Genomic DNA, 144,179 nt, shown 5'->3' on the forward strand with positions numbered 1-144,179 from the left:
GGTTTTCTCAGGGTATATGCCCAGTAGTGGGATTGCTGGGTCGTATGGTAGTTCTATTTTTAGTTTTTTAAGGAACCTCCATACTGTTCTCCATAGTGGCTGTATCAATTTACATTCCCACCAACAGTGCAAGAGGTTTCCCTTTTCTCCACACCCTCTCCAGCATTTATTGTTTGTAGATTTTTTGATGATGGCCATTCTGACCGGTGTGAGATGATATCTCATTGTAGTTTTGATTTGCATTTCTCTAATGATTAATGATGTTGAGCATTCTTTCATGTGTCTGTTGGCAATCTGTATATCTTCTTTGGAGAAATGTCTATTTAGGTCTTCTGCCCATTTTTGGATTGGGTTGTTTGTTTTTTAAATATCTAGGAATAAACCTACCTAAGGAGACAAAAGACCTGTATGCAGAAAATTATAAGACATTGATGAAAGAAATTAAAGATGATTACAAATAGATGGAGAGATATACCATGTTCTTGGATTGGAAGAATCAACATTGTGAAAATGACTCTACTACCCAAAGCAATCTACAGATTCAATGCAATCCCTATCAAACTACCACTGGCATTTTTCACAGAACTAGAACAAAAAATTTCACAATTTGTATGGAAACACAAAAGACCCCGAATAGCCAAAGCAATCTTGAGAACGAAAAACGGAGCTGGAGGAATCAGGCTCCCTGACTTCAGACTATACTACACAGTTACAGTAATCAAGACAGTATGGTATTGACACAGAAACAGAAATATAGATCAATGGAACAGGATAGAAAGCCCAGAGATAAACCCACGCACATGTCGTCACCTTATCTTTGCTAAAGGAGGCAAGAATATACAGTGGAGAAAAGACAGTCTCTTCAATAAGTGGTGCTGGGAAAACTGGACAGCTACATGTAAAAGAATGAAATTAGAAGACTCTTTAACACCATACACAAAAATAAACTCAAAATGGATTAAAGACCTAAATGTAAGGCCAGACACCATCAAACTCTTAGAGGAAAACATAGGCAGAACAGTCTATGACATAAATCACAGCAAGATCCTTTTTGACCCATCTCCTAGAGAAATGGAAATAAAACCAAAAATAAGCAAATGGGACCTAGTGAAACTTAAAAGATTTTGCACAGCAAAGGAAACCATAAACAAGACACATAACATTTTAAGATAATAACTAGAATTATGACTGACAACATTACATCAGGGCATATCAGATTTTAGTAATTTCATATAAGTTTTGGAATATTTATATTAATGACATTTATCCATACACTATAACCTAAGGTTCATCTCCAATCACTTGACAATGTTTCTCAAGTAATTTAGAATACCAAATAAACCTAATTGTTTAACATTCCTCTCTGAGGTGTCTCAGGATTCCTTTGAAGCATCCCAGAGTTAGCTGGAGGCTAAAAGAACTTTAGTTAGGGAATTCCCTAGTGGTCCAGTGGTTAAGACTCCACACTTCCACTGCGGGGGGCATGGGTTCAATCCCTGGTTGGGAAACTAAGATCCTGCATGCTTCACGGTAGAGTCAAAAAAAAAACTTTAGTTAGATTTTGATATTTAGGTCACTGTGAAACAATACTTATTCATTTAACCAAAGTCATGAAATGATTTCAGAAAACCAATACAGATCACTTAAAGACACAGAAACTCACACAATCTGTTATCAAAAAGGAGCACTCTAAGGAACTTCTCTTAAAGAGAGAGAGAGAAATCAAACTCCAGTCTTGTACTAGTCTACTTAACAACAAAATTCATTTGCTAAATTAACTTCAATCTAAAACCCTGAGGGAAAAAAAGTTTTACCATGGTCAGGGTTAACTAAACCCTGGTTTAGTTAACCCTGACCATGGTAAAACTTTTTTTCCCTCAGGGTTCCTTTCCACAACCTTTCATCACCTTCTGAATCCACATTACTTTGTCCCTTATTTTTCCATCCAAAAACAACCAGCTCTAAGACATTCTTTCTTTTCCCTCAATAAAATGCAATTCCATTCCTCATACCTTCTTTACTGAAAACACACATTGTACTTTCCTACTGTATACTGAAATGCTTCCTCATTATTTCTATTAGCTTTATTTTTATTTATTTTTGGCTGCATTGGGTCTTTGTTGCTGCGTGTGGGCTTTCTCTAGTTGCAGCGAGCAGGGGTTACTCTTCGTTGTTGTGTGCGGGCTTCTCATTGTGGTGGCTTCTCTTGTTGTGGAGCATGGGCTCTAGGTGTGCAGGCTTCAGTAGTTGTGGCACATGGGCTCAGTAGTTGTGGCGCATGGACTTTGTTGCTCCGTGGCATGTGGGATCTTCCCAGACCAGGGCTCAAACCCATGTCCCCTGCATTGGCAGAAAGGTTCTTAACCACTGCGCCATGAGGGAAGCCCTCTACTAGCTTCAACTGCATGTTTAAATTAGAATCCTCAACTCTTAAAAGCCTTCATTTCTAGTGAAAACTAAGAAATAAGCAATTATGAACTGTTAGCATTCTGTAGATTGGTGAACATAAATACCAGTGATAATTTCTAAAAACATTTGTTTTCTTATAGAGAACATCTCAGGGTGGCACCAAACATATTCATTGATAGTCCTAAATACCTTTAGTTTCTCTGTTTAGTAACTGATGTCTCAGTATCTTATTTTATTTGGGAATGACCTAGTTATTCAATAAACTTCCATCACTTATATTAGCACAACTCTAGCACTTTAAGTTACCAAATATCTAGAGAGATCATTTTAACTAGACATTTCTAAAATGTAATTATTTTTAAAGAGTTTACCCAAAGCTCTTATCTCATTTACATTTACTTTAAAGTTTCATTATATCAAGTTATTTTCCTTGCAACAGATATAATAAGTCTTATTTGACTTCTATTAAACCTAAAGACATGTCTACATTAATTACATCAACAAACTAACTTTAATACCAGGTGTCAATTTATATTAAATATTTCCCAGTTAACGTGAACCTGAAAGTCATTTTGGCTGGTTTCTCTTATGTTTAATTTGTAAGTGCTTACTTTTAAATTAAATTGAGCTCTTTATAACTTCAATTTTGATAATACTTTCCAGAGGTAGCGATATCTCATATATATAATGTGTACACAGACATATGAACAGGAAAAACTAAAGATCTCCTGGCTTCACTTATAAAAAACTTAGTTATGAATCAGGTATTACAATATAAACTTACTAGTGTACAGTGAACAATTGGAATACATTAAAGTTGCTTGCTCAGATGACTAAGGTTCTATAATTTGTAAATCTTGGCAGATGGAGCATTCAGAGTGGTTTGAATTTTAAAATGGCCACTCTGTCATTTTTTTCCCTTGGTTTCAGGTTCTGCCGAATTGAGCTAATTAAGCTCAGCCTCAGGTCCTGTGGCCTGTATTCACATTTTTGTTTTGTAGAGATTTGCAAGAGAAAGACAGTTGCTTTTAGTTCCCCCAAAGAACTGGTCTGTCATCTAAATGATGTTAAAAGATTGATTTGCCCACTATATATTATATCAGTGAGAAGATGTCTAACTAAACTGAAATTTATGAGTTCTATGTTCTAGAACTTTAAAGTTTAATTTATCATGCATTCAAAATCTTGTATACGGCATTCAGCAAAGACCTTTATGAGTTTACAAGTTAAACCTGGAGCAAAATCACTGTTTTTATTTTTCTTAACCCCTGAATGTTAGTTCCCAGTTTTTACTTATTTGTATGGCTTAGGTAACCCTAATGGTTTCCTTTAGAATGTAATTTAATTCATATTTCCTGAGGGGCAGATCTATATGCCTTGTCTTATAATACCATGCAGAGGAAGTATTCCCTCATGAAACATGTCTATCTTGCAATATAATTAAACAAGAGAGATATAACCATCTTATATAAAGCCCACTGATATATATATATGTATGAATTTTTATATACTTTATCTCAATCCTATCTACTTTTATACCTTTAATTTTAACCTTCATTAGGATCCAATCAACAAGTTTTGATCTTACAGGAGGAGTTCTAGAAGTTTTTCTTTCTTTTTATTCCTTGTCCAATTTACCTATTTTTATATAAAAGGTTCAGGGATCCCCAGAGGGGGTTTGAGCCAAGGAACTCAGGCCCTTGGCCTAACTATTGCCCCAAGTAATAGCTGGTCAGGTATCTCATTGTAAAATTTTTTCCAGCCCCTTAAATATATAGTTTTAAAAACTGGAGTAAATAGAGTGAACTTGTTTGACTTTTAGTATTGGGGACCAGTAGGGTGTCCCTTCTGGCCCATTTAACCTTAGGTAGTGTAATATCAAAACATTGTGTTTTAATCTCATACATGTCCATTTTATTTATTCCATTTTAAATAACCATCTGAAGATTTCTTTATTTATTTGAGATAAGTCCTTTTAAAAATTTTTATCTTGTTGGGAAAAGTATCTAGACTTTCCTTACAGGTTTTTTTTTTTTTTTTCCTATTAACATTAATTACTCTAATGTTTTTATTAGCATCCATAAGACCCATTGAGGGGAAACAAAGACAACAAATAAAACTTCCCAAACTGGTTTTTCTTGCTTGTTTTAATCTAAAGGTATTCTTAGGTTAACCGTTAGATATACTTCTTTTTTCCACATTTAATTTGATTTTTTAAAAATATAGGTACCAATAAAACAGCTGTTTATAATAAGAGCTCTCTAAAAATTTACCTGTTTAGAAGTTTCTCCAATTTAAAGGCTCCATCCGTCATTTGGCCATTAATGAAATATATATTAATAGTGATTCAAACCAATAAGATGCAAAAGTCTTTCCCATAAGAGGATGGGAGAGAATGCCTCCTTAATAAGAAAGTTTACTCCCAAAAATAGTATGGCAGAGATCAAGTTTTCAAAACACATACACACACAAACAGAACACCCTAAGAAGATCATCAGGTAGAACATTTACATCTCAAAGACACAGAAAGAGAAATGCAAGTTCCCCCTTGAAGGCCTTCGTTTAAAGTCAGAATTTTGAAAAGAAATTTTTATCAAGCCAGCTTATTAAACTTGATTTAATTTAACTTAACTGTGTATGCAATAAAAGAGGCCCCTCATTTTTAGAGTGAGATTTCCTTTAATTCCCAACTAAGTAAGTACTTGTAAGTTTAAGTTTTGTCCATACATAAACCTGACTGGGGTGTTAGTTGGAGGCTGGCAACCTGTTCTTTCTTTTTCTTTTGCTTTGAAAACTTTTATACCCCATTCAGAGGTTGGTTTGTTGAATTACCATCACTAGTATAGCCAATTCAAGGAAAAACAACAGGCCAGTCTTCCCCCTAATTACCCAGTTCAACACTAATCAGCCTTTAACTGAGCAAAGTCTTCCCCGTCTTTCAACTGAGGATAAACCACTCAGTGTCTAAACTGAGTAAGACCTTCCCAGTGCCTTTCACTGAGGATAACCCACTCAGTGTCTAAACTAAGCAAAAATCTTCTCATTGTCTCTTACACTGAGGATAAACCAGGTACCTCTTCTTGACACTAAGTTTCAAGGAAGACCTACTCCTCCAGAGAGGAGTTTAACATAACTGAATAAAACTTAAGATCATCCACGTAGGAGATCTAGTTGATCCTAGAACCAGGAGAGACTCACCCAAATTCATGGAAGAAAGTGGATGGGCCCAAGAGGCCTCTGCTGGTACCAAGGCTCTGGATCCTCATAGAGTTCAGGCAAAGGAGAGAAGTCTGCTTTGGTCCCTTCATGGTTGCCATAACACCATAACTGTCAACTGAAAAAAAAAAAAGCACAACCTAAAAGTTGAGAGTTATGTTTTATTCAGCAGACATTCTTAGGACTTCAAGCCCTGAAGAGAGCCTCTCAGATAAATGCTGAGAAAACTGTTCTGAAGAGGAAGGGGGAAGGCCAGAATATATAGGAGTTTTTGCAACAATACCACATAGTCAGAACAAAAGGCTACTGTTGATAAAAACAAAACTAGATATCTCAAGTTAAAGAATTTATTGCTTTTCTCTGTATGGGAAGATGCAAGAGTCTAGGCTCACTGAAATCATTCCCTTGATATGCACCTCAGCTATCTGGGGCCAGTATCCTGAGTTTTCTCATCCTAAGTTTCCTCAGGCTGCACCATCAGGGGTGGCTGCAGTCTGATGGCTGCAAGATGGTGGGCATTCCTTGTTGCCATCCTGAACTCCCTCAGAGCTCACTGTTTTGGGTGGCTGCAATTGCTGCAACATCCTTTGTTTACTGATATGGCAGGCAATATTTCATTTATCATTTTCGTTAGATGAGATTAAGAATATTAATGATTTGCTATCAAAAATTTAGCATTGTCATTTCTTGTTTTCACTGCATAATAAAATTCCTTGTAACAAGTGACCCACTTTTGTTGAAAAGATGTTTCCATACGCCATTTCTGGTCATAACTGCAATGCTACGTGGGAAGAACAGTTCTGCTTAGAAGCCACTTACAGTCTGTAACTCAGACAGTTTTACTTCCTCAGAAACTTCACAGAATCAATAAGCAGCTTATCTAAGAATGACATTTAGTGATCTGCATATGAAATTGTGACCAGGATTGATTGCAGCATCAGGAAGAAGTTTCCCTGCCTCTGCAGAGTTAGGCAATGCAAAGGGTGTGGAGGGGCTAGTGTCTTGGGCCTCCAACTCAACAGGTTTCTCTGGGTCCCAGTTCTGTGAGCTTCACCAGTATCTAAGGTAACAAATGCTGTAACAGAGGACAATTTGATACAGTCTAAAATATATTTGGAGTTGGTTTTGTTTCCCTAGTGATCAGGCTCATTATCCAGAATTGTGGGCTTACCATCTAGCTAACATTTGTGGATGGTTACACTGTATTTCCTAGCCACTCTCAGAAGAAGTCAGGGCAACCAAGACTTCTGTGGAAAAGGAGGGGGACTCTACCAAGACTCTGTCTTGTCTTAAGATTTTATGAATGAAAGGAAAGTTTTTCTCCTTTTATCAGGCCTTGTGGAGACCCTTGGAAAGTCTGGACTCCTGAGGAGGAACATGTGGTCGAAGATCTCCTTTAAAGGGAGATTCTGGGTCTAGTATGCAGAATATATAAAGAACTCTTACAGGATAGAACAGTGGCTGCCAGGGTCAAGGGGTGTGGGAAATGGGGAGGGTTTGTCAAAATGCATAAACTTCCATTTATAAGATGAGTAAATTCTGGGGATGTAATATAAAGCATGATGATACAGTTAATAATACCACTTTATATACATGAAGTTGCTAATAGAGTAAATTTTAAATGCTCTCACCAAAAAAAGGTAATTATGTGAGGTGATGGAGATGTTAACTAATCCAGCAAAATGGCAATTATTTTGCAGTATATACATGCATCAAATCATCACCTTAAATTTACACAATATATATGTCAATTCTGGAAAAATCATTTTTTAAGAATTAAAAAAAGAAAACTTTTACAACTCAACAACAAAAAGACAAGCAACTTAATCAAAATATGGGCCAAGGACTTGAACAGACATTTCTCCAAAGAAGATTACAGCCAATAAACACTAAAAGATGTTCGACATCATTAGTTGTTAAGGAAACTCAAGTCAAAACCACAAAGAGTTACCACCTCACACCCAAAATGATAACTATGACAAGATAAAGCAAAAATAGAAAATAAGTGTTGGCAAGGATGTGGAGAAGTTGAAACCCTCCTACATTGCTGGTGGAAATGTAAAAATGGTCTCATCACTGGGGAAAAGAGTTTGAGAGTTTCTCAAAAAGTTACACATAGAATTATGATGCAGCAATTGAACTCCTAGGTATAAAATCAAAAGAATTGAAAAGTGTTCCAACAATTTGTACACAAATATTCATAGAAGCATTATTCATAACAGTCAAAAGGTAGAAACAAAAGAAAAAAAATAAGGTAGAAACAACCCAAATGCCCATCAAATGATGAACAGATAAATAAATGTAGGGTATACATACAATACAATATTATTCAGTTAAAAAAAGAAGAAAATTCTGCAATATGCTACAGCACAGATGAATCTTGAGGATATTAGGCTAAGTGAAATAAACCAGTCACACAAAAAAAAATACTGTATGATTCCACTTACATGAGGTTCCTAGAGTAGTCAAATTGATAGAGACAGAAAGTAGAATGGTGGTTGTCAGGGACTGAGGTGAGGGAGAAGTAAGGAGTTATTGTTTAGTGGATTCAGAGTTTCAGTTTCATCTTTCATTGGGAAGATGAAAAAGTCCTGGAGATGGATGGTGGTGATGGTTGTACAGAAATGCTAAAATACTTAATGGTGCAGAACTGTAAACATAGTTAAAATGATAAAATTTTATTTCATGTATATTTATCACAATTTTAAAAAAAGAAACGAAGTGTGCTACATACTACAATGTTGATGAACCTCGAAAATGTTATGACAAATGAAAGAAGTCAATCACAAAAGGTCATATGTTGCATAATTCCATTTATATGCAATATCAAGTAGGGATATCCACAGAAACAGAAAGCAGATTTGTGATTGCCAGAAGCTGGGGAGGAGGGATTAGGGAGTGACTGCTTGATGGATATGGGGGTCTCCTCTGGTGTGATAAAAAAGGTTTTTGAAATAGATAGAGGTGATGGTTGCACAACCTTGTGAATGTTCTAAATGCCACTGAACTGTATGCTTTAAAATGGTTAATTTATGTTACGTGAATTTCACCTCAATTTTTTTTAAATGCAGGTAAGGCACCTTCAGCGTTAGCAAAGGCCTGTAGACCAGTGTGCAGATCATGAAAAAGAGGGAAAAAAAGAGACTTTCAATGCAATGCAAGTGATGCAGGTGTACAGGCTAGGAGCTTGACCGGCCAGCCTCCCTTAATAGCACAGTTATTGACCATGTCATCCTTATCCAAAACCCTGGCTTTATTTTGTTATTTTCTTGTCATAAGTACCAGTGTTATCCGCAAGCCTATACTAATGTTTTCTTAAATATTGCAACCAATATCTTACCTTCAGAACCAAAATCCTTAGAAAACCACAGCAAGGAACTGTGTGTTGCAAACAGCATCAGACTGGGGAATATGGAGCAAGAAGTGATATGCAGCAAATGGAGCAAGAGTTGAGAGCAAGAATGCAGAGCAAAAGAGAGCTTAGGCAACCTTCAGGAAAGACATGTGGGACAAGCACAATTTCAGGGCCTGATAAAGGGCTAGACTTCCAGCATTCACTCAAGGGGGCTAAACTCTTATTATATAGAAATTAAAGACTAGAGAAGCTGAGGTCATCTGGTTTATACTGAAAAACACATATACAGAAGTTTTCCTGTGAAGTGGAATTCTGGAAAAGATCATGGCCCAAAACATAATGCATGCTCGCAGGCACAGCACCTGCCAATCCTGAAACAATGTCAATTCTCTATCTAGGCAAGGACTCTCCCATAACACCCAGGGAAGGGAATTCACATAAAGGTCAGACCAACTTCTCCAAATCTGGCTTAACCATCCTTGCCTATTGATGGCACTTGTGGGTACAGGGTGAAATCCTAAAAGTTGCAGGGAAAATGGTACAAAAAGTGTCACAACAGGAGTTTCCTGGGAAGGTGGGGGCTTGGTATAAACTGTCATTTGTTCTGGTTGGAGGCAAGTATGGGATGACAGCTTGTCCCAGCACCAGGCACATGAAACTCTCCAGTGCCTGAAGCCAAGCAGGACCCTGTGGGTCCCTCATGGATACAAAAGCCTTTATGTTCCCCCCATTTCTTGTTTGTAGCAAAAGGTCTGTCAGCCTCCTAGACCTTCCCTGAGTTCCAAAGGGCAGATTCAAACAGTTACCAATTAGGGAAGTTTGGGCTTTTTGAGCATGAGCTGCCTGTTCTCTTTGCTTGGCCCTTGAAATAAAACTTTTTCTGCTCCAAACGCCGATGTTTCAGTTTGGTCTCACTCTGAGTGGGGCACACAATCTTGGGTTTGACAACATGCCCAGGACTTCTGATGATGACTCCAAAGTACAGTTGGGGAGACACATGAAACGCAGACCCCATGTGGATAGGTCATTAGCTTTGTTCATGGCAGTGTTCCTAGTGCTGAGAACACTATCTGGCACATAGTAGCTGAAAAAAATAATTGTATGTATCTGAATGAGTGAGAGGTAGGGAAGAGGAATTGATCCCAGCTAGAAACTAAAAGACCTCATTTAAAAAAAACAAAACCAAAAACAAACAAACAAAAAAAACAACCTCCTGTGTAGAAACACTAAAAAGAAAGCTCCTAAGTCAGAAAGAACCCAAATCTATCTCAACCCAAAATGGGGATCATCACTGCAGTTCCTTCACTCAAGTTGTTTTGGATTGCTTTGTATGTAGCACCTCTATTTTAAGATAGAAATCTCTCAAAATTCAGATTGTTTGTCATTTAAGTCCATAAAAATTCCCCTCACACACACAAAATATAGGAATCAGAAAAATATGGCTTAAGGAGTTTTACTATGTGTGTCCCCTTCTAGCAGTTTCTAGTATACTCCACAAGGTGCAACAAGAGTTTACTTTAAATGTTGGATAAGTTCCAGCTGTGGGATTGACTGGCCACACACCATGAAGGCGAAAGTGTGACAGAATGTTCTCAGTAGGTACCAAGTGCTATGAGCTTAGTACAACCCCATAGGATTAGCCCTAATTTTCACATGAAGGGGAACTTCAAGGAGGTTGAGAAATTCCTTTCGATAGTAAGAAGGAGCTAAGTCCTCTTTGACGTCAAAGGTGAAACTCATGCGCCAGACAGTGTGGTGTGTCAGCTTCTAGCATCCAAGGATATGGGATTCTGTGTCATGTTCTGCTCCAAAACATCCTCTGCTCCCTTCTCAGCCAAAATATCTACATTTTTATTATTAAACATTGTACATAGAATATTGGTAAATCCATAAGATTTCCATGACTACATTTTTGGAAGGTAACTTGACACTGTTAATTAATTATAACTGATAACATAACCTTATACCCAGCCATCCGTTTCAGGCACTCTAAAAATGTATGTGCAGCCTTACTGATTTTGTCCTTCCCCCCACAAAAAAACCCCCAAAAATAAAAAATGAAAAACAAATTGAAAATAAGTTAATGCCTATCCACAGGAGAAAGATGAGTCAGTCATGATCTATGCAGACTGTGAGATATGTGGAGGCTCCCAAGAATGGGCTGGGGCCATGTTGGCTGCCCAAGGCTTGCTGTCAAAAGTGTAATGACTTCACCAGGCTTTCAGATAACTTGGTGCTTGCTTCCTTGCTGAGAACATCCTGCTCTGACCTCCAGACTGTCCCTCATGTCCTGCTCACCTTTGTCATATCACAGGATCCCAGTATCCTCATACAGCGCATATCCACAAGCTCTGTTCATGTAGTCTGCTTTGGTCTGTCTCAGCCTCATACCCCATCCATCAAACTTTTCCTCCACAACACTTTAGAATTCAGCCACTCACAATCCCCACTACCACTTCTCATCTGGACTCTGGCAACAGCCTCCTAACTGGTCTGTGTGTCCACTCTGGCCCCTACACTCTATTCACTATACTAGAATTGGAGAAATCATTGCAAAACAAAAATCATTGTGTCGCTCTTGAAACCTTTGATTGCCTCCAGCACATTTGGACATTGACATTGCCTCATGGAGGCTACACCTCTTGGCTTCATCTTTCTCTCTATTGCTCTTAGTTATGATGCTCCAGTCACACTGGCCTTTGCCTCTCAACCACCCTAAACTCATTTCCTTTCTGGGCCTTTTACACAGCCTGTTTCTTCTGTTCTGACTGCTTGCCTCTCAGATCTCCCCATTGCTGCTTCCTCATCATCATTTAGATCTTAACTAAAATGTCTGCTTTTCAGAGAGGATACCTCAAACATCAGGCAAAACCACCCTCACAAATTCTCTACTTTATCTTTTCCATGGTAATTATCAATATCCTTAATGATCTTGTTTAAATGTTTATTCCCTATCTTTTTGGCACAATATGAATCTTTATAGGCAGGACTCTGGCTTATGATTAGAACAATGCCCAGCTCACAATAGGGAATCAATACATGGAGGAAGAAAAAAAGATAACACACCAAAGTGGTCAAATTGGTCTCCCTGAGCACAGAGTGGGCAGGAGAGATAAGGGGGAGGAAAGGACTGTAAACTAAAAAGAAAAATGTCCATTGTAAGAATGCACACATAGTGATAAATGTTTTTCACATGCATAAAACTGAGCATGTGTGAGTTTGTGTGTGTGTGTGTTATTAAAGAAAAAAAATATTTATGACACTTGTTAAAGATAGTAATGAAGACTTTATTCAAGGGGGCTACTACAATGAGGTTTTATAGTAGGGGAGAGAGATAGGGCTCAACTCAGTATACAACAAGGAAAAGTGGGAATTTATAGCCACAAAGCAGCTCAGTGGATAGAAAATTACTGAGAGGAAACCTCAGTAAGAGGGGATTCTGTCTAAACCAACCTAACAAGATTCCTACTGAAGGCAGGTCAGGGTGATCAGATATAAATCTCAACACCCCTGGAAGAGGTCATACCTAGAACTCCAATATTTGGCATTGTTGTCAACCAGTTAACATCATGCTGAGAGCAAGCAAATCCCTGTATGGACTGTCCATGGGCATGAGTCACAGGGAATAGAGGTGAGGGTGCAGGGATAGGAGGTGAGGGGTGTCAACAGGGAGGGGAAAGAGTACCGAAGACAAAAGTCAACCAGGAAATCTCTGCCCCAGCTGCCCAGCTTCAGCCTCCTCCAGTCCTCATGAAGCAAGGTCACCTGGGGTTATAGTTCAAGACAACTCCAGTGCAAGAGCAGGATGTCCCAGAGGCATGACTCTTCACCATGTAGCCCTGTGACTGCCTGGGAGAGCCTTTTATGCAAGCAGAAAAGTACCAGGATAAAGATGTACAAATCTTCCATACATTTTAAAAGAACTTAGAGGTGTATAAAAGACCAACAATTTCAGTATGCCCAGGGTTGCCCTGGTTTTAACACTGAGTGTCCTATGTCTTGGGAAACCCTCAATCCTAGGCAAACCAGGCCAGTTGGTCACCTAATTAGAGGTTGTGAGGTAGAAGATGGGTTTTGCATCACCTTCCCTCCCTGTACACTGATATTATGAGATGCTGTTTAATATACCTGACAATTTCTATAAGAAAGGCAGACACTGAATTAATAGGTTGCTCATATTTGGTAATTAAATGGGACAATATATAATCTGCATGATAACTTTATTTCCATTATACAATGACACCAAATATCGCAATGATTTTTCATTTTTGTCTCTACTATTAGATCACTAAGTGATGAAATATTTTTAATACACTCCCATAAAAACATTTGTACAAAGAATTTTATCCTCCACATACTATTTCTAAAAACTTACTATGAAATTCTATGACTGAGAATTTTTTGGACAGGGGAGGTGGGAGACAATATCTTTTGGCTGTTATATTTCTTATACTGCAGTGCCAATGAAACTGTATCACTCTTTGAAAAATTGATAAAATCCCTGATAATTTCTCGATCATTCAATATTTTATTATGTGTAATCTTCCAACACATCAATTTGGTTGACGTGTATTCATTAATTGATGTATTGCACATCTGTCTGCTTTGGTGATTTAGATTGCATTTTCCTCTGAGTTTATCCTCTCTGTTTTATGGGTCAGTGGTTCTCAAGTTGGATTAAAAGAAGCCCTAGCTTTTCACACAGGGTAAAATTGGCCATTGGTCTAAATTCAGGTCATGGTAGTTGCATTTCTATAGAAATAAAGCTAAAGTTTAAATTGCACTCAGACCAAAACCTGACTAACAGCAAGTAAGTGATAACCCGGTAAGTAATGTCTTAAAGGCAAAAATACTACAGTATCCCACTTTGAGCATTTAAAGAGTCATGCTGTCATTGTCTTTGAGATTATGAAAGGAGAGTAGAAAACAGTTCATGTTTAATACAGTAGATGAGGACACTGTGTCCCATGGAGATGAAGTATTTCGGTCAAAGTGACACTGGTTTTAGTGGCTAAATCTGTGGGAATTGGAAAACAATGGGAGCATTGTTGGAGCTTTACAATGGTGTTGTAATCTGATTTCAAACTGCTGAGTCAATGTATGAGGGCAAGGACTTCAGAAACTTAACAGCAAAAACGTTCTAATGGGAAATGAGAGACAACTTTATTCAGCACTTTATTTTTTTGCAAAAGATTTAAAATAAGAGTAAATAAGATTGATGCACTAAGAGAACTGTGGAATACTTCCATAATTTCTTTTTTTTAATTATTATTATTTTTGACTGCGTTGGGTCTTCGTTGCTGTGCGCGGGCTTCTCTAGTTGCAACGAGTGGGGGCTGCTCTTCGCTGCGGTGCACGGGCTTCTCAATGCGGTGGCTTCTCTTGTTGCAGAACATGGGCTCTAGGCACGTAGGCTTCAGTAGTTGTGGCTCACGGGCTCTAGAGCGCAGGCTCAGTATTTGTGGCACACGGGCTTAGTTGCTACGTGGCAAGTGGGATCTTCCCGGACCAGGGCTCGAACCCGTGTCTCTTGCATTGGCAGGCGGATTCCCAACCCATGCACCACCAGGGAAGCCCTATTTTCATAATTCCTTAAAGAATCATAGTGAAACAAGATTATCCCGAGCTTTCTCAGCCTGTTACTAACAGTGCTACCACATGAACACAAATGCTATAATCTCACAGCTCTGAGCTCCCTGCCACCACCATCATACACATCTACATATGCTGGCACTCAGTCCCTACCAACCCCCCCCCCCACTCTTGTGGATAAGTCCCCAAAGGCACATCAGTGGACTCAAATGCAAGCCTCTTCTACTCTTGGGCCTCTCTCTGGTGGTGGCACCCTTTGCTGTGATGTTCTCATGCCCTTTGAGCCCAGTTGTAGAGGCTCAGCCTCCCTGTTGCCCCATAGTCCCCAGATGGGAAGAATGTTCCTCTCTCACTCCAGGTCAAGGTGAGTCATCTGGTCCCTGATCCTCCCAAAGTCTATTGAAACCATGTCAGTAGCACAAGGCTGTTTTGTTCATTACTCATCCAATTTTATAAATCAAATTTGTGAGATAATATCAACCTGTGGTCAATAATTCTGGGGTCATTCTCCCTCAGGTTGAATCCTGGCACCACCACTCATTGGCTATGTGGCTTTTGGTGTCATAACTAATCTCTTTATTTCTGTTTCCCTGCATTTAAAATGCAGACAATGCCTACAGGTTTATCCTGATGCACCAATAACTGTGTATGAAAGGGCTTGGTACAAGCCTGATTTTCAGTTAGCTATCAATAAGTGTGCTATTATTCTTTCTGTTAACACTGGCAATTGTGAATAAGACACAGATTTGTCCTCAAGATGCTTCTAGTCTACTTGGATTTATTTGGGTCAGTTGAGTTTATTTTAATTCAATTATTTGTTAATAGATGAATAACACAAAGTATTTTTTTCAAAAATATAAAACTCTACAAAGAAAGAGAGGCTGTTCGGTACAAAAATAATTGTAATAAGGACAATAAAAAAGAAGTGTGCACAAGGAAAAAGGTAGCAGACACAGGGAAAGTGGCCAGGAAATCTAAATTTTATATCAATAGTAATATAATCCAGGCTACCGGTTGACCTACACTTCCCAAACACATACCATGGGAAGCCAGGATGAGATCAGGTTTTAGGACCTTTCCACCCATTCAACTAGAGGCATTAAGTAATGGGGACAGATATGTGAGTTTTGAGCCAACTTTCAGAGTGCTAAAATCAAATCAGTGGAAAAAAGATGAGCTGACCAGGCTGAAGGGAGAGGCAGCACTAAACTAGGGAGGCACCACTATGCTCAGCGAGTCAACAACAAAAAGATGAGTGTCTTGACTGTGGCTTCAACTGGAGTTCGGATGTCCAGAATTTTCTTCCTAGGCAGTGGTCTTCATTTTTTTGCTTGTTGCCTCTTAAAACAATATTAAACAAACAAACAAATAAAACCTATTCAACCTCACATACATTTTTAGGTTGACATTTAAATTGCTTTATCATTAGTTTACAGATACAAAGGATATATTTTCCAGGATATTGCAGACAGGATTTTAAAATTTTTTGTAAAGTTCTTGGGGTCAATTTGGCTTTTTCACTTTACGGAAAATAAACACCCTTTGACTTATTTGCCAGAACTAATCCTCATTATCAAACAAGTCAGCCAAATCCAACTCACATTCTGAAAGAAAAATTCTTATTTTATTGTTTAATTCAAATAAACATGGTGTTAGGAGTCTCTGTGACTGGAGACTTGACAAGAGCCTGTTGCTTAAATGAAATGTCACTCTCTCAGGGATGAAGCTTTCTCAAACTGTCTCCTTGTTTGGCCCTTGGAAGTATTTAAAACCAGGGTCTGTGATCAGATTTGGAATGGGTGGAGAGGCTTTAGTGAAGTGGGTGAAGGATGACTATGGAAGGGGATGTGGGAAAGAAGAATATGCAAAGCAGTGACACTTTTTGGAACACGCTATCTGTAGTAAAGAGTACCTGCCTAAGGTGAGAATCTGGAAATTAGGTATTTAAAACTATCAATGGCCATATAACCCCTGGGAAGTCTTCCCATATCACAAGGGGTACACATATCCTAGTCTGAATAACAATAATCTAAGTTCCCTCAAGTTCAGTGTGTGTCAGGATTGAATGAATTTAAAAGTACACTATCAAGGTAGTCAATAACAGTACTAAGAAAAATTACTCCAAACTTGGAAATAAAGCAAGGAGATGCCATATCAATACATCATGCTAGAAGACATTGTTGAAAAAGTCCATCTAAGGGTCATCTGACTCTTTAGGGAAAAGTTTGATTATTTATTTTTAACTATTTATTATTGACTAAGCCCAGATATTTTACAGCCCTGCAAAGTTAGAAGTTATCCCATAAGAAACTGATGAGACGATTTTCTTTTTAATGGTGGGAAAATAAGATAAGCCCAAATGTTACATTTAATTACCCTATAGGACATAAAGTAGGGCTGCATCTAATTTAGCAATCTTAATTCATTATTCCTTTTTGTTCTCATTCATTGTAACAATCAGTTTTTCAAATTCTCTTTGAACTCATTTTATGGGTTCCCTTAATAATGAGATAATGAAATATTGGCATGAGAATTATGTTTTAATATTTAGAGAATTACATGTTGACAGAAAAAGTATACACAAAGTACCAACAAGTTGCAAGGAAAGTGTATGTGATACAGAAGAAGACATATGAGGAAGACCTGGCAGAGATGATACCTGAGTTGAGGGAGAAAAGGAGGCTCTTCTACACAGGAAGAGCCTCAGGTTTGGGAGCACAGTGGCATGGTTGTAGAATGTACTAGATGATCAGGCTGAGAGGTGGGAAAAAGCTATCCTGGGCCATGCATATCATGCTAATGGGTTGGAGCCTTGTCTTGCATAAAAACAGGAGACATTGAAGAATTTTTAGCAACAGAGTGACATAATAAGATGGATTTGTATTATAAAGACCAATTTTGTTTGAGGAGAGCATGCATAGGTGGAAATAAACCCAAAGATAAAGACACTAAACTACTGAGAGATGAGAAGGTTATGAACTATGGCAGTGTCAGTAGGAACGAGCAGGTGCAGAATGATTTGCGATACAGAATAAATAGGACACGATCGTTGCTTCAATGTGGGGGTGGGGAAAGAGAGATAGGAGGTGAGAAAATGCATAGGTAACGTTTGATAATTGATTATGAGGGGGTGGCAAGGAGCAGGAGGAGCTGACCCATATCAGCAATAATTACTGCTAGAGGCATAGAATTGTATCAGGTGGCAGGAACACAAATATCTAGCATGTGAAACACACAGAAGTAGGGCAAGGGGAAAAGGCTTTAAATTTCTAACTTTTTGCATAGTTCACATACATTGTAGAATAAACTCTTTGTCTGCCTGGATTACTCAAAATTCCATCCTTCCTTATGGAATGTTTGCTCACTCGATCTGATTCTGAATCATCCTAGTATGCATAACAGCATAACATTTTTGTTTCAGAAGGTAAATCACATTTGCCTTTTAGCCAAATTTCCCAAATAGAATGCTTTGCTGGATGGAATGTAAGGAATTGAAAAGATTAAGTAAGGATAGTTCTCCATGAGAAAAAAAGCCAACTAAAATGAATCCTTTCAAACAGACAAATACAAAAATATAGATTTGTGTATACATGAAATGACCTAAAAGCATTGACAACTCAGTGACAATGAGCACACCCACCACCCAAATCTTGGTTTCTAAGAATCATTCTGTAATAAAAGAAACCAGAAATGGCTGATCCTAAGGCTGGGCTGAGAAAATACTAAATGAACCTGGAGCATCCTGTAGTGTCAGAGAGTAACAAAGTTCTAATGAAAAAAAAAAAATTCTCAAAAGGACACAGGAGAAAAACTGAAAGAGTTCCCAATGGCCAAAGATGGAACAATTTGAACAACAAAATAAATAATGATAGAATTCTAGGGTGAGGTTGACTTTTTCTCTTCTTTCAGTACTCTAAAGATGTTGCTCCACTGTCTTCTACCTTGCATTGTTCCCAGTGAAAAATATGGTCTCATTCTTAACTTTGTTCCTCTGTACATAATTGTACATAATGTGTTTTTTTACTTGGGCTGATTTTAAGATTTTCTGTTTACAATTAGTTTTAAGCAATCTGATTATGATGTACTTTGATGTTGTTTTCCTCATGTTTCTTGTGCTTATGTATTATTGAGCTTCTTGGATCTCTGGGTTTATAGGGTTCATTAAATTTATACAATTTTGGTCATTATTTTTTCAAATACTTTCTATGCCCCTCCCTATTCTCCTTTGGGGACTCAAACTATAAATTAGACCAGTGTGTGTGAAATTGTCACACAATGAGGCACTCTTTACTTTTTTCCAATCGTTTTTTCACTCGGTATTTCATTTTGCATAGCTTCTATTGCTGTTTTCAAGTTCACTAATCTTTTCTGCCAGGTCGAAACTGTCATTAATCCCATACAGTGTACATTTTATCTTAGATATTGTATTATATTACTAACTCCATCTGACTTCAAACTATACTACAAAACTACAGTAATCAAAGCTATGGTACTGGCACAAAAACAGAAATATAGATCGATGGAACAGGATAGAAACCCAGAGATAAACCCACGGATCTATGGTCAACTAATCTATGACAAAGGAGGCAAGGACATACAATGGAGAAAAGACAGTCTCTTGAATAAGTGGTGCTAGGAAAACTGAACAGCTACATGTAAAAGAATGAAATTAGAACACTCTCTAACATCATACACAAAAACAAACTCAAAATGGATCAAAGACCTAAATGTAAGACCGGACACTATAAAACTCTTAGAGGAAAACATACGAAAAACATTCTTTGACATAAATCACAGCAAGATCTTTTTGACCCACCTCCTAGAGAAATGGAAATAAAAACAAAAATAAACAAATGGGACCTAATGAAACTTCAAAGCTTTTGCACAGCCAAGGAAACCATAAACAAGACAAAAAGACAACCCTCAGAATGGGAGAAAATATTTGCAAATGAATCAACAGACAAAGGATTAATCTCCACAATATACAAGCAACTCATGCAGCTCAATATCACAAAAATCAACAACCTAATCCAAAAATGGGCAGAACACCGCAATAGACATTTCTCCAAAGAAGACATACAGATGGCCAAGAGGCACATGAAAAGCTGCTCAACAACACTAATTATTAGAGAAATGCAAATCAAAACTACAATGAGGTATCATCTCACACCAGTTAGAATGGGCATCATCAGAAATTCTACAAACAACAAACTCTGGAGAGGGTGTGGAGAAAAGGGAACTCTCTTGCACTGTTGGTGAGAATGTAAATTGATACAGCCACTATGGAGAACAGTATGGAAGTTCCTTAAAAAACTAAGAATTACCATATGACCCAGCAATCCCACTACTGGGCATATACCCAGAAAAAACCATAATTCAAAAAGACACATGCACCCCAATGTTCATTGCAGCACTATTTACAATAGGCAGGTCATGGACTCAACCTAAATGTCCATTGACAGACAAATGGATAAAGAAGATGTGGTACATATATACAGTGGAATATTACTCAGCCATAAAAGGGAAGGAAATTGGATCATTTGTAGAGACATGGATGGACTTAGAGACTGTCATACAGAGTGAAGTAAGTCAGAAGGAGAAAAACAAATATCATATATTAATGAATATATGTGGAATCTAGAAAAATGGTACAGATGAACCAGTTTGCAAGGCAGAAATAGAGACACAGATGTAGAGAACAAATGTATGGACACCAAGGAGGGGAAGCGGTGGGGGGGGGGGTTGGTGGGATGAATTGAGAGATTGGGATTGACATACATACACTAATATGTATAAAATAGATAACTAAGAACCTGCAGTATAAAAAAATAAAATAAAATTCAAATAGAAAAAGAGCTATTAAGCCACAAAAAAATAAAATGTTACTGCTACTTGCAAACCAACCAATGTTTGAAGTTCGAGGAATGTTAATTCTGTATGAAAATAGATCTATATTTAATAATAATCCTTTGCACCTCTAAAAAAAAAAAAAAAAACCAAAGCAGGATTTCTTTGTGTAACTTGGATGGCTGATTCTATATTTCTTCTTAGAAGAGATGTGGTAGGTATGACAAATTTCTTTAGCACTGGTGTTTTACCAGGATCCTTGTCTTTGAATAGCTCTTCTAGGAGCTGCCTAGAAGGAATACTGCAGGTCTGTGTATGTGGTTGAAGAAGTTCTTTTGGACAGGTTTATATTTATGTGTTTGTTAAGGGGAAGGTAATGGGGAGTGGGAAGGAATGCTGGGATATCAAAGTAAGTAAGGCTTACAGTGGTGGTGGAATCCTAGTATGTTTCACTCCTGCACTTCCAAGTACAGTCCCTTTTACTTTTTGTTTTCTTAATGTCTGCCATGGCACTTCACTCACAGAACTTCAACAATTTCTCTTTCAAGCCCCATGAATCTACCAGAAGCCCAGTGTTTTTAGTAAACAGTTCACAGACTTTAGCCTCAGTGAAAATTTCACCATTCTAGGTGTTCCACTTCTACATAGAGAGCTCAGCAATCTGACTGTTTTAAGTGCACTTTATTAACTGCTCCCACGTCCAGTCCATAAGCAAGGCCTTTTGGTCCTGTTTCCAATCCGTCCTTTTCTCTCCATCCCCATTGCCATCACCCTATTCAAGTCACCACCATATCTTACCTGGACTATTGAAGTAGCCCTGTACCTGGTTCTCTTCCTTCTGTTCTTGCCTACAAAGCTACCAAAAGATTTTTTATCCATTTGTTTAATTATTGCCTTTGGGCAGATTCTACAAATTGTTAAACTTGTAGAATAGGTAGGTCAAAGGAATATTTATGTAAAAATTTGCTCATATTGTCTAATTCATTACCTCCAAAAAGTTGAACTAATTTACACTTCACCAGTATTTACACCTTCACCAACTTTGAATATTATTATTATTCTGTTTAATCTTTGCTCTTCTTAAAATGGAAAGTGATGTTTCATTATTCTAATTTACATTTCTTTGGTTACTAATCAGAGTGAATATATCTTTTTATGTTTTTTAACAGTTTGTATTTCTTATTTTGAAATTGTGCTGTTCATGATTCTTTGCTCATTTGGGGGGAAGAGAAGATTATGTGTCTTTTTAAAATTGATATATAGAACTCTTAGTAAAATACAGATACTAACCTTTTCACTGCCCTCTATGTTACATATTTTCTCCCCAAAATATATTTTATTGCTGCCTTTATTTATTATTTTTTTAACTAAGGATCCAATAAAGGTTGCTTATATTTGGTTATTAGGTACCTTTAGTTTCTTTTTAATATAGAAGAGTCTCTCAAAAATTTTTGTATGCATATAGTCTCTTACTTTTCACTGTTGCATAGTGTTCTATACTATGCATCTGTCACATTAAATTTATCCATCCATGGAGGCCTAGATTGTCTCCAACACCCTCGTCCCACAAATAATGGTACAATAAAAATTCCTGCCACTATCCTTTTATGTGTTGATGTGAGAATTTCTCTGAGATACATAAGTATGGTTTGTTTGGTTGCTGAGCAATGCATATTAACATCAATAAGAATTACCTGATTTCTTTCCAGAAAGGCCTTACCAGGCTAAATTCCCACCAGCAGTAGACTACCAAGACTTGTATCTTGTTTAACCATTTACTGGCAGCAAAGCAAAGGTAAATTTCTAAATATACCTCACTTGGTTTTCTCCATATGTAAATGAAGATTAAAATGCCTACCTTATAAAGTTAAGATGAAGATGAAAGGTAATATATAAATCACTTATCACCAATCACTCACTAAATGGTAGCCAGTGTTATTATCACGTCTCTCCTATTAGACTGTCCGCTCTTTGATAGCATGCATAAGTCTTCACCTACTTCTGCCTGTCTCTCTTCTCCCATTCCTAATTCTTTGAGTTACAAATTGTGATGGGGGTATCCTTATTAACCTGACAATTTACTTCTAGAAGTCACAAATTGAGTAGCAAGAGTCTTGGTTCTAGCACACATTATAAAACATTTTGGTTTGGAAAAATCACATTTAAGTTGTTTATTTTATTAGATTCTGTGCAGTGAAGGACTAACTCAGCAGGCCTGGCTCACCCAAAGCCTACATATTCCAAACAAAGGTTTGGCCTGGAGGAGCTTCAAGATGGCAGAAGAGTAAGACATGGAGATAACCTTCTTCCCCAAAAATACATCAGAAATACATCTACATGTGGAACAACCCCTACAAAACACCTACTGAACTGGCAGAAGAACTCAGACCTCTCAAAAGGCAAGAAGCTCCCCACATACCTGGGTAGGGCAAAAGAAAAAAGAAAAAACAGGGACAAAAGAATAGGGATGGTACCTGCACCAGTGGGAGGGAGCCGTGAAGGAGGAAAGGTTTCCACACACTAGGAAGCACCTTCGGGCAGAGACTGTGGGTGGCGGAGGGAGGGGGGAAGTTTCGGAGCCATGGAGGAGAACGCAGCAACAGGGGTGCGGAGGGCAAAGCAGAGAGATTCCTGCACAGAGGATCAGTGCCGACCAGCACTCACCAGCCCGAGAGGCTTGTCTGCTCACCCACTGGGGCAGGTGGGGGCTGGGAGTTAGGCTCCGGTTTCATAGGTCAGATCCCAGGGAGAGAACTGGGGTTGGGTGCATGAACATGGCCTGAAGGGGGCTAGTGTGCCACAGCTAGCCGGGAGGGAGTCCGGGGAAAGGTCTGGAGCTGCCGATGAGGCAAGAGACTTTTTCTTGCCTCTGTTTCCTGGTGCACAAGGAGAGGGGATTCAGAGCACCGCCTAAATGAGCTCCAGAAACTGGCGCAAGCCGCGGCTACCAGGGCGGACTTCAGAGACGGGTATGAAACGCTAAGTCTGTGGTTGCAGCCACCAAGGAGCCTGTGTGCAAGCACAGGTCACTATCCACACATCCCCTCCCAGGAGCCTGTGCAGCCCACCACTGCCAGGGTCCCGTGATCCAGGGACAACTTCCCCGGGAGAACACAAGGCATGCCTTGGGCTGGTGAAACGTCATGTCAGCCTCTGCCGCCGCAGGCTCGCCCTGAACTCTGTACCCCTCACTCCCCCCAGCCAGAGTGAACCAGAGCCCCCGAATCAGCTGCTCCTTTAACCTCGTCCTGTCTGAGCAAAGAACAGATGCCCTCTGGCAACCTACATGCAGAGGCGGGGCCAAATTCAAAGCTGAACCCCAGGAGCTGTGCAAACAAAGACGAGAAAGGGAAATTTCTCCCAGCAGCCTCAGGAGCAGCAGATTAAATCTCCACAGACAACTTGATGTACCCTGCATCTGTGGAATACCTGAATAGACAACAAATCATCCCAAATTGAGGAGGTGGACTTTGGGAGCAATGATATATACATATCGTTTCCCTTTTTCTCTGTTTGTGAGTGTGTATGTGTATGCTTCTGTGTTATTTTGTCTGTATAGATTTGCTTTTACCATTTGTCCTAGGGTTCTGTCTATACATTTTATTTTTTATTTTTTTAGTATAATTTTTAGCACTTGTTATCATTGGTGGATTTGTTTTTTGGTTTGGTGGCTCTCTTCTTTCTTTTTTTCTTTTTTTTTTAATTACTTAAAAATTTTCTTTTAATAATTATTTTTTATTTTAATAACTTTGTTTCATTTTATTTTTACTTTATTTTATTTTATCTTCTTTCTTTCTTTCTCTCTCTCTCTCTCTCTCTCTCTTTCTTTCTTTCTTTCTTTCCTTCCTTTTATTGTGACCATGTGGATGACACGCTCTTGGTACTCCAGCCAGGCATCAGGGCTGTGCCTCTGAGGTGGGACAGCCAAGTTCAAGACACTGGTCCACAAGAGACCTCCCAGCTCCACATAATATCAAATGGCAAAAATCTTCCAGAGATCTCCATCTCAACGCCAAGACCCAGCTCCATTCAACGACCAGAAAGCTACAGTACTGGACACCCTATGACAAACAACTAGCAAGAAAGGAACACAACCCGATCCATTAGCAGAGAGGCTGCCTGAAATCATAATAAGGCCACAGACACCCCAAAACCCACCACAAGACGTGGACCTGTCCACTGGAAAGACAAGATCCAGCCTCATCCACCAGAACACAGGCACTAGTTCCCTCCACCAGGAAGCCTACATAACCCACTGAACCAACCTTAGCGACTGGGGACAGACACCAAAAACAATGGGAACTACGAACCTGCAGCCTGTGAAAAGGAGACCCCAAACACAGTAAGTTAAGCAAAATGAGATGACAGAGAAACACATAGCAGATGAAGGAGCAAGGCAAAAACCCACCAGACCTAACAAATGAAGAGGGAATAGGCAGTCCATCTGAAAAATAATTCAGAATAATGATAGTAAAGATGATCCAAAATCTTGGAAATAGAATGGAGAAAATACAAGAAACGTTTAACAAGGAACTAGGAGAATGAAAGAGCAAACAAACAGTGATGAACAACACAATAAATGAAATTTAAAATTCTCTAGAAGGGATCAATAGCAGAATAACTGAGGCAGAAGAACGGGTAAGTGATCTGGAAGATAAAATAGTGGAAATAACTACCTCAGAGCAGAATAAAGAAAAAAGAATGAAAAGAATTGAGGACAGTCTCAGAGACCTCTGGGACAACATTAAACACACCAACATTCACATTATAGGGGTCCCAGAAGAAGAAGAGAAAAAGAAAGGGACTGAGAAAATATTTGAAGAGATTATAGTTGAAAACTTGCCTAATATGGGAAAGGAAATAGTTAATCAAGTCCAGGAAGCACAGAGAGTCCCATACAGGATAAATCCAAGGAGAAACATGCCAAGATACATATTAATCAAACTATCAAAAATTAAGTACAAAGAAAAAATATTAAAAGCAGCAAGGGAAAAAAACCAAATAACACACCAGGGAATCCCCATAAGGTTAACAGCTGATCTTTCAGCAGAAACTCTGCAAGCCAGAAGGGAATGGCAGGACATATTTAAAGTGATGAAGGAGAAAAGCCTACAACGAAGATTCCTCTACCCAGCAAGGATCTCATTCAGATTTGACGAAGAAATTAAAACCTTTACAGACAAGCAAAAGCTAAGAGAATTCAGCACCACCAAACCAACTTAACAACAAATGCTAAAGAAACTGCTCTAGCCAGGAAACACAAGAGAAGGAAAAGACCTACAATAACAAACACAAAACAATTAAGAAAATGGCAATAGGAACATACATATTGATAATTACCTTAAATGTAAATGGATTAAATGCTCCAACCAAAAGACGTACACTGGCTGAATGGGTACAAAAATAATACCTGTATATATGCTGTCCACAGGAGACCCACTTCAGACCTAGGGACACATACAGACTAAAAGTGAGGGGATGTAAAAAGATATTCCATGCAAATGGGAATCAAAAGAAAGCTGGAGTAGCAATTCTCATATCAGACAAAATAGACTTTAAAACAAAGAGTATTACAAGAAACAAAGAAGGACACTACATAATAATCAAGGGGTCAATCCAAGAAAAAGATATAACAATTGTAAATATTTATGCACCCAACAAAGGATCACCTCAATACATAAGGCAAATACTAACACCCATAAAAGGGGAAATCGACAGTAACACAATCATAGTAGGGGACTTTAACACCCCACTTTCACCAATGGGCAGATCATCCAAAATGAAAATAAATAAGGAAACACAAGCTTTAAATGATACATTAAACAGGATGGACTTAATTGATATTTACAGGACATTGCATCCAAAAACAAGAGAGTACACATTCTTCTCAAGTGCTCATGCAACATTCTCCAGGATAGATCATATCTTGGGTTACAAATCAAGAATTGGTAAATTTAATGAAATTGAAATTGTATCAAGTATCTTTTCCAACCACAATGGTATGAGACTAGATATCAATTACAGGAAAAAATCTGTAAAAAATACAAACACATGGAGGCTAAAGAATACATTACTTAATAACCAAGAGATCACTGAAGAAATCAAAGAGGAAATCAAAAAATACCTAGAAACAAATGACAATGAAAACACAATGACCCAAAACCTATGGGATGCAGCAAAAGCAGTTCTAAGAGGGAAGTTTATAGCAATACAATCCTACCTTAAGAAACAAGAAACATCTCAAATGAACTACCTAACCTTACACCTAAAGCAATTAGAGAAAGCAGAACAAAAAAAACCCAAAGTTAGCAGAAGGAAAGAAATCATAAAGATCAGATCAGAAATAAATGAAAAAGATATTAAGGAAACGATAGCAAAGATCAATAAAACTAAAAGCTGGTTCTTTGAGAAGATAAACAAAATTGATAAAACATTAACCAGACTCATCAAGAAAAAAAGGGAGAAGACTCAAATCAATAGAATTAGAAATGAAAAAGGAGAAGTAACAACTGACACTGCAGAAATATAAAGGATCATGAGAGATTACTACAAGCAACTCTATGCCAATAAAATTGACAATCTGCAAGAAATGGGCAAATTCTTAGAAAAGCACAACCTCCAGTGACTCAACCAAGAAGAAATATAAAATATGAACAGACCAATCACAAGCACTGAAATTGAAACTGTGATTAAAAATCTTCCTACAAAGAAAAGCCCAGGACCAAATGGCTTCACAGGCGAATTCTATCAAACATTTAGAGAACAGCTAACACCTATCCTTCTCAAACTCTTCCAAAATATAGCAGAGGGAGGAAAACTCCCAAACTTATTCTATGAGGCCACCATCACCCTGATACCAAATCCAGACAAAGATGTCACAAAAAAAGAAAACTATAGGCCCGTATCACTGATGAACATAGATGCAAATATCATCAACAAAATACTAGCAATCAGAATCCAACAGCACATTAAAAGGATCATACACCATGATCACGCGGGGTGTATCCCAGGAATCCAAGGATTCTTCAATATATGCAAATCAATCAATGTGATACACCCTGTTAACAAATTGAAGGAGAAAAACCATATGATCATCTCAATAGATGTAGAAAAAGCTTTCGACAAAATTCAACATGCATTTATGTTAAAAACCCTCCAGACAGTAGGCATAGAGGGAACCTCGCTCAACATAATAAAGGCCATATATGACAAACCCACAGTCAACATCGTCCTCAGTGGTGAAAAACTGAAACCATTTCCACTAAGATCAGGAATAAGACAAGGTTGCCCACTCTCACCACTATTATTCAACATTGTCTTGGAAGTTTTAGCCACAGCAATCAGAGATGAAAAAGAAATAAAAGGAATCCAAATTGGAAAAGAAGAAGTAAAACTGTCACTGTTTGCGGATGACAAGATTCTATACATAGAGAATCCTAAAGATGCTACCAGAAAACTACTAGAGCTAATCAATGAATTTGGTAAAGTAGCAGGATACAAAATTAATGCACAGAAATCTCTAGCATTGCTATACAGTAATGATGAAAAATCTGAAAGTGAAATTAAGGAAAGACTCCCATTTACCTTTGCAACAAAAAGAACACAATACCTAGGAATAAAACTACGTAAGGAGACAAAAGACTTGTATGCAGAAAACTATAAGACATTGATGAAAGAAATTAAAGATGATACAAATAGATGGAGAGATATACCATGTTCTTGGATTGGAAGAATCAACATTGTGAAAATGACTATACTACCCAATGCAATCTGCAGATTCAATGCAATACCTATCAAACTACCACTGGCGTATTTCACAGAATTAGAACAAAAAATTTCATAATTTTTATGGAAACATAAAAGACCCCGAATAGCCAAAGCAATCTTGAGAAGGAAAAACGGAGCTGGAGGAATCAGGCTCCCTGACTTCTGACTACACTACAAAGCTACAGTAATCAAGACAGTATGGTAGTGGCACAAAAACAGAAATATAGATCAATGGAACAGGAATGAAAGCCCAGAGATAAACCCACGCACATATGGTCACCTTATCATTGATAAAGGAGGCAAGAATATACAGTGGACAAAAGACAGCCTCTTCAATAAGTGGTGCTGGGAAAACTGGACAGCTACATGTAAAAGAATGAAATTAGAATACTCCCTAACACCATACACAAAAAGAACCTCAAAATGGATTAAAGACCTAAATGTAAGGCCAGACAGTATAAAATTCTTAGAGAAAAACAGAGGCAGAACACTCTATGACATAAATCACAGCAAGATCCTTTTTGCCCCACCTCCTAGAGAAATGGAAATAAAAACAAAAATAAACAAATGGGACCTAATGAAACTTAAAAGCTTTGCACAGCAAAGGAAACAATAAAGAAGACAAAAAGATAACCCTCAGAATGGGAGAAAATATTTGCAAATGAAGCAACTGACAAATGATTAATTTCCCAAATTTACAAGCAGCTCATGCAGCTCAATATCAAAAAAACAAACAACCCAATCCAAAAATGGGCAGAAGACCTAAATAGACATTTCTCCAAAGAAGATATACAGATTGCCAACAAACACATGAAAGAATGCTCAACATCAATAATCATTAGAGAAATGCAAATCAAAACTACAATGAGATATCATCTCACACCAGTCAGAATGGCCATCATCAAAAATGCTGGAGAGGGTGTGGAGAAAAGGGAACCCTCTTGCACTGTTGGTGGGAATGTACATTGATATAGCCACTGTGCAGGACAGTATGGAGGTTCCTTAAAAACCTAAAAATAGAACTACCATACGACCCACCAATCCCACTACTGGGCATATACCCTGAGAAAACCATAATTCAAAAAGAGTCATGTACCACAATGTTCATTGCAGCTCTATTTACAATAGCCAGGACATGGAAGCAACCTAAGTGTCCATCGACAGATGAACGGATAAAGAAGATGTGGCACATATATACAATGGAATATTACTCAGCCATAAAAAGAAACGAAATTGAGTTATTTGTAATGATGTGGATGGACCTAGAGTTTGTCATACAGAGTGAAGTAAGTCAGAAAGAGAAAAACAAATATTGTACGCTAACAGATTTGTATGGAATCTAAAAAAAAAAAAGGAAAAGGTCATGAAGAACCTAGGAGCAGGATGGGAATAAAGACACAGACCTACTAGAGAATGGACTTGAGGACACGGGGAGAGGGAAGGTTAAGCTGAGACAAAGTGAGAGAGTGGCATGGACATAGATACACTACCAAATGTAAAACCAATAGCTAGTGGGAAGTAGCCTCATAGTACAGGGAGTTCAGCTCAGTGCTTTGTGACCACCTAGAGGGGTGGGAGGGTGGGGGGAGGGAGACGCAAGAGGGAAGAGATATGGGGATATATGTATATGCATAGCTGATTCACTTTGTTATAAGGCAGAAACTAACACACCCTTGTAAAGCAATTATACTCCAATAAAGATGAAAAAAAACCCCAAAAAACAAAGTTTTGGCCTGTGACTGTCTTTTGGGAGATAACCTCTAAGCCCTTGGAATATCCCTATAAGCCTGATAATAATGGCTTTGTTTACCTGGGGCCTTGGGGTATGCTAGGAAGCTTATGCTAACAATGTGACTTATGATGGGGTCTTTGGGCCACTTGGTATCAATATCATCTCTGGAGGGGCTGAGGACTGAGTACCTAAGGTCAGTCACTTGGTGCTCCATGCTATGTGACTGACCCCCAATAAAAACCTTGGATACCAAGGCTTAGGTAAGCTTCCTGGGTTTCATGCGTATTGTCACACATCATTGCTGGGGTAATTAAACGATGTCCATAGCCTCCACTCAGAGAATACAACTGGAAACTTGTTGCATGGTTTCTCCTGGACTCTGGCCTATGTGCCCTTTACCTTTTCTGACTTCAATCTGCATCCTTTCACTGTAATAAACCATACCATGAGTTTAACAGCTTTTCCTTTTCTGAATTAAAATGTTTACTAAATTTTTTTATTAATTATTGCTCCAGCTTTATTGAGGTATAATGAATAAAAGTTGAAAAAATTTATGGTGTTCAATTGATGTTTTGATATTCATATAGATTATAAAATAGTCACTCCAACCAAGCTATTAACATATCTATCACTTCACAGTTGCCATTTTCTTTCGTTTTTCTTTTTGTAATGAGAACACTTAGGATCAACCCTCTTAGCAAATTTCAAGAATACAATACGGTACTGATAATGACAGTCACACTGCTGTACATTAGGTCTTCAGAACTTATTTTGCATAACTGAAATTATATACTCATTGACAAACATCTCCCATTTCTCTCTCCCTCAAACCCCTGGAAACCACCATTCTACTCCACTGCTTCTAGGAGTTTGGCTATTTTAGATTCCACATGTAAGTGACATCATGCAATACTTGTCTTTCTGTGTTTGGCTTATTTCACTTAGCATAATGTCCTCCAGGCTCATCCATGTTGTCACAATGGCCATATTTACATCGTTTAAAATGATGAATGATATAATATTGCATATACATATATATATATCACATTTTCTTTAAACAATCATCTGAAGATAAATATTTATGTTGTTTCCATGTCTCACCAACTGTGAATAATGCTGCAATAAACCTGGGAGTGCAGTTATCTCTTTGTGATTCTGATTTTATTTCTTCCGGATATATACCCAGAAGTGGGACTGCTGGATCATATGGTAATTTTGTTTTTTTACTTTTGGGGGGAAACTCTATACTGTTTTCCACACTGTACCAATTTACATCCCCACCAGCAGTGTACACATGTTCACTTTTATCAAAATTCTTGCAACACTTGTTATTTTTTGTCTTTTTTATAACAGCCATTCTAACAGATTTGAGGTGGTATCTCATTGTGGTTTTGATTTGCATTTCCTTGATGATTAGTGAAGTTGAGCATCTTTTCATATACCTGTTGGTCATTTGAATGTCTTCTTTTGAGAAATGTCTATTTAGGTCTTTTGCCCATGTTTTAATCAGGCTATTTATTTATCTATTTGCTATTAAGTTGCATGAGTTCCATATATTTTTTAGATATTAACCCCTTATTGGATATATAATTTGAAAATATTTTCTCCCATTCAGTAGGTTGCTTTTTCATTTTGTTGATTATTTCCTTTGCTGTACAAAAGCTTTATATGCAATCTCACTTGTCTGATTTTGCTTTCTGGCCTGTGCTTTTGGTGTCATATCAAAAAAATATTTGTCCAGTCAGATTATTTCCCTGTTTTCTTTCAGTAGTTTTAGAGTTTCAGGTCTTACGTTTGAGAATTTCATCCACTTTGAGTGATGTCTGGTGTAAGACAAGGGTCCAATTTCATGGTCTGCATACAGATATCCTATTTTCTAAATACCATAACACACGTATCCTTCAGTGAGTGCCATTATTTTCCTAGAGCCTAGGATGTTGAATTAAATTATGTGGAATCCCAGGTCTTTGACATTGATTAGTGCAGAATTAATTAGAAGGTAGGAATAAGGGTCTATTTAATTCCTATGGTATAACTATCAACATAATGCAATAAATAATTCATCTCCTAAAATTTACTTTTATGATAATTTACTTTTATGATAATTTACTTTTATGCAAATCAAGGGACCAGACCTCACAGTGCCATCATTAAATATTACTTCCAGTGTTGCATTTTTGGCAATGCATTTTAATTGGGATTTTCACAAACTGGTATGTATTTAGAAGATAATCAAGAAAGATGACAAGTTCATCTTGGAATTTCAAACAAATGGAATTAGACATTTTTGTACAGATATAGAAGGCAGAACCAGAATCAAAGTATGGCTGAAATAGGCAGGCAGTTTTTGGCTTAATAAAAGGACATAATTCCAAAATATGACAGCTATCCATAAATGGATTGGGCCTATTTAACATATCCTCTTCTCTGGCTATATTTAAGAACAGGATAGGGGACAACTGGTCTGAGGTATTGTTGGGGGAATTTCCTACTCACAATTCAAGGCTGGTGGCTTCTAAAATCCTGTCAGTTTCCTAGTGCCGACTAAAAAGCCTTCAGTCGAGGACAAGTAGCAGTAAAGTCCCTGATAGAAGGGGCAGTCTAGGTAGATGACCTGAGCTCAATAAAAGAATTTCTATGTTCTTTCAGGAAAAACTGATTTTGGACATCAATATGCTTTGGGAAGCAATGTCTGATCAGTGAGTGTAAATGAAGCTATAACTCAGTACACCAAGTGCTATGGACTGAAGCCCTGGAAGGGACCTAAGCCAATGGATACACTATAACAAATCAAACAAAAATCTTTAGGATTGTACAAGACCCATTTGAAACAACAACAATAATACAAGATGCAAATCAATAGTGAAATGACTGGACTTACTCCATTCTTCAATTAAGTCCACCTGGGTCTCTTTAATAAGGAGGAAGACATAAGTTCTTCAGAGTTTCAGTGTTTGTCTTCTTTCAAAGAGGCATCGAATGCTCAAACACCTAATAAAAAATATTCTCACTATATTTGTTCCCCAAATTCGTGGAGCAGGTCCTATCTGTCACATTAACTCTTTAACTAGCCAAGCCACTTTACTTTTGGAGCTTGGGTTGGCATCTGCAAAGTAGGATGTAATATCTCACAAGGTCCTTTCCAGCCAGTAATCATAACATTTATAGAGCCAAAATTAGTGTTAGCTGATTTCTGCACTTTAGCACATCAGCACTTTACCCAAACATGATCTGAGGCTTTGAGTAATCAGTTCATATACACCGTGTTGGTACCATCAAGTAGTTCTGGATTGGAACAGGGACCTGTATGTTTCCTAAGACTGTCCTTCCCATGAATCCCACAGCCCAGGTAAGCTCTCTGTCAGCTTCTTTATAGATTTTGAAGAGGAACAGAATATCGTAGTTATAGCATACGGCACTTCCCCAGTTCGGGATTCCAGATCCCGGGGCTCTGTATCCGTGTCAGAACGTGCCCATCCATATACTTGTTGGGGGCACCAAACCAAGACCAGAAGTGCAGTCACTAACAAAACCCCCAGCACCTGACAACCTCAGTTCGCCAGATCCGGTTCTGTCTCAGGAAAAAGAAACTACTCCTGGGGTCCTTGGGAGATGACGCATTTCCAGCGTGCCGCGGAGTCCTGACGCCAAGGAGGCCCCGGAAACGTGGAGGCGGGGCCTGAGGTGGGCGGGCACTGCTGAGGCTTTGAGCGCAGGCGCAGAGCTTGTGGCGGGAGCTGAGATCCGGGGCGGGGCCTCCTGCCCCTAGCCGGCCTGTGGGGAAGCGGAGCGGGGCTACCTCGGCCGCTGGAGACGCTGTTGGCAGCTCTCTGAGTTTGGTTCTGTTAGTGGCTGTGGCTTGTGCCCGCTTTTAGCTGCTCTCCTCGCCTCGTTTCTTTTGCGGCTCCGGCCTCGGCAGCGCTCACAGCTCTCGGCGCCGCCGCCTGACCCGCAGGCCGCTTTGGGCCGCGGAGCCCATGAGAGCGCGGGCCCCGCCGCCGCATTTGCGGCGTAGCTGTAGTCCCGTAACCCCCCCAGCCGGCGCGGGCATGGCAGCGGCATGAACGCGGAATCTCCACTGGAGAGGGAGGAGAAGGCGGCGTCGGAGCCCGAGGCGGGAGCCATGCTGGAGAAGCGCGCGGGCGCGCGGGCCGCGAGCGGCAGCTCGGTGAGCGCGGGCTCGGAGTTCGGACGCTTTTCTCAGCCCGAAGCCCCAAGCCAGGGGAGGTTGGGCGGCGTCGCGGCCTGAGTCCGGGGACGCCTGATGCGGGGCTGGGGCCTGGGTCCCTTGGGGATGAGGATACACTGACCCTTCGCCTCGGCTCGAGGGGCTCAGGCTGTCTGAAAGCCTGTCCTTTTCCGTGTCAGCCAGCCGAATTCATCACTGCTAGGCTTTCCTAGCGCTGCTCATCGCTAGACAAAAATTTAGGCGACTTGGTTATTGTTTCAAAAGACGCCCGACGTGGGACCGTGAATATAAGTAATTTGGTTCTTTCAGAGCTCTCCATACGCGTGACAGTGGATCCTGTTTTCATGGTGCACTTTCTGGCTTGAGCCTACTTAGAAGATGTGTGGAGAACCTTTAGAACCGGCATTGGGCCCTGGACCGGGAAGTTGGCGGTGGAGGCTGGGCAGCGCCTTCCTGTTCCTTCCTGGTTCTCTAGGCGGTCACAGAAGCGGTTGGTGAGCAGGATTTCAGAGGAAGCTGCCTATCCTAGGGCCCAACTGAGGAGCGTATTCAGGCTAGTCTCTTAACAGTTTCACGTGAGAGTCAGATGGCTTCCGAAGCACTGGTTTAATTGGCCTGGATTCGGCAGAGCAGGCTGTCAGTGGCGCTTAGGTGTCTGACGTTGGAACTCTTAGCATAGAGTGTCATTTCTCAAAGATATATTTTTTTCTTTTTTGCTCTATTTAGGACAGGAAATATAGAAACGGTACAATGAATAGAAACTAATGCCAAGGAGACTTTTTCCAAAGAAAATAGAAATTTTAGGAAAATTAAATTATATGCAATCGGCTTCAGATTTAATTTGCTTTTAAAGAATGCTAAATGATGTTGAGGGCCCCTTCCTGCCCAAGTGACTTCTTATTTTTGAGGAAAAAAATTAGGAGTTCCTCATTTCAGGAAAGTGTTTTTGGTAGGAGGAGGGAAATTCTGTAGAATTGGTTTCTCTCGTTTTGTTTTTGATTACATAAAAGGTAGACTTATCTTCCTGCCGACTAAGGGAAACGAAACTGCCAGCTCCTCCTCCTGTCTTTGAATTGATAGACCATAATTACTGACCAGTGGCCAAGCTAGTAACCTGAGAGGTAGACTCCATCCTTTCCCATCCCTTCATCCAATATATTAATAAGTCTAGCTAAGTTTACCAGATAAAGATTTTAGGTTTTTTATCCTTTCTGCGTTCCTGTGGTTCAGTTCCTTAGCATTTTTGACCTAGATTTTGACTATCTCTTGAGACCCTTGCTTACTTCATCATCAGGCTGCTCTCCACAGTATTGATTAGTGTAATCTAACATGTAAATATGATCATTACTGCTGTCCTTAAATATTTTCATTAGCTCTCTTTGGCTTATAGGATAAAAAAATAACCTGGCAGGTTGAAGCATTAAAGCATAGTGATTAGGTGAGCATGCTTGGAATCCCAGTTCCCACTTTTTATTACCTGTATAACTTTGGGCAAGTTATATAACCTCTCCAAATTAATGATAGTGTTTACCTCAGAGAATTGTGAGGGTTACTACAACCTGGCACCTAGTAAGTCCTCAATAAATATTAGCTGTTATTGTTATTATTTCTCTATTTTAAGCATGAATGATTGGTCAGAATGTATAGGTGATCCTTGTCTGGTAAAAAACATTCAGTTCTCTCCCATTTACTAATCTATACAGGAACTAGACCCCAACCTAAAAATTAAAGTCGCTGATTTTATGTGCTTAGAACAGGAATTTTTGAGGAATGTGTATTCAAAGAAACTGAGACAGTTTATTCCCTGATTGCTTTCCCTGTGAGTCTTGATGCTAATTTAGGCACAAATAGATTCCTGTCCAGTCTTTCCTTACCTCTTAGGGTGTGTCTCTAGTCAGTACTGATAAATTGCAGCGAATTCTGACAGTGAGTTTTGGTGCTTGCTCTACTTAGATGACTAGCATGGGTAGGTAGCAGGGTTCAGCCACTGGTGCTTTTTGTAATGTGTGTTGCCTGGGAAAGCAGTGAATGTCTTTAATCATATATGTTCATGTCATATGCCAGTACCCCCAAATTATGCATCTTTCCTGTTTGCAGTTTCTTTCTAGTATTGCTTCCAGGTGCTACATTCTTTGTCCTCCAAAACTTGACTTCATTTTAATGTGTTGGAATTTCCTTATAGCTTGATTCTAGTGTATTCATGGTTTCAAGTTCTTAGATGTTACTAATAATCACAAGCAAGACTGCCCACATACAGGGAATCGGCTGAAACTTTTTTCTACCTTGTTTGGCAAAGAGATGTATTGACCTGAATAATAGAAGGGAATCACATATTTATTCTAAGAGACCATTGCAATCTAGAAAAGGGAATTGTGTGTAGTAAATAAGTTCTTGTTTTATTGTCCTTTCTTTGCTCTATCCCTCCCTAATTGTGTGTGTTCATACACCTTGAAATGTTGTGTCAGAATTATTTGCGTTATCATTGAATGCATATCCTTTTGGAATCATTTACCTTTGAGCATCTGAAGAGAATTAAGGATTTTCTGCAAAGAAAACACAACTGAGTTTAGCATACTGTGTATTTCAGAATGTTCATTGACTCCAAAAAGCCAGTACTTAGATACCAGTTAAGATCTCTGATGTAGGGCCTCTCAGGATCAATGCCATTCTGGTGACATTTGATGTGTTTTTAGTTGATTTTCCTCAGACCGTTTTAGAGGGGCTCCTGTAAAGACTAATTTTGATTTATAAGGACAAGAATATTATATATTATATAGGCACAATGGAAACAGTACTGAAGAGCAGCTTGTTACCCAAAAAAAAGGCTAAAAGGACTAGATATGTTTTGTTTGTAAAAAGGTGAAAGAGGGGACTTCCCTGGCGGTCCAGTGGTTAAGACTCCACGCTTCCACTGCAGCGGGGCACGGGTTCCATCCCTGGTCAGGGAACCAAGATCCCACATCCCACGGGTGGCACGGCCAAAAAAAAAAAAAAAAAAAAATGTGAAAGAGGACCTAGGGACATTTTAGGGAAATTTTTTTTTTTTAATTAGCTTTCAATTCTTAACACTGTTAGGAATCAGTATGATCATTTTAGTAATAAAATAGTACTGGGACATTAGCACAACCAAACTCTGTTAAGTAAATTATAAGCAGATAAAAGGAGAAATGGAAAGCATTTGTGAGCAGTTGATCTATCGCAATTTATAAAAGTAAATGCATTGTGCTTTCATAGCAGAAACATTTATATTTCATATTAAGAAGTATGCAGATCTCTAGTCAACTTTCAAGCCTTTATCAGAACACAGACTTGTTGCTGCTGTTGTATTGTTCTTAGGCCTAGTATAGGCAGGATTTTGTAAAACTTGCTTCTTATGATATCTGAGCATCCTTTCCCACTGGTTTTCTTACTAGATTAAGTCTTTGAAGACAGGGACTACACCTGTGTATCTTTTAATCTAAAATAGTCCTTTAATCTAAAATAGTCTAAAATAAATGTATGTTAGAGAAGTAAATTAGTCTAGTTTAAACCAGTAATTATGCTTATCAATGAAATTAGCTTGTTACTTTTATATAAGTTTTGGTTGGCCTTATAAAACAAATTGGAGAGTTCTGTTTTCTTTTATTCTCTGAAGAGTTTGTGTAAGATGGTAATACAGTTGTAGAACTTTATGGTTCTTCAGTTTTTTGGGCTAATGTAGTTCTAGAACAATGTAGATTTTCCGTTTGATTTTCTATTTTTTTCTGTCAATTTTAGTAAGTTGTATTTTGCTAGGAATTTGTCCATTTCATCTAAAATTTCAAATTAATTGGCATAAAGTTGTTCCTAACAGCCTCTTAGGCTCTTTTTAATTACTGTAGGATCTTTAGTCTATTTTTTTTTTATTGCTGACATTGGTAATTTTTACCTTATCTTTAAAAAATATTCTTTAGGGTCTTCTGGATAAATATTCACAAATTTTTCAAGTGGCAGTAATTTCATGTCTTGTTTCTGTATTATATGAACTATATCCAGGAAAATGTTCAGTAGTAATTGTAAAAGTGCACAGCCTTCTCTGCGTAACAGGAATGTATATATTTTTTCCACTGTCAAGGATGATGTTAGCTATACAGATGCGATAAACATGCTTTATTACACTATGGAAGCGTCTTTTTATTCCTCATTCTCCTTCTTGCTGGTGTTTTCTCTCTCCTTTCCCCCTTCTTTCTCTTTCCTTCCTTCCCTCTCTCCCTCCTTCTAGTTTAGTGTCTCATAGAACCTTCACAAGTGGTTTATGAAATCTGAGATGTGCCCTGGGGAAAGAGGTTGTAGCATAGCAAGGGCATTGTTATATGAAAATTGGAAGAGAAATTTGTCCTTAATATCTGTAATCAATTATAACAAATAAGAGTTTCTAACCCTGCAAAAACATATCATATTTGTGAAGTTTGGTCAATTTCCTATCTAGATGCCTGACTTTTTTATATGTAGCTTTGTATTTGCTTCTCTTTTAAAAACAGCTTTATTGAAATATAATTATAAAAACTATATATGTTTAGAGTGTACAGATTTGTGTTTTGACACTTGTGAAATCATTACTGCAATCAAGATAGTGAACATATCCATCATCCCTAAAAGTTTCCTTGTGCCCATTTGTACATCCTCTATCCACCTCCACCTTCCCAGGCAAGCATTTATCTACTTTCTGTTGCTATATATTAGTTTTAATTTTCTAAAGTTTTATATAAATGGACTTATACAGAATATATTCTTTTTGGTCTGGCTTTTTTCAACTCAGATAAATTATTTTGAGATTTATTCATGTTGTTGTATAAATCAGTAGTGCATTCCTTTTTGTTACTGAGTAGTGTTCAGTTGTATGGATGTATCAGTTTGTTTATCCATTCATCCCTCGGTGAACATTTGGTTTATCACCAGTTTTTGGCGGTTACAAATAAAGCGGCGATGAGCATTCATGAACCAGTCTTTGTATGGAGTATACTTTATTTTCTTTTAAGTAAATACTTAGAAGTGGAATGGTTGGATCATATGGTAGGTGTATTGTTTAACTTCTTAAGAAACTGCCCAACTGTTTTTTAAATTTAAAAATTTTAATTTTACATTGGCACTAGCACTATGAGAGTTCATCTACTCCTCATCAACACTTGGTCAGTCAATTTTAGCCCTTCTAGTAGGTCTGTAGTGGTATCTTACTGTGCTTTTATTTTGCATCTCCCTATGGCTAATTATGTTTAACATCGTTCCATAAGCTTACTTGCCATTTGTATATCCTCTTGGTGAAGTGTCTGTTCACATCTTTTGCCTATTTATTTGTTGTTGTTGGGTCGTTTATTATCTTATAATTGAGTTTTAAGAGTTCTTTATATATTGGGGTTGCAAGTCTTTTATCAGATATATGTTTGCAAATATTTTCTTCTGAGCAGAAGTTTTAATGAAATTTAATTTTATCAATATGCTCTTTTAGGGATTGTGTTTTTGGTTTCATATCCAAGAAATCCTAACTCAGTATCACAATAATTTCCTTTTTTATTTTTATAATTTTTAAAAATTTTACAATTAGGTTTATGACCCATTTTGAATTAATTTTTTATATGGTGCACAGTATCAAAGGCAGTTCTTTTTTTGCATATGGTAACGAATTGTTGTCTCATCTGTTGAAAAGACTTATTCACTGAATTGCCTTTGCACCTTTGTCAAAATTCAGTTGTCCATATATGTGTCAGTCTATTCTGGATTCTTTATTTTGTTTCATTGATCTGTTTATCTTTACATCAGTACCATTCAGTCGCTATTACTGGAGATTCATAGTAAGATTTGAAACGAATAGAGTTTGTCCTACAACTTTGTTCTTCTCTTTTAAAACTGTTTTGGCTATTCTGGGTCCTTTGCATTTTAGAATTATAGAATGAGCTTGTCAGTTTCTACAAAAAAGCCTGCTGTTATTTTCGTTGGGATTTTGTTGAATCGGAAGATCAGTTTAGGAAGAATTGAAAACAATATAGTCTTCTGATCCATAAATGAGGTATTTCTCCATTTATTTTAGATCTTTAATTTCTTTCAACTGTGCTTTATAATTTTCAACAGGTCTTTTGTGTCATTTGTCACATTTTCCCTATATCATACGTTTTAGGTGCTATTGAACATGTAATGTAAATGTAATATAAATGTAAATTATTAAGAAATTTTAAATTCACCACTGTTTGTTGCCAATATATAGAAATACAGTTGATTTAAGAAAAAATTTTAATTGTGATATAATATACAAAATTGTAAATTGTAACAAAATTTACAGTTTAATTATTTGTATGTGTATAGTTCAGTAGTGTTAAGTATATTCACATTGTTGTGCAACCAATCTCCAGAACTTTTTCATCTTCTAAAACTGAAACTCTATATCCATTAAACAGCAACTTCCCATTTACTCCAGCTCCGGGTAGCCATCATTCTGCCTTCAGTTTCTGAGTATTGACTACTCTAGATACCTCATATAAGTGGAGTCATATACACAATTTGTCATTTTCTGACTGGCTTATTTCACTTAGCATAATGTCCTCAAGACATGTTGTCTTCAAGATTGTTGAAGGCACGTGTGGCATGTGTCAGGATTTCCATTTTTAAAAAAAAATAATAATAATAATAATTTATTTATTTTTGGCTGCGTCGGGTCCTCGTTGCTCCGCGCTTTTGGCTGCGTTGGGTCCTCATTGCTGTGCAGGGGCTTTCTTTAGTTGCGGCAAGCGGGGGCTACTCTTCTTTGTGGCGCATGGCTTCTCATTACTGTGACTTCTCTTGTTGTGGAGCACGGGCTCTAGGCATGCGGTATTCAGTAGTTGTGACACACAGGCTCTAGAGCGCAGACTCAGTAGTTGTGGCGCACGGGCTTAGTTGCTCCGTGACATGTGGGATCTTCTTGGACCAGGGCTTGAACCCATGTCCCCTGTGTTGGCAGGTGGATTCTTAACCACTGCGCCACCAGGGAAGCCCTTTCCTTCCTTTAAGGCTGAATAATATTCCGTTTTCTGTATATGCCACATTTTCTCTATTTATCTTTTGATGAGCACTTGGGTTGTTTCTGTCTTTTGGCTATTGTGAATAATGCCACTGAACATGAGTGTACAAATATTGGGTTGACCAAAATGTTAACATCTTATGGAAAAACCCGAACGAACTTTTTGGCTAACCCAATATTTCTTTGAGATCCAACTTTCAGTTCTTTTGCATATCTACCCAGAAGTGGAATTGCTAGATTATTGGATAATACTATTTTTAATTTTTTAAGGAACCATTATACTGTTTCCCATAGTGGCTGCACCATTTTACATTCCCACCAACAGTGCACAAGGGTTCTAGTTTCTCCACCTCCTCATCAACACTTGTCATTTTCTTTCTTTCTTTTTTTTTTTTTTACAATACAGAATACAGTTAACTTTTATTTTTTTAATAAATTTATTTATCTGATTTATTTATTTTTGACTGCGTTGGGTCTTCATTGCTGCACATAGGCCTTCTCCAGTTGTGGCGAGCAGGGGCTACTCTTCACTGCAGTGTGCAGGCCTCTCACTGTGGTGGCCTCTCCTGTTGCGGAGCATGGGCTCTAGGCACGTGGGCTTCAGTAGTTGTGGCGCACGGGCTTAGTTGCTCCGCGGCATGTGGGATCTTCTTGGACCAGCACTCGAACCCGTGTCCCCTGCATTGGCAGGAGGATTCTTAACCACTGCGCCACCAGGGAAGCTCAACACTTGTCATTTTTTGTTTTGTGTTGTTTTTGTTTTTGTTGTGGATAGTAGCCATCCTGATGTGTGTGAAGTGATATCTCATTTTGATTTTGCATTTTCCTAATGATTAGCATGTTGAACATCTTCTCATATGCTTGTTTGGCCATTTGTATATTTTCATTAGAGAAATGTATATTCAAGTCCTTTGCCCATTTTGAATTGGGTTATTTGGATTAACTCTTTATCAGATACATGCTTTGCAGATATTTTCTCCATAGGTTGCCTTTTCACTCTGTTGATTCTGTCCGTTGATGCACAAGTTTTAAATTTTTATAAAGTCCAGTTTATCTATTTTTACTTTTGTTGCCTGTGTGTTTTGGTGTCATAGCCAAGAAATCATTGTCAAATCTAATGTTGTGAAACTTTTCCCCTATGTTGTCATCTAAGAGTTTTAGAGTTTTAGGTCTTACATTTAGGTCTATTTTTTTTCCCTGCTAATCCCAAACTCCTAATTTATCCCTCCCCATAGGTCTTTGGTTCATTTTAAAAGTTTGTTATTTCGTTGAAGCCCGATATCTGTTGTTTCTTTTGTTGCTCGTTTTGGAGTCGTGTCTAAGAATCCATTACTAAATCTAAGATTTACCTCTGTGTTCTCTTCTAGGAGTTTTATGGCTTTTAGCTTAGTTCATTCATCTGTTTTGAGTTAATTTTTGTGTGTGGTGTGAGGTAGGGTTCCACCTTCATTCTTTATATGTGGAAATTGAGTTGTCTTAGCACCATTTGTTGGAGAGACAGTTCTTTGCTCATTGATTGAATGGGTTTGGCACTGTTGGCAAAAATCAATTGGGCATAGATATGGATCCATAGATATATGGATTTCTTTGTGGGCTTTCAATTTTATTCAGTTGGTATATATGGTAGACTCTCTCTTTCTTCTGTGTTGACAAGTCGCTGGTGTCTACTGGGTACTGTGATCCTTGAGTTGGGGGTTATGTGGGGGACAAAGGGAGTAGCTTTCAACCTTATCTTTTTCCAGTTGGCAACAGATGACCTGATTGACAAAAGCCAGATGTCCTAGTTCATCTAAACTTTTCAGGTCATGTTGAGAAAGCAGGTGAAGGGGTTGGTGAAGATTGCCCTTTGCCCAGATACACACTATCCAGGCCAGACTTCTTAGTGTGGGTAAGGGATAGGTGGGTAAGTAAAGGTCTGTGCTTTACTTTGCCTGAGACTCCTATTACCACTTAACTCAGGTTGCTGCAGTCCAGGCTACCTACCATATGTATGTGCTGATTCTACTTGTGGAGAAATTCGGGCTCTCTAAGAAAGGCATTGTAAGTAATACAAGTGGCTAGGCTAGTAGCACATACTCTGGAGGTATGTGACTCCCTGGATGTAATACCAGCTTTGCCACTTACTAATCACGTGAATCGGGCAAGTACTTAAGCTCTGTGCATCTGAGTTTTGTCATCTATAAAATGGGGATAATAATAGTTCCTATGTCAAAAGATTGTAGTGAGGATAAAATGATAGTAATGTGCTTTGATCAGGGCTTGGCATGGTGTCTATTGCTGCTGCTGTAAAAGGATAATTTTTGCCTATGTGTATCTCAGAATCCTTTGTAATAGACTGTCCCTGACCTGTGTCCTTGTCCTTCAGAGTGTTTATTTCCATTTTAAATTGTACATTTCATGAGGTGGGAGCCAGGATAGTGTCTTCTATTGCTGCCATTGTTCCCAGCATCTAGCTGACATATAGTAGAGCTCAACAAATATGTGTTGAATGAATTGATCACTTGGAGTTGAATTTTTTTTTTTTTTTTTGGGCTGCGCCACATAGCTTGCGGGATCTTAGTTCCCAGATCAGGGATTGAACCCCAGCCACGGCAGTGAAAGCGCCAAGTCCTAACCACAGGACCACCAGGGAATGCCCTGGAGTTGAATATTTTTATTGTTAAAGAATGTTGATAGAAATAGGAATATTTACAAAAACAGTTCTTGGGATCTTAGTTTGCTTTAAGTTGGTTGGTAGTTGATAAATTAAGTTTGAAAACTTGAGTGAGGGAAAAGCAGTTCTTTTACAAATATTTAATGAATGCTTGGTCTATACAACATGATAGCCATGTCATTTATTCAACTATTTAATGTGAGGCTGACAAATTTTTTATAATTTTTGCAGAAAAGTTATTTCATCTGGAGAAATAAGCAGTAAAATTGTTTTTCTGACTTGCATTCCAATATTATTAGGTAGGAGGAAGAAAAGCAAAGCCTTTAGGTATAGTCATTTGTTTGTTTTTTAAAACCATTTGTGTTCTCCTTGTGTTTATATTTAAAAGCTTTCTAATAAAAAATTTATTTTTGATGGAGCATTTTACTAACCAGGTATATATGATATAAGCAGAAAGTACCATAAGTATGAATTATTAAAATATTGAGGGCTAATAGTGAAACATACTTTTCATACATGTCTTTTATAGTAATGCAGAGATGACTGACTGAACCTTGTGGCAGTACGTTTCAACTATGGAGTACCAATCTTCAATTAGAATATATTTTAAAATAATTTTTTTTTCTGTCCAGAAGTATGATGGAGCCAACAGTTTACATAGTTATAGACTTGGTTCCTTAAAATATCAAACTCAAATATTACATTTTAACATTGTGCATGACATAATAATGTATTTGATAAAGAGGTTTATTATTGTACATAAGAAGTCCAGGAATAGTGTGCTTAGCTTAGCAGTTTAATATCACCAAGGACCTGGTGGGCTCATTACATTCATAAGCTTCACTCTTCCCAATGTGTTGGCTTTCGGTCTTTAGGGTTGATCCCTTGTGGTCTCTTAAGTTCAAGTGCATTTTAACAACCCTTCATTTTTAGTCCTGCCACCCCACATTTACTGCTTTTGACATTGTATTTTACATCTTTTTGTTTTGCGTATCCCTTAACTGCTTATTGCAGATATAGATGATTTTGCTACTTCTTTCTTTAAACTTTCCCTACTAGCTTTATACATGGCTGATTTATTACCTTTACTGTATATTTGCCTTTACCAATGAGATTTTTCCTTTTATAATTTCCATGTTTCTAGTTGTGGTCCTTTTTTTTTTTTCCGCTTAGAGAAGTTCCTTTTAACATTTCTTGTAAAGTTGGTTTGATGGTGCTGAACTCTTAGCTTGCTTGTCTGTGAAACTTCTGATCTCTCCATCAAATCTGAATGAAATTCTTTGTTGTAGGTTTACCCCTTTCATCACTTTAAATATCGTGTCCCTCCCTTCTGGTCTGCTGAGTTTATGCTGAAAAGTCAGCTGATAGTCATGGGAGTTCCCTTGAATGTAACTTGTTGCTTTTAATATTCTCTCTTTACCTTTTATTTTTGCCATTTTAATTACTGTTTATCTTGGTGTGGTTCTCTTTGGGTTGATCCTGTTTGGGATGTCTGTGATTCCTGGACCTGGAGGTCTGTGTTTCCTTTCCCCATTTAAGGAAATTTTCAGCTATTATGTCTTAAAATATGTTTTCTCTCTCTTCTCCTTCTGGGACCCCTATAATGCAAATGTAGTATGCTTGATGTTGTTCTAAAGGTCTCTTAGGCTGTCCTCCTTTCTTTTTACTTTTTTTCCTTTTGTCTGTTCTGCTACAGTGATTTCTACTCTGTCTTCCAGCTTGCTGATCCATTCCCTTGTATCATTCAGTCTGTTGTTGATTCCTTCTAGTGTATTTTTCATTTCACTTATTGTATTCTTCGTCTCTGTTTGGTTCGTCTTTATATTTGCTTGTTATACGTATTATATACACACAAAAGTTTAACTCTTTGTTAAACACGAGTTTTTAACTTTAATGGAGTCCAACATAACAACTTTTTCTTGCATGGATGGTGACAATAGTGTTGTGTATACAAACTCATGAAACTATGGGACCTAATTTTGGGGTCTATGATCTATTTTGAGTTACTTTTTTTTTAGTGTAGCAATATATGCATAACATAAAATTTATCATCTTAGACATTTTTAAGTGCATAGTTCAGTGGCATTTAAGTACATTAAAATTGTTGTGCAACCATTACCATTGTCCGTCTCCAGAACTTTTCATTATCCCAAACTGAATTCAGTACCCATTAAACTATAACTCCTCAATTCCCTCTCCTCCCAGCCCCTGGCAACCACCATCCACAGTCTATCTCTATGAATCTGACTATTCTAGATACCTCGTATAAATAGAATTATACAGCAACTGTCCTTTTATGACTGGCTTATTTCACTTAGCATATTGTCTTCAAGGTTTATCAGTGTTGTAACATGTCAGAATGTCCTGTCTTTTTTACTGCTGAAAACTATTCCATTGCATGCATATACCATATTTTGTTAATACATTCATCCACCAATGGACACTTGGGTGGCTTCTACCTTTTGGCTGTTGTGAGTAATGCTGCTGTGAACGTGGGTGTAGATACCTCTTGGAGACCCTGCAGTCAATTCTTTTGGGTATATACCGAAAAGTAGAATTGCTGGATCTCTAGGTAATTCTATTTTTAATTTTTTTAGGAACCCCATACTGTTTTTCACAGTGGTTGTAGCATATTACATTCCCATTAACGGTGCACCAGGGTTCCAGTTTCTCTAAATCTTTGTCAACACTTGTTTTTTCTGGTTTTAATTTTTGTTTTTAGTCATGGCCATCCTAATGAGCACAGGTAATATCTCATTTTGCTTTTGATTTTCATTTCCCTAATGATTAGTGATGTTCAGCGTCTTTTCATGTATTTATTTGTTCTTTGCCCAATTTTTTTTTTTTTGTCCTTGAGTTGTAGGACTTTTTTTTTTTTAATATACTCTGGATGTTAATTTCTTATCCGATATGTGATTTGCAAGTGTTTTCTCCTATAGGTTGTCTTTTCACTCTGTTGGTAATGTCCTTTGATGCACAAAAGCTTTCTATTTTGATCAAGTCCAATTTATCTATTTTTTTTGTTGTTGCTTTTTCTTTTGGTGTTATATCCAAGAAATCGTTGCCAAGTCCAGTGTCATGAAGCTTTTCCCCTATGTTGTCATCTAAGAGTTTTATAGTTTTAGCTCTTATGTTCAGGGCTTTAATCCATTGTGAGTTAAGTTTTTGTGCATGATGTAAGGTAGAAAAGGTCTACTTCATTCTTTTGCATATGAATATCCAACTTCCCCAGCCCGTTTGTTGAAGAGACTGTCCTTTCTCCATTAAATGGTCTTGGCACCCTTGTTGCAAATGATTTGACCATTATGCAAATGTTTATTTCTGGATTCTATTATACTCCTTAGGTCTATATGTGTGTATTTGTGGCAGTACCACACTGTTTTGATTAGCTTTGTAGTATGTTTTGAAATCAGGAAGTGTGAGAACTACAGTTTTGTTCTTCTTTTTCAGGATTGTTTTGGCTATTCAGGATTCCTTGAGATTCCATGTAAGATCATGACATGCTCAAACAAATAATTTTACTCCTTCCTTTCCAGTTTGGATGTCTTTTATTTCTTTTTTTCCCTAATTACTCTGGTTAGAACTTCCACTACTGTGTTGAATAGAAACTGTGAAAGCGGGCATCTTTTTCTTCTTCCTGGTCTTAGAGGAAAAGTTTTTTCAGCCATTGACTATTTTGATGTTAGGTGTGGATTTTTCATATGTGGCCTTTATTATATTGAGATAAGATAATTTCCTTCAATGCTAGTTTTTTGGAAATTTTTTTTTATCATAAAAGGGTGTTAATTTTCTCAAATGCTTTTTCTGCATCAGTTGAGATGGAGCATGTGGGGTTTTTTCCCCCCTTCATTTTAATGTGGTGTATTCCACTGGTTGATTTTATATGTGAACTATTCTTAACATTCCACGAATAAATCTCACTTGGTTATGGTGTATAACCCTTTTCATATGCTGCTGCATTTGGTTTGCTGGTGTGTTGTTAAGAACTGTTGCATCAACAGCATAAGGAAAAATAGTCTCTAGTTGTCTTTTCTGGTAGGGTCTTTGTCTGGCTTTATACAGGTAATGCTGTTTTCATAGAGAATGTTGATAAAATGTGGTCGGTTGTGAGAAGAGTTTGAGAGGGATTGGTGTTCTTTAAATGTTTGGTTTAAAGTGAAGCCATCAGGTTCAGGGCTTTTCTTTGTCAGGAGGTTTTTGATCACTGATTCAGTCTCTTTATTAGTTCTAGGTTTATTCATATGTTCTGCTTCTTTATGATTCAGCCTTAGTAGATTTCTAGGAATTTGTCTCTTTCATCCAATTAATCCAATTTGTTGGCTTAACATGTCCAAGTACTGCCTTATAACCTATCTTTCATTTCTGATTTTAGCAATTTAAGTCTTCCTCAATTTTTCTTGGTTTTCCAAAGATTTGTCAATTTTTTTCATATTTTCATAAATATCAACTTGATTTTGTTGATTTTCTGTGTTGCTTTTCTGTATTGCATTTATTTCTGCTTTAATCTATTTCTTTCCTTTTTCTTGCTTTGTGTTTAGTTTGCTCTTTTCTAGTTTCTTACAGGGAAAAAGTTAGATTGTTGATATCAGATCTTCTGTTATAATCAGGCATTTACAGCTGTAGGTTTCCCTCTAAGCACTGCTTTAGCTGCATTTAACAAGCTTTGATATGCTGTGTTTTCCTTTTCCTTTATCTGAAAGTTTTGTAACTTTTCGTGTGATTTCTTTTTTGACACATGGCTATTTAGGAGTATGTTGAATAATGTTCATATTTATGAATTTTCCAAATTTTCTTATGTTACTGATTCCTAGCTGCATTGTGTTCAAGAACATAGTGTGATTTTTAATTCTTTTAAGTTTATTCAGATTTGTTTTTCGGTCTTTCCATGTGCACGTGAGAAGAATGTGTGTTCTGCTGTAGTTGGGTGGAGTGCTCAATGTCTGTTACATCTAGTTAGTGTACAGTGTTACTGAAATCTTCTATTTCCTTGTTGATCTTGTCTATTGGAAAAGGGTATTGAAGTCTCCAACTATTGTTGAATTGTCTGTTTGTGCCTTTTATTTTTTTTAACATCTTTATTGGAGTATAATTGTTTTACAATACTGTGTTAGTTTCTGCTGTATAACAAATAAATCAGCTACATGTATACATATATCCCCATATCCCCTCCCTTTTGCGCCTCCCTCCCATCCTCCCTATCCCACCCCTCTAGGTGGTCACAAAGCACTGAGCTGATCTCCCTGTGCTATGCATAGCGCATAGTTTTTTAAGGAACCTCCATACTGTTCTCCATAGTGTCTGTATTAATTTACATTCCCATCAGCAGTGCAAGAGGGATCCCTTTTCTCCACACCCTCTCCAGCATTTATTGTTTGTACATTTTATGATGATGGCCATTCTGACCAGTGTGAGGTGATACCTCATTGTGGTTTTGATTTGCATTTCTCTAATGATTAGTGATGCTGAGCATCCGTTCATGTGTCTGTTGGCAATCTGTATATCTTCTTTGGAGAAATGTCTCTTTAGGTGTTCTGCCCATTTTTGGATTGGGTTGTTTGTTTTTTAGATATTGAGCTGCTTGTACATTTTGGAGATTAATCCTTTGTCAGTTGCTTCATTTGCAAATATTTTCTCCAATTCTGAGGGTTGTCTTTTTGTCCTGTTTATGGTTTCCTTTGCTGTGCAAAGGCTTTTAAGTTTTCTTAGGTCCCATTTGTTTGTTTTTATTTCCATTACTCTAGGAGGTGGGTCAAAAAGGATCTTCTGTGATTTATGTCCTAGAGTGTTCTGCCTATGTTTTCCTCTAAGAGTTTTATAGCGTCTGGCTTTATATTTAGGTCTTTGATCCATGTTGAGTTTATTTTTGTGTATGCTGTTAGGAAGTGTTCGAATTTCATTCTTTTCCATGTAGTTGTCCACTTTTCCCAGCACCACTTATTGAAGAGACTGTCTTTTCTCCATTGCATATTCTTGCCTCCTCTGTCAAAGCTAAGGTGACCATGTGTGCCTGGGTTTATCTCTGGGCTTTCTATCCTGTTCCATTGATCTATATTTCTCTGTTTGTACCAGTACCATACTGTCTTGATTACTGTAGTTCTATAGCATAGTTTGAAGTCAGGGAGCCTGATTCCTCCAGCTCTGTTTTTCTTAAGATTGCATTAGCTCTTTGGGGTCTTTTCTGTTTCCATACAAATTGTGAAATTTTTTGTTCTAGTTCTGTAAAAATGCCATTTTTAGTTTGATAAGGATTGCATTGAATCTGTAGATTGCGTTGGGTAGTATAGTCATTTTCACAGTGTTGATTCTTCCACTCTAAAAACGTGGTGTATCTCTCCATCTGTTTGTATCATCATTAATTTCTTTCATCAGTGTCTTATAGTTCTCTGCATATAGGTCTTTTGTCTGCTTAGGTAGGTATATTCCTAGGTATTTTATTCTTTTTGTTGCAGTGATAATGGGAGTGTTTCCTTAATTTCTCTTTCAGGTTTTTTGTTGTTAGTGTATAGGAATGCAAGAGATTTCTGTGCATTAATATGGTATTCTGCTACTCTACCAAATTCACTGATTAGCTCTAGTAGTTTTCTGGTAGCATCTTTAGGATTCTCTATGTATAGTGTCATGTCATCTGCAAACAGTGACAGTTTTACTTCTTCTTTTCCGATTTGTATTCCTTTTATTTCTTTTTCTTCTCTGATTGCTGTGGCTAAAACTTCCAAAACAATGTTGAATAATAGTGGTGAGAGTGGGCAGCCTTGTCTTGTTCCTGATCTTAGAGGAAATGGTTTCAGTTTTTCACCTTGGAGAATGATGTTGGCTGTGGGTTTGTCATATATGGCCTTTATTATGTTGAAGTAGGTTCTCCCTATGCCTACTTTCTGGAGAGTTTTTATCATAAGTGGGTATTGAATTTTGTCAAAAGCTTTTTCTGCATCTATTGAGATGATCATATGGTTTTTCTCATTACATTGATTGATTTGCGTATGTTGAAAAATCCTTGCATTCCTGGGATAAACCCCGATTGATCATGGTGTACGATCCTTTTAATGTGCTGCTGGATTCTCTTTGCTAGTATTTTGTTGAGGATTTTTGCATCTATGTTCATCAGTGATATTGGTCTGTAGTTTTCTTTCTTTGTGACATCTTTGTCTGGTTTTGGTGTCAGGGTGATGATAGCCTCGTAGAATAAGTTTGGGAGTGCTCCTCCCTCTGCAGTATTTTGGAAGAGTTTGAGAAGGTTTGGTGTTAGCTATTCTCTAAATGTTTAATAGAATTTGCCTGTGAAGCCATCTGATCCTGGGCTTTTGTTTGTTGGAAGATTTTTAATCACAGTTTCAATTTCAGTGCTTGTGATTGGTCTGTTTATACGTTCTATTTCTTCCTGGCTCAGTCCTGGAAGGTTGTGCTTTTCTAAGAAGTTGTCGATTTTTGTCCATTTCATTGGCATATAGTTGCTTGTAGTAATCTCTCATGATCCTTTGTATTTCTGCAGTGTCAGTTGTCACTTCTCCTTTTTCATTTCTAATTCTGTTGATTTGATTCTTCTCCTTTTTTTCTTGATGAGTCTGGCTAATGGTTTAACAATTTTGCTTATCTTCTCAAAGAACAAGCGTTTAGTTTTATTGATCTTTGGTATCGTTCCTTCATTTCTTTTTCATTTATTTCTGATCTGATATTTATGATTTCTCTCCTTCTGCTAACTTTGGGTTTTGTTTGTTCTTCTTACTCTAAATGCTTTAGGTGTAAGGTTAGGTTGTTTATTTGAGATGTTTTTTGTTTCTTGAGGTAGGATTGTATTGCTATAAACTTCCCTCTTAAAACTGCTTTTGCTGCATTCCATAGGTTTTGGGTCATCGTGTTTTCATTGTCATTTGTTTCTAGGTATCTTTTGATTTCTTCTTTGATTTTTTTCAGTGATCTCTTGGTTACTTAGTACGAATTGTTTAACCTCCATGTGTTTGTATTTTTTACAGTTTTTTTTTTCCTGTAATTGATATCTAGTCTCATAATTTTGTGGTCAGAAAATATACTTGATACGATTTCAACTTTCTTAAATTTACCAAGGCTTGATTTGTGACCCAAGATATGATCTATTCTGGAGAATGTTCCAGGAGCACTTGAGAAGAAAGTGTATTTTGTTGCTTTGGGATGGAATACCCTATAAATATCAATTAAGTTCATCTTGTATAACATGTCATTTAAAGTTTGTGTTTCCTTATTAATTTTTTTTGGATGATCTGTCCATTGGTGAAAGTGGGGTATTAAAGTACCCTACTATTATTGTGTTGCTGTCAATTTCCCCTTTATTGGCTGTTAGCGTTTGCCTTATATATTGTGGTGCTCCTATGTTGGGTGCATAAATATTTACAATCGTTATATCTCCCTATTTCATTGACCCCTTGATTATTATGTAGTGTCCTTCTTTGTTTCTTGAAATAGTCTTTATTTTAAAGTCTATTTTGTCTGATATGAGAATTGCTACTCCAGCTTTCTTTGATTTCCATTTGCATGGAATATCTTTTTCCATCCCCTCACTTTTAGTCTGTATGTGTCTGTAGGTCTGAAGTGGATCTCTTGTAGACAACATATATACGGGTCTTGTTTTTGTATCCATTGAGCTAGTCTGTGTCTTTCGGTTGGAGCATTTAATCCATTTACTTTTAAGGTAATTATCGATAATGTGTGTTCCTATTACCATTTTCTTAATTGTTTTGGGTTTGTTTTTGTAGTCTTTTCCTTCATGTTTCCTGCCTAGAGAAGTTCCTTTAACATTTGCTGTAAAGCTGGTTTGGTGGTGCTGAATTCTCTTAGCTTTTGCTTGTCTGTAAAGGTTTTAATTTCTGTGCCGAATCTGAATGAGACCCTTGCTGGGTAGAGTAATCTTGGTTGTAGGTCTTTCCCTTTCATCACTTTAAATATGTCCTGCCACTCCCTTCTGGCTTGCAGAGTTCCTGCTGAAAGATCAGCTGTTAACCTTATGGAGATTCCCTTGTATGTAATTTGTTGCCTTTCCCTTGCTGCTTTTAATATTTTTTGTTTGTATTTAATTTTTGATAGTTTGATTAATATGTGTCTTGGCATATATTATCTCTTCAAATATTTTCTCAGACCATTTATTTTTCTTTTCTTTCTCTTCTGGTACCCCTATAATTCAAATGTTGGTGTCCCCAGAGGTATCTGAGGCTGTCCTCAATTCTTTTCCTTCTTTATTCTGCTCTGTGGCAGTTATTTCCACTATTGTATCTTCCAGATCACTTATCCATTTTTCTGCCTCAGTTATTCTGCTATTGATTCCTTCTAGAGAATTTTTAATTTCATTTATTGTGTTCATCATTGGTTGTTTGCTCTTTAGTTCTTCTAGGACCTTGTTAAACGTTTCTTGTATTTTCTCCATTGTATTTCCAAGATTTTGGATCATTTTTACTGTCATTACCCTGAATTCTTATTCAGGTAGACTGCCTATTTCCTCTTAATTTGTTTGGTCTGGTGGCTTTTTACCTTGCTTCTTCACCTGCTGCATATTTCTCTGTCTTCTCATTTTGTTTAACTTACTGTGTTTGGGGTTTCCTTTTTGCAGGCTGCAGGTTCGTAGTTCCCGTTGTTATTTGTGTCTGTCCCCAGTGGGTGAGGTTGGTTCAGTGGCTTGTGTAGGCTTCCTGGTGGAGGGGACTGGTGCCTGTGTTCTGGTGGGTGGGACTGGATATTGTCTTTCTGGTGGGCAGGGCTGTGTCTGGTGGTCTGTTTTGGGGTGTCTGTGAACTTCTTACGATTTTAGGCAGCCTTTCTGCTAATGGGTGGGGTTGTGTTCCTGTCTTGCTAGTTGTTTGGCATGGGCGTCAAGCACTGGGGCTTGCTGGCCATTGGGTGAAGCTGGGTCTTAGTATTGAGACAGAGATTTCTAGGAGAGCTCTCACCAATTGATATTACATGAGGCCAGGAGGTCACTGGTGGTCCAATGTCCTGGACTCAGCCTCCCGCCTTGGAGGCTCAGGCCTGACACCTGGCCGGAGCATCAGGACCTGTCAACCACACGGTACTCTTGTTTCCAACAGACCCTGCAGGCAGAGATCCAGGAGACTGACTGATGTGGTAGGAATTCTCACCTTCTTCTGGCTTCTGTCCGGTGTCCCAGCATCTCTTACTGCAACAGCTTTGGGGCATGTAGTGTCCAGCCACTAAAGTTGCATCCCATTGTCATCCCAGCTGTTTGGTAGGAAGAAATTGCCCTCTACCCTTCTAGGTTCTTCTGGCTGGTCAAAATGGCTGAAACTCTCACCTTAAATACCGTCTTCTACTAAAGATAAAAGAGGGTGTATCTTTTATTTTTAAAGGGTATGGGTGCCAGTGGATGAGAGAGAATGATTTAATGTTGCACAATATAAATATCTTTGATATTGATTGTAAACAGGTCCTATAAATAAATATGAAAGAAAACACTTTTTATGAAAAAAATGTGCAAAGAAAAATAAATATAAATTCCTAATAATTATAGGAAAGAAGCTCAACTTCACTTGTAATCAGAGAAATACAAAATAAAATGATAATCATTTTAAAAATCTAGCAAAAATTTAAAAATTATTTGTAGTTTAGAATATGGGGAAACAGGTATTTTCAAACACTGTTAATGAGACAGGTTCTTTTTAAAATTCTTGGTAACTTTTAAAAAGTTTTTTGTTTTTTTCTTTTTTTTACTTATATTCAGTTATGAATACACTCATATATTCATCACCCTACTCCACCAGTTGAAACACAGTCTTATTTCATCTGCATTTTGTGTAAACTGGTCCTTAAGTATCAGCTGAGTTGAATCCAAGCTTTTGTTTCTTTTATTTTGGCAAGAAGAATTTATAAGTGGTGTTATTTCTTGTTAGCACATCATGCAAGAAATAATCTTTGACTCTCTTAGTGATGTTATGAATGATTAGGTTTCAGGTGTTAGTCTGATTATTCCTTCATGAAGTACCTTGTTCACTTTTACCTAATGACTTTAACGGCCATTGATGGTTATTGCCTAGATTTACTATTTAAGTGAGCTTATTACAAAGTGTGAGGATTATATGTTAATCATTCCTTCTTCATTCATTATTGAAATTCTTAAAAAGGAGAACTTTAGCTAATCAGTATTTGGTTACCCTGAGATATGGAAAAGCAGAATAAGTGCTTCTCTCTCTCTCTCTTTTTTTTTACTCCACATTTATCAGTTTTCAGAATAATGGCTTAGTTTTCTAGCATCCACCAAAGATTGATGGACTTACAAATTTGAATATATATCTGTTTCAATCTGTGGCAAATATTACTCTTTTTACTCAGTCTTTGCCCAGTGCGGTTTCCTTCAGGTTGGTCCTGAATCCTTTTGATATGACTGTAGTCTGTGATAGCATCTTTGCTTTTGGAAAGATATGTTCCAGGATCATGTACATTTTTTGCCCAAACTTGGAATCAGCTCATTGTCGAAAAAGTTCAATTTTCTTTTAGTAGGAAATGATACTTCAAGACCACAATCTGGGCTCTAGGAGATGTTCGCTCCTGTTGGGTTGCTCATCTTTTTCTAGGTCTTTTCAGTGAATAGAATTAGGAAATCCTAACTATTTTCATTTAAGGTAATGTGTATCATAATCTATATTGATATTTTAAAACCAGATTTAGGATTTCAAGTATTTACTTCTTTGATTTTATATTTGTATCTTTTTCTCTTACAATGAAAATCTTGGTTCCTACAGACAATAGCATAGTACCTTATTTACTGTATTCTACTAGTTACATTTGAAAGTTTCAGGAAGTAAAAACAATGTTATTAATACCAACATGATTATTTTAAAACAGTTGAAGATTTTTTTGACCCTTAGAATATACCCTCTAAGGATGTGCATTCAAATTCTGTGTTTTAATGCAACTAAACAACACATTGATACACAGGTTGATTTATTTCATTTGGATTTAGTTTTGTTTTAGAATTAGGTAAAGCATTTACATGGTTCTGAAGTCAAATATATAAAACAAGGTATGAAATCTTGCTACCATCTCTGTGGCCTCCATTTCTCTCCCTCCTTCCTTCTGTATGTAACTGCTTTTCTTTGGTTGCTTATTTTTCTTTCCACCTGTGTTTTGTTTTTTAATATAAGCAAATATATGTGTGTGCATAGGTATTCATATTATTTGATCATCTCTTAGATTAAAAAGTACTGTACATTGCACAGTATTATGTGCCTTGCTTTTTTTTACTTAACAACATATTCTGATCATTGCTCCAAAGCAATATGTAGACATCTCCTTTTTATTACTGTATAATGCTCTAGTGTGTGGATTTACTATAGTCTATTCTGTCAGTACTTTACTGAATGAACTGAGTCCCTTGTGGAGGGGGAAGCACTATCAAAGTGTTCCCAAAGCCTTGTGCATATGACACCTCATATTTTTGCCGTTTTGTCTTTGGGACAAATCCCTAAAGTGAGATTGTTGCTTTGGAGGATAAATATGTAAGTAATTTTGCTAGATGTTGCCGCATTGTACCATTTTTCATCCCATTAGCAGTGTAAGAGAATATTGTGAAACTTTGGAAGTTTTGCCATTCTGATAGTGAGAAATTATCTGAGTAAAGCTCAATTTTGCATTTTTCTTATTATGAATGAAGTTGTTGAAGGGCTATTTGATACCTTATTCTGTGAACTGTTTGTGCTTACCTTTTGCCCATCTTACTATTGCATTGTTAGTCTTTTTCTTCTTGATTTTTTTTAGAAGAATTTTATATGTTAGAGATATTAGTTGATTAGCTGACGTAAATTGAAGTGTATTTTTTTTACCCACAGTTTGTACAGCTTTTTGATTATAATTGGTTCTTATTATAATTTAAATTGTGTATAACCTTTGGCGCTGCAATTCTACTTCTAGGAATTTATCCTAGAATGCTGTACATTTGTATATATGAAAGGATATTAATTGTCCCAACAATTCCATTCCTTGGTTATAGCCAAGGGAATTGGAAATCTATGTTTCTACAAAAATTTGTACATCAGTGTTTATAGCAGCACTATTCATAATAGCCAAAGGTAGAAAAAACTCAAGTGTCTATTAAACTGATGAATGAATAAACAAAATGCAGTATATCTACACAATGGAATATTATTTGGCCATAGAACTGAAAAATGAACATGGATGAACTTTGAAAATATTGTGCTGAATGGAAGCAGCAAGACACAATAAGCCACACGTTTTATGATTCCGTTTGTGAATTCTATTTATATATGATTCTAGAATAGGCAAATCCACATAGACAGAAGGTAGATTAGCAGTTACCAGGGGATGGGGTGAGGAGAAAATGGGGAGTGACTGCTAAGGGATATGAGATTTCCTTTTAGGTGATGGTTTTAGAACTTTGTGAATATATGAAAAACCACTGAATTGTATATTTGAAAATGGTGAATTTTATGGGATATGAATTATATCTCAATAAAAAATTTTAATGAATATCTCCCACCTAATCATGAGAGAACATTAGACAAATTCAAACTGAAGGACATTCTACAAAATAACTGGTGAAGTATATACCAGAACTCCTCAAAAGTGTCAAGATCATGAAAAATAAAAAATAAAAATCTTAGGAATCATCTCAGATTGGAAAAGCCTAAGGAAGCATGAGACCTAAATGCAGTGTGAAATCCTGGATTAGGTCCTAAACTAGGAAAAAGAAAAAACTAGTGGGGAAAATAGTGAATTCAAATAAGATTTGTAGATTAGCTAAAGTAGTGTAGTAATGTTAGTTTCCAGGTTTGAATAATTGTACCATAGTTATTTAAGATGTTAACATTTGCGGAAGCTGGTAAGGGGTATAGAAGGACTCTGCTGGTTTTACAACTTTCTGTAGGTTTAAAATTATCTCAAAAAGTTTTAAAATGAAAATTATTAATTGCAACAACATTGAAAAAGTGGAAACTCCATTGATATTGATCAATATGGAATGGTTAAAATAATGCTATATTCATACAGTGGAATACCATGTAGCTATTCGTATACAGTGACATGGAAAGAGATAGATAGAATAAGGTAAAAAAAAAAAAAGGTAATATGTATATTCTGTTACCATTTATGTAAAAGGATGTTTTTACCTGTGAATGTATATGCATAAAAATATATGACAGATTTCTAGCATTGTGATTGCCTATGGAGAGTAGAACATGTATATTCCCTTACTTTAAGGTTTTATGACTTTCATTTGTTCATGTAACAGTTGTAATGTTTTTAAGTGTATATATTCCATAAAAAGGAATGCAGAAAGATAATAAACTCATTAGTCTCTACTGTTGTATAAAACATTAGGTGGAAGAGAAGTGCTAAGTTCAAGTATGTAGTTCCCTTAATACTGCCTTTCATGTATTTGATATTTTGGTTCTTTGTATTTAAGCTCATCAGCTAACTTTTAGGAGTATATGTGCAATGATTCATTGGTTTGTTGCTGTGTCCTACTTTGAATGAAATCCAGGGAGTACTTGTTTTGCACTGTGGCTTGTTTTGATGACTAGTTACAAGCTTCTATACTATAGCCAGAGTGATGTTAAACCTCTAGTCATGTCTCCTTAGGAGAGAATCACAGTAGGCTTAATTAAGAGAGCTAAGACTAGAAGTTGTTTTCCTTTTTAAGCAATATAATGTTAATTCCTCATATTAAAAAAATAAAATCAGTGCCTACTGTTTCTTAGGACAGGTAGTATACAGTCTTTTAAACAGAATGCTATGGACCATGCCTTTTATTTACCTATAAGCTAACTTTCAACATGCTAGGAAAATCATCACTAAGTTAAAAACTCCCTGCATTTAGCACCCTGGAGCACCCTACATGTGAGAGGAAGCTCAAAGACAAGTCTAGACCTACAACTGCTCTTGGCTCTTTCTATTTGAAGTTTATGTTTGAAAGAAATAGGTCTTAATCCATATGGATGCCTCATCATCTTTAATCACACAGGCTTCCTTTCCTTCCATTTACAAATGCTCTTCTGGGGTCCCTTACATGACTTTGAATATTCCACATGCATATATATGTATATATGCATTTTTCTTTAATTGTGGTAAAATACACATAATATAAAAATGGATAAGATGGTAAATTTTGAGTGTACAGTTCAGTAGTATTAAGTATATTTGCATTGTTAATCAACAGAACGTTTTCGTCTTGCAAAACAAACTTATACCCATTAAACAACAATTTCCTCTTTCCTTCTACCCTGGCCTGTGGCTTTGGCATCCACCATTCTACCTTTTGTTTTTGTTTTTGGGTTTTTTAAAAATTTTATTTATTTTTTGGCTGCGCTGGGTCTTCACTGCTGCACGCGGGCTTTCTCTAGTTGCAGCAAGCAGGGGCTACTCTTCGTTGCAGTGCGCGGGCTCGGGCTTCTCATTGCGGTGGCTTCTCTTATTGTGGAGCACGGGCTCTAGGCACGTGGGCTTCAGTAGTTGTGGCGCACGGGCTCTAGAGCTCAGGCTCAGTAGTGGTGGCGCACGGGCTTAGTTGCTCCGCGGCATGTGGGATCTTCCTGGACGAGGGCTTGAACCCGTGTCCCCTGCATTGACAGGTGGTTTCTTAACCACTGCGCCACCAGGGATGTCCCGTACTTTTTGTTTCTATGCGTTCTACTACTCTAGATACCTCATATTAGTGGAATCAAAAAGTATTTGTTTTTTTTTGTGACTGGTTTATTTCACTTAGCATAGTGTCCTCAAGGTTCATTCATGTTGTAGCATGTTTCACATGCTTATATTTTAAGTCATTTGTCACCCTTGTTCCCCTGCTTCCGAACACCACTGATACTGTGAAGTGTTGTTTTTTGTTTTTTGTTTTTTTGTAGTCTAGCGTTCAAAAAATGATTTCTCAGACATTTGTGGTTGCTCTTTCTAATCACAAATGTCTGTAACACATATAGTGACTACACAATCTACTCTTTTAAATAAAATAGTAAAAAATGATGTTTGTGATGAAGGGTAATCTCACATTTTTCATTGAGTTATGTTTGGACTAAGGATGATATTGGAGAGCTACAAAAGAGAGTCAAAAATAGTCTTAAGAGTTTAAGATTAATCATGAGGGCAAGGGGGTGGGGAGTTGTATCAGTTTCTATTTGCTACATAAGGAACTACCCCGAAATTCAGTGGCTTAAAACAAGTATTCTTTGGGTTAGCAGTTTGGGCTAGGCTCAGTGTGGGGTTCTTCACTGGATTTTTTTGGAGTTACTCATACTTCTTTAGTCATCTGCAGACTTGATTGGAGTTGGATGATCTCAACTGGCCTTGCCCCTGTATCAGGCAGTTGGCAATGGCCATTCACTGTTTGGTCTGGAGGGCCTCATATGCTCTCATTCTCTTATGCCTAGATGGTATTTCTTCATGCGGTCTAGAAGGCCTCTGAAGGCCTACGTCAGAAGTCTGTGTTGTTACTTTACCTGATATCTGTTGGTTAGATCAAGTTGTTAAGCCACCCCAGATCTAGGGAAGTGGAGAAATAGACTCTACCTTTTGATGGAACTGACAGCACAGTCATGTTGTAAAAAGGTTTTGTGTACAGGAATGGGAGGAATCTGTAGCTCATTTTTTGCAGTCTTCTACAGGAGTAATAGGATAAGATTTGTATTTTAGAATGATCACTCTGAGTGTAGTGTCAAGAAAGATTTGGAGGGGGCAGTGAAGAGGAGTCAAGGCAGAATCATCATCTGTGGGAGAGATGGTAATGTGAGTGTGTAAAAACATCATCACACACTTTTCATCGTCTGCTTCTAAACGTCTCAAGATGTTCCATACTGATTTATAAAGAGGCAAAATGGAGAGGGGAGACATTGAACTGATCCAGAGAGGCTGCACTAGATAATGTTCAACTGGAAATAATCAGTTAAGCTTTGGTAAATACTTTCTAATTAGCTCATAATTTAAAGGAGAAGCCTGTGTCACTTTTTTCATCAGCATACTAGCCACCAAGAGCTTAGGAAGAATTGGAAGGAAAGCAGATTTATTTCTGTCACCATCTCATATCCAGTTGCCCACACAAAGTTCCCACCATACCAGGGCCCGGCTGTCATGCCACATTGGTATTTGCTAGGGATGAATGATAATTCAATTAAAGTAGTTTATGTAGAGGTGAAAGAAAGTGTTTGCATTTTAGAAGAGATGTTTGTTAATTTAAACAATTTCTCACTGACAGATGTAAGCTTTTAATGTTTGAACAAAAAAGGTGGGTTGTCTATTTTTTGCAAGGTGTTAAAAATAGCGTAATTATATAATGATATATGCACACAGACTAAAGTGTGTACCTGTTTTTATATTTAATCAGCATTGCAGCCACATGGATCTCTTTTCCAGTGGTCTCCATAAATAGAGCTTGCCTGGGAAAGAAGCACTAAATCACAGAAATTGCAAATGAGAAATAGGGTGGCCCTCCTATGCTTCCTACTGTGAGTGGTTTTTAGAGGGTTTTTTTGTTTTGTTTTGTTTTTAATTCTTGTGTGCATGATGCTTGATAAACAAAATGAATGATTTAAAAGGAATAGTTAGGCTGTTTGTTGACATATTCACTCGCAGTTTGAGAGCAGTTTCTTTGCAGTGTGGGGTGGGTAACTATCAGAATTTCCACCCAAATAATTTGGAAATTATTAGTAAATGCATATAACCCATTTACTTTTTTAAAATTTATTTTTGCCACCACTTCTGCTTTTGTTTTCATGCTGTAGATTTTAAAACAGATTACAGATATCTTCTTATTTCAAAATTTAATACATTAACATGTGACTCTAAGGTGTGAAGATTTTTTAAAAAGTCTTACTTCAGTACCATTATTACAATGAGTATAAGTCTTGAGTATCATTTAATACTCCATTTTCAAATTTCCATGACTGTGTTGATGAAAAATTAATCAGTCGATCTAAGAAAGAAATGGAAAATTTTGAGCCAAATTTGAGGATTATAACTGGAAAGAGCATCTCAGAAAACTCTGAGAACTGTTTGGCCCATCAGAAGTCAAGACACAGTTATATTAAGCTTTTTTGAGACAGAGGGTTGTCCGTCAAATGACATATTATTGACAGTTCACATAATCCACATCTGAGTGCCATGTGACACCTATCAAGAAAAAAATGTTATCTTTAAGGAGTTGTCTTAGGAGAATGTTGTTCTTCACGGTTGAGGGGAAATTTCTGCTGATGGGGAAGGTTTGGTTGATGCATAATGCAGATACACAGTCCACAGTGGGGGGGGGCCAAATGGTAGAGAAAATTTTTTATGTTTAAATTTTTCTTGTCTTGGCATAAAATACGAATTTTATTTCACAGTTGACTTAATTTTTTTCCAGTTAGTTTGAGTCAAAACCCAAAGCGCACATATTGCTTTTGGTTAATATTTCTTAAATTTGTTTTAATCTATATACTAATGTAGTATATGGTTCCTCCCCGCCCCCCCCATACCGTTTCTTTGAGGAATATGGGTCATTTTTTTCTACATTCTGGGCTTTGCTGTTTAAAAGACCAGAGAAAAGACATTAGTCTCAGAAGAGCTCCTTCTTCTATATCATGTGTATTTTGTCGAGTGCTTGTTATATAGAGAGAAGGGCTATTTGGGATACATCTCTGAACAAAACAGACAAAAAATCCTTTTCCTTCATGGCATTTACATTCCCATTCCAGGGGAGGTAGACAATAAACAGAATGAAGTTTGTTGGACATCTTCTAGAAAACAATAGAGCATAACAAGGGAATCGGGGCGTGTAGGACCAGTTGGATGTGTTAGATGTGTGGCCAAGTGCAGTAGGAGCCAGGGAGGGTGGAGCAGAGGAGTAACATCTGATTTACATTTAAATGGTTGCTCTGGCTGCCCTGCAGAAGGTGAAGGAGCTAAGATGGAAAGCTATTCTGTAATTGGCACAATTACAATGGCAGAGTTTCTGACTCCAGTGGCTGGAACAACTGATGCAGAAGGTCTCCTCACAGGCAGAGGCTGTGAGGCTGACGAGTTGCTACCATTTCCATTCACTATTCTATTGATAAAGGACTGATGAAACTGAAACCTCACAGCTCAGATGGGATTTGAACCCACAGGCTGGGATTCGAACCCAGACTTGAACCCACTGTCTTTTAATTGAGATCACACACCTGGTCTCAGGATTTAATGATGCTCAGGTTCTTTATGTCTTGTCACAGAAAGAATTCAGTGAGAGACAAAGTGATAGGTAAGAAGTGGATTTATTTAGAGAGATACACATTCCATAGACAGAATGCAGTTGTCTCGGAAAGTCAGAGCAGCCTAGGGAGAAACACTCCACAGACAGAGTGTGGGCCATCTCAGAAGGCAAGAGGCCCTGAAATATGGGGTGGTTAGTTGTTACGGGCTGGGTAATTTCATAGGCTAATGAGTGGGAGGATTATTCCAGCTATTTCAGGAAAGTGACGGGGATTTCCAGGAATTGGGCCACGACCCACTTTTTGGCCTTTTGTGATTGGCCCTGGAACTGTCATGGCGCCTGTGGGTATGTCATTTAGCATGCTAATGTATTACAGTGAGTGTATACTGAGGTTCAAGGTCTAGTAGAAGTCGAATCTTCCGCCATCTTGGACCTAGTTGATTCTAACCAGTTTATGCTGTATCCAAGGCTATGTCATTCTTTTAAAGGTTGTGCTCTACCCCCTTCCCTCCTGTTTTGAAACATGGTTTGAAGGTTGGGTTATATTAAAGATCTTTTTTTTTTAATTGTTTGATGCTTAATTGGTTCTTTTTCTTTTAAATTTTGTAAAATGCTTTCTGTTTTGCAAATGTCTTATTTAGTGGCATTTAAAACTACTTATTATTAGACAATGCAAAAATCTAGAAATTTACAAGTTTGAATTTTTAATAACAATTGTTCTTGGCCTGTTTTGAAAATTTTCAAAACTACAAAAAATTAAAAGAATAATAAAATGAATAGTCATTCCCTTCATCTAAATTCAACAATTTAACAAAATTAAATTTTGTGACATTTGCTTTAGAAAGTATATATGTACCTTTTTTTTTTTTTTTTTTTGCCAAATCATTTGACAAGTTGCAGTAACATTAATGCTGTTGCAGGAAAGATAGTGGGGAGTGAGAGGATCGTCACCTCCCATCTCAGGCGAGTCCCTGGGACAGCCACCAAGTGTGGGTTCTTGGCTTTGCACAGGAAAGAATTCAATAGCAAGCCATAGTAAAGTGAAAGAAAGTTTATTCAGGGAGAAACACACTCCATAGACAGAGTGTGGGCCATCTCAGAAGGTGAGAGAGGCACCAGGGTACGGGGGTTGTCAGTTTTTATAGGGGTGGGTAATTTCATAGCCTAATGAGTGGGAGGAGTATTCCAGCTATTTTGGGGAAGGGGTGGGGATTTCCAGGAATTGGGCCATTGCCCACTTGTTGACCTTTTATGGTCAGCCTTGGAACTGTTATGGCACCTGTGGGTGTGTCATTTAGTGTGCCGATGTGTTACAGTGAGCGAATACTGAGGCTCAAGGTCTAGTGGAAGTCAACTTGTCTGCCATCTTGAACCTAGTTGGTTCTAACGAGTTTATCGTGTCCTCAGGCCATGTCATTCTTTTAAAGGTTGTGCCCTGCCCCCTTCCTGTCTCAATGCCAAATGATTATCTAATGTGTAGTACATATTCAAATTTTTTCCTCTTGTCTCCTTTTTATCCAGGATCCAGTTCAGGATCCCCCATTTGTTTTTTATGACTCTTGTTTCCTTTAATTTGTACAAGTCTCCTACCTTTACTTTGGTCTTTTATGACATTGACATTTTTAACGAGACCAGGCCAGTTGTCTTGTAGAATGTTTCACAATCTGAATTTGATCATTTCCTCATGATTAGGTTCTAATTAAACCATGCAGATGTGCTTTTACCTTTTGAAGTCTTAAAAATATAAGCTTAGGAATAATGGGGGTTTTACAAAGCCTTTTGTAAGTATCACTTCCAGTTATTACAAAATGCTAGTACAGCACTTGATTTTGTAATAACCATTGGCACAGAGTCAAAGAACATTAAATTGAGTGGACTTTTAGGTTTTATCTCCAGAAGTCATAAACTGCAGAAAACTAGCAGAATAGGCACAGTTTTCAAACAAAACAGAAACAGAAAGCTGGATTTTGACACCTTGAGGTATCAAAGTGTGTTTTCAGATTTGACCTAGTCCTTATTGTTCTTCCCCCACCTCCTATCATTTTAAGTCATCTATGCTGCCCCTGAAGCGCTTGAGCATATGACCCCCTGCCTACCTCTCTCATGTAGCAAGGGAAACTTCAGGCTTAGAGAGGCCAAATTGCTAAGGAACACGTAATTCGTGTGTTCAGACAGAATATTCAGGTCCTGGAACTCCAGTCTCTTGAAGACGCAGTTGATTTCCTACCAAAGTTCCAGTGATTTGCATTGATGGGACAAGTAGAAAGTCTCATCAATGGCACCTTCCATGATTAGGGAAGATGAAGAAATCAGGGATACCACAGAATTAAGTTTTATCTTAAATAATATAGGTAGGTCCTAAGTTTATTTTATACAGTTTGTGTGTGTGTGTGTATGTTAGATACCATTTTAGGATGATGAGTTTCTTATAGCCGTTTAGTATTTTTCATAATAATTTCCTTCCTTTTTTAGCTACAAGGCTTTGGCCGACCAAGTGTACACCATGCTGCTATTGTCATCTTCCTTGAATTCTTTGCATGGGGCCTATTGACAACTCCAATGTTAACTGTAAGTATTGCTGAACTAGGTCCTTGTTTATGAGAGCAGAGACATTGTTAAGCATATGTCCCCAGAGCTATATGTCTAGGTATGTGTTTGAGAGTAGCTCTTGACAATAATTTAAGACTGTTTACCGTTGGGTTGTTTCCACTGTGTAGACTGTGAACCACCTGCAACAAAATACCTGTTTATTAAATATTCCTGGGTAGCAGGGCCACTCCCAGAATCTTGGGAGTGCTGTGAATGAACTACAGTCTGTATATTTAGGAAAATCTTTAAGAAGTCTTTAAGAAATTATTGCAAAGCTTTGTTGAAGTTTGTAACTTACTTTGTGTGGGTGTAATGACCTTTGACTTAAGAACATAGTAATAGGAGATTGGTAAGTACTGTGTAACAATGACAGTGATGAATGTAAGAATGTCCCGATTTCTGTTTTTGATAGCTGACCTACAGCCATTTCTTTGTAGAAACCATTGAATTTCTTAGTAAGAACTTGGATGTTTGATATATAGTGTGGTTAGAGGGAAGGGAGATGCTGAAGAAAAGATTGGGGTGCAGATTTTAGGTGCCTAGTAACTACTTAACACTTAAGTTTTAATAAAGGTATTTTTTAATTGGCCATACAGTTCAGTTGTCTTAAATTGTTTTTTAAAAATCGTTGGTTAACCCTTCCCAATCACCATTTTGCCTTACCAGAGAATCCCTTTGGGTTCAAATAAACTTTGTTCCCAAATTAGGCAAATTAGAAAATAGAGAACTTTAGAAGATGACTATTAGCCTTACATATGACTTTGCTATACCCTTTTTAAAGTTTTTAATTCTTTTGACACATTTAAAATTACATTTTGGATGGAACAAGTTAAAAAACTGCCTGTGTTTTTAATCCTCTATTTTATTCTTTTTCATTGCATTTCCTTTTTCTTCATAATGCATTACTGCAGGAGGTAACTGGTTATTAGTTAATGGGAGATAAGTGGTCTCCACTTTAAGTTTCATGAAATCCTGCATGCTGTGTGAATCAGTCTCTAGTGCCTAGGGCTGCCTGGGACACAGTTGATGCTCAACGTGTATTTTCTTTGAACAAATGTTTGTGTTGCGGGCACACACATAATGTGTTGTCAAGTTATTGCTTCTCCAAGACATATTTTTAGTGTAAATATAGACACATCAGGCTGCTCATTTTAATAAACTGTTATAATAATAATTTTTAATTAATTTTTAATTTTTGGCCCTAGTTCTCTGATTTTTTTCCCCACAATTTCTTTAGCTTACAAAGTTAAGAGTTTCAAAATAGTATTTTTCTGATGCAGCCCGTTGCCTATAATTGCTCAATGTAGAAGTAATCCTGTAATCATTCTTCATTTGAGAAGAATTCAAATTGAAATGAAGAATGCTTTAGTGTTTTTTGTTTTTGTTTTTGTTTTAAATTTATTTATTTATTTATTTATTTATGGCTGTGTTGGGTCTTAGTTTCTGTGCGAGGGCTTTCTCCAGTTGTGGCAAGCGGGGGCCCCTCTTCATCGCGGTGCGCGGGCCTCTTATTATCGTGGCCTCTCTTGTCGCGGAGCACAGGCTCCAGACGCGCAGGCTCAGTAATTGTGGCTCACGGGCCCAGCTGCTCCGCGGCATGTGGGATCTTCCCAGACCAGGGCTCGAACCCGTGTCCCCCTGTACTGGCAGGCAGATTCTCAACCACTGCGCCACCAGGGAAGCCCCTGCTTTAGTGTTTTTGATACCATGTGAGAAATTCTAAAACCTCCTTCCAGACGGTTAAAATCCTTGGGCCTTTTTGACCCTAGACCAGATTATCAGATCCCTTTTAAATTTGATTAATAAGTTAATGGACTAATTAATGCACCTTCTTCCTTCTTACTGCCCAAAGCAGATAATTTTCTTAGGGTTACTGTGTCCCTGTTAGACCCTGCAGTGCAGTCTTAGAAGCCAGCTTAAATGCTGCTTTACTGCCTCTTTGCAGTTTCTGAGCAATTTTGCTTCTTGCAAAGATTTGGTTAAAAAGAAATTTATGTGAGGAGTACAGAGTTACTAGCGTCACTCTACAGTGTCATAGAAGAAGTGTTGTTGAGTTAGTAGATGTGCTTATTCTCATTCTCTAAGCCCTTGGTGTTGCTAAATTAAGCTAAATGTCCTTTACTTTCCTATCTCCCCCAGATTTTACACCACAGTTTGTTAACTCTGTTTCTTTTTTGACATAGGGGGACTGGTTCATTCCTTTTGAAAAGAAAGATCTCTTTTTTTTCCCCCCTTGCTGTAGCTAGTGGGCAGCACTCTGTCCTGTTTCCAAGGCAAGAAAATACAGTCTTGAGATGAGGATTTGGAGATACAAAACAGTACATACATATTGATATATTGTCCAGTCTGACTATCTCTGCATCCTAGCATTCATTAGGACCCTCTGTTTGAAGTAGTGTAGAACAATTTACTTCTTCTTAGTCATTTTCTCTGAGATTTGTTGCCTGTCTCATGTGGCCATGTCGTAGAGTACAGCTTTAGTTTGCTAATTAAACACCATCAGAAAGGTCTCCACCCCTAATACACTGAAGCAAAACTGCAAAGTTGGCCTTACACAGTGACCTTAACCTTCTAGTAGTACTATTAGTTCTTCGTACATAAAAATGACCTTTCTCTTGTCTTACATCCCTGCCTGACATTCTACCCTCTAGTCAAAATGTGCGTCCTTTTAGAGGGCCTGATCTCATTTTAATATAAATGAAGTAATCTGATTAAGTTTAATTAAAAGTCTTTAGGTATATTTAAATAGAACACTTATTTCAATAAAGATATACCTTAATATTAGCTCTTGTGAGTGAAGAATTTTAGTTTTGCAATTTGCAGATTTTCTTTTGTAAGCTCACCTTCCTGGAATCCTGATAGAGATTCAAGGACTCAGTATTCCCTGGTACACCATCTTCTCTCTGTATGGTGGTCTAATAATCCAAAGAATTCTCTTTAAACACTTCCCTGCCGCATTCAGTTTTCCTATCCCTTCTTACTTACTCTCAAAATATGTTTTCATTTAACAAACATGTATTCTATCTCATCAGCCCCTTATTTGCTCCACAGTCCAGCGCTTCTGCTTCCTTTGCTTTAATCAGTGTTTCCTCTTGGGAGTTGAGGTGTATGGAATGGATAGGTCTGTTTGTCAGGCATTTGGGGCATAATACACAGGCACTTTGAGGCATGATTTGCTCTGCACATGAAAAGGAAGTAAGTTCTAACTATAGTCACATGGACACTGTTTGCTTTCTGGATTCATAAGATTTTCCAGGCTCATTTTTATGGTTTTGACAGGTTCCTAATGGTGTTTTGACCAAAGTACCCAGAACCTACCCTCTTGTGTGTCATATAATTATTAAACTAAGTAGCATTCACTAAAGGTATCTATAATATATGATGACAGTATGTTAAATCTTTGCCTTCTTTTGCCAAGCTGACCGTTATGATATCATGAGTATTAGCTAATTAGACGCAATGACCTTTGTTTGGCATTTATTTCTGTCCTATTTTTGTGTGTTGTATGTTGTAATCTGTACCATGCTTTCATATCTATAAACTTGTGAATGCTTAAAAAAAAACAATGCTGATTTCCAACTTATCTAATTAATACAGTTATAAGAAGAGTTGACATGGAAATACAAGGAAACTGTTGGTGGGTCTCTTCGGCTTAAAATTTGGTATATAAAATATTTAGTGTGCATTCTGGTTTTTTCATAGATTTTTCAGCATTTTAATATATCATTATATTGTCTGGCATCCATTGTATCTGATAGGAAGTCAGCTGTTAATAAGTATTACTGTTCTGTTGATGTCAGGGGGTCTGCAAACTATGGCCCACAGGCCTAATCTGGCCTACTGCCTGTTTTTATGTGGTCTGTGTACTAAGAATGTTTTTTATATTTTTAAAAGGTTGGAAAATATCAAAAGAAGGTATTTGGTGACACATGAAAATTATATGAAATTCAAATGTAAAATTTTGTTGGACCATGACAATGCCCATTGAATGTGACAGCTTTTGTTCTACAATGGCAGAGTTGAGTAGTTGCAACACAGACAGTCTTACCTGAAATATTTACTATGTACTGTATGTTCCTTTATGGAATAAGTCTGTCAGTCCCTGCTGTAAGTGGTAATTCATTTCCTTTTTCTTGCTGCTTTAGAGATTTTCTCTTTGTCTTTCAACAGTTTGACTATGCTATAATGTGTCTAGGTGTGGATCTTTTTGTGTTACATTTTTTTTGGCCATGCCCCGCAGCTTGTGGGATCTTAGTTCCCTGACCAGGGATTGAACTTGCGCCCTCGGCAATGAATGCTCAGGGTCCTAACCACTGGACTGCCAGGGTATTCCCTTTTTGTGTTACTTTTACTTGGGGTTTGTTTGGCTTCCAGGGTCTGTAGATTAATAATTTTTATCAAATTTGAGAAGTTTTTGGCCATTATTTTTTTAATATTTTTGCTCCCCTTTCCTTCTCTTTTGGGACTCTCATTATACTTCATAATGTTTCACAGGTCTTGGAGGCAAAGTTCATTTTTTTTTTTTCCCCCAAAAATTACTGTCAGACTTTTGACTTTTGATATGACAGGAGGTCAACAAATTCTGTCCTAATAAAGCTGGACAAAACAGTCAAAAACAACCATTTCAGTGCTCTGGAATTCAAAGGCACACAACAAACTGAGAAGCATTTATTTATTAAGCTACTGAACTTCAGGCAAGAATAGTGAGTTTGCAGTTCTGAGCTATATCCTTTTGCTATAATTGTAACTGTGAGTATAACAGTTTCTGAGTCCTGTGAATCCTTTTAGCAAATCTCTGAAATCCATTCTATTGTTGATGGACATTTGGGTTTACTGTGTTTGCCTATTACAAATACTGCTTTTGTGATATTTCTTGTATATGTCTTATCAGTTAAGGTGTATACATTTTTTCTTGTTTCTTGTAATACCTAGGAGTAAAATTGCAGGGTTTTGTTCAATTTAGGTATATACTGCCAAAAGTTTTCCAGAGTGGTTGAATCAATTTACCCTCCAACAAGCCAGGCTCTACATCTTCACCCACAGTTGGTATTTCATTTTAGTCATTCTGATGGGTACAGTGTGGCCTTAATTTGCATCTTCCTAATGATCAATGAAGTTAACCCCCTTTATGTATATTTATTTGCCCTGTGAATATCTGATAATATTTTTTTTCCCTCCTTGGATTGCCTTTTCACTCTCTTAATAGTGTCTTTTTATGAACAGTAGTTCATAATCTTTACATAGTTCAGTTAACTGATGTTTTTCTTATGTTTGGTTGCTTTCTTAAAATCATGATAAAGAAACTTTCTTCTTCCCCAGAGCTTTATTGGTTTATTTTACACACACAGATCTACCATACATCTAGAAAAATATCACTGTATTTTATAGTGGTCAAGATTCATTTTGGTTCATATTAATATATAGTTGAACCAGCATCATTTATTTAAAAAATCTTTCTTTCCCCACTGTATGTGTCAACTTTGTCATAAAGCAGGCAGTCATATTCATATGGATTTGTTTCTAGGTTTTGTATTCTATTTGTGTATGTATCCTGTGTCGATACTATGCTGTGTTGATTTCCATAGCAATATCTTGATATCTTATATAACTTTCATAGCTTGGTTCTTCTTCCTCAAGATTGCCTTGGCTATTGTAGGCCTTTTCTATATCCATATACATTTTGTAGTCAGCTCTTCAATATTCACAAAATAACTTGCTGGGAATTTTGATTGTTATTGCATTACTACAGATTAATTTAGGGAGAACTGACATCTTTACACTATTGAGTCTTCTGATCTACATGGTATATTCTCCTTTTATCCAGTCTTTAAAACTTTCTCTGAATAATGTTTTACATTTCTCAGTGCGTGAATTTTTCACGAGATTTATTCCTAGGTATTTGGGTTTTGATGCTGTAGTAAATAATGTAGTTTTAAAGGTTAATTTTCTAATTGTTTGTTGCTGGTACATAAAACAATTTGTTTTTGTGTCCTGACCTTGTGTTTAGTAATTTTGCTAGATTCACTTATTAATCCTTATAGTTTATCTATAGGTTTTCTACACATTCATATCTTTTGTGAATAATGACAGTTTTTAACTCATTCCAATCCTTTTTCTTTTTCTTTCTTTGTTGTATTGATTATGACATCCAGTGTAAGGTTGAATAGAAGCAGTCATAGCAGGTTTCCTTATCTCATAAATGACATAAAATTCTAAAATTCACCACTAAGTATGATGTTTGCTGTAGATTGTTTTTATAGACACTCGTTATCAGAGAAAGGAAGTTCCCTTCTGTTCCTGTTTTGCTTATTGTTAAAATGAATGGGTGTTAACTTTTATCAGATGAAGTTTCTGCATATAACCAGATAATTAGATTTTCCCCTTTATTCTGGTAATGTGGTCAGTTATATTGATTTTTGAATATTAAGCCACCCTTGTATTCTTGTAGTAAATTCCACTCAGTTATGAGAAATATATAATTTAAAAAAATATCACTGGATATGATTTACTAGTATTTTGTTCGTGTCTTTGCAACTATGGACACAATAGAGATTGGAGTGTAATTTTCTTTTCTTGTAATGTCCTCATCATGTTTTAGTATTAAGGTTTTGTTGGTCTTATAAAAATTAATTTGGAAAGGGTCTCCTCATTCTCTGGGAAAGTTGAGTGAGATTGCTGATATTTCTTCTTTAAATGTTTGGAAGAATTTGGTAGAGGCTGAAGCTTTTTGTTCTTTTGTTTATTTTAGCAAAGATTTTTAATAACATTTAATTTTTTTAATGAGGTGTGACTATTCAGATTATGTATTTTTTCTAGTGTCTGTTTTGTAAGTTGTGTTTTTCAAAGAATTTTTTCACTAAATGTATAAGAGTCTAGTTTATTGGCAAAAAGTTCATAATATCTTCTTTCCTTTTTTTTAAATTGAGATCTAATTGACGTATAACGTTAGTTTCAGGTTTACAACATAATGATTTGATGTTTGTATATATTGCAAAATGATCACCACAGTAAATCTAGTCAACTTCCATCACCATACATAGTTACAAATTTTGTGTGTGATGAGAACTTAATTTTAAGATATACCTGCTTAGCACTTTTCAAATATGCAATACAGTATTATTAACTAAAATCGGTATGCTGTACACTACATCTCTATGACTTATTTGTTTGGGGGTTTTTTGTCCTTTTTTATTATTTTTATCAGAGTATAGTTGCTTTACAATGTTGCATTAGTTTCTGCTGCACAACAAAGTGAATCAGCTCAATGTATACATATATCCCCTCTTTTTTGGATTTCCTTCCCATTTAGGTCACCACAGAGCACGGAGTAGAGTTCCCTGTGCTATACAGTAGTTTCTCATTAGTTATCCATTTTATACATAGTAATGTATATATGTCAATTCCAACCTCCCAATTCATCCCCCCTCCCCCCTTGGTATCCATACATTTGTTCTCTACATCTGTTTCTGCTTTTCAAGTAAGTCCATCTGTGCCATTTTTCTAGATTCCACATATAAGCAATATCATACGATATTTGTCTTTCTCTTTCCGACTTACTTTACTCTGTATGACGGTCTCTAGGTCCATGACTTATTTATTTTATAATTGGAAGTTTGTACCTTTTGACCCCCTTCATTAATTTGCCTACTCCCTACCCCCTTGCCTCTGGCAGCCACAAATCTATGAGCTTGGTTTTTTGTTTTTGTTTTTTTAGATTCTACATATAAGTGAAATTATACAGTATTTGTCTTTCTCTGTCTGACTTATTTCACTTAGCATAATGCCCTCAAGTTCCTTCCATATTGTCACCAATGGCAAGATTCCATTCTTTTTTTATAGCCGAGTAATTAATGTTCATATATATATGTATATATACACACATACATACACAGCACATCTTCTTCATCCATTGATGAACATTTCAGTTGCTTCCATATCTTGCCTACTGTAAATAATGACGTGATGAACACAGAGGTGCATAAATCTTTTCAAATTAGTGTTTTTGTTTTCTTCAGGTAAATACCCAGAAGTGGAATTGCTGGATCATATGGTAGTCCTATTTTTAATTTTTTGAGGAACCTCCATACTGTCCTCCAGTAGTTGCTGCACCAATTTACATTCTCACCAACAGTGCACAAGGGTTCCCCTTTTCCCACATCCTCGCCAACACTTGTTATTTCTTGTCTTTTTGATAATAGCCATTCTAACAGGTGTTAGATGATATATCTCATTGTGGTTTTGATATGCATTTCCCTGGTGATTAGTGATATTAAGCATCTTTCATGTACCTGTTGGCCATCAGTATGTCTTCTTTGGAAAAATGTCTGTTCAGATCTTCTGCTAGTGATATTAAGCATCTTTCATGTACCTGTTGGCCATCAGTATGTCTTCTTTGGAAAAATGTCTGTTCAGATCTTCTGCCCATTTTTTAATCAAACTGTTCTGTTTTTTGCTATTGAGTTGTATGAGTTATTTATATATTTTGGATATTAACCTATTATAGTTACATGATTTGCACATATTTTCTCCCAGTTAGTAGGTTGCCTTTTCATTTTGTTGATGGTTTCCTTTGCTGTACGTAATCTTCATTCTTGTTATTAGTAATTTGTGTTTTTTTCCCTTGGTTAATCTTGTTAATAGTTTATCACTTTTACTAAGCTTTCAAAGAAGTTATTTTTGGCTTTGTTGATTTCCATTATTGAATGTTTGGATTTTATTTCATTGATTTCTCTTTTTTAAAACATTACATCATTTCCTTATTTCTTTGGATTGGATTTGCTGTTCTTTTCCTAGCTTCTTTGTAAAGAAGCTTAGAACATTGATTTCAGCCCTTGTTTGGTTTTCAGTTATATGTATTTAAAACTAAATTCCTTTCAAGCATTAATATTGCTATACATATAATTCATGAGGTTTAATTTATTGTATCTTTATTATCATTTAGTTCATTCTTTTTTCTAATACTTCTTATAATTTTGAATCACGGATTATTGGAAGTGTATTGTCTAATTTCTAAACATTTGGGATTCTTCTAGCTTGCATTATTAGAGAACATACTGTGATGAATTGTTTCGGTTCTTTGAAATTTGTTGAAGTTTGCTTTATATTCTAGTATATAGTTAATTCTGATAAATGTTCCATGTGATCTGAAGAGAGCAAATATTTTGTGGTTGGAATAGTGTTTTATATATGTTAACTATTTTGAGTTAATTATGTTTGATGCCTTTTATATAATCACTGAAGTTTTTTTTTTTTAAACATCTTTATTGGAGTATAATTGCTTTACAATGGTGTGTTAGTTTCTGCTTTATAACAAAGTGAATCAGTTATATGTATACATATGTTCCCATATCTCTTGCCTCTTGCATCTCCCTCCCTCCCACCCTCCCCATCCCACCCTTCTAGGTGGTCACAAAGCACTGAGCTGATCTCCCTGTGCTTTGCGGCTGCTTCCCACTAGCTATCTATTTTACATTTGGTAGTGTATATATGTCCATGACACTCTCTCACCCTGTCACATCTCACCCCTCCCCCTCCCCATATCCTCAAGTCCATTCTCTAGTAGGTCTGTGTCTTTATTCCCGTCTTGCCACTAGGTTCTTCATGACCTTTTTTATTTTCCTTAGATTCCATATATATGGGTTAGCATACTGTATTTGTTTTTCTCTTTCTGACTTACTTCACTCTGTATGACAGACTCTAACTCCATCCACCTCATTACAAATACCTCCATTTCATTTCCTTTTATGGCTGAGTAATATTCCATTGTATATATGTGCCACATCTTCTTTATCCATTCATCCGATGATGGACACTTAGGTTGCTTCCATGTCCTGGCTATTGTAAATAGAGCTGCAATGAACATTTTGGTACATGACTCTATTTGAATTATGGTTTTCTCAGGGTATATGCCCAGTAGTGGGATTGCTGGGTCATATGGTAGTTCTATTTTTAGTTTTTTAAGGGACCTCCATACTGTTCTCCATAGAGGCTGTATCAATTTACATTCCCACCAACAGTGCAAGAGGGTTCCCTTTTCTCCACACCCTCTCCAGCATTTATTGTTTCTAGATTTTTTGATGATGGCCATTCTGACCGGTGTGAGATGATACCTCATTGTAGTTTTGATTTGCATTTCTCTAATGATTAATGATGTTGAGCATTCTTTCATGTGTCTGTTGGCCATCTGTATATCTTCTTTGGAGAAATGTCTATTTAGGTCTTCTGCCCATTTTTGGATTGGGTTGTTTGTTTTTTTGTTATTGAGCTGCATGAGCTGCTTGTACATCTTGGAGATGAATCCTTTGTCAGTTGCTTCATTTGCAAATATTTTCTCCCATTCTGAGGGTTGTCTTTTGGTCTTGTTTATGGTTTCCTTTGCTGTGCAAAAGCTTTTAAGTTTCATTAGGTCCCATTTGTTTATTTGTGTTTTTATTTCCATTTCTCTAGGAGCTGGGTCAAAAAGGATCTTGCTGTGATTTATGTCATAGAGTGTTCTGCCTATGTTTTCCTCTAAGAGTTTGATAGTGTCTGGCCTTACACTTAGGTCTTTAATCCATTTTGGGTTTATTTTTGTGTATGGTGTCAGGGAGTGTTCTAATTTCATACTTTTACATGTACCTGTCCAATTTTCCCAGCACCACTTATTGAAGAGGCTGTCTTTTCTCCACTGTATATGCTTGCCTCCTTTATCAAAGATAAGGTGACCATATGTGCGTGGGTTTATCTCTGGGCTTTCTATCCTGTTCCATTGATCTATATTTCTGTTTTTGTGCCAGTACCAAACTGTCTTGATTACTGTAGCTTTGTAATATAGTCTGAAGACAGGGAGCCTGATTCTTCCAGCTCCATTTTTCGTTCTCAAGATTGCTTTGGCTATTCGGGGTCTTTTGTGTCTCCATACAAATTGTGAAATTTTTTGTTCTAGTTCTGTGAAAAATGCCAGTGGTAGTTTGATAGGGATTGCATTGAATCTGTAGATTGCTTTGGGTAGTAGAGTCATTTTCACAATGTTGATTCTTCCAATCCAAGAACATGGTATATCTCTCCATCTATTTGTATCATCTTTAATTTCTTTCATCAGTGTCCTATAATTTTCTGCATACAGGTCTTTTGTCTACTTAGGTAGGTTTATTCCTAGATATTTTATTGTTTTTGTTGCAGTGGTAAACAGGAGTGTTTTCTTAATTTCACTTTCAGATTTTTCATCATTAGTATATAGGAATGCAAGAGATTTCTGTGCATTAATTTTGTATCCTGCTACTTTACCAAATTCATTGATTAGCTCTAGTAGTTTTCTGGTAGCATCTTTAGGATTCTCTATGTATAGTATCATGTCATCTGCAAACAGTGACAGCTTTACTTCTTCTTTTCCGATTTGGATTCCTTTTATTTCTTTTTTTTCTCTGATTGCTATGGCTAAAACTTCCAAAGCTATGTTGAATAATAGTGGTGAGAGTGGGCAACCTTGTCTTGTTCCTGATCTTAGTGGAAATGGTTTCACTTTTTCACCATTGAGGACAATGTTGGCTGTGGGTTTGTCATATATGGCCTTTATTATGTTAAGGAAAGTTCCCTCTATGCCTACTTTCTGCAGGGCTTTTATCATAAATGGGTGTTGAATTTTGTCAAAAGCTTTCTCTGCATCTATTGAGATGATCATATGGTTTTTCTCCTTCAATTTGTTAGTATGATGTATCACGTTGATTGATTTGCGTATATTGAGGAATCCTTGCATTCCTGGGATAAACCCCACTTGATCATGGTGTATGATCCTTTTAATGTGCCGTTGGATTCTGTTTGCTAGTATTTTGTTGAGGATTTTTGCATCTATGTTCATCAGTGATATTGGCCTGTAGTTTTCTTTCTTTGTGACATCTTTGTCTGGTTTTGGTATCAGGGTGATGGTGGCCTCGTAGAATGAGTTGGGGAGTATTCCTCCCTCTGCAATATTTTGGAAGAGTTTGAGAAGGATAGGTGTTAGCTCTTCTCTAAATGTTTGATAGAATTCCCCTGTGAAGCCATCTGGTCCTGGGCTTTTGTTTGTTGGAATATTTTTAATCACAGTTTCAATTTGAGTGCTTGTGATTGGTCTGTTCATATTTTCTATTTCTTCCTGGTTCAGTCTCGGCAAGTTGTGCATTTCTAAGAATCTGTCCATTTCTTCCAGGTTGTCCATTTTATTGGCATAGAGTTGCTTGTAGTAATCTCTCATGATCGTTTGTATTTCTGCAGTGTCAGTGGTTACTTCTCCTTTTTCATTTCTAATTCTATTGATTTGAGTCTTCTCCCTTTTTCTCTTGATGAGTCTGGCTAATGGTTTATCAATTTTGTTTATCTTCTCAAAGAACCAGCTTTTAGTTTCATTGTTTTTTGCTATTGTTTCCTTCATTTCTTTTTCATTTATTACTGATCTGATCTTTATGATTTCTTTCCTTCTGCTAGCTTTGGGGTTTTTTTTGCTCTTCTTTCTCTAATTGCTTTAAGTGCAAGGTTAGGTTGTTTATTCGAGATGTTTCCTGTTTCTTGATGTAGGATTGTATTTCTATAAACTTCCCTCTTAGAACTGCTTTTGCTGCATCCCATAGGTTTTGGGTTGTCGTGTCTCCATTGTCATTTGTTTCTAGGTATTTTTTGATTTCCCCTTTGATTTCTTCAGTGATCACTTCGTTATTAAGTAGTGTATTGTGTAGCCTCCATGTGTTGGTATTTTTTACAGATCTTTTCCTGTAATTGATATCTAGTCTCATAGCGTTGTGGTCGGAAAAGATACTTGATACGATTTCAATTTTCTTAAATTTACCAAAGCTTGATTCGTTACCCAAGATATGATCTATCCTGGAGAATGTTCCATGGGCACTTGAGAAAAATGTGTATTCTGTTGTTTGGGGTGGAATGTCCTATAAATATCAATTAAGTCCATCTTGTTTAATGTATCATTTAAAGCTTGTGTTTCCTTATTTATTTTCATTTTGGATGATCTGTCCATTGGTGAAAGTGGGGTGTTAAAGTCCCCTACTATGATTGTGTTGCTGTCGATTTCCCCTTTTATGGCTGTTAGTATTTGCCTTATGTATTGAGGTGCTCCTATGTTGGGTGCATAAATATTTACAATTGTTATACCTTCCTCTTGGATCGATCCCTTGATCATTATGTAGTGTCCTTCTTTGTCTCTTGTAATAGTCTTTATTTTAAAGTCTGTTTTGTCTGATATGAGAATTGCTACTCCAGCTTTCTTTTGATTTCCACTTGCATGGAATATCTTTTTCTTTCCCCTCACTTTCAGTCTGTATGTGTCTCTAGGTCTGAAGTGGGTCTCTTGTAGACAGCATATATATGGGTCTTGTTTTTGTATCCATTCAGCCAGTCTGTGTCTTTTGGTGGGAGCATTTAATCCATTTACATTTAAGGTAATTTTCGATATGTATGTTCCTATTCCCATTTTCTTAAATGTTTTGGGTTTGTTATTGTAGGTGTTTTCCTTCTCTTGTGTTTCTTGCCTAGAGAAGTTCCTTTAGCATTTGTTGTAAAGCTGGTTTGGTGGTGCTGAACTCTCTCAGCTTTTGCTTGTCTGTAAAGGTTTTAATTTCTCCATCATATCTGAATGAGATCCTTGCTGGGTAGAGTAACTTTGGTTGTAGGTTTTTCTCCTTCATCACTTTAAGTATATCCTGCCACTCCCTTCTGGCTTGCAGAGTTTCTGCTGAAAGATCAGCTGTTAACCTTATGGGGATTCCATTGTGTGTTATTTGTTGTTTTTCCCTTGCTGCTTTTAATATGTTTTCTTTATATTTAATTTTTGACAGTTTGATTAATATGTGTCTTGGCGTGTTTCTCCTTGGATTTTTCCTGTATGGGACTCTGTGCTTCCAGGACTTGATTAACTATTTCCTTTCCCATATTAGGGAAGTTTTCAACTATAATCTCTTCAAATATTTTCTCAGTCCCTTTCTTTTTCTCTTCTTCTTCTGAGACCCCTATAATTCAAATGTTGGTGCGTTTAATGTTGTCCCAGAGGTCTCTGAGACTGTCCTCAGTTCTTTTCATTCTTTTTTCTTTATCCTGCTCTGCAGTAGTTATTTCCACTATTTTATCTTCCAGGTCACTTATCCGTTCTTCTGCCTCAGTTATTCTGCTATTGATCCCATCTAGAGTATTTTTAATTTCATTTATTGTGTTTTTCATCGTTGCTTGGTTCCTCTTTAGTTCTTCTACGTCCTTGTTAAATGTTTCTTGCATTTTGTCTATTCTATTTCCAAGATTTTGGATCATCTTTACTATCATTATTCTGAATTCTTTTTCAGGTAGACTGCCTATTTCCTCTTCATTTGTTAGGTCTGGTGTGATTTGACCCTGCTCCTTCACCTGCTGTGTGTTTTTTTGTCTTCTCATTTTGCTTATCTTACTGTGTTTGGGGTCTCCTTTTCACAGGCTGCAGGTTCGTAGTTTCCGTTGTTTTTGTTATCTGTCCCCAGTGGCTAAGGTTCGTTCAGTGGGTTGTGTAGGCTTCCTGGTGGAGGGGACTAGTGCCTGTGTTCTGGTGGATGAGGTTGGATCTTGTCTTTTTGGTGGGTACGTCCACGTCTGGTGGTGTGTTTTGGGGTGTCTGTGGCCTTATCATGATTTTAGGCAGCCTCTCTGCTAATGGATGGGGCTGTGTTCCTGTCTTGCTAGTTGTTTGGCATAGGGTGACCAGCACTGTAGCTTGCTGGTCGTTGAATGAAGCTGGGTCTTGATGTTGAGATGGAGATCTCTGAGAGATTTTCGTCGTTTGGTATTACGTGGAGCTGGGAGGTCTCTTGTGGACCAGTGCCCTGAAGTTGGCTCTCCCACCTCAGAGGCACAGCCCTGATGCCTTCACTGAAGTTTTTGTCTACCTGTTCTGCCATCTGTTGAGAGAGATGTGTTTCTCTTCTACCTCCATTAATGTTGTGCAACTAAATTATATATTTTTTAAAAAATATAATACATTGTTATATTTTATACAGTCAGTATTCAGTTAGATTTACCCTGATATATTTCCATTCTGGTGCTCTTCTTCCTCTTTCTATATTATCTTCTAATCAATTCTTGAAGACTTTCCTTACTTGTTTTGTTTTGCTTTGCTTTGTTTGGTGCTGGTCCTTGTGTAACACATTGTTTTTAATGCATGTGGCATCCTCTTGAATCTTTTGGAGGACGCTTATACTTATTTTAAAGCTTTCTTCTGTTTCCTACCATGATTTGGTTATTTGGCAGTGAGGTAGATTATCTTTTCCTTTCTATGTTCTTTTTTGTGCCTTCCAGTGGTTTTTCTTTTGTTGAATTTTATACATATTTATATTTACAAATGAGGGGGTAGGTCAGGGATTGTGAAAACAAATGTCTTCTGGGGCTATGCAAGTGTAGTAAATGTGAGAAGTGGGGGTAAGAATGGGTTGGTGTTATCGGTGGAATACATGCTCTTTCTACTGCAGCAGCCACTATCTACTTAGGCAGTCAGTGACATGGCAGTTCAGGCCCCATGTTTTGAAATCTTCTGACTTCCTATGAAATGCTAGAAAATCATATGGAGTTTGGTGAAATTTCCTGAAATCTACACATGACAGCCAGCTCACTTTGGAAAATATGAGTCAGAAAGCATGTCAGTTAACCAATTTGCCACCCATGGTCTAGACACCTCAGGTAGCTTAGAGTGTCATTCTCCAGCCCAGGTGGAAATCCCTGTTCTGTAGTACCGAATGCAAGCACTGCTTGTAGGAGCTCTGAAAGTCTGGGTGCTCTGGGATTTCCTCTATAGTACTGAAGTAGTTTCTCAAGTGATTGTAGGGCTTTATGGCACTCTTGGCAGCCATAAGTGACCTGGGAAACTATAAGTTTTGAATCCCACCCCCATTCAGTTCTGCAAGTATCCCACTTACAAGCCCCACTTCAGAGAACTATGCTTGTGATTGTTATTTTGGGGACAAATATAGAGGTCAGCAGCTTTGAGAGCAAGGTACCAGGGGCTTATTTTGTAACCTTTTACTGACCTATTCAGTTATGGATGTTATTCCTCCTCCTCCAGTTCTGTTTTTTTTTTTTTTTTTCCCTTGGATTCTGAAAATTTTTGAAGACCTTTTTCACCTTAACGTGACTATTTCTTCAACTCATTTAGGGTTCATTGTCAACGTTTTCCCATCTGCTCTGTATCATCCAGAAGTGTTTCACTATTCTTCCAAGTAAATAGTGAATGCTATAAGTTAGTTTCATGTTTTTTCTGTCATATCAGTGATACTTTAGGTAGAAGTGGAGAAGAACAGCTGTACGTGTGCGTATGTTTGAATGTAATATATATATACAAACACAGATGTTTATTAGCTTCATTGTACTGGAAGTCAATTCAGTTCTCTGAAGTTTCTAAATTTTTTTTTAAGTGATAAGCAAATGCCATTGTATTTTATGTTTACTGTATTCCTTGTCAAGAAAAAAGGTAATATCTTTCTTGAAGTTTTTAGTATAGAAAGATATTTAAAATGAAAGCTTTGATCTTATCTGAGATATTTAATATACTTTTTATCATTAGGTTTACTTTATTATGGTAACAGTTATTGTCTTTTGTAGTAAAATTATTTATATACTTTATTTTAAATTTTTTTTAACTTATCATAGGTTTGGAATGTTGCTGTTTTCAGCTGCTTTATTTTATGAAGGTTTAGTCCTTAGCTTTGTAAAAAAAAAATTTATTGACTTGTTTTGTTTTATTTACTTGTTTAATAAAACTTTACTATTTCTTTGTCTTTTTTTTAAATAGGAAAATGTAGAAAAGTTTTAAAAAGCAGATTGAAAATTTTTAGAGGAACTTCCTGCATCATGGCTCTATTACCCAGAAACAGTCTCTCATACTGCCAGAAATTCCATTAGATCTTTTATTTTAATGTGCATTTCAGTAAATCCAAGTTCTGTCATTCATACATGGATATGGTTTTGCCAAATTAAAGAGGTTATCTCTTATTCCTAGATTGCATCACCTGCATAAGTGAATGCATGTTTGGGTCATGTTGAGTGTAGAATTGTTTTAGGGGAGGTCAGAGGTCTGGAAGGGTGAGGACGAAGCTGGGGGCAGCAGAGAAGCATTGCTGCCCCTTTGACAGAATGAAGACAGCTCTGAGGTTATTGGTGCAGTGTTCACCAGCACTACCCCAACCCTATTGTTTCCCACTGGCAAAAACTGAGGAAATCCATGGGCAAGGGGAGGTTGAAAAATATCTGTAAGCTCTCAGCCTTGGTCTGACAGAGTATAATAGGGAAAAAGTGGGGCTAAAAGACAATGGATAAATAACTGGCACACCCAGGATCAGAGGAACATTTTTTAAAATATACTGACTCTGGTGTTTTGTTATTGTACCATATTTCGGTGGTGCATATGACAAATTATTAAACAGTTCTAATATTGATTTGTATTCCTTTTTCTTTAAAGAAAATTTCTGTATCTCTGTATTCTGTGAAATTTGTTATTTAGGGAAGATTTTTCTGAAAACTTTGATGATTTTCTGCTTGAGATATTGGGTGTCCTTCATTTACTTTTCTGTTTTTTCAGTATAGGAAGTAGAGTTCAAATGCCACTAGCTTAGATGACAAATTTTTTCTAAACCTTAAAAATTATGTGTTAGGGGATAGATTGGAAGTAATTTCTGTGGATACATTTTAATTTCATTTTTTGAAGAACGTGTGGAGATAAACTGTCTAAAGTTAGAATACAGTTGCTCTATCCTGCCCCCCTTTTTTATAATTCATAGGACTTCACGTGCATAGAATTAGATTAATCATAACTCTTTGTTCATGATACATAGATTTCATTGTTTCACTCATGGAATGAAACATTCATCCCCCCTTATTTTTTTTTTTTTAGAAATTCACGTTCTTTTATTTATTTATTTATGACTCTGTTGAGTCTTCGTTTCTGTGCGAGGGCTCTCTCTAGTTGCGGCAAGCGGGGACCACTCTTCATCGCGGTGCGCGGGCCTCTCACCATCGCGGCCTCTCTTGTTGCGGAGCACAGGCTCCAGACGCGCAGGCTCAGTAATTGTGGCTCACAGGCCTAGTTGCTCCGTGGCATGTGGGATCTTCCCAGACCAGGGCTCGAACCCGTGTCCCCTGCATTGGCAGGCAGATTCTCAACCACTGCGCCACCAGGGAAGCCCCCCCCCCTTATTTTATGTTTTATCCTTCTTAGTTTGTTTTTAAAATTTATTTCTATAACATATTTTTTAAGGATGTTTAGAACACCTGTGAACCCATGCATAACCCAACAACAATTTATTTCTGTGTCCTCTTTGCCTGTCTCTTTCCCTGCCTCCCCGACAAAGACAACCACAATTCTGAATTTATTTATTTCTCATTTACTTGATTATTTTCTAGTTCTAGCTCGCATTATTATATATATAAACACACAAAGATATATCTATGTTATTTAATTCTGGCTATTTTTGAACTTCTAATAAAGGGTATATAACATGTATAATGTTCATGTTGTCTTCTGGGGCTTCAAGCTTTTTTTTCTATTATGTACTTTTAACACAAGTTATTTTTCTGTTCTCCTGGTAGTGAACATTTGTTTCCAGTTGTTCCATTGTCTATACAGTGCTGCTATAAACATTCTTGTACATGTCCTGGTGTTCACGTGCTTGATTTTCTTTGGTGGTTAAACACTGCTGGATCATAGGTATTCAAAAGTTCAGTTTAACCAGATTTTGCTAAATTGTTTTGCAAAGTGATTATACTAATTTAGATTTCTACCAGCAATATATAAGAGATCCTGTGGTTCCAAATCCTGTGGTTCAGATTCTGTCTAAAATTTGGTTTTAGAGTAGTATACTTTTTGCCTTTTAACTGGTGTATTACGTCTACGTGAATTCAATTACCTCATTATTTTGTTCTGTGTACCACAGTTCTCAGTTGTCATTTTATTCCTTTTTGCCTCCTTTTGCATTGAATAGTTAGGCTAATTTTTCTCCTATTATATTAGAAGTATTCTACTCTATTCCTGTCATTTTTGGTTACCATGGCATTACATGCAAACTTATCAATGTCTAATATTAATATCTTTACTCTCATCTAGGATAATAATATTAGCATAAATGAGGTAAATAAATTTAACACTTTATAGTCATTTACCTCATTTATGCTAATATTATTAAGTATTTTAATTCTGTATAATTGAAAATAAAACCTATAAGACCCGTTATTTTTGTTTTGTAACATCCCTGTTCATTTATATTTACCATTTTCTTTGCTCTTTATTCTGTTTTGCATCTTGAACCTTAATTACATCTGGATTATTTTCCTTCTCCTGGAAGTATATTATTTATATTTTGGGGTCTTTAAGTTAGTAAACTCATTACTGTAAGTTAGTAACCTATTTTTTGCTAGGTCAAAAATGTTATGTTTGCCTTTGTCCTCAAAGGACATTTTAACTGGGTATAGAATTTTAGGTTGGCATTTGTTTTGTTTTTCTCATTATATTGATGATAGAATAGCATGCTCCGTGTCTGGGTTCAGTTGTTACAATTATGAAACAATCTAACTGTTGTTCTTTTGAAAGCAATCTGCATTTCTCTGGCTGTTTATAGGAATTTTTCTTTGGTCTCTATAATTTTAATTGTGAATGTGGATTTCTTTTTATACTGCTTAAAAGTTGTTAGGCTGCTTTAATCTCTGCATTGATGTCTGTCATTGGTTCTAGTACATTCTCAGCCATTGGCTCCTGAAATATTGTCTCTGCCTCATTCTCTCATTACTGGACAAGTTTAACTGTCAGACTTTCTTATTGGACCCTCTGTGTCTCATACTTTCTCTCTTATATTCTGTCTTTTTGTCTCTCTATGCTGCATTCTGGATGACTTCTTTTGACCTACTTTTCGGTTCAGTTACTCTCTTTAAGCTGTGTCTAACCTTGTTAAATATATCCATTGAGTTTCTAATTTAAAGTTAATGCATTTTTTTCTCTTCTAGAATTTCTTTTTGTTCTTTTAATCTACTACAAAGTTTCAAGCTTATTTTATATATCTTGCAACAAAGTAAACATGCTAATTTTAAAGTCTGTTGAGTAATCCCAAAATGTGAGGTCTTTGAGAGTCTGTTTCTGTTTTGTAGTGTTGTTTGCTTGTTGCTGTTCATGATGTCTTATTTACTTTTGTATCTGATTACCTTTGATTATGGGCTTGTCGTTATATTTGAAAAATACACATACGGTTGATTTGAAGCCTAGGTGATGACCTTTTCAGAAATGATTTTAGATTTTTTTCTTCTAGACATCTGGAGGTGCTACCAGTCTGGATCACTGTAATCCAAATTTAAGGCTTGAGGTTTCCTGGACTTCCTAGGTGACATGAAGCTGGGCTGCAGGTTCATACCTGAGTTTGTATAGCTGCTTGTAGTACATACTTAAAATTGTAGGTGGTTGAGGGGGTAGCCAATTTAACAATTTATTTTTGCTACAGATGCTTTTGTAGCAAAAGCAACTGAATGTTGGGCATAACCTTTTTAGGTTATTGCTTTATTTAGATTTCTGCCTCACTATCTTGTTACCTTTTCATAAGTCATTGTTACTTAAAATTTTTTCATTCCAGGGTTTATTTTGTTTACCTAGACTGCCATTAACAGAGGCAGAAATCTTTCCCTTTAATTTGCTTTTGAATTTGTCTTGATGTTTGTTTGCTTTTTGTAGGTTCTACATGAAACATTTCCTCAACACACATTCCTCATGAATGGTCTCATTCAAGGTGTAAAGGTAAGAACAATTTCTGTGTGGTTCACAGTGAACCAAAGCCAGGAACCCTTAGTAGTTTAACTCTGGAAGTTTAAACGGAACATAGGGAAATGGTTACCGTTAGTAAATTCTGTAAATCAAAATTTTAGCTGGATTATCAAAGTTAAAATAAAATATAACCCAAATCCATAAGGCACTGGTAAGAACAGTACTTTATTTTTATTAGCATGTACAGAGCAGTATACAAAGGGTATAATTATGTGAACTTTTAATTGCTGTATCAAGAGAATAAAATGGGCAAGTATTAATATCTTCTTTTGAGATAGACTTTGAGATTGAAGAAGAGGAGCAATCAAGATTTAGTTGGATGTATAGTCTTTTGGCAAGGCTGCTGTTCTAGCCATAACTTTCTGAGCTGTCAACTACTTGACTTAATTAGCCTTAATTCATTGTTTAAATTTAATGTGATATTTGTCAGAAAAGCTTATAAATAAGGGGTTAAAATATTATGTTATGTTCCAGTCCCAATTTGTAGTAATGTATATGGGTATAGCATCTAATTTGCCCTTTTCAACTTAGATAATATCAACCTACATAATTTTACTTTGTGCTGAACAGCACACTTAAAATAATACTCTAGTAATTTGCTGAATTCATAGCTTTGAGCAGCATTAATTGTAATAAATACTATTTATTCTTTCCCTATTTTCAAAAAGCATTTTGAGAATGCTTACAATAATAATATAAGTAAACCAGGGCAATTTAAACAAAGTAAACAAGAAGTTTTTAATACTCATTGGGCGGAGGAATATTATCAAGAATCTGGTGTGTGTTCATTTAAGCACCAGTTTGTGAGCAGTTTTTAACTACATGATAAAAGGAAAAACTAAATAAATGAGAGAAGGCATTGATAAAAAATACAACATAAGTTTATCCTTACAGTAGATTCTTGTGGAAGTTAACATGGATCTTTTTCTTTTGTCTTGTGGAGCTAATAAAATGTGTTTTAGTCTGGTTCTGCAAAATAAAACCAGTTAGGTCTGCACCCTAAAGCCAGGTGGCATGCTTATTACACTTTCACTTAGAGATATCCACAATATTATTCTAAAAAACCATAGAACAAAAAGTATTTGGATTGATTCAAGGGCGTGGACAAGAACTTACTTAACCTTCAATGACTATTGAACTTCAATTTATTGAACTTAAGTAAGGAGTTATATACTTTAATAATTGGCTATTGTTTCTGGGGTGGGAATATAATAAGAGAACCCTACCGCAAAGCACAGCTCTATTAAGATATCTTAATATGGATATGCGCACAGTGGAATGAATATGGCTTTGGATTGCTTTAACTTTAAATCTCTGTCTACATCTTATTAACTGTTACCTTAGTCATATAATTTAATCTCCCCTTCATTATGAAGTAATGAGAAAGATAAAAGATCTCTAGTAGGGTGATTATGAGGATTAAATGAGCTAGTAGATGTAAAGCTGTTAGCATAGTACATTCATTCATGTACTAAATACTCAGTAAATGTTGCAAAGAAGAGTACATAAAAAGCAAAAACTATTAGAAGGAAATCTTGGTGACCATTTTTCTTACCAGTTTGGGGAAAGATTTTCTTTTTTTAGAAAAAGAATTCATAAAGGAAAAAATTGAGTCATTTACATCAATATTTTAACTTTGGTAAGTCAAAGCCACCATCATCAAACTGAAAATACAAATGACAAAATGTTATTGGTAATAGAAGGAGGAATACATAAAAGCACTCTCAAAGTAAAACCATAGGAAAATGACTGATATCCCAGAAGGGCAAAGAAGGGTGTAACCTGGCAGTTTACAAAAGATGTCAGTGTGAAAATAAGTTTATCACTAATAAGCAGTAAGTCTCAAATTAAATGAGATAATATTTTTACATACACATTGGTAAAAAATTTTAAACTGACAACAGCTAGTTCAGTTTGTGATAAATTGGGTCCCCGTGCACTGTTGATGACAGGATAAATACAGCTCTTCTGGAAGGCAGTATTTTAAGAGTTAAAAATATTCACATATTTTAACAAAGTAATTCCATTTCTAGAAAGTTGTTTTTATCAAATAGAGTTATTCAGAGGTTCGGGTAAAGGGCTATTTGTAATAATAAACATAGAAACTTCTAAAATGCCTTAAAATTAAAAGAATAAATATGTTGTGGTATAGCCATATAATGTAATACAGACATATAAAGAACATGTTTTTGAAGAACACCATGTAATGTGTGAAACAAAAAGGATATACAACTATACAGTATGGTTTCAGGTTTGTTTTGACCAAAATAAATGTAAATAAGCAGGGGGAAAAATGATTTCAAACCTGAAGTTTGAAAGTATGTGGATTTACGGATGATTTTTAATTTTCTTCTTTATGTATTTTGTTTATCTTTGTAGATTTTCTGCCGTTAACTTTTACTTTGTAAGTTTACTATCATAATGCTTGGAAGAGAAGGTTTAAATTTAGGGTGAGCATCAATAAAGGATGCAAGAGTAACCAGTTCTGTTTTGTGAATTCTCCAGTTTTAGTTTTGGAGTTTTTTGTTTGTTTGTTTTGGTTTTGGTTATTGCAGCAGCTTTATTGAGATACAATTCACCTACCATGCAAGTCACCCACTTAAAGTGTACATTCAGTGGTTTTTAATATATTCACAGAGTTGTGCAGCCATCAGCACACAGTCAATTTTAGAACATTTGCATTGCCCCTGAAAGAAATCCTGTACCGATTAGTAGTCATTTCTCATTTCCCCCTAACCTCTTCAGTGTTAAGCAAGCACAAATCTACCTTCTGTCTCTATAGATTTGTCTGTTCTGGACATTTCATGTAAATGGAGTCATACAATATGTTCTTTTGTGACTGGCTTCCCTCACTTATAATGTTTTCAAGGTTCACCTGTGTTGTAGCACATATTAGTACTTCATTCTTTTTATGGCCAAATAATATTTTACTGTATGGATATACCACAGTTTATCCATTTATCAGTTGATAGACATTTGGGGTTGTTTCTAGTTTTTGATTATTGTGAATAATGCTGCTGTGAACATTTGTGTACAGGTTTTCATGTGGACATATGTTTTCACTTCATCCTAGGTACATACTTAGGAGTAGAAATGCTGGGTCATATGTTAACTTGAGTTTTTTTTTAATTATGTTTTTAAATTAACTTCTTTCTTAACCCTGTTTCTGACAAGTAATATATGTTCCTCATCTCCTAGACTTCTGACAGATGGGTGGCTGAAGCCATGGACAACAATTTCTTTTATCTCTACACTTACTCCCTTGGTGGTATGGTCAGACTTATCACTTTCAGCTCTCAAATAAATACCTTCCTAGACCTTGGGCCGGTACTTCAGACTTGCCTATCCGGTTGCCTAACTGACATCTCTATTTCCTTGCCTAATAAGTATCTCAAAGTTAACAGCTCCAAAACTAAGATCCTGGTCTTCCCCTCCAGCCTGACCAACCCACAAGTCTTCCTCATATCAGTTACTGGTCATGCCATTCTTGCTCACGCCAAAATTCCTGGAATCAGTCTTCTTTCTCTTCCATATCCCAAACCCAATCCATCAGCAAGTTCTGTGATTCTACCTCAAAATAGAACTATAATCAAAACAGTACCTGGTCCCCTTTCAGTAGAGATCGTGATAAAATATAAGCCAGTTTGTGGCACTCTTCTTAACCAACCCCACCCACACCCCGTTTTCTCCTTCGGTATCATCGCTGTTCTCTCCTCCACTTCCTGCTGACCTTGCTGCAGCCACAGCTTCCTCAGCCAGTGCTTGCCTGAGGGCTTTGCAGGTACTGTTTTTTCTGCTTGCTTTTCCCAGATTTTGGCAAGCTTCACTCCTGAACCCCTCAGCTCTTCACCCAGATGTCATTTTTCAGTGAAGCCTTCACTGACTACCATCTTGAATAATGTGTCCAGTTCTCATCACTCCCAATCCCCCTTCTCTGCTTTTTCTTCAAAGCATTATCTCACCTCTGACATGCTGTATATTTTGCTTTATCTTTATCTTGTTATTATGTGTTCTCATCACCCCTCCTCTTTTAGACTGGAAGTTTCTTAAAGACATGGATTTTTGTCCACTTTGCTCACTGCTGTCCCCAGCACCTAGAACAGTTCTTGGCACATGGTAGGCACTAAGTAAATACTGTTGAAATAACATTTCTTTCCAGTCTTTTTCTATGCATTTTTATATAGTCAAGATCCAGCTTACTCAGAGACTTTAACTGTGTATCTTTTTTTTCTTGTATCAGCGGTCACTAATTATATCATAGTAATTTCCCCATAACATTAAAACTACATAAAATACATCCAGCCCCCTCTTACATGTTCCAATATGCACAAATTTCAGTTACCACCATTCAGTTATATAACATGAGTCTCCCAATTCAGCACAATTCAGAATTCTGTTACCATGGTGTATTAACTGTGAGTAGCTGCATAAACTACAAACTGCTGCTAACTCCTCAGTCCACAAAACACTACATAAATAACAGATGCACATCATAACCAGTCACGACGTTTCAAAGTGTTGGTGACCGGTCACTGTGCATCTTAGTTCATGCACATACAGCAAAACATGCCATTGTGTTGCCTCCTTGATCCAATGATAAACCCACATGACAGTTTACAAAAATGGATCATCGAAAGAAGGAATTGGCCAACAAGGATGAGAATGCAGTAAAGAAATAAATAGTGATAATGCTGGAAGTGGGATTCATACAGAACCTCAGAGGAATTATAGAAGAACCAGCTAGTTGGAGAGACTCTAGATATGTAGCCAAAGGAACTTAGTGAAGGTAAACTTATCAGCATAAATGAGGAAAATGGTTGTGATGAAAAGGATAAAGATGTCCCAGAGGAAGTGATGCCAGCAAAAAGCTTGGACATATATACACTACCAAACGTAAAATAGCTAGCTAGTGGGAAGCAGCCGCATAGCACAGGGAGATCAGCTCGGTGCTTTGTGACCACCTAGAGGGGTGGGATAGGGAGGGTGGGAGGGAGGGAGACTCACGAGGGAAGAGATATGGGGCCATATGTATATGTATGATTGATTCACTTTGTTATAAAGTAGAAACTAACACACTATTGTAAAGCAATTATACTCCAATAAAGATGTTTAAAAAAATAAAATAAAATAAAAGAGCTCTCAGAGATGATGTTGCATGACACTGAAAGCATAAAGGATAAATGTTGGAAGCTGATCCAAACTTAAAAAGGCATATGACAATTATCCAAAGCAAAGAAGATACTGTGCATCATACATTATATGACTTACAAAGAAGACAAGCACTGTTCAAATGACTCTTGATAAGTTTTTTACAAAGAAATAAAACACTTTAATTCTTAATGTTTTACATTACAGTGTACTAAGTAAATACTATTGATAGTTTTACTATTTTTTTCATTTCACTAAACATGTATAACTGATAGTAAAAGAGTTTTCAGTGTTCTGACAAAAATTTCTAAATGTCGTAGAATAAATCAGTTTTTCCCATTGATTAAAATCACTTTACATGGTTTCAGCTTGCACATTTTTTTTCAGTCCTGTACTACCATGCAAAGTAAAAACTGCCTGTATTTGAAGTGGTTATACGTATACTATTCTATTGTATGAATATGCCATAATTTATTTATCCATTTCCCTGTATAAGTGGTTTCTGATTTCAAACTACTGAAGATAATTCTGTAACAAATTTTTTAAAATAAATCTTTACAGTTTTTATTGTTTCCTAAAAAAAATAGAGTTGTCAAGGTATAACTAGTGAGTAGAAAAGTTTGGGCATTTTAAAAGATCTTGATTATATAGTACCACATTATCTCCTACAGCAATTCTGCCATTTCACACGTCCATCAACAGTGTGTGCATCTGTTTCACCATGCTCTAATACAAGTATTACTTTTCAGATCTTCACTAATCTGATAAGCTTGAAAATGATGTCTCAATGTAATTTTATTTGTATTTCTTTGATTTCAAGTGAGGTTGGGGATTTTTACATTATTTGCTGGCTACTTTTATGAAGTGCCTTCAAGTTCTTTGTTTATTGTTTATTTTTCTAATGAGGATTGTTCAGTTCTTTATTTTTAAATGATGTACTTTATTTTATGATAATCCCCTCATTTTAATGATTATTAGTTTAAGTACCTGTTCATCTTAACAATTATAAAGGGAAAAACTCACACTTGATCCCTCTTCTCAGATTTTGAAAGTCCTACTCTCCAAACATTTTTCAATAACATTTTTTATTTTTATGGAATTGAAACATATGGTAGACATTGTTATGTGACTAGCAATAAGAAGTTGTGTTAGCGTTCTCCAGAGAAATAAGACCAATAGAATATATATAAAGAGGTTTATTTTAAGGAATTGGCTCACATGATTGTGGGGCTGGCAAGTCTGAAATATGTAGGGCAGGTTGACAGGCTGGAAACTCAAGCAGGAGTTAATGCTACAGTCCTGAGGCAGAATTCTTTCTTCTACTGGAAACCTCAGATTTTGCTCTTAAGGCCTTCAGCTGATTAAACGAGACTCCCATGTTATTGAGGGTAATACCATTTACTTTAAAGCTAACTGATTGTAGATGTTAGACCACATCTACAAAATACCGTCACAGCAACACCCACACTAGTATTTGATTAAATAACTCAGTACTATAGCCTAGCCAAACTGACACATAAAATTAACCACTAAAGTATTATAGTTTTGGCTATACTTCATTGGAAGTATAACCAGACTGAGATGCTGTGGTTTGACTTAGTAGATGAAGTCTAGGTATTACTGCTGGTTAACATGAGCAGATAGAGTGACTGTAATCATTTCTTTTCATGAAGACCAGCTGGTCGAATTGCCCAATGTCTACCTTGAAACTTCTTGAAGCTTCCTTCTTTAGCATGTTTTATATTTAATACAAAACTAGATATCTTCATCAGTGTCCCAAACTAAAACTAAGTGGGCCAGATGCCCAGGGTTGATTTACACCTGGGTCAATTGATATGAAGAAGATGCCTCTGTAGCATGCAGCTTTAATCTTGTCTATTCACAGCAAGGGGTGGGAAAGGCGAAAAAGTAGAAGACCCAGCAATCCATCCCAGGGCTTGGCCACAGAAGTTCACACGCAGTGCTTCTTAGTCTAGACCTGATGGTCCAGTCTGATCAAGGAGATGGCCATGTAGATCGTCTACCAGGACACTCATCCAGGGACATTTAATATGTCAAGAGTTTCTCTAATCCTAGGAATTGCTGCTGAGCTGTCTCATCCTGCTATTTAATGAATTAAATCATGAAGCAGCACATAGCATAAGCACACAGAGAAACTGTTGGCTGATGTTTCTAAGAATTAAAAAAATAAAAAATAAAAAACAAGATGCCTTTAAAGTCCTCTTATAGCTACCCTTTAGGATTACTAAGTACCGAAGTGCTTTGCATACACACACATACACACACACAGTAATTCTTGCTTTCTTAATTTGGACAGGAACTTGGATAAAGACTATCCTTTTAATTATCTGTAAATAAAATTGTTAAAACAACCTACTTGAGAGAGATGACTTCATAAGTTTTAAATAGTTTTTTATAACCGGCTGCTAATTTATCCATTTATTAAAACATGTTTAAGAGAATTCACAAGTAGATAAGTCAAGTACTTTATATGCTTCAGGATAGAGACACTAAAATGTCAGTAAAAAAGAAGTGTAATAATTGGTTTGAATTATGGGCTTATGGGTTAGTCTCAGGTCCTAGAGCCACCTCACACCTGAGCTGAATCCCGCTTCTACTGCTTATGAGACCTGAGCCTTAGGCTAGTTACTTACCCTAATAGTACCCATCTCACAAGGTAAGACATTTGTGTGAAAGGCATAGAACAGTTTGGCATATAGGAATGCTAGCTGTTATTCTTTCTTGTAATCAATTTGAAGTAATGGCCCTACTACTTCTAAGATTAAGGGAAAGCCTGTGACAGTCTGTTTCTTTATATTTTAATTAAATTTAATTGCACTTTCATATGCTTTTGTTTCTGCTTTCCATGAATCTTCCCTACATCCATCCCCTTTTCTCCTCTGACCAAAAGAAAACACTCCAGCCCTCTTGCCCATATTGTTCTTTCCTTGAAGTCTCAGGATTACCAGCTGTTCTTAGACCTTCTTCATGCTTCACAAATTCCCTTTCCCGTACTTCAGTTGAACTAAAGTCACTTTGTGTATCATGTTTCTCATTTGCCCTGTTAAACTGATTGTTACGCACCCTGGGAAGGGAAGCTCTGTACTCTGTACAGGGTCTTACTGGGTCCTAGGTCTGAAAGGTGACCCCTGTTTTAGTACTGTTTTTTTATGTGAAAGGATTTGCATTTGTCAGTTATGTAAATAAAAACCACAGTTCCATTAGTGTGAAATTTTCTCTTTGATGTCCTTTTAAGAAGTGAAAGAGATAAAAGTCATTATTAGTAAAATACTGTATGAAAAATCAAAGTGAATGAATATGATTTTGGGGTAAACTATGTCTATATGTTGCAGGTTCCTTGCGGCTTATAAAGGATACTGAAAAGTTGTCATAAGATGCGAACTTTTTCATGGAAAAATGAAAATTTTCAGAAGTAGTTAAATAACTGTACTTTATTCTTCATTGGTACCATTGCTACCTCAAACTCAATTGCAAAGTTAATTAAAATATTTGAAGGAAAACAAAAAAAAAATTTTAGTTTTAAAACTTTTTAAGGGTATTGACCCAATTATTTTAGTCAAATGTTTGCCAGCTGCATATGTTAAGGAAAACTTACACTTAAAACCTTTATGATGGCTATATAAAGTATACAATTCATGTACTTTTGCTTCAAATGAGTTGTATTTGCTATTCTTTGTATGCTTTAAAAAGTTTATTGGATAATTGTATTTAATTGAACAATAAAGCTTTAATTGCTGTTTTGTCAAATTAGAGCCTGTAAGGCCATGTCAGAATTACTGGCCAATTAATGATGCCAGTTGGACCGGGAAGCTAATTTACAAAAGTGACGTATTAACTGTTGGTTAATTTTGCCATCCACACCTAGGCTCCTACACATCATGTTTTATCCAGTATTCGTTGGGCCACGATAGCATGGCTTAGTACATTTGGTCCTCATTTTTCCAGGATTTCATATTTGCAGATCTGCCTACTCGCTAAATTTATTTGTAACCCCCAAATCAATACAGTGCTTTCATGTTCATTTATATATGGCATAAGGAGGGAATTTGAGTTGCCCAACTGCGAGTTTCCAGCTGAGGTTGAACAAGGGGACATTCTCTCTTCTTGTTTCAGGTCTCATACTATAAACATGTCCTTTTTGCAGTCCATGTAATGCCATATATTTTGCATTTTTGTTCCTTTTGTTGATAATTTCTCTGTTTAAAATGGCCCCAAGTGTAATGCTGAAGTGTTGTCAAGTATTTCTAAATGCAGGAGGGCCTTGATGTACCTTATGGAGAAAATACTGTGTTAGATAAGCCTCATTCAGACATGAGTCATAGTGCAGTCAGCTGAAACTTCATTGTTAATAAATCAACAATATACATATTAAATAAGGCATCTTTAAACAGAAACACACATTAATCAAGGTTATGTATTGATCAGTTAATGAAACTATGTGACCAGAGGCTTGCAGGAACCCAACCTTGTGTTTCCTCTAGCAACAATGGTTCCGTGTTCTTTAATTCTGTGAATAATGAGAATCAACTGTATTTGTGTTAAAGGCTAGGGCCTTGATGTCAGTCTGGTTTTAATTTTTAAACATTTTGTTCTCATTTGCAAATTGTGCTCTGCATCTTTAGGACTGATGAAGTACTTGCCTAATCAAGGTACAAATATCCTTCTCAATCTACTGTTGTAATAATGTGGCCTGATAGGATCTAGGGCTAGATTGGGTAGTGAAGATGTAACTCTGGGACAGAAGAAAGTCTATGATTTTTAAGAAATACAAGTTTTCCAAAGAGGCAAGTATTTATTAGATTGAATTTTAGCATCTTAATAAAAATATAGGTTCTCCCAGAGGGTATTTTCAACATCTGTTGTCACTGAGAATTTGATTTAAATAATAATTATTTAATGAATAGATTAAATTACAACTTAAATCCAGAATCTAGATAACACTATCTTTTATCTGTAAAAACTACATTATTTTAAATAAAACTTCAGTGCTTGGCCTTCTCATATCCTTTGTTTTAATGGCATGCATTCCATATCTTAAAGCATTGTATGAAATCTAAAATCAGAACTGTCCAAAAAGTTTTCCAGGGTTCTTTGTGTTTAGAGTTTTTGTTACTGTTTTTGTGGTGGTTGTTACTTCTACTGCCTTGTCCTCTTAAATTTCTTTACATATTTTTCTTGACCAGTTCTATACTACCCAAGAACTCAGGCATTTGATATTTTTAGAGAATTTTAAAGCAACGTAAAAGATTTTCGTTTCTAAAATTTATGAAACTGATAGTTGCAGGTTGTGAATTTAAGCCCTGCTTCTGCAGTCATTTAGCTCTTAGTTAAAGGAGGTCATTTAACTGTCTTGATGCAAGAACAGACCGAATGCCCTGGAAATCCACTGTGGCTTATAAATTACAAGGTTTGATGCCTGGGTATGGATTAATATTTTATTTCAGAGGAGCCAAAATGCTTTTCTCCTCAACTTGCCTGCCCTCCATTGAGTCTTCTCTCACCTCCCCTTACATCAGTTTACCTGTCCCCTGGCCCATTGGCTTTGGGTTTACTAGTGGCTGATAAGGGATTAGAATCCTATTCTTTTTCTTCTCAGCCATGTGACCTTGGAAACTACTGTGAGTTGATTTGCTCTTAAAAGTTCTATTCAGTTTACCAAACCTCTTTGAAAGCCCTTATTACCAGACCCTGTGATAGGCATCAAGGGTACAGAGAAGGAAAGAAACCATTCCTCTGACCTTAATGTCAATTTCTAATCCAATAGAGAAGATAGACAAATAACAAGTAATTGTAATAGAGTGTTACAGTTATAATAGAAGCAATATGTACCAGATTGGGCGGGGAGGGTTGTTTGCTTTGCACCCCTCAAAAACCAGTGTGATTAATTCTGTTTGAGTAGCTAAGAAAATAGATAGAGGAAGAGGTGCTCCTTGCTTGGAGTTGAGAAGAATGACTAGTAGTTTGCCAGGTCCAAGCGTGGGAAGCATACAGGCACAACAAGGGCCTTTGCAATGCCTGTTGGCAGAAAGGAACACGGTATTGTATATGTTCAGAAAACTAAGAAGTATTGTATATAGACAAAGCATAGAGGATGTGTGTTAGGTGCTAGATGTTGGAGGATTCTATCTGTATGCTATGCTGAGGAATTTTTTAAATGTATTATGAAAATTCAAATACACAAAAGGAGAGAATAATGTAATAAACGCCCATGTACTTATCACCTAGTTTCTGTTTGTAGTATTTAAAAGCAAAGTTCAGACACTCATTATTTCACCTATTAAATACCTGCTAAAGAATTTCAACTCTGCACAGTGGAGAGTTTTAAACAAAGGATCAGAGAACGGAAGTCTGCAGCTCATCAAGGTTGCTCTTGGGGGTATGTGGAGGACAGATTGGAGGGAACTAGGACCAGGGGCAGGAGACAGTTAGAAAGCAGTTTTATTTAAATCCAGGCAAGAAATGCTGAAGAGTGTCACACAGCAGGGGATGGATAAAGAGAAATCATTACGAGAGAATGGTCTGAAAAATCGCCTTGGGGAGTGGAGGGATGATGGGAAAGCTTTGGACAGCTTCTTAGCAAAGATGGGAAGTGTGGGTGTTTGGTCAGGTTTATAGGGAACAGTGTGCATGTTAAATGTCAAAGTAGGGAAGTCCATTTGGCTGTAGGCACAGAGCTCAGAAGAGAGATTGCAAAGCTGTTCATAATGTAGGTGGTGGTGGCCAAGTGTGCAGACAGAGCATGTAAAGGGAGGATGATAGCACCAACAGGGTCTGAGAGGCAAGCCTGTGGCCACCTCAAAGGACCCTGATTTCAAAAAGGAAATAGATATGGAAATGACCAGCCAGCAGAGTGACTGGCAAATTGTGAGGAAGTGGTAAATGTGAGTTTCTTTACTTTCTTTGCTTATGTGTGGTGTTCTTGCTTCCCCTTAGCCTCAACTCTTTTTTCAAATCTTATGCAACTTGCATTATCTCTGTCCTAAGTTCACCAGGCAAATACAGCTTTAAGTTTGATGACAAGAAAATCTGCTTTTCTTATGGACATTTAGTATATGCATACTTATCCTGCTATCCCTATTAGTTCATCCCTTTGAGAGCAGAAGGTGTGTATTCATTTGAGTGTCTTCATTTCACCAGTTAATTCAGAGCTTTGCACATGATAGATATGCTATACATATTTATTAAAATGAATTAAGTGTCTGGCTTCTTTCCATACCCTTGGTGTGTGTTTACGTTATGGGCCAACTGTGGGTGTATATATTTTACATCACCTCTCTTTTCCAGTTTCTCCCAGAAAACAAACTCTTATCCCTTTCTTCCCTCTCAAACAGCACGCTTAAAAATTTTGTTAGGATTTTTTTTTTTAATGACAGGTTGTATTTAATGTTTCAAATTACTCTGTTTTGGAGCCACTAAAATGAATTGGAGCATTTAGAAATGCATTTAGAAAATAAGAATTACAGGTAGTTGTGGGATCACATTATAAATCTGACCTTTGCTTCTGCTTTCTTCTCCAGGGCCTGCTCTCTTTTCTGAGTGCCCCACTCATAGGTGCGCTGTCTGATGTGTGGGGAAGAAAGCCCTTTCTCCTCGGCACCGTCTTCTTCACCTGCTTTCCAATTCCACTGATGAGGATCAGTCCATGGTGAGTGGCTAGGTCCTCCATCATGACTGTCTGTTTTGGATCACCTGTGGACAGTACACCTGCAGTGTGCTTTTTACCCTTTGCAAAGCAGTTGTACCTGTGTTTTCATTTGAACTCTTCGGTAATACTGAAAGCTAGTAGGCAGTTGCCATCATGCCCACCTAAGTTCTTCACTTAGGTGAAGAAATAGAAAGAAAAGATGTCTCTAAGGGCAGCTATTGTTGCCATGAGGTAAGTTACAAGATTGGGTCCTGGGAGGGGGCAGACAATCCCTGTACTCACTCAACTGTGACTCATTTGACTTTGAAAATGTGTTGTTTTTGTCAGCTCATTGCTCTGGGGCACTGACATGAACATAGTTTATATCAAAAGGCAGGAGTCACTTTTTTGTGTACTGTATTAAGACCAATAGCCTATTCTGAATCATAATGTGAATTTTAATTTGATCTCATTTTTTCATGAGAATAGTTAGCATGTAACCAAGGCTATTTAGTTAATAAAAATGGGTTGGAATTTGCACCTGAGCAGTAACTTAGTTTTTCTGGAGTACAGAGGATGGTATTTTGGCCAAAATTCCTGTTGCTGAGATGCTATTCCTATGTGAAGAACATACTTTAGAATGGAGGGTTTTTGTGTTTCAGTTTCTCGGGGGTTTTTTAAAAATGCGATTAATAGTTTCGGAGGGGGGTGCTCATGTGAAAATACTCTCATTTGATTATCTGATAGGAATTTTATGTCAACATTTGTCATGTTCCAAATATGTTGGCTATCTATAATGAATCATTTTATTTCCTACCAGATGAATTTTTATAAAATACTTTTTGGTATTGAGTCTTTCTGTCCAAGAACAAGTCATGCTTTTCTGATGAATTAGGGTTTTTTTTTAATGTCCTCTCAATACCTTAAAATTTTTTTCTTCAGATCTTTAAATGATTTTACCTCTTCTCTTCCAGTTTTCATGCTGCTGCTTCTGCTACTTGTGTAGACTAATGAATAATGTTAAATAAAAGTAATGATTATGGACCTATCTACCTCATATATATGAAGGAAATATAATGTTTCATCATTGAGTATTAAGCTACCTTTTGGGTTGAAAAATACTTGTTCCTATTTTATTTAGAGATTTTCTTTTTTAAAATCAAGGTTGAATGTCAAATTTTATTTGATGCCTTTTGCATCAGTGGAGATCATTTGAATTTTCTCCTTAGATCTATCAGCATGATGAATCATATTAATAGATTTCTAATATTGAAACATCCTTACATCCTAGGATTAAACCCTACTTTTTGTTCTGTGAGATTCTGTTTGCTAATATTTTAACTAGATTTTTTAAGCATCTATGCATATGATAGAAATTTTTTGTCTTAATTAAATTAATTTTTAAAATGCTTCCTGCTTTTGTGTATATGTATTTTTCTTAGCTAAAGCTAGGAAGTTTAGAAAGTTTTAATTTCTGTTCTGGCTACCTTTAAAAGTATAACTTTACTGCATACCCTTACTCTTTCGTGTTTTTAAACTGCATTTACTAAAACCCCTTGAACAATGGCAAAATTAGTATGTTTCTCCTTCCTCTCCATCTTGATTATAATTTTATTAGTTGTCCTCTATATCTTTAAATATACATGTATTTTTTTAAATTTATTTTTTGGCTTATAGTCTTTACATGATATCTTTGGCTTTGGTTATAAAAGTGTGTATACACTACCTCTCTCATGGGTGTTTAAAATAATCTTTTTATAGGTGGTATTTTGCAATGATTTCCATGTCTGGAGTCTTCTCAGTCACGTTCTCTGTGATATTTGCCTATGTAGCTGATGTTACTCAGGAGCATGAGCGAAGTACTGCTTATGGACGGGTAAGATAATAGATTGTTTTTTAATCAGAGAAATAATGAACATTCTACTAAAAATTCACTGGAAAGTGAGATTTTATTAAAATAGTGTTAAATATTGACTTATGTAAAAGAAAATCCAAAGCAATTGAAATAAAAAAGGAGACTTATGAGAAGTTAAAAATAGCAAGATAGAAATTGCTAGTAATTTGTTTTCTGGTTTTAGTGTTGGAAGATTGGCAGGATGTGTTGAGTTGTCAGTTGCAAAGTTTTTTTAAAGTTGGTTTGATTTGTTTCTTGTTAGCTAATCTCTTGAGGAACCATAAACAGTAAACAGGTGCTACGATCATAGGTCTCTGTGTACCTAATTAGAAAACCTCAGCCATGTTAATCCATTGTTACTCTATTGCTAGTTGTGTGACTCAGGCACTTATTTGGGACATGGTACTACAGAAAAAGGACTACATTCATTCAGCAAATAATTGCTGAGTGTATAACAAAAGTTATAGGAGACCTTTTTTGGGTAATTGACAATCATTTCTAATTTTCTTAGGCAAGATAATGGCACTGTGGTTATGTAGGAGAAGAAAGACCTAAAGAAGATGGCAGGCTGAAGCCATTTAGGTCAGAGTGTCACAACTTTGAAAATTACTTAAGTGGTTCAAGGGGAAAAGATGACAGGCAAGCATTTGTGGGTATGTGTTCAATGTGTGAACCTCTTGGGGTAATTGGGTGTGGACAGGAAAAATTTTCCCTTCTTTCCTTTTAGGTTCTTTGGCCAGCATAATAATTAAATTGACATAAGACAGATTAACAGGAGAAAAACAAATTTAATTTCATATGTATGGGAGTCCCACAAAGATGCGAGATACTCAAGGGAAGTCAGGCAATTGAGGCTTATATACCATCCTGAGCTAAGGAGAAAGAGGGTAGGGGTCTGGGGCTTCAAAGGGAAGGAAGACAATTCACAGGAAGATGAGGAGAGCAAATATCTGGTAAACAAATGTTTGCCATTCCATGCAGATAAGTCTGATATAAAAAGTTATCTTTACTATTTGCTCTCTTCCTGGCATAGGCCTCCTGTCTAAATTCTTTTAGGCTGTTAAGAGAAAGGTAAAAAGCTTTTCCTGAGTTTCCTGGGTCTTAATTGCCTTCAGCTAAAAACAATCCACATGCCAAAGTGGCACATTTTGGGGTGGCTTATTCTGCTCCCCTTCAGCGTGCATTGTGCTCTTCTCTCAACTTTCCTGTGTTTGAAATGTTTATAGTAAGAAGATGGAAGAAGAAAGATGATCTGGCTGGGTTGTTGAATGTTTGGAGGGGGATTGAATGCCGGAAACTCAGGATACTTCTCTCCTGAGTCTTACTTTTTCTTTTAAATCCCACTTCCTGGAAGACAGTAAGTAGTCATTCAGTGTTGACTGAGTGAATAATTGTATGGATCAATGATGGACATATAAGTCAGTTACTGCTGTTCCACAAAACACAACAGCAATTTTTATTTTGTTGACTTTAGACATCAGTAGTTTAAAAACTTCTCCTTCGACCCCACTTACCCTGTAGCTATTACTTGCTCCCCTTTCCTTCTTCCCTCCTCCCCTGAATGTTTCTCATGTCATGTCCTAAAACAGGGGCATCTCCAGAGTGCTGCGGAGGAGGACAGAGGGAGAAGCAGATAGGAAGGCTTCAAAGAAGGCAGGGTGTTCAAGGTGGGCTCTCAGGGTCGGTCAGCAGATTTGAGGGGTGCCAGAAACCTCATTTATCACACTTGTGCAGCTTTTCTCAACATCACAGAAAACACTCATTTCCCTCCAATTTCATTCGATTTTTGTTCCCTGCTTCCACCAGAAAAACCCCTCATGAAGCTGTTGTGCTAAGCAGTGGTACTTAAGGAAAGATTTCAGAGAGAGAGAGTTCCGGAACCAAAGTGACCATGACTTAGTTCCCCTGTCTCTAGCTCAGTTCTTCATCTGTAAAATGGCAGTTATAATAATGCCTGTTCGTAGGTATGTTGAGAGAAGTTAGTGAGAGGAGCGCCCTACTGAAGTGTGCCCTCAACCAGCATGTAAGGCTTCCTGAACTTGGTCACAGGACTCAGGATTTGGTCAGTGGCTAACCTTTACATTTACCTTTACATGTCAGATGTTGAGATGACAAACCTGAAAAAATTAAAAGAAAAAAAGCTTGCAGGCTACCTTACAGATATAGGAGGATTTATTGCCAATTAATTACAGGATTGTCAATCAAGTCTAGCTGAAATTCTCAGAAGCATTTTGAGGTCTGTTAAAGAATATATATGTTTATCTTCCTTACTGAAACTCCTGCAGTAAACAAAGAAAAGTGGTAATTCTTTCAATGGCTGCAATAATGAATTTAAGTTAATGCTCATTGAGAGACTGCTGTGGTGAAGTCATCCTTTAGATTTATTCACCAGTGTCGTATTGAGTGTTAAATCAAAGAGGGATTTTAGATAAATACACAAACTAAGCAAGTAGGCTGCTTTAAGTTTTAAGAAAGATGCAACGTTTTACACAGAATTTCATGGGGCCATAGATTCTCAGAAACTCATTCACCAAGTATTTATTGAGCACCAACTGTGGCAGAGTAATGTAACTAATCAAATAAAACAATTAGGAAACCACTGCTGCTCCCTGTCCCCTTCTGATATTTGAAATTTGGTGACTAACCTTTTTACTTTCATTTCCATATTGCACATGATTAAATTGGCTCCCAGAGTATTCATTATTAAATATTTTAATAACAGATTTTTTCCCACTAAATTCCAATTGTTTCTCACTATTACTACATGTATATAATAATTATGTTTTACTTTTTGCATACTTGAAGAAATTAAACTGATCTTTAAGTATTATACCTGCTTCAGTGTACCACTAAGGGAATGGAGGGAGGAAGATTAGGGTATTATAGGTGGGCATTAGTAGACGGAGAGATGGGAGGAGGAAATCCTGAGCACTGTAGGACCTAACCAAATTGGGCTGTGTTAGGAGGAGGGGGTAGGCCTGCCCCTCTGTGTCTGAGAGCATTTGCCCTGCGGTACCATCTAAGTCAAGTTATGAAGCTTTCGGGTTTTCTGATACATAGACTTGTAAATAATAATGCTCGTGTCTTCTTCGTGTTTTGCAAGACTTAAAGATTCTCATTAAGATTTCTGCCTGTGGTAGTTTCTCCATGGCAATGTACAAATGTTTGAATTATGGAAATACCAGAAAATAGGGCACTTCTCCCTTAGAGCAGTGTTGCAGGATACATCACATGGATGGGAAAGATGAATTTAAAAGTTTACCATGGTTTGGAGTGCATCATTTATTGATAATGAGCATTAATCTCATAATCAATCATTCTTTATCCCCCTTGTTTATATCTGAAGTAGTTACTCTATCCCCTTCAAATTTGTGGGGGAGCTTAGTAGAAGGCAGTCATTTTCTATTCAAAACTGATGTATCGTGTATTCTTACATATTAAATTATTGTTATATAGATAATAATTTAATTCCATTGTTCTTAATGACCAAATCTTGAGTTATTGAACAATCTTTATCTTAGAAAATGTCCAATTGGCTAGAATAGAATTATGATAGTAGAATTAGAAATGTCTGACAAATAATGAAATAAATGATTGAGTGTTTTCTCCTGTATACTCCATGATCTTTAGATTCTTTACACTTGGAATGCTGTGGAATTATAGAAGCAGTTTTAGCTGAAATTTAGGTCTAAGTCTGACTGTGCATTTTAGTGAGAACGATTAACTTGAGAAATTGGAAGATGGCTTCCAGTTCTTGCTCATCTGTGTGAACTTAAGACATATATTGTTTCTTTATTTGTACATTGAGTTGTAGAATATCTTCTCAATTTACATACAGTAATTTGATAAGGATTAAGTAGTGGGAAACTGTTACGAATAAATGAATGAAAGACCCATTTTGTGCAGGTATGATGTTGTTAGTATTAGCACCTGAGGACCCTGCAACAGTGCTTCCGTAGCATGTGAGGATGCTGCAGCAGTGCTCCCATAGCTGTTTGCATGTCATTGCAATTTATAATATAAAGTTACATGATTGCCTTGATCTTCTTAAATAAAATGAAAAAAACCTGAAGGGCAGGAGCTCTGTCTTCTTATTTATCTGGCACATAGTAGATGCTCAATAAATATTGAACCAGGGAATTCCTGTTCCCCAAATTAGAATTCCCTATACCCCCTTTTTTTCCCCAGAAATTTTTTTACTTTTGGCTTTTATAATATTTTTAGTATAATACTAATTTCCAATACGTTGTATTTTCACATTCAGTTAGGGGGTGATGGATGAAGAAAAAGTGTTATTGCCTACCCAGGAGTCATAATTTCAATCATAGATAATGATTTCTGTAGTTTCTATTAAAATCCATTAGAAGTTTAAATAACCAACTTATTATAAATGTGCTTTTGACACTCAGTCTGGTTATAATTTGGAGACTCCCCATTTAAGCTTCTGAACATTCAGATTACATTTCACAATAAAGGGAGCCTTCTACGTGCTTATATGAAAGCAGTGTGAAGAAGCTTCACATGGATTCAAGTTGCAAGGGTGATCAGTTGACTCAGTGGTCTCTGGTATTAGGTGGAGGTTGGGGGTGACAGCATGACAAAAGTCCCTAGCCTGGGGATTTCTCCATTTAAAAAGCTTTGGCGTCTCCCTCAACAAATCTTTTTGGATTTTTTGTTGTTGTTATAGCTTTTTCTAAGATTACCAGAGATTTTTCCCCTCTCAGTGCTAATGAAATGGTGAAACAGTACATGTTTTTGGAAGATGAAATCAAGCCTAGTCTCTGAATAATTTGTAGATTTTATCATCAACCCTGCAGAAATTTTTTTCATACCTTTCTCTCTACATCCCCATTCCCCAAATAAAGAAGATTAAAACATGTATATTTTATTTATGGGGGAGGTTTTACAATTTTTATTTCTAACAAATCATTATTTTGCATTCTTGTAGCTTTCTAGAGTAACTCCAATTAGTTAATAGCTTGTGAACAAGTCCTTAAAACAAAATTACTTTCATTCTTTTTCATTCTTAAAAGTTGTGTGCAACACAATCCTTTTGTCTTTTTTAAGCCAGGGAAGGATGGCTTTAGGTATGTACCTGTGGGAACCTGGATGAGAACAGGAATATAGGTGTGCACCTGCAGCAGATGGGACCCTGGGTGAGAGTGTGCTTTTTCCATAGGTCTCAGCCACATTTGCAGCCAGTCTGGTCAGCAGCCCAGCCATTGGAGCATACCTGTCCGCCAGTTATGGAGACAGCCTTGTTGTGCTGGTGGCCACAGTGGTGGCTCTTCTGGACATCTGCTTCATCTTATTGGCTGTTCCAGAATCTTTGCCAGAGAAAATGAGACCTCTTTCCTGGGGAGCTCAGATTTCTTGGAAACAAGCAGACCCTTTTGCGGTAAATAAAAACATGAAAACATTTACTTTCCTAAATATCTTTCTAAGCCATGCAAATAAAAGAACATTCCTGCAGTCTCAAGCATCCTAGCAGTTGTTGATCTATTTTTTTTCTCCAGTAAAAATAGAAAAAATGTATTTGCAAGTAAGGGACTGAGGTAGACTGTACACCAAGGAATATATAGGATTGCTACTTCTTAAGTCAAGCATGTGGTTATCCTATGGGAAGAGACAAGAAATGTCCAGTTTATCCCTGATGAAGACTTGGGAAGGAAGGGTTTTTTCTTTTTGCATAGTTGTTTTCATCTTTCTTTTAACAAAATAAATGAAGGTGGACATTTGAAGTGGTTGTTTCGATTCACTTAAATTCAAAAAGGTTAAATGCATTTGGACCGACTAAAGTAGTTATTATCTAAGTTGTTAATATACACCCACGTTGAACTTGTCTTTTGCGGATTGAATGGAGTCTTTGTTTTCTCTTTTGTCATGGGGGAATCCCATTAACAACTAGAAGAAGTACTGAGAAGAAGAATCTTCTCTCCCCACCTTCTCTGGTTTGACATTGTTCTTGAAGAAAATATGTGCGGAAAAACATAACCAGAGATGTGATATTTGCTTTTTTCCCTTAAGTTTACCTTTTAGGAAAAATACATATAAGAAAACTAACTCATGAGAAGTTCTTTTCTAAAAAGCTCCCTCATTGTATGACCTGGGGACCCTGCTCATTCTGTTTGTGCTGTAATGTCAGATATCAAGAAATAGGTGTGGAGAGAAGGAAACCAGGAGCGGAGGCAGTCAGACCTCCCACCTTGTCATGTACTGGTCAAGCTACACAGAGAAATTCCTCTATGTAGTGGAACTATTGTGGCTTACTTTTCAGGGCTGTTAATGAGGATTGCAGTGAATGTATATAAGTTAACCAGTCTAGTGTCTGGTATATAGCAAGGTCCCAATAGACATTAGCTACTTTTGCTTTTACTTATATGAAGGTTACAGTTATGATGACCTAGCATGCACTGCAGAACTGTACGCTCTGCAGACGACTTTTGGTGCACCCCTGGTCTACTCAAACATCCTGTGTAGAGAGGGGTATACGATTTTTGGACTAGGTTGTAACATTCAAAAAGTTGTTACTGGTCAGAGAATCTTGTCGTCACTGACCCCATGGCTGGAGCATATTTATTTGTCTACCAATTTTAAAGGCAAATTTAATACCAACATTTTAAAGAATAGAGTAAATTTATGTGTAATTAAAACACTGTGCTGTTTATGGCTTTAAAGGAGTTGTATTATGAATGAAAGAGAAAGATGAGATTTTCTTAAAAGGTTCTGGAGCAATGTTTTTCAGGGTCTGTTCATAGCATGTTCAGGGTCTGTTTCAGGATGTGAACCAGTATTGTTAACAAAGATGAGCAAATTTTTTTTTAAAAAAAAGAGAGAGAGAAAGCTATAATATTTGAAACATACCTCTGAAATTAGGACTTCTAACCTCCCTTAAGAGATGGTGATAGATTTAATGTTAAGGCTCAATTCCTTTTATATATAATCCATTCATCTTTTGTTATCCACCTTAATAGATCAAAACAGTGCAGCCAGTATCCCAGAATATCAGTGACATCAGTATCTATTTGCTTTTTATATGTTTCTATTTCTGCTTATTCCTAGTCACTGAAGAAAGTTGGAAAAGATTCTACCGTCTTACTAATCTGCATCACCGTTTTTCTTTCATACCTTCCTGAGGCTGGACAGTATTCAAGTTTTTTCCTTTATCTCAGGCAGGTGAGTAGTGAGTGCCTAGTAGCTTTTGAAAATGAGGAAAATCAGAGATTGGGATCTGGCTAGAGGTATTTTGTGGGAAAACACTGTAGAGAAAAAAAATGTGTTAACTTGCTTCTAGTTATAAATGTAGGTGCTGACATATAATTAGTAGTCAGGAAACCTTTAGTGCAATAATTTTTAAAATACAATAAAATGTTTACTGTGGAAAAAATTTCTTTGAGAGTTATACAGAAAGAGAATTAGTAGAAACAGAATTTATTAAATCTTTAATAATACCCATTAAATTTCACAGAGAGGTAAAGTTTATTTCAGAAGTGCCCTGACCCCCTGGGTCTGATCACAGCCAGCTTGCTTAGCCATCTATAGTAGGCCATAGCTCAACACCACTGTAGACTGACTTCAAGGTGGCTCACAAACAATAACCAAAATAATCTTTTCTCCCTTCTGATTTTTCTTTTTAAAAATTTACACTTTACTTTGTCCTCCCCAAAAGGCAATTGACTTACGGCAATTAAAAAAAAAAGTTCCCTTTTCCAACTGTTGTTTTAGGTCTCTGGGATTGCTAAGACCTGAGTTGCCTTCCACTGCAGTCCTGTCTTGGTCTTTTACTGATTTCACTGGAAGTCCTCCTCCTAAATTCCTCTATTTTTAGAGATATTTTTAAATAAAATTTGTTAAATTCTCCATTCTCATAGTTTTCCTGAGAGTATGAGACTACAATATTTTATATGGTGGCACGTTTAAGTAAAACTTTTTTTCAAGCAGTTTTATTTTTGTTTTGCTCATTATGGTGGGTGGATGCTGGAGATTTAGAGGGAAGAGTGGTGAGATAGTGTGGTTAATGTAGAAAATTATATATGCATACATTAAATTACATTAAATTTGCATTTAATACAGAAAATAATGTAGGAAAAATGGGAACGTCCAAGGAAGAAAGTGAAAAAACATGTCTCCTTCTCAAAGTGTTCAACATAGAGTTCCCAGCAAATCTATTTCTAGGTATATAGCCAAGAGAATTGAAAACACATACTTATACAAAAACTGTTACACAAATTATTATTCATAGTAGCCAAAAAGTAGAAACTACCCATATGCCTATTAACTGATGAAATGGATCAACAAATGTGAAATATCCATACAATGGAATGTTATTATTTGGCAGTAAAAAGCAATGAAGCACTGATACATGCTACAACATGGGTGAACTTTGAAAACATTATTATAAGTGAAAGAAACCAGACCATATATAGTATGATTCCATTTGTATGAAATGCTCAGAATAAATAAATCCATAGAGATAGAAAGTAGATTATTGGCTGGGTGGTAGAGTAGGCTGGAGGAATGGGAATCCTAATGGGGTACCATGTTTCTTTGAGGAGTGATGAGAGCTTTTAAAATTGATCATGGTGATAATTTCCCAACTCTGTGAATATAAAACTAAAACCATTGAGTTGTACGCTTGTAATGGGTGAATTGTATGGTATTTTAATTCTGTCTCAATAAAGCTGTTTTAAAAAATATATTTACAGGGGGTGTGGGGAGGGGTGGACTGGGAGTTTGGGGTTAGTAGATGCAAACTATTACATATAGAATGGATGGACAACAGGGTCCTACTGTATAGCACAAGGAACTATATATTCAGTGTCCTGGGATAAACCGTAATGGAAAAGAATATAAAAGAGAATGTGTATTATGTATAACTGAGTCACTTTGCTGTACAGCAGAAACTGACGCATTGTAAATCAACAATACTTCAATTAAAAATATATATATATATTTACAAATTAGACTGAGAAATAGATTCCAATTTTTTAAAATTGCATTTGATTAGAGAGTAATAGGATATTGTTAATGTCAGCAGCACTGGTTTGGGAACCAGAGGTTCTAGCTCTAACTCTTTTTATTAGCTAGTTGTGTAACTTGAAGCAAGACGGTCATTTATGAAATGTGAAGATTGTATACAATAACTTTTAAAGTTTTTTTCTGAATTTTATAAAGTTTCAATAGATAGGGCAAATAAAAACTTGATATTTAAAACTTTAAAGTTTTAGTAGGCATTTCAGAGCTGCTGTTAAGATTAAGAGGCTTAGAAATCATTACCAGCTAACTTTGGCTGCTCTTTAGAATTAGAATCACCGTGGAAGCTTTTTAAAACATACCTGTGTCTGGACCCAGAGAGTCTGATTCAATTGGTCTCAAGTGGATTCCAGCATCTCATTTCTCCCCTCTCCCTTCTTCTCTTCTCCCCTTCTCGGTTGCCCACATGATTTTAATGTGCAGCCAAAGTTGAGAGCCACTGACTTTGCCAGTGAGCATACTCTGTGTTGGCAGCATCAAAAATCGAATCATTTTCTTCATATTCTCTCTAACGCTTGATAATGTTATATTTGTCTCTTGGTGGGTTGTGGGTTGCAGATGGGGATGGATATGAAAAAAATAGGTAGGCCTACAATAGAAAATGTTATCTTAATATTTAATATTTGTTAAATTAAGTTGTGCTGCTTATAATTATTTATGACAGATTTAGATATAAATTATTGGTTAAATAGGTTCAACTTTGAGCACTGCCTAATTTGCCATTGTCAAGGTTTTATGAACTTTCCTCAACTATTTTATTCTATGGCTTTAATGGAACATAACATTCCTTATTTTTATAATATCTGTATTACAAAGTGTTTTCATTTCCACAGGTCATAGGTTTTGGATCTGTTAAAATTGCAGCATTCATAGCTATGGTAGGAATTCTGTCTATTGTGGCTCAGGTGAGTGTTATTTTACCCATCCCTTTTTTTTTTTTTTTTTTTCATGTTTTTAATCTGAAGTAACTGTAGATTCATAGGAAGCTGCAAAGAAATATTCATGGAGATCTCCTGCACCACTACCTCAGTTCCCCTCCGCCTCTGCCATGGTAACATCTTGTGCCCTATGGTATAATATCAAACCCAGTAAACTGACATGGATACAGACCATAGAGTTATTCCATTTTTAATAGAATCTTAAGGTTATGATTTAGGAGGAATTTAACACAACTTTTCAATACTTTGTAGAGTACATGTTGTTACCTCTAATGGATCAATTCAGCAAATAAAAATTTGCTTTTACAACCACCAACCACAATCTAACTCCAGTATTGCAAAATTAACCAGAAAAAGGTTTCAATATTATTTTAATATTGAAAAGTAATGAAGGTGAAAAGCAGAAATGAGATTTTGTAACTATTACAATCCTTGCTGTCCCCAGGACTGAAGAAATGTGGTAAGTCAGTACATTAGGATATATGTAATGAGTAAAGAGTATTTATTAAATGTTTCCTCATCTATTATAGGACCACAAAAGGCAGGGCATATGCGCTTTTAAATTAGTTCATTGATATGCTTAGATGCGTTCACTATATCATATGGGACTGTTACGAGGCTATTTCCCTGGAACAGCTATATGCTGCTTTAAAGCATGGTAGGCCAGGTGGAGCACTCTTCTGTGATAACTCTCTCAAAGAGAAATGAGAAGGCTGCAAAACTGCTTTGCCCAAATATTAGAATTGACAAGGCTCATAAGAATGCATCAAACCAAGGGCCTTTTATTTTTTTTAACTGTATCAGCAAATGTAAATTTGCTTGTAAATTTGATTTTGGCTTGTTTTTTATATTAACTCTGGTTAGTCGATTAGCCCAGATTCATCTTTTATCCTATGCCTTTTCAGGCTGTCTCACCTAATTTTTTAGCAGAGTATATATTTGTTAAAATCACATTTGTATCAGTCCAACTTTGTGAAACTGTTAACCCCCACCAAAATCCCACATACTCTGTAAATGTTCATCAGGGGTTTGCTATTCACTGGTGGTTAAATTATTGGCATTTCTCCAAAGAGGCGGAGGCATTTTCTTCTCAATCACAGTAACTGTTGAACAGCTGTGATGACCTTTTGGGAAGTGATAAGCACCAGATAAACAGGTTTCTGGGGAGGAGGCCGAAGGCCCTGAGCCCAGGTTAGTCTGGGAAGGCCCCGAAGTTTCACCCCTTTAGAGCTACATAAGTACTGCACGGCCTCCAAGGTCTTAGGTCAGGTGGTCTGCCATTTTGAGATTCTTGGTCACCATTAATGTGCTTCCCCACAGAACTTGCATCAAATCTTGTGCTTGTGTTCATATGATTACTCAGGATTATCCCCTTTGCTTTGCAGACGGTCTTTCTTACCATCTTGATGAGATCATTAGGGAATAAGAACACCGTTCTCCTTGGTTTGGGTTTTCAGATGTTCCAGTTAGCCTGGTACGGTTTTGGATCTCAGGCATGGTAAGCCTCTCCCATGGATTCTCATGAACTAATAGACAGATGTATCTTTTAGAGGAGCTCGAATTAGTTGAGTGTGATGTGAAGGAAGCAGGAGTTATTTTACTGGCATAGTGTATTCAACATTTCAAAAACGGTTTAGACTTAATTTGGGGAAGGGTAGAGCTGGTAATTTAGGATTATTTGGATAGATTGCCTTCACCTCAGCAGGCTTTCAGTGAGTTGTTACTTCCTCTGACCCTCCGAAAAAAAGTTTTATGCCTAATTTTTAAACACATTTGTCAATTTTTGGAGACAACACATTATAGGCAAAAACAAAACAAGAAGACAAGGAAAAATGACTTGATTATGGTGGGATTTACTACTATCATTAGCTGAGTGACTTTGGACAGTGACATAACCTTTATAATATAAAGCATATGAGTTAGATGAACACTGAGATCTCCTCCAGAATCTTGTGTATCCTGATCAGTTATTACTCCTAGTGTATTAGATTCCCATTAAGAGGAAGGAAGGTCAAATTAAGCCCTGTGGAATAAGAAGAAATAAAAAGAATTTTGAGTGCTATTTTGTTGTGTGGCAAGTTTCCCTATGTGCCTGGCTACCAAATACTACAGTTCATATCTCTGTTTTAGATATTTGAGTTGGTCCCCATTTTGCAGTCATAAATGGATGACACAATTTAGAAGAACTCGAAATGCTTTAGGTGGTCAGTGGTTGATTCTTCTTGTTCTTGGAAATCTTAATTTCAGTCCCATGAACTTTGGTTCAGTAGCTGATTCAGTCAAACTCATGGTACCTTAGAAAGATTCTGTTGACCTAAAGGGTTTTTCCTTTTAAGTAAGGACGTGCATGTCGTCCCCAAGAGAGTCTGGCCAAGCAGGTTTTAAGCCCAGTTGGGGCCTCACTTTGCTCACACTCAATGCCTAATACTGACACACATGTAGGTCCCTTTCATTGAGAAAAAAACAAAGGTCTAAAGGGAGCACACTTGGAAGTCTGCAGGATGTCATCCTGAACTTCAGGTCTCTGAAGTGTTGTGTGCCACCAACTTTTTCTGTCGGTGGCACACAACACTTTATTGAGGGGTAGAAAACTGAGCAACTCAAAGACAGTATGGAGGTGAGCCTTTGAGAAGTACAAAGAAAAAAGTGGAAAATTGGTAGGGAAAATGTGGTACTTATAGAAACAAGAAATCCTTTTGCATTTCATTGAGCTTGCATCTAACTATGGTAATAGGGAAACCAGGAAGAACAGATTTGACAGAGGTAAAATAAAGAAATGAAACTTTCCCAGCCCGTGAAGTGATCAGTATTAACAGATGCATAACCTTCTAGGTTAAAAAAAAAAAAAATCCATTTTTAAAGAGGAAAAAAATAAATGCAACTTAACAGAAGAAAACAGAAAGCATTTTGTGCTTTTGCCATTGTTTGTACTCTGAACAGCAAGCTCGTTGGGGCTGGCCTGCTCCCTGACCGCAGCCTGTCCTGTCATTGCAGGATGATGTGGGCAGCAGGGACCGTGGCCGCCATGTCCAGCATCACATTTCCAGCAGTCAGTGCCCTCGTCTCTCGGAATGCAGAGTCAGATCAGCAAGGTGAGGTCACTGTTTTCCTCCTTCAACGGAGACGTACCTGCCATAAGCATGAGCAACTCTGAGCCTGTCTTCACATCAACAGAGCAAGAGGTTACAGCCATGTGGTCCCTGCTCAACAATCATACCTATTTACTTTGGCAAATAGGAAAATTCTGTTTTCCTTCCTACTTTGATCTTTGATCATATTTTTGAAATATGGACTCAGCATGTCAGAATACTAAGACAACTATCCATTTTCTCTTTTCAGTTTTGACTCCTCTTTTATTTGTCACCGTTAGAATTTAGAATTTACTAGACTTTAATCATATTTTTAACAGACTAGTTAGTAAAACAATGAGTTCTTTATTTAATCACTGAAATTTCTTTAATTTGGAATCACTCAGAGTCTATTACTCAGTTTAGGAAATGATTCTTTGAGTGGATAAAGAAAAATAAATCTGAGTAGTTCTTGATAATTGGATGCAGAGTGAGAGACAAAATTAAGATGACTATGTAGAGTAGCACTCTGTCTAGACTCTTACTTCATCCTTCTGTGCCTCTGGCTTCCCTATCAAGCAGTTCCTACTGCCACAATTAATCCTTTTCTTTCTCCATCACTTAATGACTTACCTGACTGTAGTCAGGAAGTAGTGAATTTTAGAAGAAAAAAATTTTAATGCCTTAGAGATATTTTTAAAGTTTCAATAAAAAACTAGATTGGAAAAGATAGTTTATTCATTGCACCTATTTTTCCACATCAGAAATTTGCCATCTTACTCATATCTACTTTTATTTTTTTTTAATCTTTTTTTTTTTTTTTTTTTACAGTAGATCCTTGTTGGTTATCTATTTTAAATATAGCAGTATCATTTGAAGACCACAAATTCTTTGTGTTACCCTGGTTATGTTAACTTAGCTGACTGCATCCTTAGGGAGGTGTTGTGCTTGAAGTAAAGGCATGAGCTATCTGTGAAGGATGGGCATTGCCTCAGCATCTAAGAGACACTATCCTATCTCTCAGGGCATGAATTTTCTTTGGCCTTTTTTATGCTTACATGTATTAATACAGATGTTTCTGAATGTCAGCATATAAACTTATTAGAACACACTGTATTAGGTTGAATTATATTTGACCATTTTTGATTTACAGAAACATTCATCTCATGGTTCAAGCTAATTTTTTACCTGCCACATTAGATACCAGAGATATCTAGAAATTAGCACTTGTGGGATTTTTCAGTAGAGGTGTACAGGGAGATGGACCTGGAGTATGGAGGTCGCTGGGAGGAACAGAATCTGTCTGAAGGTGCTGGGAGCACACAGCATCAGGACCTCTGGACTCACACATGGGCAGGGGGGATACAAGAGGCAAAGGGCAGATTTTTATTGTAAAAACACCAGTAAATGAGTAGAAAAGGAAAATCTCAATCCACAGAAAAGTGTAAATTGCCTATAAATGGAGAATATTAAAACTTTTTATTATTCCCTGATTATAGGAAGCTCTGCTGTTAGGGAATTCAGCCTCAAAAGGATTTTAGAAACATCACTGTCATTTCATATCCTATAGATCTTAGGACAGGGAGTGAGGATAGCATTAGAAGGACATAGAAAACCAAGGAAACATTTGTGCAATGAATGAAAATATGATGGGTAAAGTCCCTAAAATCTACTTTCCAAAGCCCAGACTACTCAGTCCAGCAGAAGCAGTATTTCATATTAGTAAGAAAGTACTGTTAAGTCTCCAATCTTGAGATGCTTATCTGAGAATACTGGCTCCCTTCTCTTTTTTCTGATTTAGGAGTTGCCCAGGGTATCATAACTGGAATAAGAGGACTGTGTAATGGCCTGGGGCCAGCCCTGTATGGCTTCATATTCTACATGTTCCACGTGGAACTGACTGAGTTGGAACTGGAATTGAATTCTAACAATGCTGCCCTGCAGGTAATTTGGTAATAAGTCTAGGTTTACAATAGCAATTGTGTCTGATTATAGCAAAATCTTCTGACCTTAAATTTGGAAAGTGTTCTTATTTTTATAATACTATTGTATTTGACAGTAGTAAGTGCTATGTTCATTGCTTCCTGCGACTAGGGAGGGATCATTTCAGTGATTTAATATCTTATGTAAAAGATTTGTCTTAACTTTGTTCAGATTCTGTTTTCACCTATATAATTACTCTGATCAGAATGCTGTCCTCTGGTGAAGCTCAGGCCAAATAAAAGATGAAATGACCTAAAATTCCAGCTAGAATTTGAGCTAGAGTGCTTTTTCTACTATTTATTTGCTATTACTTCCCTCCTTCCAAGCTATATTTAATATAGATTTCTATACAAAATTGGAATTACTGTTCATGTACATAGTGCATAATCTCAGGTCACAGGGCAGGATTAGAGATAAACAACTGTTGTTTACATGTTTGGTTAAGCTGTTGGAAAGTGGTGCACAAAGCAGTGATTAGTTGCCCTCCATCGTATTCCAGACACCAGGCTTTGTTAGAATTTGCTATGACACTTAATGAACATTTGCTTATGAGAAAGTAACTCACTTTTCAGTGGTGTGCTTTTTTGGGGTCGTCCAGGACTAATTTTGATTTGAAAGACTAACCAAATTCTTCATCTTCATTTGTTTCCCACACCCATCAGGGAGCTGTCATCCCAGGCCCACCGTTTTTATTTGGGGCATGTATAGTTCTTATGTCTTTTCTGGTTGCCTTATTCATCCCTGAATACAGTAAAGGCAGTGGAATTCAAAAACATAGCAACAGCATCAGCGGCAGCCTGACCAACACTCCAGAACGAGGCAGTGATGAAGACATTGAGCCACTACTGCAGGACAGCAGCATCTGGGAGCTCTCTTCCTTCGAGGAGCCTGGGAATCAGTGCACTGAGCTATAAACTCTGCAGAAACGAGAATTCTGTAGACTCCATCTCTGAGAGCCATGGGGGAGCCACACCACACTGGAGACTTCATGGTGCTGGAGGGGAGATACTAGTGGCATCCTTCAGGGCCGAGTTTGAGAAGTAACCACCTCCATCCCTCATCTCCCTCCCCTTCCTCCTCCTGTTCCTTTTCTACCATTCTTTTTCTTTCTGTTTATATGTTAGAACAAGCTAAGGTTTGAAATACTTTTCTGCAAATATATGCAACTCTCAAAGTTATCTGGAGTCCACACTTTGAAACTCAGAAAAAGTCATCTCTGGTAGAAAGGATGACTTTCCTTTAATAACTCCAGAGTAAGAGTGACCATGTCCTTTTCGGTAGAAGGTGCAGGATTATAGTACAACTGCCTTCTCTGGCAAAATTTGAGATAAAGAATCCCATATTTTCTTCCCTCCTGTTTCTCTGAACTGTGCCCGTTTAGCCCATAGGTGTTTATGAGTGGCCGCTCCAAGGGTCACTCAGTATCAGGGATCTATTGCCTTTGTTCAAAGGTCAAGCAAATAACTAGTCTTACTCTCCTTTCCTTCTCTGTACTTCCTATTCTTGGCTAGAATGAAATTCAGCATATACACCTCTGGGCAGTAATAATATTGATTAGTGATAACCTTTACCAGATGAAGGAAAATTTTTTAATAAATTTAAATCATGAAGAACTAGCAATTCAGATTCCTGGACCTAATGTTTTGGTTAGATCCAAGGTGATTTTACAGAAGAAAAACATACATCAGCCATTCTGGTGGCAACATAGAAATTGGAGGGTGCTTGTAAGAAAGTTTTCAACAATGTAAACATTCCTAAGTGAGAATGAGAGTTAGTAACTGGATACCAGTGGAGTTTATATCCAAGTTTAGACTCACGTAATGCATTCTTACTATATTTGCTCCCACCCACATCTCCTGTGTCTTACTTTCCAGTGTTTCTCATTCATCACACACCTGCCTTAACTGCTCTATGTAAGCATTTGTTTTCAGTCAGTCTTTATTTTCACCTATCTGTCTGCCATTTGAATCTCATGGGAATATGCACAGCAAATTCCTTTCTAAAATATGATGGTTTAAGAAGCTCAGTTTCACAATAAGTGTCTTGCTAATTTTTTGAGATGTTTTATGGACAAAGAAAACTTTACAGATTATATATGTATTTTCCTGCACCAGTAAGTGGACCATTAACTAGGGCCCATCTTTAACATAGCACTCCTTTGAAAGTTTTATAGGTATGAAATATATGTAGATATTCATAAGGAGTTTTAATTTTTTTTTGATGGGGTGCTATATAAATCTTGTATTTATAAATGTAATGAAGGTATTGACAGAAAAAAATATATACAACTTTTATAAAGGATTGTGTACTGACTGAATACATTTAAAAGAAAATATATTTTGAAACCTGTTCTGCTGTGAACAAAGATAACATATCTTTTTACTATGCTGTTGGTTTTTAAGTTAAGCTTCCTAATGCATAATAAATTTGCAATGGATACTTTTATGTCTTTTGTGTTTCTTTAAAGCGAACAATACCATTGATCTTTGGGTTCTCCTTTGGGTGACTTTCAACTGAAAGAAGTTTTTAGTCCTTAAGCTAATGCAGAAGATATGTGTATTTTCAAAATAAGTTTCATTTCAAAACCTCCCTTCAAAAAGTTGTGATCTTCAAAAAGAGATCACAACTATTTTTTTATTTTTAAAAAAAGCAGGGATACAAAATACTTGTACACCCATGTTTATTAGCAGCATCATTCACAGTAACCAAAAGGTGGAAGCAACCCAAGTGTCCATTGTTGGATGAATGGATAAAGAAAATATGGTATATATTATACATAAATGGAATATTATTTGGCCTTTAAAAGGAACAAAATTCTGACACATGCTACAATGTGGATGAACCTTGAAGATATTGTGCTAAGTGAAATAAGGCAGTCACAAGATGACAAATACTGTATGGTTCAAATTATATGAAATATCTAGTCAAATTCATACAGAAAGTAGAATAGTGGTTGCAGGACTAGGGGGAAAGGGAAGTGGGAAGTTATTATTTAATGGGTAGAGTTTCAGTTTTGCAGGAAAAGTTCTGGAGATGGATGGTAAGGATGGTTGCACAACAATGTAAATGTACTTCATGCCACTGAACTACTTACAAATGGTTTAAATGATCCATTTTATGTTAGGTATATTTTGCCACAATTTTTAAAAGATGCTCTCATGGAGTCTTTGTTCTTTACCACTGCTTATCAAAATTGTAGTTTCTTTACCCAGTATAACAAATGTCATTTTTTAAAATTAGGTAGATTTTTTAAATTGAGATAAAATTAACAGGTGTATTTTGCGACAGTTTTTAAAAGATGCTCTTATGGAGTCTTTGTTCTTTACCACTGCTTACCAAAATTGTAGTTTCTTTACCCAGTATAACAAATGTCATTTTTTTTAATTAGGTAGATTTTTTAATTGAGATAAAATTAACCATTTTAACCATTCCAAAGTGTACAATTCAGTGGTTTTTAGTTTATTCACAAGGTTGTACAGCTATTAGCACTATCTAATTCCAGAACATTTCCATCATCCCAAAAGAGAAACCCCATACCCATTAGCAATCACTACCAATTCCCCCTATCCCCATCCCCTGGAAACCAGTAATATACTTTGTGTCTATAGATTTGCCTATTTTGGACATTTCATATAAATGGAATCACAGTATGTGACCTTTTGTGTCTGGCTTCTTTCACATAACGTTTTCAAGGTTCATCCATGTTGTAGCACGTGTCAATTTTTATTCCTTTTTTAAGGCTGAATATTCCATTGTGTGGCATATGCCACATTTTCTTTATTCAGTTATCAATTGATAATGTATCAATCAAATGTCAGTTGGCATTTGGATTGTTTTCACTTTTAGGTTATTATGAATAATGCTGCCATAAACATTCTTGTCCAAGTTTTTGTGTGAACCTGTCCTCCTAGGTATATGTCAGGGAGTGGGGTTGCTAGGTCACGTAGTAACTATGATTAGCCATCTGAGCAACCGGCACAGAGCTGCACATTTTACATTCCCATCAGTAATGTAAGAAGGCTTCAATTTCTCTGTATCCTTGCCAACATTTGTTATTTTCTGTTTTGCTGTTGTTGTTTATAGATATCCTAGTGAGTTTAGCGTGGTATCTCATTGTGGTTTTGATTTGCATTTCCCTAATGATTGATGATGATGTTGAGCATCTTTTTGTGTGCTTATTTGCCATTTGTATCTTTTCTTTGGAGAAATGTCTATTCAAGTCCTTTGCCTATTTTTGAATCAAGATGTTTGTTCTCTTGTTGAGTTGTAAGAGTTCTTTATATATTCCGGACACTAGACTCTTATCAGATGTATGATTTGCAAATATTTTCTCCCATTCTGTGAGTTGGCTTTTCTGTTTCTTTATGGTGTCCTTTGATGCACAAAAGTTTGTGTTGATTAGGTCCAGTTTATCAGCTTTTTTTCTTTTTGGTGTTTTGTATGGTGTCATTATCTAAGAATCTGTTATCAAATCCAAGGTGTAATGAACTTATCCATATGTTTTCTTTTTTTTTTTCTTTTTTCACACATCTTAAAAGTTACCATTTTAACCATTTGAAAGGTACAATTCAGTGTTTTTTAGTATAGTCATAATATTGTCTAGCCATCCTTACTATCTCCAAAATCTTTTCATGTGCTTGCTGGCCATTTGAATATTCTCTTTGCAGAAATGTGTATTCAAATCCTTTGCCCATTTTTAAAATGGATTGTCTTTTGTTGTTGGGTTGTAAGTGATCTTTATATATTCTGGATGTAGACTTATATCAGATATACTGTTTATAAATATTTTCTCTCATTCTGTGGCTTTTCTTCTTACTTTCTAGATAGTGTCCTCTCATGCACAAATTTTGATAAAGTCCAGTTTATTTTTTTGTCAATTGTGCTTTTGGTGGCATATTTGAGAAACCATTGACTAATCCAAGGTCATGAAGGTTTACAACTATTTTTCCCTTCTGAGAGTTTTATAGTTTTATCTCCTACATTTAGGTCTTTGATCCATTTTGGGTAAATTTTTTGTATATGGTGTGAGATAGAAGTCCTAATTTATCCTTTTTCATGTAGTTATCCAGTGCCCCACACCATTTGTGGTTGTCTTTTTTTTTTTTTTTAAATCTTTATTGGAGTATAATTGTTTTACAATGGTGTGTTAGTTCCTGCTGTATAACAAAGTGAATCAGCTATATGCATATGTATATCCCCATATCCCCTCCCTCTTGCATCTCCCTCCCACCCTCCCTATCCCACCCCTGTAGGTGGACACAAAGCACCGAGCTGATCTCCCTGTGCTATGCAGCTGCTTCCCACTAGCTATTTTACATTTGGTAGTATATATAAGTCCATGCCACTCTCTCACTTCGTCCCAGCTTACCCTTCCCCCTCCCCATGTCCTCAAGTCCGTTCTCTACGTCTGCATCTTCATTCCTGTCCTGCCCCTAGGTTCTTCAGAATTTTTTTTTTTATTCCATATATATCTGTTAGCATACGGTATTTGTTTTTCTCTTTCTGACTTACTTCACTCTGTATGACAGACTAGGTCCATCCACCTCACTACAAATAACTCAATTTCGTTTCTTTTTATGGCCAAGTAATATTCCATTGTATATATGTGCCACATCGTCTGTCGATGGAAACTTAGGTCACTTCCATGACCTGGCTATTGTAAATAGTGCTGCAATGAACATTGGGGTGCATATGTCTTTTTGAATTATGGTTTTCTCTGGGTTTATGCCCAGTTGTGGGATTGCTGGCTTATATGGTAATTCTGTTTTTTGTTTTTTAAGGAACCTCCGTACTGTTCTCCATCATGGCTGTATCAATTTACATTCCCACCAACAGTGCAAGAGGGTTCCCTTTTCTCCACACCCTCTCCAGCATTTATTGTTTGTAGATTTTCTGATGATGCCTATTCTAACTAGTGTGAGGAGATGATACCTCATTGTAGTTTTGATTTGCATTTCTCTAATGATTAGTGATGTTGAGCAGCTTTTCATGTGCTTCTTGGCCATCTATATGTCTTCTCTGGAGAAATGTCTGTTTAGATCTGCCCAGTTTTGGATTGGGTTGTTTGTTTTTTTGATATTGAGCTGCATGAGCTGCTTGAAAATTTTGGGGATTAACCCTTTGTCAGTTGATTCGTTAATAAATATTTTCTCCCAGTCTGATGGTTGTCTTTTTGTCTTGTTTGTAGTTTCCTTTGCTTTGCAAAAGACTTCAAGTTTCATTAGGTCCCATTTGTTTGTTTTTTATTTTATTTCCATTACTCTAGAAAGTGGATCAAACAAGATCTTGCTGTGATTTATGTCAAAGAGTGTTCTTCCTATGTTTTCCTCTAAGAGGTTTATAGTGTTTGGTCTTACATTTAGGTCTCTAATCCATTTTGAGTTTATTTTTGTGTATGGTGTTAGGGAGTGTTCTAATTTCATTCTTTTACATATAGTTGGCCAGTTTTCCCAACACCACTTACTGAAGAGACTGTCTTTTCTCCACTGTATATCCTTGCTTCCTTTGTCGTAGATTAGTTGAACATAGGTGCATAGGTTTCTCTCTGGGCTTTCTATCGTGTTCCATTGATCTATATTTCTGTTTTTGTGCCAGTACCACATTGTCTTGATTACTGTAGCTTTGTAGTATAGTCTGAAGTCAGGGAGTCTGATTCCTCCAGCTCCGTTTTTTTTCCTCAATACTGCTTTGACTATTTGGGGTCCTTTGTGTTTCCATACAAATTGTGAAATTTTTTGCTCTAGTTCTGTGAAAAATGCCATTGGTAGTTTGATAGGGATTGCATTCAATCTGTAGATCGCTTAGGATAGTAGAGTCATTTTCACAATGTTGATTCTTCCAATCCAAGAAACATGGTACATCTCTCCATCTATTTGTATCATCTTTAATTTCTTTCATCAGTGTCTTACAGTTTTCTGCATACAGGTCTTTTGTGTCCTTAGGTAGGTTTATTCCTAGGTATTTTATTCTTTTTGTTGCAATGGTAAGTGGGACTGTTTCCTTAATTTCTCTTTCAGATTTTCCATCATTAGTGTATAGGAATGCAAGAGATTTCTGTGCATTAATTTTGTATCCTACTACTTTACCAAATTCATTGATTACCTCTGGTAGTTTTCTGGCAGCATCTTTAGGATTCTCTATGTATAGTATCATGTCATCTGCAAACAACAACAGCTTTACTTCTTCTTTTCTAATTTGGATTCCTTTTATTTCTTTTTCTTCTCTGATTTCTGTGGCTAAAACTTCCAAAACTATGTTGAATAATAGTGGTGAGAGTGGAAAACCTTGTCTTGTTCCTGATCTTAGAGGAAATGGTTTCAATATTTCACCATTGAGAATGATGTTGGCTGTTGGTTTGTCATATATGGCCTTTATTATGTTGAGGAAAGTTCCCTCTATGCCTACTTTCTGGAGGGTTTTTATCATAAATGGGTGTTGAATTTTGTTGAAAGCTTTTTCTGCATCTGTTGAGATGATCATATGGTTTTTCTGTTTGAATTTGTTATAATGGTTTATCACATTGATTAATTTGCGTATATTGAAGAATCCTTGCATTCCTGGGATAAACCCCACTGAATCATGGTGTATAATCCTTTAAATGTGCTGCTAGATTCTGTTTGCTAGTATTTTGTTGAGGATTTTTGCATCTGTGTTCATCAGTGATATTGGCCTGTAGTTTTCTTTCTTTGTGACATCTTTGTCTGGTTTTGGTATCAGGGTGATGGTGGCCTCATTGAATGAGTTTAGGAGTGTTCCTCCCTCTGCAATATTTTGGAAGAGTTTGAGAAGGATAGGTGTTAGCTCTTCTCTAAATGTTTGATAGAATTCACCTGTGAAGCCATCTGATCCTGGGCTTTTGTTTGTTGGAAGATTTTTAATCACAGTTCCAAATTCACTGCTTGTGATTCGTCTGTTGATATTTTCTATTTCTTCCTGGTTCAGTCTCAGAAAGTTGTGCTTTTCTAAGAATTTGTCCATTTCTTCCAGGTTGTCCTTTTTTTTTTTTTTTTAATTATTTCATTTATTTTATTTTTGGCTACGTTGGGTCTTCGTTGCTGTGCGTGGGCTTTCTCTAGTTGCGGCGAGCGGGGCAGTGCCTGGGCTTCTCATTGCAGTGGCTTCTCTTGTTGCGGAGCACGGGCTCCAGGAGCACGAGCTTCAGCAGTTGTGGCACGTGGGCTCAGTAGTTGTGGCTCGCGGGCTCTAGAGTGCAGGCTCAGTAGTTATGGCACGTGGGCTCAGTAGCTGTGGCTTGTGGGCTCTAGGGCGCAGGCTCAGTAGTTGTGGCACACGGGCTTAGTTGTTCCGTGGCATGTGGGATCCTCCGGGGCCAGGGCTCGAACCTGTGTCCCCTGCATTGGCAGGCAGATTCTTAACCACTGTGCCACCAGGGAAGCCCCCAGGTTGTCCACTTTATTGACATATATAGTTGCTTGTAGAGATCTCTCATGATCCTTTGTATTTCGGCAGTGCCAGTTGTTACTTCTTTTCTTTCTAATTCTGTTGATTTGAGACTTCTCCCTTTTTTTCTTGATTAGTCTGGCTAATGGTTTATTAATTTTTGTTTATCTTCTCAAAGAACCAGCTTTTGAGTTTTATTGATCTTTGCTATTGCTTCCTTCATTTCTTTTTCATTTATTTCTGATCTGATCTTTATGATTTCCTTCAATCTGCTAACTTAGGGACATTTTTTTTGTTCTTTTTCCAATTGCTTTAGGTGTAAAGTTAGGTTGTTTATTTGAGATGTTTCTTGTTTCTTAAGGTAGGATTGTATTGCTATAATCTTCCCTCTTAGAACTGCTTTTGCTGCATCCCATAGGTTTTGGGTCGTTGTGTTTTCATTGTCATTTGTTTCTAGGTATTTTTTGATTTCCTCTTTGATTTCTTCAGTGATCTCTTGTTTATTAAGTGGTGTATTGTTTAACCTCCATCTGTTTGTATTTTTTACAGATTTTTTCCTGTAATTGATATCTAGTCTCATAGCGTTGTGGTCAGAAAAGATACTTGATATGATTTCAATTTTCTTAAATTTACCAAGGCTTGATTTGTGACCCAAGATATGATCTATCCTGGAGAATGTTCCATGAGCACTTGAGAAGAAAGTGTATTCTATTGTTTTGGGATGGAATGTCCTATAAATATTAAGTCCATCTTGTTTTAATGTATCACTTAAAGCTTGTGTTTCCTTATTTATTTTCATTTTGGATGATCTGTCCATTGGTGAAAGTGAGGTGTTGAAGTCCCCTGCTATGATTGTGTTACTGTTGATTTCCCCTTTTATGGCTGTTTGCATTTGCCTTATGTATTGAGGTTCTCCTATGTTGGTGCATAAATATTTACAATTGTTATATCTTCTTGGGTTGATCCCTTGATCGTTATGTAGTGTCCTTCTTTGTCTCTTGTAATAGTCTTTGTTTTAAAGTCTATTTTGTCTGATCTGAGAATTGCTACTCCAGCTTTTTTTTTTAATTTTTTTTAATAAGATATTCATTTTAATTTATTTATTTATTTATTTATTTATTTTTCACTATGTTGGGTCTTCGTTTCTGTGTGAGGGCTTTCTCCAGTTGCGGCAAGTGGGGCCACTCTTCATCGCGGTGCACAGGCCTCTCACTATCGTCGCCTCTCTTGTTGCGGAGCACAGGCTCCAGACGCGCAGGCTCCGTAGTTGTGGCTCACGGGCCCAGTTGCTTCGCGGCATGTGGGATCTTCCCAGACCAGGGCTCGAACCCGTGTCCCCTGCATTGGCAGGCAGATTCTCAACCACTGCGCCACCAGGGAAGCCCTCCAGCTTTCTTTTGATTTCCATTTGCATGGAATATCTTTTTCCATCCCCTCACTTTTAATCTGTATGTGTCCCTAGGTCTGAAGCGGGTCTCTTGTAAACAGCATATATACAGGTCTTGTTTTTGTATCCATTCAGCCAGTCTGTGTCTTTTGGTTGGAGCATTTAATCCATTTACATTTAAAGTAATTATCGATGTGTATGTTCCTATTACCATTATCTTAATTGTTTTGGGTTTGTTATTGTAGGTCTTTTCCTTCTCTTGTGTTTCCTGCCTAGAGAAGTTCCTTTAGCATGTGTTGTAAAACTGGTTTGGTCATGCTGAATTCTCTTAGCTTTTGCTTGTCTGTAAAGGTTTTAATTTCTCTGTCAAATCTGAATGAGATCCTGGCCGGGTAGAGTAATCTTGGTTGTAGGTTTTTCCCTTCATCACTTTAAATATGCCCTGCCACTCCCTTCTGGTTTGCAGAGTTTCTGCTGAAAGATCAGCTGTTCACCTGATGGGGATTTCCTTGTATGTTATTTGTTGCTTTTCTCTTGTTGCCTTTAATATTTTTTGTTTGTATTTAATTTTTGATAGTTTGATTAATATGTGTCTTGGCCTGTTTCTCCTTGGATTTGTCCTGTATGGGACTCTCTGTGCTTCCTGGACTTGATTATTTCCTTTCCCATATTAGGGAAGTTTTCAACTATAATCTCTTCAAATATTTTCTCAGTCCCTTTCTTTTTCTCTTCTTCTTCCTGGACCCCTATAATTTGAATGTTGGTGCATTTAATGTTGTCCCAGAGGTCTCTGAGTCTGTCTTCAATTCTTTTCATTCTTTTTTCTTTATTCTGCTCTGCAGTAGTTATTTCCATAATTTTATCTTCCAGGTCACTTATCCGTTCTTCTTCTTCAGTTATTCTGCTATTGATTCCTTCTAGAGAACTTTTATTTTCATTTATTGTATTGTTCATCATTGTTTATTTGCTCTTTAATTCTTCTAGTTGCTTGTTAAACGTTTTTTGTATTTTCTCCATTCTATTTCCAAGATTTTGGATCATCTTTACTATCATTACTCTGAATTCTTTTTCAGATAGACTGACTGTTTCCTCTTCATTTGTTTGGTCTGGTGGGTTTTTACCTTACTCCTTCATCTGCTGTGTGTTTCTTTGTCTTCTCCTTTTGCTCAACTTACTGTGTTTGGGGTCTCCTTTTCGCAGGCTGCAGGTTCGTAGTTTCCGTTGTTTTTGGTGTCTGCCCCCAGTGGCTAAGCTTGGTTCAGTGGGTTGTGTAGGCTTCCTGGTGGAGGGGACTAGTGCCTGTGTTCTGGTGGATGAGGCTGGATCTTGTCTTTCTGATAGGCAGGTCCACGTCTGGTGGTGTGTTTTGGGGTGTCTGAAATTATGATTTTAGGCAGCCTCTCTGCTAATGGGTGGTGTTGTGTTCATGTCTTGCTAGTTGTTTAGCATAGGGTGTCCAGCACTGTAGCTTGTTGGTCATTGAGTAGAGCTGAGTCTTAGCATTGAGATGGAGATCTCTGGGAGAACTTTCGCCGTTTGATATTATGTGGAACTGGGAGGTCTCTGGTGGACCAATGTCCTGAACTCGGCTCTCCCAACTCAGAGGCACAGGCCTGACACCTGGCCGGAGCACCAAGACCATGTCAGCCACACGGCTCAGAAGAAAAGGGAGGGAGGGAGGGAGCAACCAAACCTAAAAACAAATCCGCCAATGATAACAAGCCCTAAAAACTATACTAAAAAAAGGAGGAGGAAGAGAGCAACTAAATCAATAAACAAATCAACCAATGATAATAAACTCTAAATACTAAACTAAGATAAACATAAATCCAGAAAAAAATTAGATGCAGAAAGCAAACCCCAAGTCTACAGTTGCTCCCAAAGTCCACCGCCTCAATTTTGGGTTGATTCATTGTCTATTCAGGTATTCCAGAGATGCAGGGTACATCCGGTTGTTTGTGGAGATTTAGTCCACTGCTCCTGAGGCTGCTGGGAGAAATGTCCCTTTCTCTTCTTTGTTTGCACAGCTCCTGGGGTTCAGCTTTGCATGTAGGTCTCCTGAGGGCGTCTGTTCCCTCCCAGACAGGATGGGGTTAAAGGAACAGCTGATTAAGGGGCTCTGGCTCAGGCCAGTGGGCGGGGGACGGAGGGGTGCGAATGCAGGGTAAGCCTGCAGCGACAGAGGCCAGCGTGATGTTACAAGAGCCTGAGGTGTGCCATGTGTTCTCCCGGGGAAGTTGTCCCTGGATCACGGGACCCTGGCAGTGGCAGGGTACACAGGCTCTTGGGAGGGGAGGTGTGGATAGTGACCTGTGCTTGTACACAGGCTTCTTGGTGGCTGCAGCAGCAGCCTTAGCGTTTCATGCCCATCTCTGGTGTCCGCCCTGATAGCCGTGGCCTGCGCCCATCTCTGGAGCTCATTTAGGTGGTGCTCTGAATCCCCTCTCCTCATGTACCCTGAAACAATGGTCTCTTGCCTCTTAGGCAGTTCCAGCCTTTTTCCCAGACTCCCTCCTATCTAGCTCTTGTGCACTAGCCCCCTTCACGCTGTGTTCACACAGCCAACCCCAGTCCTCTCCCTGGGATCTGACCTCCGAAGCCAAAGCCTCAGCTCCCAACCCCCTCCTGTCCCAGCAGGTGAGCAGACAAGCCTCTTGGGCTGGTGAGTGCTGGTTGGCACCAATCCACTGTATGGGAATCTCTCCACTTTGCCCTCTGCACCCCTGTTGCTGCGCTCTCCTCCATGGCTCTGAAGCTTCCCCCCTGCGCACCTCCCGTCTCTGCCAGTGAAGGGTCTTCCTAGTATGTGGAAACTTCCTCCTTCACAGCTCCCTACCAGAGGTGAGGTCCCATCCCTATTCTTTTGTCTCTTTTTTCTTTTTTCTTTCGCCCTACCCAGGTACATGCGGATTTTCTTGCCTTTTGGTAAGTCTGAGGTCTTCTGCCAGCGTTCAGTAGGTGTTCTATAGGAGGTGTTCCACATGTAGATGCATTTCTGATGTATTTATGGGGAGGAAGGTGATCTCCACATCTTACTCCTCTGCCATCTTGAAGGTCCCTCCTACCCATATGTTTTCTTCTAAGAGTTTTATAGTTTGCCCTTTTACATTTAGTTCTTTCCCCTTCTTGAATTTACTTTTGTATGTGGTATGAGGTAAGATTTCAATGTCATTCTTTTTTGCACATGAGTATTTAGTGATCTTAGCATTACTTGTTGAAGATTCTTTCCCCATTGAATGGTCTTGGTAACCCTGTTGAATATTCAGTGAACAGTGAAGTGTGGGTCTATTTCTGAATTTTCAACTCAATTCTTTTGGTCTACATGTCTGTCCTTATGCCAATACCTCACGGTTTTGATTACTGTTGCTTTATCATAGTAAATTTTTATATCAGAAAGTGTGAGTTCTCCAACTTTGTTCTTCTTAAAGATTATTTTGACTAGTCAGTGTCCCTTGCAATTCCACATGAATTTTAAAAGCAGCTTTTCCATTTTGGGCAGGGGTGGGGAAGGTAGTTGGTATTTGCTAGGGATTGCATTGAACTTGTAGATCACTTCTGATGTAGTATTATCATCTTAACAATATTAAGCCTTCCCACCAATGAACATGGATGTCTTTACATTTAATTTCATTTTTAAATTGTTAATTGCTAGTATATAGAAAAGCATCTGATTTTTGCGTGTTGATTGTGTATCCTACAACTTTGTTGAATTTATTAGCTCCAGTAGTTTTTTGGGTGTGTGTGTTTGTGTGTGTGTGTTATTCGTTAGGATTTTCTATATATTAGATCATGTCATCTCCAAGTAGAGATAGTTTTCTTCCTTTCCAATATGGATGTCTTTTATTTATTTTTCTTGCCTAATTTTCTGGCTAGAACTTCCAGTATATCTTTGTTTTCTGTCTTCTTCCTTATCTTAGGAGGAAAGCTTTCAGCTTTTTGCCTTTGAGTGATTAGTTGTAGGTTTTTCATAGATGCCCTTTAACATGTTGTGGGAAGTTCCCCTCTATTCCTAGTTTGTTGAGTGTTTTTTTGTTGTTGTTGTTTGTTTGTTTTATTATAAAAGGATGTTGGATTCTGTCAAATGCTTTTTCTGCATTGAGTTGATTGTGGGTTTTGTTTTTTTTTTTCTTCATTCTATTTTGTAGTATATTGCATTGGTTGATTTTCACATGTTGATCCACCCTTGCATTACTGGGATAATTCCCACTTGGTCATGTTGTACAAACCCTTTAATATGTTGCTGGATTCAATGAAATTTTTTTTCTTTTTAAGGATTTTTGCATCTATATTCATAAGGAATATAGGTCTTTTCTTGTGACATCTCTGTCTGGCTTTGGTAATGGTGGCCTCATATAAATGAGTTGGGAAATGTTCCCTTTTCTTCTATTTTTTTGGAAGAGTTTAAGAAGGATTAGTGTTGATAACTACTTTAAACATTTGTTAGAATGCTACAGTATTAGTGTATCACACACCAGTTATTTAAACAGAGAATTTAATATAAGGAATAGTTAACTATACTGTTAACTAGGCAACCAAAATAGTGAAGTGAGAACTCTAAGGCAGTGGGCAGTGATTCCCAGATTTCAGCATGCATCAGGGTCAACTGGAGTGCTAAACAGATTCCTGCTCACCCCATCTGAGCCACTGACTCAGTAGGTTGGGTGGTGCATGAGAATCTGCATTTCTAACCAGTTCCCAGGAGATGCTGATGTTGCTGATCCTGGGACCACAGTTTGAGAACTGCTGTTTCAAGTATCATGGGGGTAACAACTGTAGTTTCCACAGGCTGAGGGAACAAAGAGTACAAGTTTGAATTATTAAAACATAGAATCTTAGGGAAGGGTCCCCGTGTGGTTGGGTCTCAGATTTCTGAAGAGGGATTGCCAAATGGTCAATGGTGGTGTTTCTAAGCCTGGAGGTAAGGTCTTTGGGGGTAGTGTATGGAGCTGGCACAGTGTACCTGGGGTTCTGCTCATGTTGGGAAAACTGCAAACTGGGTTCAGCTGCTGCTATGGGAAAGAACCGCCACTGTCAGGGTAAAGAAATTGTTGGAATGTAGCTGTGAGAAATGAGAACATAAGAAGGAGTAGTCAGTCACTCTTCCTCTTCAGTTTGCAGTTTCCTTCTAGCATCCTTTACTGGCAGAGCTAACAGCCAGCTGGCAAAAGCAGAATGGGTATGCCAGTTAAAGGACAAGTTGGAACTGAGAGACAATAATTGAACCACTGGCACCATCAATATACCTGCTACACCTTTGTGAGCTCTATGTGGCCACCAACCAACTCCATTTTTCTATTTAATGACATGTAACTATCTTATTTGCAATTGATGCACCCACCCTCTCCACAAAATTAGGAGACACGAAGTCTTAGCAGTCAGTTATCTGTCACTGGACTATGTAGATTACTCCCCCCAAATCAATCATAGTACCATTTGAAAATTCTCTTACAAAAAGGTATAATTAACCTCCAATAAAACTTGTATAAAATAAGAAGGAGGAAAGAGGAAAATGCTTACTCTCTCTATATAAACACATACAAGCAAAAGGAAGGAGATGATATATTTAGCTGCTCTGTCCTCTTTTCTGTGACTGGTCACATGGCCTTAGCTAGTATTTATAACTTCTGCTTCTACCCATTCCATATTTCCTTGGCCTTCACTAGAACTTCAGCTCGTTGGGGTTTTCTACCTGACAGGTGACCAAGATCTTCATCACGGAAGGATCTGCACTCCCAGCAGTCGTGCCATTTTTCTTGGTAGCTGTAATTTTCTACTAACCTTTCTACTCGGCATGGAGTACTATGAGACACCTCAGAGAATCCCTTGGGTTCCAGACATAGCTCTCCTTTCCCCCATTGGCAGTACAACCCATTTGTCTCCTGCCTCAGTGACATGAGGAAGCCAAGTGGCAGTCTCATCTTCCAGTGCAATGGAATAATAGTTGTGTCACCTTGTGGCAGCATTATCCACTTATCTCCCACTGGCAGCTCTCAGAGTTGCAAAGATGGGTTAATGTTGGTAGGTGTGATAGTAAGAGGAGCCACTCCACTTCCTCCCTTGAGTCCTAAATCCTTGTATTCTGGCTCTGAGAGACAATACCCTATATTGTTTCTCATAAAAAACTATGGAGGTTGGATTTTATTCTTTTTATGCTTTTTTTCTTTCTCAGTTCTTTAAGGCAGAGGGAGTGAGCCTCTTGACTAGGTCTCCCTGTCTCTTTCTAGCTTGCTTGCGTTTGAAAGCTTCTTTTTCCTCCTTTCTTTTTATTTTTAATTTTTATGTGTTTGCCTGATCTTCCTTGATGTTGGGCCCAGAAATCTATCTCACCATTCCTCCTATTACCAGTGCAGCTCCACTGGGGTGGCCTGAGCTATGACCTTCTCTGCAGTGACTCTCACATGGCCTCATGTGCCAGCTGGGAATCATTGCACATGTAGGTCTTTGGAATACTAAAATACATGGATATCTAATACTGATTGTTACCATTTTAATTCCAATAACTTGATTTTATATTTTGGTCATTTGGTGTAAGAAGAATAAAAAGGCTTACATTTTCTAAAATTTTAAAAAGGAACATAACTTGAAAAAAATGTTATGAAAAACCCCATGAGATTTGGGGGATGGGGGTGAGTGATGTGGAAGTTATTAGTCCCTTCATACTTAAGTATGAATTGTTTCTTTTCAACTCTGCCTGAGATTAACTTCATTAAATTGAGTCATTTAGAATGCTCAAGAATGTGAATGTGTAAAGATAAACGTATTACAAAATATTAACATGCATTAGATGTATTAAAGTACTTTGGTATATTAGCTATTTTGGTTTTGTTTATGGGTTATACATTTAAAGTTGCTTTAAAAGTCAAGAAGATGGCGGAAGAGTACGACGCGGAGATCACCTTCCTTCCCACAGATACATTAGAAATACATCTACACGTGGAACTGCTCCTACAGAATACCCACTGGACGCTGGCAGAAAACGTCAGACCTCCCAAAAGGCAAGAAACTCCCCACGTACTTTGGTAAGGCAAAAGAAAAAAGAAATAACAGAGACAAAAGAATAGGGACGGGACCTGCACCAGTGGGAGGGAGCTGTGAAGGAGGAAAGGTTTCCACACACTAGGAAGCCCCTTCGTGGGCGGAGACTGTGGGTGGCAGAGGGGGGAAGCTTCGGAGCCACGGAGGAGAGCACAGCCACAGGGGTGCGGAGGGCAAAGCAGAGAGACTCCCGCACAGAGGATCAGTGCCGACCAGCACTCACCAGCCCGAGAGGCTTGTCTGCTCACCCGCCGGGGCGGGCGGGGGCTGGGAGCTGAGGCTCAGGCTTCAGTCGGATCGCAGGGAGAGGACTGGTGTTGGCGGCGTGAACACAGCCTGAAGGGGTTAGTGCACCACAGCTAGCCGGGAGGGAGTCCGGGAAAAGTCTGGAGCTGCTGAAGAGACAAGAGACTTTTTCTTGCCCCTTTGTTTCCTGGTGCGCGAGGAGAGGGGATTCAGAGCACCGCCTAAACGAACTCCAGAGACAGGCGCGAGCCGCGGCTATCAGTGCGGACCCCACAGCAACAGGGGCGCCGAGGGAAAAGCGGAGAGATTCCAACACAGAGAATCGGCGCCGAGCCGCACTCATCAGCCCGAGAGGCTTGTCTGCTCACCCGCCTGGGCGGGCGGGGGCTGGGAGCTGAGGCTCGGGCTTCAGTCGGATCGCAGGGAGGGGACTGGGGTTGGCGGCGTGAACACAGCCTGAAGGGGTTAGCGCACCACAGCTGGCTCGGAGGGAGTCCGGGAAAAAGTTTGCAGCTGTTGAAGAGGCAAGAGACTTTTTCTTGCCTCTTTGTTTCACGGCGCGCAAGAAGAGGGGATTCAGAGCGCCGCCTAAACGAACTCCAGAGATGGGCGTGAGCCGCGGCTATCAGCGCGGACCCCAGGGACGGGCATGAGATGCTGAGGCTGCTGCTGCTGTCACCAAAAAGCCTGTGTGCGAGCACAGGTCACTCTCCACACCGCCCCTCCCGGGAGCCGGTGCAGCCCACCATGGCCAGGGTCCCGTGATCCGGGGACAACTTCCCCAGGAGAATGCACGGCGTGCCTCAGGCTGCTGCAATGTCACGCCGGCCTCTGCCACCGCAGGCTCGCCCCGCATCTGTACCCCTCCCTCCCCCCGGCCTGAGTGAGCCAGAGCCCCCGAAGCAGCTGCTCCTTTAACCCCATTCTCTCTGGGTGGGAAACAGACGCCCTCAGGCGACATACACGCAGAGGCGGGTCCAAATCCAAAGATGAACCCCGGGAGCTGTGCGAACAAAGAAGAGAAAAGGAAATCTCTCCCAGCAGCCTCAGAAGCAGCGGATTAAAACTCCACAAACAACTTGATGTGTCTGCATCTGTTGAATACCTGAATAGACAATGAATCATCCCAAATTCAGGAGGTGGACTTTGGGAGCAGGATATATTAATTTTTCCCCTTTTCCTTTTTGTGTGAGTGTATATGTATATGCATCTGGGTGAGATTTTGTCTGTATAGCTTTGCTTTATAATAGCTTTATTTTACTTCACTATATTTTATCCTCTTTCTTTCTTTCTATTTTTTTCTCCCTTTTACTCTGAGCTGTGGGGATGAAAGGCTCTTGGTGCTCCAGCCAGGCATCAGGGCTGTGCCTCTGAGGTGGGAGAGCCAATTTCAGGACACTGGTCCACAAGAGACCTCCCAGCTCCACATAATACCAAACGGTGAAAATCTCTCAGAGATCTCCATCTCAACATCAAGACCCAGCTTCACTCAATGACCAGCAAGCTACAGTGCTGGTCACCCTATGCCAAACAACTAGCAAGACAGGAACACAGCCCCATCCATTAGCAGAGAGGCTGTCTAAAACCATAATAAGGCCACAGACACCCCAAAATACACCACCGGATGTGGACGTGCCCACCAGAAAGACAAGATCCAGCCTCATCCACCAGAACACAGGCACTAGTTCCCTCCACCAGGAAGCCTACACAACCCACTGAACCAACCTTAGCCACTGGGGACAGATACCAAAAACAACGGGAACTACGAACCTGCAGCCTGTGAAAAGGAGACCCCAAACACAGTAAGATAAGCAAAATGAGACGACAGAAAAACACACAGCAGATGAAGGAGCAGGTTCAAAACACACCAGACCTAACAAATGAAGAGGAAATAGGTAGTCTACCTGAAAAAGAATTCAGAATAATGATAGTAAGGATGATCCAAAATCTTGGAAATAGAATAGACAAAATGCAAGAAACATTTAACAAGGATGTAGAAGAACTAAAGAGGAATGAGGCAACGATGAAAAACACAATAAATGAAATTAAAAATACTCTAGATGGGATCAATAGCAGAATAACTGAGGCAGAAGAACGGATAAGTGACCTGGAAGATAAAATGGTGGAAATAACTACTGCAGAGCAGAATAAAGAAAAAAGAATGAAAAGAACTGAGGACAGTCTCAGAGACCTCTGGGACAACATTAAACGCACCAACATTCGAATTATAGGGGTCCCAGAAGAAGAAGAGAAAAAGAAAGGGACTGAGAAAATATTTGAAGAGATTATAGTTGAAAACTTCCCTAATATGGGAAAGGAAATAGTTAATCAAGTCCTGGAAGCACAGAGAGTCCCATACAGGATAAATCCAAGGAGAAACACGCCAAGACACATATTAATCAAACTGTCAAAAATTAAATATAAAGAAAACATATTAAAAGCAGCAAGGGAAAACAACAAATAACACACAAGGGAATCCCCATAAGGTTAACAGCTGATCTTTCAGCAGAAACTCTGCAAGCCAGAAAGGAGTGGCAGGATATACTTAAAGTGATGAAGGAGAAAAACCTACAACCAAGGTTACTCTACCCAGCAAGTATCTCATTCAGATTTGATGGAGAAATTAAAACCTTTACAGACAAGCAAAAGCTGAGAGAGTTCAGCACCACCAAACCAGCTTTACAACAAATGCTAAAGGAACTTCTCTAGGCAAGAAACACAAGAGAAGGAAAACACCTACAATAACAAACCCAAAACATTTAAGAAAATGGGAATAGGAACATACATATTGATAATTACCTTAAATGTAAATGGATTAAATGCTCCCACCAAAAGACACAGACTGGCTGAATGGATACAAAAACAAGACCCATATATATGCTGTCTACAAGAGACCCACTTCAGACCTAGAGACACATACAGACTGAAAGTGAGGGGATGGAAAAAGATATTCCATGCAAATGGAAATCAAAAGAAAGCTGGAGTAGCAATTCTCATATCAGACAAAATAGACTTTAAAATAAAGACTATTACAAGAGACAAGGAAGGACACTATATAATGATCAAGGGATCGATCCAAGAGGAAGGTATAACAATTGTAAATATTTACGCACCCAACATAGGAGCACCTCAATACATAAGGCAAATACTAACAGCCATAAAAGGGGAAATTGACAGCAACACAATCATAGTAGGGGACTTTAACACCCCACTTTCACCAATGGACAGATCATCCAAAATGAAAATAAATAAGGAAACACAAGCTTTAAATGATACATTAAACAAGATGGACTTAATTGATATTTATAGGACATTCCACCCCAAACAACAGAATACACATTTTTCTCAAGTGCCCATGAAACATTCTCCAGGATAGATCATATCTTGGGTCACGAATCAAGCCTTGGTAAATTTAAGAAAATTGAAATCGTATCAAGTATCTTTTCCGACCACAACGCTATGAGACTAGATATCAATTACAGGAAAAGATCTGTAAAAAATACAAACACACGGAGGCTACACAGTACACTACTTAATAACGAAGTGATCACTGAAGAAATCAAAGGGGAAATCAAAAAATACCTAGAAACAAACGACAATGGAGACACGACGACCCAAAACCTATGGGACGCAGCAAAAGCAGTGCTCAGACGGAAGTTTATAGCAATACAAGCCTACCTCAAGAAACAGGAAACATCTCGAATAAACAACCTAACCTTTCACCTGAAGCAATTAGAGAAAGAAGAACAAAAAAACCCCAAAGCTAGCAGAAGGAAAGAAATCATAAAGATCAGATCAGAAATAAATGAAAAAGAAATGAAGGAAACAATAGCAAAAAACAATGAAACTAAAAGCTGGTTCTTTGAGAAGATAAACAAAATTGATAAACCATTAGCCAGACTCATCAAGAGAAAAAGGGAGGAGACTCAAATCAATAGAATTAGAAATGAAAAAGGAGAAGTAACCTCTGACACTGCAGAAATACAAATGATCATGAGAGATTACTACAAGCAACTCTATGCCAATAAAATGGACAACCTGGAAGAAATGGACAGATTTTTAGAAATGCACAACCTGCCGAGACTGAACCAGGAAGAAATAGAAAATATGAACAGACCAATCACAAGCACTGAAATTGAAACTGTGATTAAAAACCTTCCAACAAACAAAAGACCAGGACCAGATGGCTTCACAGGTGAATTCTATCAAACATTTAGAGAAGAGCTAACACCTATCCTTCTGAAACTCTTCCAAAATATTGCAGAGGGAGGAACACTCCCCAATTCATTCTACGAGGCCACCATCACCCTGATACCAAAACCAGACGAAGATGTCACAAAGAAAGAAAACTACAGGCCAATATCACTGATGAACATAGATGCAGAAATCCTCAACAAAATACTAGCAAACAGAATCCAACGGCACATTAAAAGGATCATACACCATGATCAAGTGGGGTTTATCCCAGGAATGCAAGGATTCTTCAATATACGGAAATCAATCAACGTGATACACCATATTAACAAATTGAAAGAGAAAAACCATATGATCATCTCAATAGATGCAGAGAAAGCTTTCGACAAAATTCAACACCCATTTATGATAAAAGCCCTGCAGAAAATAGGCATAGAGGGAACTTTCCTCAACATAATAAGGGCCATATATGACAAACCCACAGCCAACATTGTCCTCAATGGTGAAAAACTGAAACCATTTCCACTAAGATCAGGAACAAGACAATGTTGCCCACTCTCACCACTATTATTCAACATAGTTTTGGAAGTGTTAGCCACAGCAATCAGAGAGGGAAAAGAAATAAAAGGAATCCAAATCGGAAAAGAAGAAGTAAAGCTGTCACTATTTGCAGATGACATGATACTATACAGAGAGAATCCTAAAGATGCTACCAGAAAACTACCAGAGGTAATCAATGAATTTGGTAAATTAGCAGGATACAAAATTAATGCACAGAAATCTCTTGCATTTCTATACACTAATGATGAAAAATCTGAAAGTGAAATTAAGAAAACACTCCCGTTTACCATTGCAACAAAAAGAATAAAATATCTAGGAATAAACCTACCTAAGGAGACAAAAGACCTGTATGCAGAAAATTATAAGACACTGATGAAAGAAATTAAAGGTGATACAAATAGATGGAGAGATATACCATGTTCTTGGATTGGAAGAATCAACATTGTGAAAATGACTCTACTACCCAAAGCAATCTACAGATTCAATGCAATCCCTATCAAACTACCACTGGCATTTTTCACAGAACTAGAACAAAAAATTTCACAATTTGTATGGAAACACAAAAGACCCCAAATAGCCAAAGCAATCTTGAGAATGAAAAATGGAGCTGGAGGAATCAGGCTCCCTGACTTCACAGTATATTACAAAGCCACAGTAATCAAGACAGTTTGGTACTGGCACAAAAACAGAAATATAGATCAATGGAACAGGATAGAAAGCCCAGAGATAAACCCACGCACATATGGTCACCTTATCTTTGATAAAGGAGGCAAGCATATGCAGTGGAGAAAAGACAGCCTCTTCAATAAGTGGTGCTGGGAAAATTGGACAGGTGCATGTAAAAGTATGAAATTAGAACACTCCCTGACACCATACACAAAAATAAACTCAAAATGGATTAAAGACCTAAGTGTAAGGCCAGACACTATCAAACTCTTAGAGGAAAACATAGGCAGAACACTCTATGACATAAATCACAGCAAGATTCTTTTTGACCCAGCTCCTAGAGAAATGGAAATAAAAACACAAATAAACAAATGGGACCTAATGAAACTTAAAAGCTTTTGCACAGCAAAGGAAACCATAAAGAAGACCAAAAGACAACCCTCAGAATGGAAGAAAATATTTGCAAGTGAAGCAACTGACAAAGGATTCATCTCCAAGATTTACAAGCAGCTCATGCAGCTCAATCACAAAAAAACGAACAACCTAATCCAAAAATGGGCAGAAGACCTAAATAGACATTTCTCCAAAGAAGATATACAGATGGCCAACAGACACATGAAAGAATGCTCAACATCATTAATCATTAGAGAAATGCAAATCAAAACTACAATGAGATATCATCTCACACCGGTCAGAATGGCCATCATCAAAAAATCTAGAAACAGTAAATGCTGGAGAGGGTGTGGAGGAAAGAGAACACTCTTGCACTGTTGGTGGGAATGTAAATTGATACAGTCACTATGGAGAACAGTATGGAAGTTCCTTAAAAAACTACAAATAGAACTACCATATGACACAGCAACCCCACTACTGGGCATATACCCTGAGAAAACCATACTTCAAAAAGAGTCACGTACCAAAATGTTCATTGCAGCTCTATTTACAATAGCCAGGACATGGAAGCAACCTAAGTGTCCATCATCAGATGAATGGATAAAGAAGATGTGGCACATATATACAATGGAATATTACTCAGCCATAAAAGGAAATGAAATGGAGCTATTTGTAATGAGGTGGATGGAGTTAGAGTCTGTCATACAGAGTGAAGTAAGTCAGAAAGAGAAAAACAAATACAGTATGCTAACACATATATATGGAATCTAAGGAAAAAAAAAAAAAAAGGCCATGAAGAACCTAGTGGCAAGACGGGAATAAAGACACAGACCTACTAGAGAATGGACTTGAGGATATGGGGAGGGGGAGGGGTGAGATGTGACAGGGTGAGAGAGTGTCATGTACATATATACACTGCCAAATGTAAAATAGATAGCTAGTGGGAAGCAGCCACATAGCACAGGGAGATCAACTCGGTGCTTTGTGACCACCTAGAGGGGTGGGATGGGGAGGGTGGGAGGGAGGGAGATGCAAGAGGGAAGAGATATGGGAACATATGTATATGTATAACTGATTCACTTTGTTATAAAGCAGAAACTAACACACCACTGTAAAGCAATTATACTTCAATAAAGATGTTTAAAAAAAAAAGTTGCTTTAACAGTCATGACCTTTTTTTTTTTTTTTTTTTTTTGAAGCTATTACTTGTCTTGGAAAGAGAGTAATGATCATTAGAGTCATTGTGTTCCAAAGTACACTGACCACTAGATGACAGAAGTTAGACAGTGATTTTCAAGGTTAGGCCCAATGCAGAGCATTGCTAGGTTCTGTTAGAACCTTTACTAAAATAAATAAATAAAAGGAATTTTGTGAAAATGGACATTTTTAAATATCTGCATACCAAAATTCTTGTGCAGTAATATCAAGACACTACAAAGTTGTACTTCTAAATTTTCATTGTTCTTACCTGTGTTTGGCATCAGTCATGATTTCATATTAAATGTATATAGTACATAAAAAGAGTAGTAAAAGGGAAGAGTGGTAATAACATAAAAAGTATGCTCATCTATTTTCTTTTCTGACCATAGTGATTCTAGGAGAAAGCATTGTCCTCTTCTGTCATGTAAGAGTACTTGAATCTTCCATTTACTCATCTGGCTTTTCTACCAGTGTGGCAAGCTGCCAAAAGTCCACTTAAGGGAGTTCTAAGTCTGGCCAATTGCTGATTTCAAAATTGTGAGTTTAGGATATCAGCAAAGATAATTACATACCAAAATTTCTTGTGGATTTTCTGTTGTATGGCTATTGCTTTGTAATTATATAAGAATAAAAAAACCTTTTGTCTAAATAGATTTAGAATCTACTTTCCTGCAGTTAAGAAAAGAAATATTCTTTCCCTCAGAGTTTTCAAGTGACCAAAATTCAGCTAATTTATTATAATTTTTTAAAAAATTAGTTTCAATTAGGTTCTCAGATGCCATTTCCTTGAATACTGAATCAATGAATATACTTCATCTTTCAGTTGGATGTGGGTCCAGTGTTCTCAATGAGTGTTATGACCCTTATTCTTGGTGTAGCACTGAGAAGCTGTCATAATTTTGTGGGGGAAAGTGAACAACAACAGCTATTCAAGGAAAAATTAGATTATTCCCATACTGAAGAAGGGGACTAGGGAGAAACTGACTTCAACCCATTGCATTGCCTAGGAAGTATGGGGACCCCAGAAAAAAGTAATCTTTGAACATCCTACCAGTTTACCTAAAGATGCAGAGCACAGGCTGGGCAAAAGATGGAGCTGTCTCTGATAATTTTCACATAGAAAAAAAAAAATATCTATCTATCTATCATCTATCTATCTATCTATCTATCTATCTATCATCTATCTATCTTTGGAGGAGAAAAAAGTCAATTCTCCAATCCCAGAAAGACAAACACTTTCATAATCATTCCACGGAGGCCAACAGGTTGCAAAACCAACTGAATAGCCCTGCAAACATAAATCTCCACCAGACTCCTTAACTCTTATCAAAGTAAGTGGGCTCCCAAGAAACTACCCAGAATGCTAGAGTGATTCAATCCTTCCCAGGGAACTCATTCAGTCGTTTACTCATTTGACACTGTTATTGAGGGTTCAGTATGTATTAGGCATTGCTCTAAGGAATAGGGACACAGGATGACTAGGACAGGGACCCTAATAGGAAACAACACAACAACAAAACCTCCTGATGCTCTGTCTCTGTACATCACTCCTGACTGCTCCAACATCTTCCAAAATACCTGTCATTGAACTGACCCAAGCTTAGTTTAATTTTGATGGGTATAGTGAGTGATGATGATGATTACAAAAGTTCCCATTTGGCATTTTGTACATTTAGTCATTATTTCACTTAATCTTCACAGAAGTTCTGTGAAAGTATTGGAGCAAACAAAGCTGAAATATATTTGTTCCAACACACTCCTGAACAGCCAGTGGATTAAAGAAGAAATCAAAAGAGAAATCAAAAATACATCTTGAGATAAATGAAGTGGAAACACAATACCAAAACTTATGGGATACAGCAAAAGCACTTCTGGAGGAAAGTTTATAGCTATAAACACATCGAGGGGAGAAAAAAATCTCAAGAAAATAACCAAACATCTCAAAGAACTAGAAAAAAATAAGAAATTAAGCTCAAGGTTAGCAGAAGAGAGGAAATAATAAAGATTAGAGTAGAAGTAAATGAGAGAACAGAAAAACAATAGAAAATATTAACCATAGTTTTTTTCTTTGAAAAGATAAACAAAACTGACAAACGCCTAGCTAGACTAACCAAGGAAAAAAGAGAGAAGACCCAAATCAGATATAAATGAAAAAGGAGACATTACAACTGACACCACAGAAATACAAAAAATCATAAGAGGCTACTCTGAAAAACTACTTGTCAACAAACCGGACAGCCTAGAAAAAAATGGAAATATTCTTAGAAACATACAACTTACCAAGACTGAATCAGAAAGAAATAGAAAGTCTGAATAGGCCAATTACTAGAAGGATATTGAATCAGAAATCAAAACTCTACCAATGGGGCTTCCCTGGTGGTGCAGTGGTTGAGAATCTGCCTGCCAATGCAGGGGACATGGGTTTGAGCCCTGGTCTGAGAAGATCCCACATGCCACGGAGCAACTAGGCCCGTGAGCCACAACTACTGAGCCTGCGCATCTGGAGCCTGTGCTCCGCAACAAGAGAGGCCTCTCGGCCACGACAGTGAGAGGCCTGTGCACCACGATGAAGAGTGGCCCCCACTCGCTGCAACTAGAGAAAGCCCTCGCACAGAAACAAAGACCCAACACAGCCAAAAATTAATTAATTAATTAAAAAAAAAAAAAACAACTCTACCAATGAAGAAAAGCCCAGGACCAGATAACTGGTGAATTTTATCAAACATTTAAAGAATTAACACCAATGCTTCACAAGCTCTACCAAAATTTCAAAAGAGGAGAGAACACTTCCAACACTTCCTTATTTTACAAGGCCAACATCCTGATACCAAAGCCAAATAAGGATACTACTAGAAAAGAAAACTAGAGGTCAATATCCCTGATAAATATAGATGCAAAAGTTTTCAACAAGATACCAGCAAACCAAATTCAGCAGCACATTAAAAGGATCATTCACCATGATCAAGTGGGATTTATCCCTGGGATGAAAGGATGTTTCAACATATACAAATCAATCAATGTGATACATAAATAGAATAAAAGGTAAAGTCATATGATCATTTCAATAGGCGCAGAAAAAGAACTTCAGAAAATTCAACATCTTTTCATAAAAAAAAAAAAGAAAAAAACTCAACAAATTAGGTATAGGAAGAATGAACCTCAACATAACAAAAGCCATATATGACACGCCCAAGCCCACAGCAAACGTTATTCAATGATAAAAGGTTGACAACTTTTCTTCTAAGGTCAGAAACCGCACAAGTGTGCCCACTCTCACCACTCCTATTGAACATTGTACTGAAGGTTCTAGCTAGAGCAATCAGAAAAGACAAAAAAAGAACAGACATCCATATTGGAAAGGAAGAAGTAAAACTGTCTTTGCAAATGACATGATCTTAATATAGAAAACCCCAAAGACTCCACCCAAAAAAAAAAAAAAGAACTAACAACAAATTCAGTAAAGTTGCAGGATAAAAAAATCAATGCAAAAATTTAGTTGCATTTCTATACAGTAGCAACAAACTATCTGAAAAAGAAAGGAAAAAAAAGTCCCATTCACAATAGCATCAAAAACAATAAAGTACTTAGGAACAAATTTTACTAAGGAATTGACATCTGCACAATGAAAACTATAAGACTTAGATGAAAGAAACTGAAGAAAACACAAACAAACAGAAAGTTATCCCATACTCATGGATCAGAAGAATTAATATTGTTAATATCTCCATACTACCTAAAGCAATCTACAAATTCGATGCAATCTCCATCAAAATTCTAAGCCAGGGCTTCCTTGGTGGCGCAGTGGTTGAGAATCTGCCTGGCCAATACAGGGGACACGGGTTCAAGCCCTGATCTGGGAAGATCCCACATGCTGCAGAGCAACTGGGTCCGTGAGCCACAACTACTGAGCCTGCGCGTCTGGAGCCTGTGCTCCACAACAAGAGAGGCCGCGATAGTGAGAGGCCCGCGCATCACGATGAAGAGTGGCCCCCTCTTGCCGCAACTAGAGAAAGCCCTCGCACAGAAACAAAGACCCAACACAGCCATAAATTAATTAATTAATTAATTAATTTTAAAAAATTCTAAGCCATTTTTCACAATGATAGGACAAAC

At 37.3% G+C, this 144,179-nt stretch overlaps 1 protein-coding gene and 1 long non-coding RNA gene across 4 annotated transcripts; one reads left to right on the forward strand and one right to left on the reverse strand.

Moving 5' to 3' along the window:
- Positions 1-14,168: 14,168 nt before the first annotated feature.
- LOC132366936 (uncharacterized) lies at positions 14,169-33,585 on the reverse strand. 2 transcript variants are annotated; one of them, XR_009503620.1, is made up of 3 exons: positions 33,469-33,585; positions 32,800-32,909; positions 14,169-14,571 (listed from the first exon to the last, which is right to left on the reverse strand). It is a non-coding gene; the product is annotated as an uncharacterized LOC132366936 (long non-coding RNA). The 2 variants fall into 2 exon arrangements; XR_009503621.1 differs by lacking the exon at positions 14,169-14,571 and adding an exon at positions 15,458-15,912.
- An 83-nt stretch (positions 33,586-33,668) lies between these two features.
- On the forward strand, positions 33,669-118,376 carry MFSD14B (major facilitator superfamily domain containing 14B). Of its 2 annotated transcripts, XM_059924388.1 has the most exons (12): positions 33,670-34,086; positions 65,386-65,481; positions 86,186-86,248; positions 98,962-99,089; positions 100,830-100,944; positions 106,142-106,360; positions 108,025-108,138; positions 110,829-110,900; positions 112,319-112,431; positions 113,928-114,025; positions 115,803-115,945; positions 116,647-118,375. In XM_059924388.1, exons 1-12 carry the CDS (start codon positions 33,979-33,981, stop codon positions 116,896-116,898), a joined length of 1,521 nt encoding a protein of 506 aa, XP_059780371.1. In that variant the 5' UTR covers positions 33,670-33,978; the 3' UTR covers positions 116,899-118,375. The 2 variants fall into 2 exon arrangements, with proteins under 2 accessions (XP_059780372.1, XP_059780371.1); XM_059924389.1 differs by lacking the exon at positions 106,142-106,360 and having other exon boundaries at positions 33,669-34,086; positions 116,647-118,376.
- Positions 118,377-144,179: the final 25,803 nt, after the last annotated feature.

Source organism: Balaenoptera ricei, chromosome 6 (genome assembly GCF_028023285.1).
Source record: "Balaenoptera ricei isolate mBalRic1 chromosome 6, mBalRic1.hap2, whole genome shotgun sequence".
Taxonomy (NCBI): Eukaryota; Metazoa; Chordata; class Mammalia; order Artiodactyla; family Balaenopteridae; genus Balaenoptera; species Balaenoptera ricei.

Bases quoted from the DNA above. Each gene is read 5' to 3' on its own strand.
- MFSD14B (XM_059924388.1), top strand. From the start codon at position 33,979: ATGAACGCGGAATCTCCACTGGAGAGGGAGGAGAAGGCGGCGTCGGAG. The intron at 106,361-108,024 runs GTAAATAAAAAC...GCTTATTCCTAG, and splicing joins AACAAGCAGACCCTTTTGCG to TCACTGAAGAAAGTTGGAAA. The intron at 110,901-112,318 runs GTGAGTGTTATT...TTTGCTTTGCAG, and splicing joins TTCTGTCTATTGTGGCTCAG to ACGGTCTTTCTTACCATCTT.